The sequence below is a fragment of the Tiliqua scincoides genome, chromosome 8 (assembly GCF_035046505.1).
Source record: "Tiliqua scincoides isolate rTilSci1 chromosome 8, rTilSci1.hap2, whole genome shotgun sequence".
Classification (NCBI taxonomy): Eukaryota; Metazoa; Chordata; class Lepidosauria; order Squamata; family Scincidae; genus Tiliqua; species Tiliqua scincoides.
Window position 1 is genome coordinate 57,043,871 of NC_089828.1, and position 110,872 is coordinate 57,154,742.

Genomic DNA, 110,872 nt, shown 5'->3' on the forward strand with positions numbered 1-110,872 from the left:
TCTCAAATTTGAATAAATTTACATAAATGAAAATCTTAGAGATGGAACTTATATGAATAAATGAGGGTCTTGCAATAGTTCAAGGCCTATAAAAGGCTTTGCACAAAGCAAGGTCAGCCTTTCCTTTGCCACTGCTTCATCACAGACATGAAACAGCAAGCAACGGAGGGAGCCCTTGTCCCACAGCTCATGCGAGACGTTGAACAGTTGGCTGTCACGCTGAGAGCAGTTGCGTCACGCCAGTGCAGTCTCCAGCACGTTTCCGGAGGGCCAGAGTCTCATTGGAAACTCCCCGCGGGCCGGATTGGAAGTTCTCGAGGGCCGCAAGTGGCCCCAGGGCCTGGGTTTGGGCACCCCTGGTATAGACCATTCAACACTATAGGAGCTGTCTGGGTCTGATACAAATTATTCCCTAGTTTCTATTGCCTTGTGAGGCTGCTTGAGCTGCAGCCTGATCCTGGACGCTCTTACACGGGAGTTAAGTCTCCTTGGGTTCAATAGGGTTTACTCCCAGGTAAGTGTGCATGGATCACAGCCTCAATCGTGCCCACGCCAGGCTGCCTATTCAACGGATTAGCATCTCTGATATGTCCTGCCTCAAACAATAATTAGAATCTGGAAGTTATTTTTAACTTTCCCCCTTCACGGGATCATTAATTCCAACTTAATTTTTGCACCTCCACATGGAGAAGGTAGTTTTCCTAGCCTTCCAAGATAGCCCCACGGGAAGGAGAATATGGTTTTTTTCCATTCCAAGTATAATTAGGATGACGCCATTATGTTTTTCTGCGCTCCCCCATCCACCCTGCGCTATATGTGACAAGAAAAGCAATTTAAAAAATCACTTGCAGGTGTAAAAGGCAGGATGTAGGCTTGTGGGTGAGATGGAAGGTGGATCATGCTTGAAACCCTCAAAATCGGTTTTCTCCCCCAGGTTTTTCATTGTTGTTTTTTCTTCTGGTGAACAGGGAATGTTGGGAAGGAAAATGTTAAAAGAACAGATGGATTAAAGAGAAAGTGCATCAACTGCTGAATTAATTGGCTGTTAAGTTTTTCTTTGGTGCTTAGTGGGTGGGTGGGAGAGACAAATCTGGGTCATCCCTTTGCAAAATCGAAATGAGGGAGTATCATAACATAGCAATGCTTCTGAAGTTCTCAAGATTGCTTTTCTGGGTTCTGTCAATACCAGAACTATGTGTTCATCAGTAATATAGAGCAGTGTTCTCAACCAGTGGTACTTGAGGTGGTGTCCGTGGCACTTGCAGGACCCCGGACACCTGCCATCTGGCAGTGAGACCAGGAACATGACGCAACAAACAGTGATAGGAGACTCAGGGCCCAATCCCATCCAACTTTCCAGCACTGATGTAGGTGCAATGCAGCCCCAAGGCAAAGGAACAAATGTTCCCTTACCTTGTGGAGGCCTCCATATCTACCCTCCCACCACAAGATATAGTGCACGCCCCATTGGCACGGCTACACCAGGGCTGGAAAGTTGGATAGGATTTGGCCCTCAGCTAGGTGGGCATCCTGTCCACTTTGAGCCTCTTACTGGTCTTTGTAGCATCGCATCTGTCCTCCCAACCCAGAAGTAACTGGTGATGTTGTCAATGGCACTTCTGGTGGTACTTTGAATAGATGGTCCATGTGAAGTGGCACAGTGGAGGACAGACCTTGAGAAACACTACATCCTGTTTATCAGAGGAAAAAGGTATATACTGAAGGGACTGTAATCTTTGGTTCACTGTACGTGCTTGGATTCTGGAATGAGTTTTAGAAAGTCTTCTTGTTAAAGCAGAATTCAGGAGGGGCATGTCCAGGAAACCAAAATCACAATTAAAAGATTATATGCAATTGGGGTGACTTATGGGGTTGGGACATTTTAATTCATTTCTGGTGCATTTTTAGTGCCCGAGAAAGGGAAGCAGGAATTTTTCATCCCTGGCTCACCAAATTCTGAAAATAGTATCTCCAGAAGAAATACATTTTGAGTTCCACCCTGGCAAAAAAATATGTTACCTCAATGTGAAATCTCAATTTCCGGGTTGAAACCTCGCAGAGACGGATTCCGGAAGCATCCTTAGCGGTCAGTCATGGACAGTAATCCAAGAGCTGTTTTGTTGAGCTGTTTTGTTGAAGCTTGGCTGTGCTTTGGGATGGTGCAGTCTCTTTTGGAAAATCTGGTGTGCAGGAGCAGGCCTGCAGCTTGGTAGGAGTGCCTGCTGTTTTGCTCCCACTGACGCTCTGCTTGTATATTTGTATATAAAGCGATGATGACAAAAATGCCATAAGTCTCCCATGGGCTCCCTCCCCCTCACTCATTAAAGGAAACCAAACCTGCAACTTCTCAAGGAAGTGAGCAGCATATCTTGCAACCGTGTCTTTCAAGATCGCTTTGAGGGTCCTATCCTTTTCTTTGGGGTGTTGTGTAGATAAGCTTTATAGGTGTGGGAAGAGGGTGTAATTTCCCCCCCCCCCTTCCATGAATAATCTAGAGTGAAAACCACCTTATGCTTCAGCTGGGCTTGGTGTATACATCCAGGAAGATGCTCGCCTATGCGCCAATGACGTTGCACCTGGCTGGGCACAGTGTGCGCGGAAAGTGACAAATGACACTCATAAAGCCAAGGCAACTCCCTAATGTGCCTGATGGCTGCACTAACCAGACCGGGAAAGATGTCTCTCTTGTGGCTCGGCGAGCCCATTGTATTAGCAGCAAGGCTCCTTCATCTCAGAGCTTCCCTCCTGTCTTCTGTTTGTAGTGTGGCTGACCTGTCGTTAGCCCTGCAAATGGATCTTCTCGGAAGTGCTTCAGCGATGGAGAAGTGGATTCTCTTCCTTTCTGAGAATTGCGTGCTTTGAGGAGAGACCGAGAGGAGTGGAGTTCTTTGGATTTCTCTCTAGCCTGCCTCGTCCCTGATCTTGGAAAGGGTAGCAACGTTATCATGCAAAAATAAATATTCTGGGAAGGGGCTGTAGTTCAGGGGCAGGGTATATGCCATGCATCATGCATGCAGAAGGTCCCAGGCTCAGATAGGAAAGCCACCCAGCTAAAATTTGAAAGCAAGCAGAGGGCATTACATCCTGGATTGTAAAAGAGAACTTGGTGACGAGAAAAAATTCATGACTACTGTGCAACATTTTGACTTCAGTGGAGTGTATCTTGTACAGTATTTTTTATTCATTTGAGATTTTAGTTCTTTAAAAAATCATTGTGTTAAATTTTATTTTAAAAGGTTTTTATACCTCTTTTTTAACATATTGTGTCCCAAAACAGCAATGCAGAAGGAGGCCACACTGAGTTCAGTGGGACTGACTCCCAGGTAAATGTTAATAGGATTGCACTGCTATTATCCAGAGGAGATCTCCACAACTGCCCCTCCCTCAGCAGGGTGCAATTAATAATAATAATAATAATAATAATAATATAATAATATAGGTATTTCTATACTGCCTTTCTAGGTCCTCAGATTTCTCCCTGGACTTTATTCAAGGCGGTTTACAAGGGCAGGCAATTTAAATCCCCGTAGCGATTTTTACAATTTGAAAAATCCACAACATTCAGATGTTTCTTTCTTGATCTGGTCGCACATTCTGGCCTCCATCCTCCCACGCTCAGAGCAGATGGAATAGCTCGGCTCAGCTGGTCAGCTGCTTCAAGGTCGCACAGTGCCGGTGGCTTCGAACCGGCAACCTTTGGATGTTATCTTCAGGCAAATGGAGGCTCAACCCTCTAGACCAGACCTCCTGCAATTGTAGCTGTTTCTGTAACTCTGTGCCAGTGGGGAAGGGGGGAGAGAATAGGACTGGGGCCTGAGCTTGGGGCAGAGGTGAGATTTGCAGGGTCCCAATTCACAGCTTAGCTACTGAGCCACAATGTTGCACTGGCTTCATGTGAAGATGCCTTCTGCCATTATAGAGGGCTTTCTCTGGTCTCTCATCTAGATCCCTGGGTCTTCTGCGCTTGAGAAACATAGTAACCCCTTCTGTTCTGAGGCCAATCATTGGGTACCTCCCCCATTGCTACCATATCCCCAGTGCTGCACAGTTGAGAATAGGGGGCATACTTTTAACACCCTCCAAAGGATTGCACACCAAGCTGCTCTGAGACATCTTGCTGATAGCTCTGTGGTCTCTCCTCGGCCATGTTAACTTTGGCTGCACTGCCCTGACAGATTGGGTATGCTAGAAAAACATCATGCTCAGACTGTCTGTTATTGACAGATTGAAAGGAGCGTCACCAATGTGAGAAATGGCAGCCTGTGCGCTTCATGGTGCCCTGGCATTCACATACATGTGTTGTCAGGCCTTGTTGAGCAGTGGGATAGCTAGAGGGGGGCAAAGCACTAAGTTTTGCAGGGGGCCTCACTGCGATGTGCCATTCCGAGTGGTGGGAGCCAAATAGGGGTGTGTGCCTGGCTCTGAAGGGGAGGGGCTGCTTGTGCAGTGAGGTTCCTTTCAGGATGCTTTACACCCCCTCTAGCTATGCCACTGCACATGAGAGAGAGGGAGAGAATTCACCCACTCCCTATGTTTGAGATCTAACAGCCTTTCCAAAGCACCCAATCCTATTATAAAACAATTCCTTTTAAAAAATAAAAGCCATATCCAAAGCAAAAAGGGAGCCATCGATCTATGTGCTTGGAATAATTAGTGTACAAGCAATCCATTCCCAGCTTCAAGGTGAACACCCAGGAGGCAAAATTTGCCTTTTTTGTTTCCCCCTCCCCTTCCGCCGGCACCTTTGTCAGTCGGGTTTTGTTTGGGTTTTCTCATTCTCTGCAGGCTCTAACTCGAGGTTGCAGTTGCAAGAAATTATTCCCCGCAGTGATGATTATAATTTGGGGGCTCTGGAAAGACTCTTTGATAGCAGACATCTTGTTTTACGTGGGCGTATTCTTGGCGTGCTTCCCACTTCCTTGGAAGTGAGAAGTTTCCGCCATAGTGCGATCTGGGTCTCATTGACTTTGGGAGGGGGGGGGGGAAGCACCAGAGACTCAAGGTGTCTTTGTAATACTTGCTTTATTTACAACTATAGAGGCACATAGCAAGCACTCCTATAAGAACTGACACCCCACATTAGGTCCCCAGAGAGAGGTCCTGTACCCCATAAGGTGCTTCTGGCCTTCAGCTGACTCCCAGCTCTGCCTGCTTCTCTCTCTAGAGCTATTTGTACATGCATGCTCCATAATGCACAGTCCATGCGTAGCGTATTCCAGTTGTGGATCTGTGCATGCATATACCGCACAATGCATAGAAAATGAGTACTACCACCCCTGATGTAAAACAGGTGGTGAAGAAGACAAGTTCGGACCCTTCCCCAAGGTATCTGTGTTTCACACTAAGGATCTTTGAAAAGAACTTCTGGCTTGAATATTTTATCTATCCTGTTACCTGCACATGCCCAATCTTGTCTGATCTCAGAAGCTAAGCAGGGTCAGGCCTGGTTAGTACTTGGATGGGAGACCGCCTGGGAATACCGGGTGCTGTAGGCTTATACCATGATCTCGGAAGCTAAGCAGGGTCAGGCCTGGTTAGTACTTGGATGGGAGACCGCCTGGGAATACCGGGTGCTGTAGGCTTATACCATGAGCTCGGAAGCTAAGCAGGGTCAGGCCTGGTTAGTACTTGGATGGGAGACCGCCTGGGAATACCGGGTGCTGTAGGCTTATACCATAGTCTTTCGAGACTGAAGGTTGCCAGCCATTATTAAGAGACACTTTATTTCTTGGCGGCCCTGAATTTCCATATAAGCAACTGTCTTCTGCTGAGTCAGTGGGTTTGTGCAGTGGGCGGGGCAACGCCCCAGGCAGTGGGCGTGGTGATGTACTGCTGCCCCGCCCCGATGGTTTTTTGGCTATAACTTTTGATAGAAACGCAGTATTTCAACATGGGTTGTTTCCTTGCATTCCACATGAAATTATGCATCGAGTGATATATAACATGATGGAATTACCTGAAAATTCCAATGGTTTAAAAATTTTGGCTAGTAGTGGTGTCACCCCCCTGTGCCCATCACCCGATGCAGTGTGCGCCCCCCTGCACCCCATAGCAATGCCACTGTGCTGAATCAGACCCTTGGTTGCTCCAGGTCATGGCTGCCAGCACTGACTAGGAGCAGCTTTTCAAGGGTTTCGCTCAGGAATCTTTCTCTGCCCTTCATGGAGAAGCTATCAGGGATAGAACTGGGAGCCGACTGTGCGCAGAACATGTGCTCTGCTGCGAAATGACAGCCCTTCTCCATCCCTCATAACCTTTGCATTGCCTTTGATAATTAGTCCACAAATGCATGGATTTTTTTAAAAAGTGAAATAAGACAGAGGCTCATAGCAGTGGGAAAGATTTTAATACGTCTGGAGTCCTTCAGAATATTTAAATTCTACAGGACTGCATTGGTTTAACATAACGAATGTGCTCTGTGGTGTGGTTTTGTCCGTACGGAAAGGAGCATGACGAAGCGAGGAACATGAGTGCCCCCTGAATGCGCTTAATTGGTTCCTGAAATGTCAGCCTGTGGATTTTATTTTTTGAACACAAGAGAGCTGAGTTTTTGAAGGGAAGTTCAGATGTACCCCTGAGTACACCTAAGCCGAGGCACATTATACATGAAATAATTGCATCTTCTTCCCTTGCCATCTCCCTTGTGTCTATTTTTAGATTGTGAGTCCCGTGGGACAGCAACTTGTCTTATCATTCTTGGGAAAAGTGCTGTGCACATGGATGGTTCCGCATTAATGCTGCCCTTTCCTGAAAGGCTAGTTTGTTTGTACATATGAAGCTGCCACCCAGAGTCTGTTCTTTGGCCTCTCTGAGCAAATGTCAGCACTGGCTGGTAGCTGCTCACAAGGGGTGCATATAGGGGACTTTCCTGGCCCTACCCGGAGACGCTGCCAGGAATTGACCCAGGCAGTAGCATAGCTAGAGGCGGTGCAAAGCACTAAATTTTGCAGGCGTCTGAACATGCAGTGCAAGCGGCCTCTCTTCCTCCCCTTCAGTCATTCCAGGCATTGGGAGCAAAATGGAGGTGAATGAAGTGTGGAGGACAGTCTCTGGTATGGTAGACCACCACCTTGTGTTCTCCAATTTTTGCTCCGTCCTGCTCTTCCTTTTTCCAATCTGGGTAGTGGGAGGTGTAATTAATCTGTGGGACTCCTTGCCCCAGGATGTGGTGGTGGCATCTGGCCTAGATGTCTTAAAAAAAAAGGACAAATTTCTGAAGGAAAAGTGCATCACAAATTACAAGCCATGATGAGTATGTGCAGCCACTTGGTTCTCGAAGTAGGCTATCTCAGAATGCCAGATATAAGGGAGTGGCAACAGAATGCAGGTATCTTGAGGTTCTCCCAGAGACATCAAGTGACTCAGGTACAGGAAGCTGGACTAGATGGGCCTTTAGCCTGATTCAGCTGTTGTTGGCAACCTTCAGTCTTGGAAGACTCTGGTATCGCGCTCTGAAAGGTGGTTCTGGAACAGCGTCTAGTGTGGCTGAAAAGGCCGATTCGGGAGTGACAATCCCTTCCACACCGGGAGCAAGTGCAGTCTGTCCCTGGCCTGTCTCCCTGGCTATGGGCCTTCCTTCTTTGCCTCTTAGCCTCAGTCTGTTGGCCAAGTGTCTCTTCAAACTGGGAAAGGCCATGCTGCACAGCCTGCCTCCAAGCGGGCCGCTCAGAGGCCAGGGTTTCCCACCTGTTGAGGTCCACTCCTAAGGCCTTCAGATCCCTCTTGCAGATGTCCTTGTATCGCAGCTGTGGTCTACCTGTAGGGCGCTTTCCTTGCACGAGTTCTCCATAGAGGAGATCCTTTGGGATCCGGCCATCATCCATTCTCATGACATGACCGAGCCAACGCAGGCGTCTCTGTTTCAGCAGTGCATACATGCTAGGGATTCCAGCATGTTCCAGGACTGTGTTGTTTGGAACTTTGTCCTGGCAGGTGATGCCGAGGATGCGTCGGAAGCAGCGCATGTGGGAAGCGTTCGGTTTCCTCTCCTGTTGTGAGTGAAGAGTCCATGACTCGCTGCAGTACAGAAGTGTACTCAGGTCACAAGCTCTGTAGACCTGGATCTTGGTATGTTCCGTCAGCTTCTTGTTGGACCAGACTCTCTTTGTGAGTCTGGAAAACGTGGTAGCTGCTTTACCAATGTGTTTGTTTAGCTCGGTATTCAGCAGTGTTCAACAGTGTTCTTCTTATGTTCTCATGAGGAGCAGAGGCTGGCACAACATTGGGTAAGGGGGGGCCGCATTTGGCACACTGCCTCAGGTGTGCCAGGAGATCTTTGGCTGGATCTGCCCTGCCATTCGGCTTTTCATGATAGATTTTAGGATGGGATGATCCCACCTGACCTGTCCATATGGCATCTCTTGTGGTCTTTCCTTTCTGTGCCTTGCTGAGTCATGAATCCACCCGCCTGTGGGGACTCTGTTGCTCTGTCATTATCCATGGCTGAGGCCCTTTGCAAAGAGTGACAACCTTTTCTTGCTTCTGATTTATGAGTTCTCTGCAAGCAGATGGGGAAAGGCCTCGCTCTGATTTAATCATTGCGGGCGCTTCTCTGGCATACAGATAATTCTTTGCCTTGTGAGATTGTTTTGAGAAACTGGTTTCCAGGAAGAGGACTCATGTTTGTACATTTCACAATATGCTGCTGGTGTATGTGTATTTTTTTTCTCCAAAATATATATGCTTTAATTTCACTGTTGCTATAAAGTCTAAGAGATGACAGCATTCCACCTCACCAGATCTGGCTAAGCTACAGAACATTCTTGGCATCCCGTCAAAACTGGCACCCGTTTGGGTTTGATGATAAATGAGAGAATCTGCGTTGAAACTCCACTCCTGTCCGGCTACATCGGGAAGAGCCTTTGAAAAGACGCATAGTCCAGTTCTGCTTTAAAAGTACTGCAAATTAGGCTGTAATTTTGTTTGAGGGGGACTATTCAGGGAGGGGTTGTTAGCTCATGGTAGAGCCTTTGCTTTGCATGCAGAAGATTCCAGGTTCATAGATTCATGGAAGAGACCTACAAGGTCATCTAGTCCAACCTGCTCCCTGCATCAGGAAATCCCTCTAGAGCATATCCAGCAGGTACCTGTCGAACCTCCTGCTTGAAGCTCTCCAGTCAGGGAGAATCCACCACCTCCATTGGCAATCTGCTCCACTGCCAGATCATCCTTACCATCAAGAATTTCTTCCTGATGTCCAGTTGGAATCTCCTCTCCTGCAGTTTGAACCCATTGGATCTAGTTCCACTTTCAGAGGCAGATGAGAACAAATTTGTTCATTCTTCCATAGGGCAGCCCTTCAGGTATTTGAAGAGCACTGTCCCATACCCACTCAGCCTTCTCTTCCCCAGGCTAAACGTACCAGGTTCTCTCAAACTTTTGTCGTAGGGCTTGTTCTCCAATCCTCTGATCATCCTTGATCACCCAGGTTCAGTCCTGAGTAAGACTGAGAAAGACCCTGCCTAGAGAATCCCTGCCAGTCAGTGTAGATAGTACTGAGCTAGGACTAATAGACTGGTTGGCAACCTTCAGTCTCGAAAGACTATGGTATAAGCCTACAACACTCGGTATTCCAAGGCGGTCTCCCATCCAAGTACTAACCAGGCCTGATCCTGCTTAGCTTCTGAGATCAGACAAGATCGAGCATAAAACAGCTTCCTATGTTACATAATACTAATGCACAGTCTACTCTTGCTCCAGTGGTGAGAGGTTCCAGGGACTTCAATTATCCTCATATTGACTGGGTCAATTTGTGTTCTGGTCATGATAAGGAGACCGGATTTCTTGACGTGCTAAATGACTGTGGCTTAGAGCAGCTAGTCACGGAGCCCACCAGAGGGCAGGTGACTCTGGATTTAATATTGTGCGGTACGCAGGACCTGGTTAGAGATGTAAACGTTACTGAGCCATTGGGGAACAGTGATCATGCTGCGATCCGTTTTGAAGTGCACATTGGGGGAAGAATACCAGGCAAATCTCTAACAAAAACCCTTGACTTCCGAAGGGCGGACTTCCCTCAAATGAGGAGGCTGGTTAGAAGGAGGTTGAAAGGGAGGGTAAAAAGAGTCCAATCTCTCCAGAGTGCATGGAGGCTGCTTAAAACAACAGTATTAATAGAGGCCCAGCAGAGGTGTATACCACAAAGAAAGAAGGGTTCCACTAAATCCAGGAGGGTGCCCGCATGGCTAACCAGCCAAGTTAGAGAGGCTGTGAAGGGCAAAGAAGCTTCCTTCCATAAATGGAAGTCTTGCTCTAATGAGGAGAATAAAAAGGAACATAAACTGTGGCAAAAGAAATGTAAGAAGGTGATACGGGAAGCCAAGCGAGACTATGAGGAACGCATGGCCAGCAACATTAAGGGGAATAATAAAAGCTTCTTCAAATATGTTAGAAGCAGGAAACCCACCAGAGAAGCGGTTGGCCCTCTGGATGGTGAGGGAGGGAAAGGGGAGATAAAAGGAGACTTAGAGATGGCAGAGAAATTAAATGAGTTCTTTGCATCTGTCTTCACGGCAGAAGACCTCGGGCAGATACCGCTGCCCGAACGGCCCCTCCTAACCGAGGAGTTAAGTCAGATAGAGGTTAAAAGAGAAGATGTTTCAGACCTCATTGATAAATTAAAGATCAATAAGTCACCGGGCCCTGATGGCATCCACCCAAGGGTTATTAAGAAATTGAAGAATGAAGTTGCAGATCTCTTGACTAAGGTATGCAACTTGTCCCTCAAAACGGCCACGGTACCAGAAGATTGGAGGATAGCAAATGTCACGCCTGTTTTTAAAAAGGGAAAGAGGGGGGACCCGGGAAACTATAGGCCGGTCAGCCTAACATCCATACCGGGTAAGATGGTGGAATGCCTCATCAAAGATAGGATCTCAAAACACATAGACGAACAGGCCTTGCTGAGGGAGAGTCAGCATGGCTTCTGTAAGGGTAAGTCTTGCCTCACGAACCTTATAGAATTCTTTGAAAAGGTCAACAGGCATGTGGATGTGAGAGAACCCATGGACATTATATATCTGGTCTTTCAGAAGGTGTACAACACGGTCCCTCACCAAAGGCTATTGAAAAAACTCCACAGTCAGGGAATTAGAGGACAGGTCCTCTCATGGATTGAGAACTGGTTGGAGGCCAGGAAGCAGAGAGTGGGTGTCAATGGGCAATTTTCACAATGGAGAGAAGTGAAAAGCGGTGTGCCCCAAGGATGTGTCCTGGGACCGGTGCTTTTCAACCTCTTCATAAATGACCTGGAGACAGGGTTGAGCAGTGAGGTGGCTAAGTTTGCAGACGACACCAAACTTTTCCGAGTGGTGAAGACCAGAAGTGATCGTGAGGAGCTCCAGAAAGATCTCTCCAGACTGGCAGAATGGGCAGCAAAATGGCAGATGCGCTTCAATGTCAGTAAGTGTAAAGTCATGCACATTGGGGCAAAAAATCAAAACTTTAGATATAGGCTGATGGGTTCTGAGCTGTCTATGACAGATCAGGAGAGAGATCTTGGGGTGGTGGTGGAAAGGTTGATGAAAGTGTCGACCCAATGTGCGGCGGCAGTGAAGAAGGCCAATTCTATGCTTGGGATCATTAGGAAGGGTATTGAGAACAAAAAGGGTAGTATTATAATGCCGTTGTACAAATCTATGGTAAGGCCACACCTGGAGTATTGTGTCCAGTTCTGGTCGCCGCATCTCAAAAAAGTGGAAATGGAAAAGGTGCAAAAGAGAGCAACTAAGATGATTACGGGGCTGGGGCACTTTTCTTATGAGGAAAGGCTACAGCGTTTGAGCCTCTTCAGCCTAGAAAAGAGACACCTGAGGTGGGACATGATTGAGACATACAAAATTATGCAGGGGATGGACAGAGTGGATAGGGAGATGCTCTTTACACTCTCACATAATACCAGAACCAGGGGACATCCACTAAAATTGAGTGTTGGGCGGGTTAGGACAGACAAAAGAAAATATTTCTTTACTCAGCGTGTGGTTGGTCTGTGGAACTCCTTGCCACAGGATGTGGTGCTGGCGTCTAGCCTAGACGCCTTTAAAAGGGAATTGGACAAGTTTCTGGAGGAAAAATCCATTACGGGGTACAAGCCATGATGTGTATGTGCAACCTCCTGATTTTAGAAATGGGTTATGTCAGAATGCCAGATGCAAGGGAGGGCCGCAGGATGAGGTCTCTTGTTATCAGGTGTGCTCCCTGGGGCATTTCGTGGTCCGCTGTGAGATACAGGACTAGATGGGCCTATGGCCTGATCCAGTGGAGCTGTTTTTATGTTCTTATGTTCAGGGGCAGCTTTACTAGGCTTTGTTACCATTCTAATGAGAAAGCCCAGGAAACTTAATGTGTAATTTGTAATATTTATTTTAAAATGAATAAAGCATGAGTTGAAGGACTAGGAGGCATTTCTACAAGGCAGCTGAAGGATCCAGTACCCCAGGGGTGTCCAAAGTTTTTGACAGGAGGGCCACATCATCTCTCTGACACTGTGTCAGGGGCCGGGGGGGGGAAGAAAGAATTAATTCACATTTAAAATTTGAATAAATTTACATAAGTTTACATTAATTAATATATTAAAGTTGAACTTATATGAATGAATGAAGGTCTTGCAATAGCTCAAGGCCTATAAAAGGCCTTGCACAAAGCAAGGCTGGCCTTTCCTTTGCTGCCGCCACTGCATCATAGATGTGAAACAACAAGCAGTGGAGGGAGCCCTCATCCCACAGCTCATGCAAGAGGTCAAACAGTCGCTCTCACACTGAGAGCGGTTGCGTCCGGCCAGTGTGGGCTCCAGCAAATCTCTGGAGGGCCAGAGGCTCATTGGAGACTGGGGGCTCCCTGAGGGCCACATTGAGAGGCCTTGAGTGCCGCAGGTGGCCCCAGGGCCGGGGTTTGGGCACCCCTGCACTACCCCATATGTCATTTCTACAGGGTATTCTTAAGGTGCTTGCAACCAACTTGTAGCGCTTCGTTCCTATGGTTTGAAAATCATACAGCATAGCGGGTCTTCCCCTTGCGTTATCCACAACAACCATGTGATGAGGTTATATGGAAAGAAGGTGACAGACCCTAAGTCATCCAGCGAGCTTCATCACTGAACCAGATCTTGTCAAAGGTCAACACCGGACCTTACCACCACATTGCACTGGATAAACTCTAGTTATTAAGAACCACTTCAGTGATGTTTCCTGTTTCCTGTTTGGCCAGTTCTTGAGCATTTGCAAGAGAGCAGAAAAATTCAAAGGGGCTCTGCAGAAGCTCTGGAATGCCCCTTTCAATCTTTTGCTCTTGCTGCTGACCCAGACAGATCCTAAGTGTCCGTTTCTTGGGTTTAAACCCTGTATTTCTCCTTGATGGGTGAGTTTGGGAATTGTTCCTAGAGGGAAATGTAAAGACCTGGGTGCAAGAACAGATTGACTGGACATGGACAGAAAAAGTAAAAAAAATCCAGCACTTTGGAACAGCCTGAGATGGGAATGCAGAGTTCATTTGTTTGTTTCATAAGAAGATTTGTGGGGAGGGGGTTTAAACCCCAGGGGGAAAGATGGATCTCGAGTGTGGTTGTCAGTTCCAGGGGTTTGTGGTGGAGGACTGATGAGAGAATCGGTGGGAAAGGGTCTTCAGTGAAATCCACACACTCCTGTCCCAAATCTCCCCCCTCCCATTTTAGCCATATCACAGCCCACCCCGTAGCTAAGGGGACCAGAATGAAAGGCAGACCCACAATGAATGTAAATATTAGCAAACAGCAAATTTATTAACCAGTTTGATAGCCGAATATCTCTCATGAGTGCTTCTTAGTGAATGTACGTTGAAGGTTTTCTGTTGTCATGTCAATGTGTCTATTAATAGGTTTCTCTTATTAATAGGTCTCTGTTTGCTGCCTTATCTCTATGCAAAGTGATTCTCTGTCGCTACTTGTCCAAGAGCAGCATTGCTGCCCCCATTCTTTTACCCACCAAGCCCCCCAGGAGAGGCTGCCACTCTCCTGTCCAGCCAGTAGGCCAGGGGCACCAGACAATTGAGGAGCACAGTGATTAGCCAGTCGCTAATCCCCCAGTTGGCATTGCAGCCTGTAGACAGCCCACAGGCAGTTCTGTTCCTACTTATACTTCTCCCAAGGCAGGTTTCCTGGATGCTAGGGTGACAGGGACACGGGGGGGGGGCACGCTTTGGTCCAAAAATGGGGTGGGGCCGCACATACCCATAAAGTCAGCGCTGTATAAAGGGCTCGGTCTGTGCCAGTGTCCATGACTCGCTGCAGTACAGAAGTGTACCCAGGACGCAAGCTCTGTAGACCTGGATCTTGGTATGTTCCGTCAGCTTCTTGTTGGACCAGACTCAAGTTGTCCATCCTCAAGAGTGACAACCAGAACTGGATACAGCGAATTCTCCTGGTGGATCTGAATTCCATAAGGCATTGATACCCAACTTTGGAACAAATGAGTGTTGTAGACGAAATGTCTCGGGCAACTGCCCTAGAAACTACAGAACCCAGAAGAGTTGTTCAGCAATTTTCAGCTTCTGTGCTTCCAACTCTCATGACACACCTGCAAACTTTTCATGGCGCACCAGTTGAAAAGAGCCGATCTAGCCTGTGCAGTGCCTTGAAGGGTGATCTCCTTCAGCTGAACTACATCTGATGCTGTTTCAGCTGATATTGTGGCAGGTCTAGGCAGCGCACCTTGGTGTTGTAGTAGGTTCCTGTGCATCACTAGAGATTGCTCTCTGGCTCCTGGGAGAGCCTCCAGACTTAGCCTTCATGAACGGAGCAGAGATAAACCTTTTATGGTCTAAATGTGGTAGCGGCTAATCTCACGCGAGTCACCTGTGCCCTGCAAGGTGGAAAGAGGCTTTGCTGCTTTTGAATTTGACAATCAATGGCAACACACACATTCTCACACACACACACACTCTGGCTCTGTTTTCATTGCTAATGAAAAGCATATTTTTGCAAGACTCTTTACAGAGATCGTTAGGTAGCGCAAGTGATTGAATCTCCTTACTTTCAATATCTTATAGATAAAAATAACCTCAACGCTCTTAAGAAGGATCACAGCCCCATAACCCCCCCATACCGAAGTTCCATGGCAGAATGTCTGAGGTGTTCTGGAGCCTGCTTGAGTCTCTTCCATGAAGTGTCAATTTCACAAGTACACTTTGATTAAAATAAATTTTTTTAAAATTATATTTAAAATTAGATTTTTGAAGCATTTCTGTTAACTTAGCACAAAAGAAAGGTGCAACACAGACACTGTGTAGACCCTTTAAAATGTCTAGACCAACTGGCTCTGAATCCCACCACTAACCTCAATGATCACACTCTCCTGAAAGGTCTACTCCCACCTGCTGGGTGTTTTGTTCTGTCTCATGAAGAGACAAGCCTAGGAGCTCCTGGAATATGAAAGGCCATGTGAGAACTGGAGCAAGTCTTTGTTTTGCAACTTTTGCAAGTGCTTGAGGCGCTGAGATCTGTTTTCATTTTCTTTGCCAAAGCCCCATAGCTGACTGATTTTAAAAGCCAAGAAGGTGATTTTTGATAGCAAGATATCAGAGAAGCCTAATAGTCTTACTATATTACTAGCAGTTGAAAAGAGACATTGGCAGTTGCAGCTTGTGTGAGTGCGTGTGTGAGAGAGAAATGACAAGCTGTGCACCACCACATATTGCTGTAATGCAGTGTGTGTGTGTTTACATGGGCTTATGCTATACAATATAAGGGCTGTTTCTAGTTCTATTCTGAGATTTCAAGGCCAGGGACTTATAGAAGGGAGCAGAACCCTGAAGAACAGCAGCGTAGCTAGATGGGGTGCAAAGCATTAAGTTTTGCAGGGAGTCTCACCAAGGCAAGAAAGGGGCCTCTCCCCCTCCCCTTTGGAGCCAGGGCCTTTTGTATGCCCCTGTTTTGCTCCCACCACCTGGAATGGCTCCGAAGAGGAGAGAGAGGGGCTGGTTGCATGCCAAGGCTCCCTGCAAAATATAGTGCTTTGCATCCCCTCTAGCTATACCACTGCTGAAAAATGACCATGCTAGAGGGCCCACACAAGCAAATGATCCTTTTGTATTTTGCAATAAACCTAAAACAGGGTGAGTGATTTTCTGGGTACTCGAAAACAGAGATGGGTAGTGGGTAGAAGGCGTCTTGGGGCACATGGTGTGAACCTTCTGTATGCTATCGCAGAGCCAATTTCAACTCTGCTATTTGTCGTTGTAGCCCAATGGCTCCCTAACTTACTGGAGACATGGCGCTTTTCTTCCCCTGTTGCAGCGGCACTGGTAGCCAGCACTCCTCTGAAATTGCACGAGAATCATGAGAGATCCTGTGAGATCTCAGGCCAGCCAAGATGGCGGCACCTGGGAGAGCCGGACCACTGGGGACATGCCACAGTGCCCATGTGAGCTCACCCTAGAGCCTTCAGGCACATTGGTGCACAGTTTGGGAAGCACTGCCTCAAAAGATGCATCTTTAGGCTTTCAGGGTGTGTTTCCAGAAACTTAAAAGCAAAACTCTGTAGGATTAAGGTAACAGAATTGAGCAAATGCGGCGTGGGAGGTAAATACAGTGCTTGCATGCATTTCTTTCCAAAACAGAGATATTTCTGTCGAGCTCGCCTCCTCTTCTTCCCTCGTCTCATGAAGAAAGTGATTTATTTTGGTGAGGAATCTTTTCTTTGTGCTTGTAAAATGCCAGATCTCCATGAAGAGACCCGAGAATGTTTATAGAGGCCAAGAATCAAGGGCTCAGATTGAAGTATGTACGTAGAAACAAACTTGAGGCCGTTCAAAGAGAGGGTGACAGGGTGGTAGGAGTTCCCTTGCCGATAAGATCTCAGAAAGCTGCAGCACTCCCACAAGCTGAAAGAAAAGGTGGTCTGTATTCTGCAGAAATGGGGGAAAGAATAATTGCCATCAGGAAACTCAAGGTCTACAACCAGAATAGATTAGACAAACAAAACTGGAGGATTAGGAGAAGAACTTCAGTGTCCAGACTCCCCAAATTAGCCCCAATCTGAAAATTTGAGGTCATCGCTCTGATCCCGAATGCGCATACGGTTCTTTGGATTTTTGGGGAGGCAAACAACAGATGACAGGAGAATTCAAAGGACTTCTGACATTTACTCGTTTGCAAACGGGACCCCCCCACACACACACACACGTGGAGGACCCCGAAGGATTACAGTGATGCAGGTTTTATAGGGTATTTTAGATAGGGGAGGGGGACGAGAGCATTCTTCCATGGGAAGAATAACAGACCAACAGGCACACAAACAACATTTGGCATGTGTTATCAGCTCAGGATGTTGATCTGAGGAGGGCAATTCGATAAGCATCGACAATTTGTTTACAGACATATCCCTTACAGAGGGTCTGGTACTCCAACTCATCCCTTTACCCTAGCCCTTTCATCTTTATTGCCCTTATTTATGGCTTTCTGTTCACCCTTGTCGGCCCATACTACAGCCAGCTTGTTCTCTGAGAGGGATATTAGATGCTAGCTTTTGGTCAGAGAAGAGCCTTGTGGGTATTTCATATCGTGGGCATCTTGGGATATTTCTATATTGTGAACTGGGCATTTTGATATCAGCTCCCTCTTTGAGTCTCTGGCAGAAAAAGTAAAACTTCAGGATGTGGGGACAGGCTAGTTTCTCCCTTGTTCCAGCCTCTCCCTTGTTTTATTAGTGTCGATGTCTTGTTTTTAGCCCTTAGATGATTCAAGATAGGTAGGTAGGTAGTCCAGAGTTCAAGGAAAGAGCCCAAGCTTGTAGGCGATACCTGACTCTTCCTGAGTATTGAATCATGGACCAAAAATATCCCAGTGGACTACAGTTGGCTCAGTGGCAATTGCCTGCAGATGGTTGTAAATCCCTGGGCTTCTCCAGGTGAGAGAGTAAGGGAAGACCCTCCCACACAATTTGAAACCCTGGAGAGCAGTTGCCAACCAGTATAGAGAATAACACTGAGCTGGATGAACCAAGGAGCTGACTCAGGAGCAAGAAAGCAGCTTTATAAACATATTCAGATTTCCAATAAGGGGGGTGCTCTTATTTTGTGACTAATTGCCTTTTTCCAAAAGGCAGTGGCATAGCTAGAGGGGGTGCACAGTGCTACGTTTTGCAGGGAGCCTCAGCACAGCATGTAAAGTGCTAAGTTTTGCAGGGAGCCCTCACTGCAGTGTGCAAAGGGTGCACACCTCTGTTTTGCTCCCCTCTCTGTCTGGAATGGCTCCAAAGGGAAGGGGGAGAGGCCCCTTGCATGCTGCGGTGAGGCTCTTTGCAAAACTTAGCGCTTTGCCCCCCTCTAGCTATGTCACTTCCAAAAGGGCTCTCCTGTGCAAAAGTGGACCATGGAAAGCATTTGGTATAGCTCTGCAATGCAGCCGCCACCCAGGTCCCTTCACGTGGTGTTGCCCACCCCAGACTCTGGCCTTTGAATGTCCTCGCTCTCCCCCTTGCTTTCTTCCTTGCACTCCAAGACTTAACAAGGCTTGACAGATCAAATCTCCTCCCCACCAGGCCAGTTCTTTGCAGGGGGCAGCATCTCAGCTGCCTGGGGCAGCCGCTCCATCCTGCTCCCGCTGGCTTTTTGCATGGCGCTTTCCCAGTTCAGAGGGCCGTAAGCTTTTGAGACGCCCGTAATTCTCTTACACAATGGCAAGGGAAGGTGGAGGCCGTCTTGCATCAAAGGCACTGGGCTGATTAGGCTCAGGCCCGGAGAATAATGAGATGCAGTGCTCGAGATGTGCTGTGTCAAAGCACTCCGCAGGACAAATGGATGTGTGAGCTTCTCCCAGGGAGTTGGTTTCTGTTTGTGCCGCATCCCAGCCATAATGTCTAAGGCAGGGGCAGGCTCCGGTAGTGGCTTAAGATAGTGGTTCTCAAACTAGTGGGTTGCAGTCCACCAGGGGAACCAGAAGACGGGCATTCCTGCTTAAGGGGAGTGGCCCTGCAGGATGGCACCGTAGTGATTGTGGTGCCACTGCAACTAAGGGGCTTTTCCATTTACCTGGGGGCAGCATTGGCCTTTGGCAGGGTGCAGAGGGCTTGCAGCCGACCTCCCTGCTGCTCTAAACAGCGGTTATCTCTGATCAGAACCCACTTCTGGAAGAGGGTTCTGATCAGGGATAAGCAGTGTTTTAGAATAGCAGGGAGGCCCACAGAGAGGGCCGCAAGCCCCTGGCACCCTGGCAAAGGTCAGAGCTGCCCCCTAGGTAAGTAGGAAAAGTCACTTGGTCGTGGCGGTGGCCCGATCACAGTGATGTCGTCACTGCCCCCTCCCTGCCCCATCAAAGACTTACCTTGGAGCCTGAAGGAGTTTGGGAATCACTGGCCTATTCTAGTGCAGTGATTTTTCAATATTTTTCTTCTCATGGCACACTGACTTCTATGGTCGCCTCTTGTGATGTTGCTTCCAGCTTTTAGGAGACTCTTCCTGGGCGTGCAGCTCTGTTTCTAGGGCAGTTGGCAACAAATTGTCTTTCCTTCTTCCTCTGCTGGCTCCGGCTCTAACCATTTGTTACAGTTCTAACCATTTGCAGGCAGTTCCCCTAGAAAGCCAAAGAACCTGGAAGAGTTTTTCAGCAATTTTCAACCACTGTGCTCCAAATTCCCGCAGCCCACCTGTGGGCCTTTTGCGGCCCACCAATGTGCCGCGGCGCAAGGGTTGAAAATCACTGTTCTACTGCCTGAGGCAGAGGGCCAAATACCACTGCTGGACATCATCCTCTGCCCCCATATTATTATTATTATTATTATTAACAGTATTTATATCTGGCCGTTCCTGCTGCACCACTTCTATTCCTCCTTGCTGGACTGGTGAAGGGCACGAACACTGTTGTGTCTGGCCGTGGTAGCCGCCGTGATGGAGACAGAGAGAGAGGAAGCAGGAGGCAGGAAGAGGGATCTCCACCACTAGGGTGGGACTGGCTGGAGTGGGACTGTTGCCTGAAGTTACTGGTTTTCATGTTACCACGTGGTAGAGCAGAGCTTTACCTTCAGCAATGAAATCGTTGGCACATGTTTGAGGAGAGAAAGAAGGGAGGGAGGCTGTTGCTGGAGGGGATAAGATCTGGTGTGCTTTGTTGCTGCTGTATCCACCCCCAAAGCAGCCTGCCCACCCCATTCCTCCCACTCCCCACCCAATGTCACCCATTCCCCACCCCCATTCCACCCTCCCTGCCTTCCCTGCCATCTTACCTACCTTGGTGGGTCCTTCTGGGTTCACTGACACAGAAGGCTCTGGCCAGACAGGTAGACCTGGCCCTGTAGACCTGGGCTCCAAGGACTTTTCCAGTTATGGTTGCCCTCCCTCCACCCTGTTTTGCTCCTCCTCCCCCTATTCCATCCACCCCTGTCACTACCGTGTGCCTACCCCTGACTGGGTGACACCAATCCTAGTGACACCACTGGTGACCCCATCACAGCCTGATATCTACCACACTGTTCTACCTTTAACTTCGGTGGGATTAGAGAGAATTGCAGGTGTGGGGAGAGCTGCGTTCAATTGAGAAGGGGTCTGGGAGGAGTTGTTTGCCTTGTAAGTGTTGAGGAAGACGAGGCATTAATGTCAAATACGTAAAATTAGCCTGGTGGGGAGCAGATGTTTTGGCAGCCTTCTTGCAAGCCAGATTTCCGTTGCTTTGACGAGCCAATGGCTCACCTGAACAAAAACAGCCCTGCATTTCCCAGCGGAGGTCCAGAGCGCTCCGGATGGAACAGAGTCATTTCTGTGTATCCCTAATTTAGACATATGCAAAACACAATTAACTAGAGCTTGGAGTGTATTTTCTTCTTCTTTGTTCCCAATGCTTCGCTGAGTTCTTTGGCAGGTACTTGCAGAGTCCCTTAAAATATAAAACCACTGTGAATAATTTTAATTGGGAAGCAACCCACTAACAACCCCAAAACTTATTTTTAAAAAAATGTATATTCCTCTGTTCAATCCAGCAAACTCCCAAGAGGGCCAATAAACCTGAAATCAGCTAATTGCTAACCAAATAAAAATGGCGTTAAATAGCTAACTGATCATAAAAGCTTCCCCTTACCCAGTTTTAACAAAGTAGCTGTAAGAGCAACTGAAAAAAAACACATGAAACACATTGTTCTCCATGTGTCTAAAAGTCAAGACTGTTGGTGTCATGAGGAGGGCATTTTACAACTGGGGTGCCAACCCGGAAAAGGCCCTGTCTCTGATCTGAGTACAGCAGATCTGAGTTTCTCTGATCTGAGAAAAGGCCGTGTTCCTCTCTGTGGCCATCCAGGTAATCTCCAAAGGTGCACATGTCAAAACCTCTTTGAGTTACATTAATGATGCTAATTCCAAAAGTTGGATGATGAGTCCACTACGTGGATTCTAATGGTGGCTGGATGGAAAATCCATGTTTCGGGACAGTAGATCTCTGATGAACAATTGCTGTGGACAAATAATGGGGTGACCATAAGTTTGCCAGTTCTGTCTCAAGCTACCTGGTGGTGTGTTTTCCCCGAACAGGAGCTAATGCTATTAATTCCAGAGGCTCAGTTTAAAATCTCCAGGATTGTTTTCAGTAGTCATCTGGGAATCAATGCGGATTCCTGGACACTCCAGGCCAGTCGTGGAGTGTTGGCAACCTTAAATGACCATTAAATCGCCTTGACGTGCTGAAACCTCTGGCTGGCACTGTAGGAAACAGGAATCTGGGATTGTTGGAGATGAACCCACTTTTGTCTGACCCATCAGGGTTCTTCTTTGGTTCTTAAAACGTGTGATTCTGGGATTTGGAGATTTAAGAACTATTTTTACAGCCTCGCTCTAAGTTGGTTTGAGGTCTTGGGCTTCTGAAATAACCAGCTCATAGCCATGCTCCCCGTCATGACCCACGGGCCCAACAGGGAGGAACACAACCAGTCTTAAATTGCCACAAGTCCGAGTTGGTTGATGGACCACTCCTGCGAGGGTTGCTTTTCTGTGTGACTCCCGGATGCTTGGCACACTCCTCTCCCAACCACATCTTCCATCCTTTGCCACTCATTTTGTTCATCCTTTACAAGAATGACGATAAGCAGTTGGTTGCCATAGCAATGACAACCATACCATCGCCTAGCAGCGCATAAATACTTCAAGCGCCTGGCTTGTGTCAGCATCAGCCACTGTCAACTTCTCCGGTTATTGTCTCTCTCTTTCAAACTCTTTCCTCTGCTCAGTGAGCTTTTAAGAACTGATAACAACGTGCACTTCTGAGGACAGGCCTCCTGTTCTAGAAGCTTCTGTGGCCCACGAGCTCCTGGCTAGCTGTGGATAGTGTTTTAGGTGAGGCTGTTGTCAGAGAAATTGAAGGCCCAGGGTGGCCATTGAAGCAGTGGTGCCACTACGGTTGTTGTCATTGCATTCTCATGGTGTCACCCCCATAGAATGCCTCCTGTACCACACCATACAGGAGATCAGGTCTACCAGGGGCATAGACCTGAGCTCCACATTGGGGAAACCTGGTAGTCCTGGTCTCTGGAGCCTCCTCCACTGTGGGTAATGGCGGTGTGGGGGGGAACATAAAAGCCATGGGTTCAGCCGTTGTATCTGTGGGTAGGGGAGCCTCAGTTGGACAGGTTGACCTGGTCCTGGGGAAGAAAAAAAATCAGAAAAATTGATGGGGGCTGATTTTTTTTGAGATCTCATTTCTGGCCAGTGGTGTGCAAATTCACCCATGGTAAAGCACCCCCTGATGGTGTCACCCAGTGCAGTCCACACCCCTTGTAGCACCCCCCCGCACCCCTCTAGTGATGCCATTGCTCTGAAGTGTCTCATTCTATGCATAAATATTGTATTGGCAACCTTCAGTCTCGAAAGACTATGGTATCGCGCTCTGAAAGGTGGTTCTGGCACAGCGTCTAGTGTGGCTGAAAAGGCCAATCCGGGAGTGACAATCCCTTCCACACCGGGAGCAAGTGCAGTCTGTCCCTGGTCTGTCTCCCTGGCTATGGGCCTTCCTTCTTTGCCTCTTAGCCTCAGACTGTTGGCAAAGTGTCTCTTCAAACTGGGAAAGGCCATGCTGCACAGCCTGCCTCCAAGCGGGCCGCTCAGAGGCCAGGGTTTCCCACTTGTTGAGGTCCATCCCTAAGGCCTTCAGATCCCTCTTGCAGATGTCCTTGTATCGCAGCTGTGGTCTACCTGTAGGGCGCTTTCCTTGCACAAGTTCTCCATAGAGGAGATCCTTTGGGATCCGGCCATCATCCATTCTCACGACATGACCAAGCCAACGCAGGCGTCTCTGTTTCAGCAGTGAATACATGCTAGGGATTCCAGCACGTTCCAGGACTGTGTTGTTTGGAACTTTGTCCTGCCAGGTGATGCCGAGGATGCGTCGGAGGCAGCGCATGTGGAAAGCGCTCAGTTTCCTCTCCTGTTGTGAGCGAAGAGTCCATGACTCGCTGCAGTACAGAAGTGTACTCAGGACGCAAGCTCTGTAGACCTGGATCTTGGTATGTTCCGTCAGCTTCTTGTTGGACCAGACTCTCTTTGTGAGTCTGGAAAACGTGGTAGCTGCTTTACCGATGCTCTTGTTTAGCTCGGTATCGAGAGAAAGAGTGTCGGAGATCGTTGAGCCAAGGTACACAAAGTCATGGACAACCTCCAGTTCATGCTCAGAGATTGTAATGCAGGGAGGTGAGTCCACATCCTGAACCATGACCTGTGTTTTCTTCAGGCTGATTGTCAGTCCAAAATCTTGGCAGGCCTTGCTAAAACGATCCATGAGCTGCTGGAGATCTTTGGCAGAGTGGGTAGTGACAGCTGCATCGTCAGCAAAGAGGAAGTCACGCAGACATTTCAGCTGGACTTTGGATTTTGCTCTCAGTCTGGAGAGGTTGAAGAGCTTTCCGTCTGATCTGGTCCGGAGATAGATGCCTTCTGTTGCAGTTCCAAAGGCCTGCTTCAGCAGGACAGCGAAGAAAATCCCAAACAAGGTTGGTGCAAGAACACAGCCCTGCTTCACTCCGCTTCGGATGTCAAAAGGGTCTGATGTGGAGCCATCGAAGACAACAGTGCCCTTCATGTCCTTGTGGAAAGATCTGATGATGCTGAGGAGCCTGGGTGGACATCCAATCTTGGGGAGAATCTTGAAGAGGCCGTCTCTGCTGACCAGGTCGAAAGCCTTTGTGAGATCTATGAAGGCTATAAAGAGTGGCTGTCGTTGTTCCCTGCATTTCTCCTGCAGTTGTCTAAGGGAGAATACCATATCAGTGGTGGACCTGTTGGCTCGGAATCCACACTGCGATTCTGGATAGACGCTCTCTGCAAGTACCTGGAGCCTCTTTAGTACAACTCGGGCAAACAGCTTTCCTACAACGCTAAGGAGAGAGATGCCGCGGTAGTTGTTGCAGTCACCCCTGTCACCTTTGTTCTTGTACAGCGTGATGATGTTTGCATCCCTCATGTCTTGAGGTACTCCACCTTCTCTCCAGCAGAGACAGAGGATTTCATGCAGCTCAGTGACGATGATCTCTTTGCAGCATTTTAGGACTTCAGCAGGGATGCTGTCTTTTCCAGGTGCCTTGCCAAAGGCAAGGGAGTCCAGGGCCACGTGAAGTTCTTCTAGGGTTGGTTCACTGTCAAGCTCTTCCAGCACAGGCAGGCACTCAATGTTGTTCAGTGCTTCTTCGGTGACTACATTTTCTCTGGAATATAGCTCAGAGTAGTGCTGCACCCAGCGTTCCATCTGCTGCGCCCGATCCTGGATGACCTCGCCTGTGGCAGACTTCAGAGGGGCAATTTTCTTCTGTGTTGGACCTAGGGCCTGCTTGATACCATCATACATCCCCTTGATGTTGCCCGTGTCAGCTGCTATCTGTATCTCGGAACAGAGCTGGAGCCAGTAGTCGTTAGCACATCTCCTGGCAGTCTGTTGGACTTTGCTGCGAGCAATTCGGAGGACCTGCAGGTTGCGCTCACTGGGACAGGCCTTGTATGCTGCTTGAGCTCTCCTCTTTTCCTCAATGACTGGTGTCAACTCCTCAGAGTGGGCTTCAAACCAGTCTGCCGCCTTGTTGGTCTTTTTGCCGAATATGGACAAGGCGGTGTTGTAAACGGTATTCTTGAAATGTTCCCATCTGTTGGATGCATTTGCGTCGGCCGGGCCTGGAAGAGATTCCTCAAGCGCTTGTGCAAATTCCTCCACTTTTCTCTGATCCCGGGTCTTGCTGGTATCAATGCGAGGTCTTCCTTCCTTTTTCGTGTGATACAGTCGCTTTGTTTGCAGTTTCACTCTGCTGCACACCAGGGAGTGGTCAGTGTCGCAGGCAGCACCATGATAACTGCGTGTGATCTTGATGCTGGGAAGGCTGGAGCGTCTGGTGAGGATCAGGTCGAGCTGGTGCCAGTGCTTTGATCTTGGATGTCTCCAAGAGACTCTATGTTGGGGCTTTGTGTTGAAAAACGTGTTGCTGACACAGAGACCGTGATGACAGCAAAACTCTAGCAGGCGTTGGCCATTTTCGTTCATCCTCCCAGTGCCAAACTGACCTAAGCAAGTGGGCCATGAACTGTTATCAGCACCAACTCTAGCATTGAAATCGCCGAGGATGAACAATGGCTCTTTTACAGGGATTTTCTTGACAGTGGTGGCCAGGTCATCATAGAATTTGTCTTTGGCTTCTGCTGGAGACGACAGAGTCGGTGCATAAGCACTGATGAGAGTGATAGGTCCTGCTGATGACTGGAGCTGCAGGGACAAAATTCTTTCACTTCCCACAGTAGGTGGGATGATGGATTTCAGCAGGGTATTTCTGACCGCAAAGCCAACGCCATGTTCCCTGGTTTCGTTTGGTGGTTTTCCCTGCCAGAAAAATGAGAAATTTCTCTCCTTGACAGATCCGGAATCTGGCAGCCTAGTCTCTTGAAGGGCGACGATGTCCATCTGCAGTCTGCTCAGCTCCATGTCGATGACAGCTGTTTTGCGTGCGTCGTCTATTTCTTGCAGGTCATCAGAGAAGCCAGGTGTCATTGTCCTAACGTTCCAGGTGCCCAGCTTTAGGGCAGTAGTTTTCTGTTTTCTGTTGCATGGTGCAGAGTTGTCGATCCGCTTGTCGGTTTTCACCCTAAACCCCACGCACCCCATGAGGTTAACGGACCGTGGCGAGGCAACACCTTACTGGCTGGGGACTGCCCAGCTTAAGGCGGGCGGTAGCTGCCCAATGAGATGCAATGATCTCTCCCACCGTCGGAAGCAGCCCCTGGCGTCATGCTCTACGCCAATCGAGCAAAGACTTATAACCGGTAAACTGCTGCTTCCCGTGTTGTGCCGACGCCGTATGGCGAAGTTGGAGTGTCCTCTCCAGTGCGCGAAGCCTGGGTAAAGAAGGTATGGAGGATAGGCTGTTACCCATGCAGCAAATCCCCCCTCTCCACGTCGCTGGAATGGTCCAATGGAAAGGCAGAAGCCAATACGGTTGGTTCCAGCGGCGTCGCAGGAGTTGCCAGAACGTGACTGTGTTCAGCCATGAACTGCCTAAGGGACTCCGGCTCCTGATTTTGCCTCGAGGTTGACTCCTGAAGCCTTTTCCAGAACTGGATGTAGCCACAAGGCAGTGGAGGTTTGAGGTCAGAGTTTCCTTCTCTTAGATGAGCTGCCTTCCTAGGCTGACGAGTCCCATCTACCCGGTGGCTGTTTAGTCGCCTCTTACGACAAGTACAGCCAAACTGAGGGCCTATTCTTATCCCCATACAAAAATATATGTATATTGTATGTCACAAACTTTTCCATTGTATTGTAAAATACACATAACCCATTAATAATTTTTCTTGTTATACGCTGGGAAAAGGTACACTGGTTAGTTGAAGGTATTTTTACTTAGGGACTTGCTTTGAACTTGTTTTATTTTGGCATTATTTTGGCTTGAACGAGTGTCTCAGAAAGAAAAGTTTTAAGTAAGCTCTATCAGGATCTTATAATGAGCAGTTCCAAGGCCTATCAATAGGCAGACATGATGTCTTGCTGGATGATTAGATTATCATTACACTAACAAGTTTTTGTGACATGATTTCGGGGAAATGGAAAGCTAAAAACATGCTTATGCTCATGACAAGGTTTTGGAGGAAAACAGTTGTGCTACGCATGCTGAGTTTTATGTAATAGGCATGTTCCAACTAGGGTGATGGGATGGTCTCTGTGACTGTGGCTTTGAATACGGGTCACCAGTATTCGGGCAACCCGTATCGGTAGTTTCAGGTATCTGTGGATCAGATCTGTGGGGGTCCCCTGTGTCGCCTCCAGAGGTGAGGGGAACTGGGCTACCCTCATATCTGGAGGGTCTCCTGTGGCCGTTGTAGCCCTCAAAATGGCCAAAGGCCAAAAAAAGTGATTTCTGGTTTTCATTCGAAAGCTGAAAGTGACATTTTGATTTCTGGTTTTCAGTCGAAAACTGAAAGTGAGGGTGACATGTCCTGTATGGCATTGGGAGGCTCAGAGAAAGCCCTGGAGCAGGACGGGCACCCTCCCCAGACCACAGGGTTGGATGTTCACCCATATCCACGGTATCTGCTATTGGCGGGGAACCCCTATGGATAAAGGGGCATGCCACAGATAAGGGGCGATTTTCACAATGGTTGAAAATCACTTGTCTTCAATCTAGATGGTCTGTTGGCCAGCACTCTTTCTTGTCACAAGGAATGAAACTCTTCTTTCCAGCATGTGTCTTGTTTATAATATAATATACTTCCTGGTGAATTTCTTCCCTCCCACCTCCATATCCCCCCCCCCCCACTTTCCCTCAGTAATTCTTGGTTAATTATTGCTTATACGTGCAATTAGGGTAAGTGCCTCTGATTATGCAAATTAGCCTCATCATGTAATTAAGACATGGAATGATAAATGTATAATGCTTTGTGCATTCTTGCTCTTTCTCTCTTACGCTAATGCAGAAGGCCGCGTTTCAGGTGTGCCCCGGATTTTTCAGCCAATTTGTCTTTCAGTGCCCAGTTTGGTATTTATCCATTACCATGTGCTCCCACTGCCTCTATTTCTCTGACATCCTTTGCACTTCTACTCTGTTTCCCTCTTCTTCTTTTTTAATCTAGGGAGTGAGAGGAGGGGCAACTGGGGGAAGATAGGTGGACCAGTAGCCCTTCCAAGACTTTCCCAATTGGCATCATGGATGGGCTCGCTCTGCTTTTGATTCTCCTTATTCATATTTTGTTAGTGTTAGTTGCTGATCTTGTCCTCACGATTTAGTTCCTTCTCTGAAGGCTCTAGTCTAGATTAAAGCCAGATGCACAAAAGGAAATGCACAGGTTGATCTCTGATGCAGATGGGTAAAGTATATCATTCGTGGACATGTGCATAAATTCAAGTGCATGAATGCTACAGTGCACAGCTTGTCCCTTCATACCTGCAGTGAACTTGCGGTGAGATGCTTATTTATTTTATTAATCTATACCCTACCTTTCCAGTTAAAAACTGCACAAGTCAACTTCCAATAAAATCAAACATCATCAGTAATATAAGGCAGTTATGATTTTCTCATACATCTATATTGAAATCTCCTTCTTGACTTTTAAATTGGTAGATGACCGACATTGTATAGAAAATAGAGTCAAACAGGAATCGGCAACCTTTTTCTTTAAATGGGCCAGCTGTTTGGTGGTGATAATGTCACAGTTGAGCTTCTGGGTAACCAAGCTTCCAGAAGCAGCTGCACAGAGCTCAACTAGGGAGGCAAAGCCTCTTCCCCAGTTGGCTGCATACCAGATGGGGAATTGTGGCACCGACTAGCCATTCTGCGGGCTCGCAACGCGGCTCCACCATTTTCTGTCTGGCATGGGCAGGTCTGCCTTTCCCCATCTGGTGCGTGGTGATTTGGCCAGGAGGCTTTGCCTCCCAAGCTGAGCTCTGTGAGTGGGCCAGATCCATCCCACAGGTCGTGGGCTGCCAACCCCTAAAACAGAATCTTCGGCAATGTGTAATAGCAGCAGAAGGCAGTGGTGTAACTAGAGGAGCTGCAAAGCACTAAGTTTCACTACAGTGTGCCCCTCCCCTTTGGAGCCAGGTGTACGCCTCTGTTTTGCTCCCACTTCTTGGATTGGTTCCGAACAGGAGAAGGAGGAGGGGCCCCTTGCACACTGGGGTGAGGCTTCCTGCAAAACTTAGTGCTTTGCACCCCCTCTAGCTACACCACTGACAGAGGGAACTGGGACACTGATGTATATATGAGAAAATTGGGATGCTACCATGTTCCTCCTTATATCTGTGAAATTTTGAACAAGATGCAGTAGAGCCCCAGATCTGAGATAGAATCATGTGCATATAGGTTGCATCCCATATGCTAGTGAATCTGTTGTCAGGGTCCTGTGTTGTTCGTTGATGGGTCCAGAGTCAAATAGGTTGTCTGGGTCAGGCTAAAGACAAGGCCTATAGTAGCAAACAAAGGTCAGAGGGGCCAGAGGCATATGTGTAACTGGGTCAGGGAAATGACCAAGTTCCAAAAAAAATGCTAGTGAGGCAAATGTGGCTACTGTAGAATATAGAATGTACTCTAAATGTGGAACCGAGCTTGAAATGGCATTTATAGGATCAGTCAAATTATAGGATCAGTCAAGCCTTGCTTAGGCTCCCAAATTGCCTGTTCTGGCTAGACTGGTGAGCTGCAGTACCTTTTCTGGCCATCATCTGGGTGGTGCTATAGAGTAGCAGAGGTCAGTCCAACTGCTCCTTCTGTCTAAGAGCTGCCCTGTTAGCATAGGAAGTAGGATTCCCCAGTCTTCTTTCAGGAGCCCCTGGATCAGGTCTTCTGGACGCTTCCATCAGTTCTGGATCAATGTGAGCCTTGACATTTTCCACAGGGCTACAGCTTTCCAGTACCGCCTGCACAGTTTTTCAATAAGCAGGCACGGAAAAAAGTGAGGCAGGCTATTTTAGCACTACTCTGGGGTTTCTCCTTAACAGATGCTCTGCAGGAACAAAGATAAATTGTCAACAGTTATGGACTAGATTCTCCAAGGGGGAAGTGAATTTGATTTGGAACAACTTCATTTCCTTTTGGCAAGTCACCCAAACAACAGCACACACTCCCTCCCAATGTCTACTGGTCATGAGAAAGGAAATGTGTTGGGGGGGGGGATATATCTTGAGAGAGGCAATAAACTTCCCAAAAAAATAAACTAAGGCTAGATCTGGGAACTGGCAGCTAGCGTGCCTGTATGGGCACACTAGCAATGATTGCCAGGCTAACCCCCCTATCAGCCGGCAGCAGGGCTTTGCTGCCAGCTGATTGGCTGGCTGGCATTGGGGGCGGGACGACTGAGCCTGATCTAGCGCGCAGGCGCTAGACCCGGCTCAGTTCCGTTCCTGGAAGCGACCGGGCAGGTCGCTTTTCTGGGAGCGAAAAGTGCTGGGTGGGTAGGCAGAAGACCTTCTCGGCGTCCAATCTAAGCCAGCAAGGGCAGGGGTGAACCAGAACCGCTCTCAAGATGCTTGACCAGCTCTTGGAGGCAGGCTGGCTAGCCCCTGGTCTGAACTTTGGGGCCTTGCAGGGGTGACCTGAAGGCATAGTAGTTTGGCTAGCTTACCCTCTTCGGGCGACGGTGAAAGGCGGGCTTAATAACTATTGAGCTACCCCTGGAGTCGGGTGGACGCCCTATGAGACTGGGGGATGTAGACGGCTAGGGACGTTTCCCCCATTTAGAACCCCGCACTTAGTTTGGGTATTGTTTACCTATTTTGCCTTGTTGTGCTTGTTGTAAGTTAATAAAGTGGCCCATTTAATCCCATACCTGTTGTCGGCTGTATTTATTGGGGAATGCATGGTAAAGACTAGAAAAATAATTATCTGGAAAAAATAAGACTAGATCAGTGGTGGGGACATTTCTACCTTCATCCGCTTGAGTATCTAAAATTCACACATCTAAAAATGCAGGATGGGACACAGGTTACATTTTTTTTTTTAAATTTGAGATTATGCTGAGCCGAGCAAGGTCCCTTTCTTACACTCCAGCTGTTTTCTGTTTGCTGAATCTGGTAAATCACTGTCACTATTTGTGCCTTTGGGGAGTGCACCAGTTTGTGCACCAGTTGTGCACCAGTTTGCAAATGGGAGTCTTTATAACTGTCATTACTTTTGTCATAAAAAATCCACACACCCCTTGTGTTGATTTGGCAGTATTTGAATTTCTGGTTTGGGGGCAGGCTGCTGTTTTCCAGCCCTGCCCCATCTCCTCTCTTCTGCCGTGCTCTTGCTTTCCCTCTCTGCTCATTTTCTTCTGCTTTCATTTAAAAATAGCTCTGGCTGTTTACTCTGATGTGGAAAGCAGAAGTTTCTTTTTGGCCAGAAATACTCCTCCTGTTGTGACCTGTCTTCGCTCTCCTTCTTTGGCATCGTTTGGCATGAGGGACGTTATTTTATCTTATTATGAAATTAATATATTATACACCATTTTTCATCAATGCCTTTTTAGTGTAATTTACGTAGCAAAGGAATAAAAAGATGATTCCTGCCCCAGATTCCTACCCCTACTCACAGCCTTACACACACACACACACACACACCCTCTAGCAATGCCAATACTCTTGTTGATTTTTATCTTGGAAGAGTATCAGAATGAAGATACAATTGTACAAGTGGGGCAACAACCTGAGGCAACTTGGCTGCTGTGGGGTTTGGTCACAGGTTGACTCCATGTGAAATGTGTCCACTTTGGGTTTTGTTCTGTTCTTTAAGTACATTTTAAGCGTCTTTGTAACTATTGCTGATGCCTATTCCTTGGACTGGAGACCAGTGGATGAAATAATGGGCTAATGGAATGTCTTCTATCATCTTGTATGAAAACTCTTCTCCCTAGAGGACACTGCAGAAATTGTTGGTTGATGCAGTAGAGCAGTTTGACTCACTGATGAATTCCACAAAGTATGCAAGCTGAAATCATTTGGTTTCTATGACCCAACTGAAAACAGAAATGTACAATTGATAGGATTCAAGATGATGCTTGCTTGTTTTAAATTTTTTTGATTTAAAAAAATCAAAACTTCACATATCGGCTGATGGGTTCTGAGCTGTCTGTAACTGATCAGGAGAGAGATCTTGGGGTGGTGGTGGACAGGTCGATGAAAGTGTTGACCCAGTGTGTGGCGGCAGTAAAGAAGGCCAATTCTATGCTTGGGATCATTAGAAAAGGTATTGAGAACAAAACGGCCAATATTATAATGCTGTTGTACAAATCAATGGTAAGGCCACACCTGGAGTATTGCGTCCAGTTCTGGTCGCCACATCTCAAAAAGTACATAGTGGAAATGGAGAAGGTGCAAAAGAGAGCGACTAGGATGATTACTGGGCTGGGGCACCTTCCTTATGAGGAAAGGCTATGGCGTTTGGGCCTCTTCAGCCTAGAAAAGAGACGCCTGAGGGGGGACATGATTGAGACATACAAAATTATGCATGGGAAGGATAAAGTGGATAGAGAGATGCTCTTTACACTCTCACATAACACCAGAACCAGGGGACATCCACTAAAATTGAGTCTTGGGAGGGTTAGGACAGACAAAAGAAAATATTTCTTTACTCAGCGTGTGGTCGGTCTGTGGAACTCCTTGCCGCAGGATGCGGTGATGGCGTCTGGCCTGGATGACTTTAAAAGGGGATTGGACAAGTTTCTGGAGGAAAAATTCATTACGGGTTACAAGCCATGATATGTATGTACAGCCTCCTGATTTTAGAAATGGGTATGTCAGATGCAAGAGAGGGCACCAGGATGCAGGTCTCTTGTTATGGTGTGCTCCCTGAGTCATTTGGTGGGCTGCTAAGAGACAGGAAGCTGGACTAGATGGGCCTATGGCCTGATCCAGTGGGGCTGTTCTTATGTTCCATTCCTTGTCACTTCTGGTCGGCTCCAAGAAGTGCTAATCTGCATGTTGTCATTGGCGCATGGCCTGTAAACATCACTTTGCAAAGCTAATGAGTGTGGAAGTAGCCTCTGGATTCTGATGGACCACCCTCCAGCATTCCACAAATGCTCACAGAGATAACTTAGTGATACTGCCAGTTATCATACAAAGGGTGGCATCTTAAGCTTCTCCCACATAAGAACATAGGAACAGCCGCACTGGATCAGGCCATAGGCCCATCTAGTCCAGCTTCCTATATCTCACAACGGCCCACCAAATGCCCCAGGGAGCACACCAGATAACAAGAAGACCTGCAAGGCCTCCTGGGAATTGTAGTTTAAGAACATAAGAACAGCCCCACTGGATCAGGCCATAGGCCCATCTAGTCCAGCTTCCTGTAACTCACAGCATAAGAAAATAAGAACAGCCCCACTGGCTCAGGCCAGAGGCCCATCTAGTCCAGCTTCCTGTATCTCACGTCGGCCCACCAAATGCCCCAGGGAGCACACCAGATAACAAGAGACCTCATCCTGGTGCCCTCCCTTACATCTGGCATTCTGACATAACTTGCACCTCACTGGAGGTTATAGTCTACCTTCTGTAGCCTGCATTCATTTGCTCCGCCATTGTTTCTCCTCTGATCTTAAATTCCAGATGGTGTTTGTTCTTTTGACTAATGATATCCTTGGAAAAACAAAATTCTCCTACAATACGTTGTTACCAATACTTCAAAATATACCTTGGCAGCAGCCATTTGTGAAATGGCAAGTGCATGGCACCTAAGTATTTGTGTGCAGCCATGTACTGTACCTGCATGCGCTTTGGAGAATAAAATGGGTCCATTCTCAGATGTAACTTTTTGAGACACTGGGGAAGGGAGCTGAGCTCTGGAGAAGAGCAGTTCAGGAACTTGTACTAAAAAGTTTCACATTTGTTAAATGGGGATGTGATTTACCTAAGGCCAGTGGCGTAGCTAGAAGGGGTGCAATGCACTAAGTTTTGCAGGTGCCTGAATGAGCTGTGCAGGTGGCCCCTAGACTAGAATAAAATATTGATGTCATTAGACGTTGCTCCAATCCTGTGTGTAGGATAGATCCAAAAATATAGCAAACAGTGTTTTAATTCACCATTGAGCATACCCAAAAGAGCTATAAAGCCAAATGTGTTTGGATCCCAAGATCTTCATTAGTGGCTCATATTTTAAAAATGAGTGTGTTTGTATGTATGTATGTATGTATGTATGTATGTATGTATGTATTTATTTATTTATTTATTTATTTATTTATTTTATTAATTTATACCCCGCCTTTTTGCCCAACGGGCACACAAGGCGGCTTACAACACTTTAAAAATACAACATTAAAAACAATCATTAAAAACAATTTACAATAATTAAAAAATCTAAAAACAAACAAACCGCGTGGATTTTCATATAAGAAGCAAGAATGCCAGCCAGCCTGTCAAAAATTAAAAGCTTTTTGAAATAAAAAGGTCTTCAGTCCACGCCGAAACATTAGCAACAAGGGAGCAGTTCTCAGTTCTAAGGGGAGGGTATTCCACAGTTTGGGGGCCACCACCGAAAAGGCCCTCTTCCTGGCCGCTGCCCCCTCACATCTCTTAGTGGCGGCACAGTCAAAAGGGCCCCCCCCAGATGATCTAAGAGCACGGGCAGGATTGTAGGGAAGGAGACGGTCCCTCAAATACCCCGAACCCGAGCCGTATCAACAAGCTCAGTAAGACTTCTCCAGGTGGAACAATTTATTGCCTGGAAGAGAAATATAAAATCTTAAGATCTATCACGTCATTTCTTAAACCGGGATGCGTACATAGGTTTATTCAAGTTTGTAGGAGTGCAGGAACAAGCTGAATCCATCAACACTGCCCTAAATTTAGGCCTGGAGTCTGAATGTCTTGTCATGCCAACTGAACTGTGCAGGTTGGACATGTGGAGCCCACTGTATTGACCTTGAAATCATTGCTTTAGTTGCTTATCCCTCCCTTGTTGGTCTTTCCAGAGATCCATGTGGAAAGGGCTCCCACCCTATGTGCTTTCCATGAGCTGCTGAAGCCCAGGATCTTACATCATCATTTAAGAACTTGAAGCCCACAGCATCAAGGATGGGAGATTCTCCAGTCGACACGGTGGGCCAAGCCAGTGATACGTGTTGCAGAGATACTCAGACTGAGCTTGCCGAAAGAGTCGCTGCTATCGATGTGGCCGTGGGCCCAGACGTGGTTAACCAAAACGGTCAAGGGACCGTCGATGGGGACGACAACACATTCTCTGGTGACGTTGCCAACATCCAACGGAACGGGGTTGATGCTGGTTCAGGAACCTCTGAAGAACTCGATGGGGCTCACGAGCTGACTGCACCAAAGAGGGCATCCACAAGACCCACCCTGTCTGGCAGGAAGTACTCTCTTCAAGAAAGGCCCTCCGGAAACTACTTGACTTCAGGTGACTCTACAGGCTTTGGCCCATATGCCACAGGGCCTTCCACGCACATTTCACCACGTATTGTGAGGAGACCCACCATAGAGTCCCACAGAGTCTCTATCTCAGATGCTGCGGTAGGTCCTTTGTCCATTTTTGACGGTGGCATGATTTTATGAATATAATCTTGTCTTGCTTGCATGCCTGAAAGGAAAACCAGGGGCTGTACAAGAATTAAAACAAGACCTTCCTTGGAAGCTTGTAGCAGTGGTTCCCAAACTTACCTGGGTTACGACACCCCTTCAGGCTTTACTTCCTAGCTCAGCTGGGTGCCTCCATCCACGAAATCTTGTGAATTCCAAGGTGGCGGCTCCTGGAGAACTGGTCCGAGGGGCCACTGGGGACATCCTGTGGCAACCCTGTGAGTGATTTGCAACACCCTAAGGCAGTAGTTCCCAAATTGTGGGCCGTGGCTCGCTGGTGAGCCGTGGAAACCAACCAGGGGAGCTGTGGAATCCTTGAGAAAAACATGTCGCCCTATACAGTGTGTAGGATTGTAACCCTAACGGGGAGCTGCAGTCAATGGCCCTGTAGGTCAAGGGAGCTGCCAGTCAAAAAAGTTTGGGGAACAACTGCCCTAAGACACTGATGCCCACTTTGGGAACTCTTGACTTACAGTGTAATTATGCTTTTGTGGAGAATGAAGTGTCTTTGTGACCCTCATTGGGTTGGTGTGTACATAACAGAGGCTTCTCCTTGACTCTTGATTAACACTATAATCTTGTTCAGGTGTTTGTTGTGCCATGGAGAGCAGAGTTGTGGGGGCCTACGGGGAATCCTTGCCCTGATAATGTGTGCATGCTAGCCCTGCGTCTACCATCTCTGTGTTCAGCATTTGTCTGCAGAGATGAATGCTGGACATGGATAGTATCTGGCTGTGATTGCTGGCCTAGAATGTCCCAGTGGCAGTTGGGATGTGACATTCTTCCTGAGGGCATCCACGCAATTTATTGGAGAGGGGCTAGCATATGCATGTTTTTTTAGGGCCCTCGTGCTTTTGCTGTCCACAGGAGAACAAACCCCTGATTAGGGTTTATCATAGCATAAACATTCATAGCATAGCATTCTAGAGTCTGGAGAGAAAATACTGGGGGGGGGGGGGCAAATCCATGGATGCCATATCCCCAGATTCACTTATGGATCCTTGAAGCTCACCTCCGGAGGAGGGGCAGCCCTCTGGGATCGCGGGGACAGGCGTTCAACCAGATCTGCGGTTCAGTGTATCTGCGGGGGGTTCCAGAACAGAAGCCCCATGGATAAGGTGGCTGCTGAAAGAATTGACACCACTGCCTCTGTGAAGTCTTGTTGTGCTCAAGGGAGCTTACACCCAGGAAAGTGTGTATAGGATTGCAGCTCAAGTTGGGTTGGGGAAGATCTCCCCCTACCAGACACGGCATAGTTGCTGCAAGTCACAGCTGACAGGTCAAGTCAATGGCATCTGACTCATGTCAGTGGGCATCACTAGGGTTTACGTGACCCAGAGGCCATGTTGACCTCCTCTCATGCGGTGGGCAGGACAATGCCCTGGGAGTTGGCATGGTGATGCACCAACAACCCCCCCACTTGTTTTTTTGGCTATAACTTTTGGTAGAAATGAAGTATTTCAGCACAGTTTGTTTTGTTACATTCTGCATGAAAGCACACATTGATGAATATATATAATGTGATGGTATTCAAAAATAACAAGATCTAAAAAATTTTGGCCAGTAGTGGTGTCACCCCCGTGCTTGTCACCTGGTGTGGCTCGCACCCCCCTGCGCCTGCCTAACCATGCCACTGACTCAGGTGGACCCAAGGCAATCTGACTCAGCAGATTGCAGCTTCCTATGTTCAGTGGAGGCATCTATGTGGTGGTGGCAGTGTGTGTACTGTGCATCAGGGGTGCCCAAACCCCGGCCCGGGGGCCACTTGTGGCCCTTGGGGGCTCCCAGTCCGGCCCGTGGGGAGTCCCTAGGCTCCAATGAGCCTCTGGCCCTCCGGAGACTTACTGGAGCCCATGCTGGCCTGATGCAACTACTCTCAGCGTGAGGATGACTGTTCGACCTCTTACCTGAGCTGTGGGATGAGGGCTCCCTCCGGTCCTTGCTGTTTCATGTCTATGATGCAGCAGTGGCAGTGAAGGAAAGGCTGGCCTTGCTTTGTGCAAGGCCTTTTATAGGCCTTGAGCTATTGCAAGACCTTCATTCATTCGTATAATATATTCGATCTCTATCTCTAATATATTCATTTATGTAAATTTATTCAAATTTTAAATTTAAATTAATTATTCCCCCCCCCCGCCTGCGACACTGTGTCAGAGAGATGATGTGGCCCTCCTGCCAAAAAAGTTTGGACACCTCTGATCTAGAAGATCTCAAGTTCCATCGCTGGTATCTCCTGCGAAGAGGTAGCTGCGCTGGGAAGGATCAATGGAAAAGAACCAATCCAGGCAGCCCAGCCTCCCCTCTGCCGTGCTGACGTTGCAAGGGCAAATTCTTACCTACCATTTTAAAGTTGCCATGCAAATGGCATGGCAACATGTGCCTGCTTTTTACAGCACAGCCCTTGGGGAGTTCTATCTGCCATGGCAGCCTGGTCACGATGATTATAACGGCTGCCGTGTGAGATGTTCCCCAATGCGCTGCGGACAAGAGCAGAAAGAATGCTGTTTGATATGAAATATAGGCAAAGGGTGGGCAGGTGGGCAATCGCTTGATTGTCAGAAACTCTCTTTGGGGGGGGAAGGAAATGCTGGCCTTTTAGAGATAGAGCAAATAAGCAGCCTTTGAATGTAGGGAAATCAGTGAAGAGTGTTGAGGCACTATAAAGTGAATGGATTTATTGTGGCAGGGGCATGAAGTGTTATCCACAGATGCATGGAGTGTTATCTGCAGCTAGCAGAGTGCGTGTGCGAGAAAGGAAAGGGCATGAAAGGGACAAGTAAGTTGGGGGTAAAAGTTCCCCCAGTATCACCCCCAAATCACCTTGTCTCTCCATAAGGCTTCTCCCGTAATTGCTTTTTTTTCTGACGTAGGTGGAATTTGGCTGTAATGTGTCATGGTTATGTCAGAATGCCAGATGCAAGGGAGGGCACCAGGATGAGGTCTCTTGTTATCTGGTGTGCTCCCCGGGGCATTTGGTGGGCTGCTGTGAGATACAGGAAGCTGGACTGGATGGGCCTATGGCCTGATCCAGTGGGGAAGTTCTTATGTTCTTAAACTACAATTCCCAGGAGACCTTGCAGGTCTCTTGTTATCTGGTGTGCTCCCTGGGGCATTTGGTGGGCCGCTGTGAGATACAGGAAGCTGGACTAGATGGGCCTATGGCCTGATCCAGTGGGGCTGTTCTTATGTTCTTAACTACAATTCCCAGGAAGCCTTGCAGGTCTCTTGTTATCTGGTGTGCTCCCTGGGGCATTTGGTGGGCCGCTGTGAGATACAGGAAGCTGGACTAGATGGGCCTATGGCCTGATCCAGTGGGGCTGTTCTTATGTTCTTATGGTATTTTAAAAATTGTGCCTACTTGCAGGAAGGACCATAGTCTGATGCTCAAATAAAAGAGGTGGGGAGATGGGGATGGTGCTTTGGATTCTATTAAGGGTCTTTCTAGCCCCCCCCCCCCATTTTACCCAATGGAGGCTCCTAAATCGAAACTAGGGAGGCTGGTGCAGAAACTGCAATGAACAGGCCTGTTCTGCCCCTTTGTAATTCAGGCTTCTGGAGCTGCTACTGCTTGTCCGTTCCTTTGACTTTTCCCCACACCTCCAGAATGACCCCACGTCACCACCGGCAAATGAGGGGGCAAAATTGGGGGACTCTTTCACCCAGCATTCCTTTGCTGTATCTTGGTTGCATGGACGGGTGCCTTCCATCAGATCAGATCCTTGGCCCGTCCGTCGCCACTTTGTCTATATGGGGTCTGCAGGCCCAGTCCTACTTGGGGACCCCCCAGACTGCATCTGGGGCCTTCTGCATGCAAGGCAGGGGCTCTTCCACTGAGCGATGGCCCCTCCCCTCAGAATTCACTCATTCCAGAGGAGGAATCAGACCTAGGCTCAGATTGCTCCAATCAGGAGCGTCATATTCACAGGCACACATATGAGGCTTTCAAACATGTTCTTGAAATGCGCAAAGGCACATCTGTGTACTGCTTTCCCCCCTGTGCATCATATTGTGTGAGAGCCAATATGACACATGTGCCTTTCCTCAATTACATGTTCGCCTTGGAGGTGCAGGCCTGGCCCAAATCATCCAATTTTGCTGCCACTTAAACCTAGGTGGAGTTCGGTGGCTTAGCTAGAGGGGCTGCAAAGCACTAAGTTTTGCAGGAAGCCTCACTGCAGTATGCAAGTGCCCCCCCTTTGGAGCCATTCAGGGCAGGGGTGGGGAAGCAAAACAGAGGTGTTTGCTTCTATTTTGCTCCTCCGCCTGGAATGGCTCCGAAGGGGAGGACTTGCATGCTGCTGTGAAGCTCTAGCTACCCCATCTAGCTATGCCACTGATGCAGTCAGTGCAACCACCTCTTCAGCTGCATCTTAATTAAACATTCCCCCCCTCAATCACTTGCCAGCAAAGCACACAGAAGTATTGAGCACCGTTTTATGCGGGTGTAAATACAGCCTGCTTATGATTGCCTCCCGTTCATCTTGCTTCTTGACTGATGGAGGCTGTCCAGGATTAAACCAGCAGAAGCGGCAGCCGTTGATCAATTTAATCCTCATTTTCTCAAGAACTGAAATTTAACTCATGCAGTGATTTGCAATCCAGAGGTTGTAATGCTACTTCTAGGTCTGGTTCTCAGGGATGAGGCCAGAAAGGCATTACCCTTCTGAAATGACTGAAAGTCACGGGGGTGGGGGGGAGTTGCTGAGTGACTAAGATGATTTCGGGGCTGGGGCACCTTCCTTATGAGGAAAGGCTACGGCGTTTGGGCCTCTTCAACCTAGAAAAGAGACGCCTAAGGGGGGACATGATTGAGACATACAAAATTATGCAGGGGATGGACAGAGTGGATAGGGAGATGTTCTTTACACTCTCACATAATACCAGAACCAGGGGACATCCACTAAAATTGAGTGTTGGGCGGGTTAGGACAGACAAAAGAAAATATTTCTTTACTCAGCGTGTGGTCGGTCTGTGGAACTCCTTGCCGCAGGATGTGGTGCTGGCGTCTAGCCTAGACGCCTTTAAAAGGGGATTTGACAAGTTTCTGGAGGAAACTCATTACGGGGTACAAGTCATGATGTGTATGTGCAACCTCCTGATTTTAGAAATGGGTTATGTCAGAAGGCCAGATGCAAGGGAGGGCAGCAGGATGAGGTCTCTTGTTATCTGGTGTGCTCCCTGGGGCATTTGGTGGGCCGCTGTGAGATACAGGAAGCTGGACTAGATGGGCCTATGGCCTGATCCAGTGGGGCTGTTCTTATGTTCTTATGAAACATATTACCCTTCCAAATTTTTCAAGTCAGAAATTCTTTTGTAGCCAATTTTGGCTCAGGTCTGGGCAAAAGACAGAACACCTTGTTTAAAGACAAAGCCATGATTGTATCCTTTAAACAGGCTCAGTGTTCAAGACTTGGTGCATTTATTTTTCTAACTCCAATTCAAGGATTTGGGGACTGTGACCATCAATATCGATGGATTCACATTCTTCCGGCAAAGACATTGGTCATGTTGTGGGAGGGAGAATTGATAGCGATTTCAAGTGTTATCTTCTCCAAGCACTTGGTGCCAAGGTTCATGTTGATAAGAGGACAGAAAGAAGGAAGATCCTTGGAAAAGAGCAAAATGGGAGGAGGGAGGGAGAGAAAAGTCCTTGAAACACTCCCACACAGTAACTGTGAGAGGCGGCTATAGGCCACACTGGATGTGATGTGGGAGTACTGTGATGGGAACTCCTGATGTTTGTTCAATAGTTGAACAATATGCAATAAAGGAGAAATGTAAAACCTGTCTGTCTCTACTAGATACCTAACAGTGCAATCCTAACTTTGTCTACTCAGAAGTCCCATAGTGTTTAATGGGAATGTCAGAGAAGCGGGGGAGTCATTCAGAAAGAAGGAAGGCTGCCCAAGGGGAGTAGTTCCCAGTGGTTAGTGCACCCAAACCCCTTCCCACTTTCCTTTACAGGACCATGAACTGAATGGAGAAAAAGAAACCTTGCTAGCTTGTATCTATTGCCACTGTTCCAGGCTACAGAAACCAGGCAGAGGGGGCTGTCTGGGGGAAAAAAAAAAACCCCTCTTAGGAAAGCACTGAATCCTAGGGGTTCTTATTTAAAAATCAAACCCACAGAAGTGTCTGCAGGGCAAAATGACAATCCACTGAATTACCTGTGAACATGGACTAGGCTGTCCAAGGGTCAAAATGTAACTCATAATAAAGCCTAGCTAAAAGGGAATTGAACAATATAGGGAAAGAAAGGTGGGTAATAAAAGTGCAAACAGGCTGATGGAAAATGTCTCAACTTGGCTGGGAAGCACAAAGAAAAGGTTTCATCAAATGGCTGTAGTAACCAGTAATGCCCAGCAGATGGAGTTGGGATGCCACTCAAGACTCTCAGCCCTCAGACCTCTCCCCCCCTCCCCCAGTGACTCCATCTCACCCCTTGGCCTGGATGGATAGGTTTGGCTGTTCAATCACTAAGCGTATGTCGATCTCAATACTTCTGTCTTGGAGGAATTCCCTCAATCTCCATGTGCATGTGAGCTTTTTGGGTTTCAAACAAAAGACAAAGTCTGCTTGCAAAGGGTGCCCCGGCAGCTTTTGGCTGCTGGGCTTGCACAAAAGCTCCTGGGGAAGAGTTAAAAGTATCCAAAAATACAGAAAAATAGGCCAGAAATAAGGAATCGATTGCTAAGGTGTCCCAATTAACTTCTAAATTTAGAAGTTTAATTTAATTTTATCTTTAAATTTAAATTTAAAACTTGGATGTGTTCAATTTTTAACATGATTTTTATCATGCAAGTGCCTCTAAAAGCAACAGTGGACAAGCAGTGCCAGAAGAGGCGTTCTTTGTGTGGGCAAAGAGAGAATGCCTCTTCTTAGCTGCTTCCTGAATGGTGCGGAAGGTGCCATCTTAGAAGAGGCATTTGCTGTGGTGTGAGAAAAAAAGGGGGGTGTCTCCAAGAAGTTGACCGTGCATCATCTAAAAACAAAAGAAGTCTGTTTTTATACAAAGTATGGCTTTTGCTTGTATGTAAATGTAAGTAGATTTAATTGATCCGTGAACTTGATTGAGCTGCTAAACTGCACACGATTCATCAGCTAAGATACCTTTAGTTATGTGACAGTCCTCAGAAAGCCAGTGCTGGATCACATGATGTGCTGTGTTTATACCACTCTGCATAGGGTAAGACAACAACATGCTAGTTTGCCGAAGGCAGTGAAAAACCTTGGGAAGGAGCTCCCCTTGGAAGGCTGCAGCGTCACATGTGACTCCCCCTTAAAATGGAAGGATTTGCCTTACTGCAGTCAGTTTTGTTCTGCAGGAGACGACCACACCACCTGTCTTGCAAAGGAGATGGAGTGGAAGTGACAGGTGTGGAAACAAGAGGCAGCCTGTTTTGTCTCCTGGGCCTAACCTTACCCTTTCAAGTAGCAAAACATGTACAAGCTTCACGATGAAGGAGGCTGGCATTTATCAGCGGCCACAGGTTGGGGGTGGAGACAGAGAGCCTGCATGCCCAAACTGCACAAAGGAACTGTAGCTTGAAAATATTTGGGGTTTTGGATTTGTACCACATTTCCACTCTGTGTTGCAGAAACAGAACCTGCTCACTTCCAGATCTCTGGCTGGGCAGAACTTGCTCTCCTTCCTGCCCGTGAGTGAGACCCTGTCAAGAACCGTCACCCTTGCCACCCGTCTCTCCCCCAAAAATAAAAGCTCAGAGGAAAATGAAGTGACCTTCTTGGGTGCCTTTTAGATTTGTAGCCATTGCTTCCAAACGAAGTTTCCTTAGAACAGGCAGCCTGACTTTTGTTTCTGTCTTTCGACCCACAGGATTGCGTGCAGTTGAACCAGTACAAGCTTAAAAGTGAAATAGGAAAGGTATGTTAACTCATCCTCAGCCTTCCTGCTTCTCTATCTGGATATTTTCCTCCCACGAGGGGACTGGGACCAGTGGCATAGCTGGAGGGGGTTGAAAGGACTAAGTTTTGCTCGGAGCCTCACCACAGCATGCAAGCGGCCCTTCCCCCTCCCCTTAGGAGCCATTCCTGGCAGTGGGAACAAAACGGAGGCATACAGCTGCTTCCAAAGGGAAGGGGGACATGCCCCTTGCACACTGCAGTGAGGCTTCCTGCAAAACTTAGTGCTTTGCACCCCTTCTAGCTACACCACTGGGACTTCTCATCTTTTGCTTTCTGGCTTTGTCAGTTGCTGATCTTCAAGGTTGTTACCTGTTAATATGATCACCACAGATCATCAGCTGCATTGGTCTACCTTGTAGGGCTGTTGTAAAGATTACGGAGACAATGGGATATGAAGGCACATGATGCAGCCACTTTGCTGACGCTAGGTAGGCCTGAGTTTGATGAGATGGAGCGCTGCTGGGAAACCATGGTACATGCTCTAACATGGATGATGTTCACATGGCATAGCCAGATTGAGTGAACATATATTAAGGGAAGAACCTGTGAATGTGGAATGAATTTCATGTATGAGATGCTCAGCTTGACAGGGTATTGAAATGCAGGGAGGGCAAGTCCACCAATAACCACTGATCACCATGGCTATACAGAATCCTTGGGTTCATAGGCAGTCAGAAGGTTCATAGACAGTCAACTTTGAAATAGCAGGTAACGGGGAACTTGCAGTAGGGATCAGCTCCTGAAGTGCCCCACCCCCCCCCCCCAATTTTGCTGCTGCATTCTCAGGTGGTGAAATTGAAGGGACCATTTGGTGGCTTTTGCTTGGGGACAAAATGGAGGCTTTACCTACACTGGTAGGAGCACGTCCCTTGGCAGCTGCCATTTTTTGTCCCACAGTTCCCTCAGAATTCCATGACACAGTGATGTCATTGTGACACATGATGTCATTGACACAATGATGTCATTGTCCTGAGGGGAATTGTGAGGGCCAACGATGGCATCTGCCCAGCCAGTTAGGGGAGCATTCACCACCAGTGGAAGAAAATGGTCTTCAGGAAAACAGACAGTGGCAGCTGAATAGGGTGTTCGTTCTTGTCTAGATTTATTCTTGGGGAATGTTTGCCTCAGCTTTGCTTTTAATACAGCCAACGGGTGTGTGTGTGTGGCAGGGCTCTTCACTGTCAGGTCACGATGTGCTCTTATTTCCATACAAATGTTGCAATGTGATTTCATTGCGCTCTACATTAAAAGCTGCCAGTGCATCACTGTGTGGTTTTCTCTGACAGTGGGCGAAGCTCCAGCACCTGTGGGTCTGGAGTGATGCCACGGCCTCAGATGGCAATCTGGAAGGGCACGTGAGTGCGCCAAGCAGAGGTCACTTCCATGCATTCCAGCCAAGAGCAGAGATAAAACATTCGCACCACTTCTGCTAAAAAAGACGACACCCTTTTTTTCTTTTGATTATATATAATTCTTTTTTTTTTTTTAAAAGAAAATTAAACTGCCCAAATGAAATTAATTAATTAATTAAACAACATTCCCAAAATGTTACCCTTTACAACAGAGAGAAAAATGTGTATGGATAAAGATTGTCGTGACACTTCTTGTTCTAAAACATCATGAAGTTCATCTCTTAATAATATTCATTTCTATATTATTTTGTAATCTTCTCTAATACGTTAATTTCGTTAGTACAGCAACATCTGAAATTCTCATACACCATTCCATACATTTCCAGGTCTTGGGCCAGGAAAGTTGGGCTTCTTGGTCTAGGATTGGGCCATTAGGAAGTTAATGACAACTTCTAAACCCGTTTCATCACACAAGATCACTGTGAGGATGTTATGGTACCTAATAATAATAATAATAATTAATAATAAAACTTTATTTCTATCCCGCCCTTCTCCCCAAAGGGACCCAGGGCGGCTAACAACATATAAAACAGATTAAAACATAATTTCACAACAGATAAAAACATATTAAAAAACACATTAGCAGAACCCATAAAAAACAGTAGTCAGATAAAAGTTAGAATAAAAGACCATAAAACAGCAGTTCTTAGAGGAATCAGGCCTGTAAAAAAACAACTAAAAGATGTATAAAAGATGTTAAAAAGGACAGGAACTCAGAAGGCTTGGTTAAACAGCAAGGTCTTCAGGCCTCGCCAAAAAGTCTCAAGAGAGGGAGCCATTCTCAAGTCAAGGGGAAGGGAGTTCCATAACGTTGGTGCCACTACTGAGAAGGCCCTATTTCTTGCCGCCGCCCCACGTACCTCCTTAGGCGGCGGCACTTTTAAAAAGGCCTTCTCTGATGACCTGAGAGGACGAGCCGGATTGTATGGGAGTAGGCGATCTCTAAGATATCCTGACCCAGAGATGCCAGAAATCAAACGAAATTTAATACCACATTCAAACAAAACAAAGTCACATCCATAGTCGCATCCAAAAAACATGCTTGTACACAACCGGATGATGAAGTGGATCAGGAGTTTGGCTTAGACCTGGGAGATCCAGGTTCAAATCCCTGCTCAGACATGAAACTTCTTGGGTGACCTTGGGCCAGTCATTCTCTCAGCCTCACCTACCTCACAGGGTTGTTGTGAAGACAAAGGGAGAGGAGGAACCATGTATACCACCCTGAACTCCTTGGATAAAGGGTGGGATAAAAATTTGAAAAATATATAAACCATATATATATATTCTGTTTAATTGGTGGGGTCAAATACTATTGAAATTGATTATTGCAATAATTACCCTCTAAATCTGCTGATGGTTAGTCAGAGATCCTGACGCCACGTTCTTTCATTTCTCACCAAGGGAAAGCATCTTGTGAGCATTCTAGAAATTTGCAGAGATATTGCACCTCTCTTAAAAGAGGTGATGCCATTTTTCAGCAGGATTAAGTATGTTGGTGCCTGACACAGGACAAGCTGGGGCTCTTTTAGGCCACTCTGACCCCTGGCAAAACAAACAGCTCAGGGCTGAAAAACATTGAGTATGCCTTGATACTATCTAAAGTTGACTCATAAAATTAAGAGAGGACTTCTTGCAGAAGAATTGTTTTAAATTATTTCTTCCATTTATAGCTGGTTGTGGAGAGAGTTACTCGTTTATTTTGATTTTATTTATTTAAGAAAACTTTTATACCCTGCTTTTTAGGCAGTCCAAAGCTGAATATAAACACAATAAAAATGACAGCTAATTTAAGAGTGCTACAAAAATGGCAAAACCATCTGAGATGCCACAACCAAGAGATACGAGAACCAAAAAAGTACAGTTAATTTGAAGTCTGTGGGAAAAGCCAGCTCTTCAGTGAAAGGTGGGCAGCTTAGGTGCTGATAATTCTGATAATGGGTGTCAGCATCCATTTTGAAGATCGAGCTCGGTGGCCCAGCCACAGGTCCCGCTCCAGGTGACACAGCAGGATAGCCATGGGCTGGAGTTGGAAGTCAGGATAGCAGGGCCCAGATATGAAAGTAGGAATGGCCTGATCCAATGGGGCTGTTCTTATGTTCTTATGTGGCAGCCATCAGAAAATGGAACCATGTTTCGAAAAAGTCTGAGATGACACAGGGCCCAATCCTATCCAACTTTTCAGCTCTGGTGCAACTGCAATGCAGCCCTAAAGGACCAAATGTTCCCATACCCTGAGGAGGCCTCTGTGACTGCCTCCTCACCACAGGGTTCAGTGCACGCCCCATTGGCACAGCTGCACCAGCAGTGGAAAACTGAATAGGATTGGACCCACGGTTGTCTCTGACAGAGGTTCCCAAACTTATCATAGTCACAGCACCCTGTTGTGGCGGCGGTTGTGCAAGAACTTGTGCAAGATGGCAGCGCCTGCGAGGAGCTGGTAAGGCCGCCAGGGACATCCTACATCACCCCTCTGAGTTTGCCGTGGGGCGCTGTGGCACACAGTTTGGGAACCACTGGTCTTTGGAATACTCAAGAACCCTATTGGGCAAGTACAGATGGTTTGACGTCTCAGTGGGGCTGAGTTTTCCATGAGGGAATCCAGAGGGTAGTAGGAAATCCACCTCTGGTTTGCAGAGACTGTGCAATAGGATTACCATCCTCTAGAGATCAATAAATATAACTGCTAGTCACACTGCAAGCATGATAAACTCCTGTGATGTTGCCAATTGTCCTCAGGGTCATACCCACCCATCTTTCAAGATTTCATTTCAGATCACAGCCCCGCTTCCTTTATAGTCTTTGTTGATACTTTCAATAGGACGCAAATTCATATTTGAAACCCTTGTTAGGAAGGGTTAGGAAGGGAATCTCATGTTTCCTGTTAGGAATCTCATGGTGCTCTGTGCATGCAAATTATTTCCGTCACAAAATTATAAAATTAATTTGAAATATATTTCCTCCCCCCCCCCTACTTCCAAATAAAAAAGGAAGATTGGTCCAATGGGTTTTTAGAACAAGAATGTTTAGCATAGTGTGCGTGGGAAATAACGTAGCATTGAAAAACTAGAAATAAATAGTTCTCAGCTGTTAGATGAAGCGTTACAACAACAACAACAACAACAGTATTTATATATCGCTTTTCAACAAAAAGTTCACAAAGCGGTTTACAGAGAAAATCAAATATCTAATGGCTCCCTGTCCCAAAAGGGCTCACAATCTAAAAAGATGCAACACCAGCAGACAGCCACTAGAAAAGACACTGCTGGGGTGAGGTGGGCCAGTTACTCTCCCCCTGCTAAATAAAAGAGGAGCACCCACTTGAAAAAGTGCCTCTTAACCCCAGTTAGCAGGGGTCTTAACCCCAGTTACCTGGGGTTTTTATTTTTTGCCATGTTCCTAGAAGGCATGTTTTCCTTAAAAGTGGCCCCATGTTCAAAGTGTTGCACCAGGTTCCTGATTCTTTCTGATTCTAACCCTGTGCTGTCTGGCAATGGGAGTTTTTAATAGCAAACTGGTTATAGGGGCAGGTAAGCGGGAAGCTGACGAACAGCTGCTGCCCTGAGAGGTTCCACAGCCAAGCACTTGCAAGGGAGATAATTACTGTGTATATCAAAATATTCACATGGCAGAGTTCCCAGACCTGGAGCCACCTGGGTTCTGTGTGACGAGATTCAAGCCTTCTTGTCTCAGTTGCCCTGCACAGGCATGCAGGCTGAAGGCTGCAACGCTTACTGGGGAGGAAACCAAATTGCAGAAAGACATGCTTTCAGGTAAACATACAGTGGGCCATATTGTATGCACAGGAAAATGAGTATTCCTAGACCGTTCTGCCAGTGTAAGGAATTACAGTTGATCAGCCATCTGCATTTGAGTCCATTTCAGTGATGAAATTGAAATGCACAGTACGCTTACATGTTTCTAAATCCTTCTTGAGATCTTGGAGCATGAAAGTAGTTACACTTTTGGGGAGTTACACTCATTGTGAAGAGGGCAATTTTTGAGTCATACGTCTTCCAGAGGAGTCAGACACTTTGTCCCTCCAGCCCAGTGTTAACAGTGACTGTCAGCCGGTCTCCAGGCTTTCCGGGCCGCTTTCCTAGCCCTGTCTGGAGATACGAGGAATTGAATCTGCATGCAGTACAGGAGTGCTTGCCCCTCTCCACCAGCTACAGCCTCACCCAAGTCTTTTTAAAAATTTCATCGTAGCAGTGGTTCCCAAACTTTTTAACACAGAGACCCACTTTTTAAAATGACACTCTGTCAGGACCCACCTAGATTTACCAGACTTTTAAAAAAGATCTAGAAAGAAATAATTGTCTGTCTGTCTGTCTGCCTGTAATAATAACCAGGAAAACGACCCTCAAACATTTATCTCCCTATATTTACACATGCTTGCAAACTGCGGGAGCTGAGCTCCTTGCAGTGTAAAGAGCAACTGCAGGGCTTGAGGCAATTAGTTATCTGATCTTTCCATCACCCTTTGGGGACCCACCAAAGATCAGGCCACAATCCACCAGTGGGTCCCAACCCATAGCTTGGGAACCACTAGGCTATAGTAACTTGACCAAACAAAAAATGCACTCAGCATCAGGAAGTCAAACATGGATTCCACTCAGGTTCATCTGCACTTGGAAACCTTTCAGTTCAAACACAAGCTTTAAAAAGTGGTGGTAACCAGCGGAGAGTCATTTCATTCAGAGTCATCCCTAACTTTTATGTAGGTTTTATGTAGACCTTAAAATGAATGTAATACTTTTTTTTTCTCAAGTTAAATACTTCTCAAGTTAAATGTTTGTTACTTCTTTTAGCAAACAAAATGCACCCCTACATTAATAGCATTGCAATTGAGCCTCCACTGGTGGTTCCAGTAGTGTAGCCAGAGGGGGGGGATGCAGCAAGTGCTACCGGTGTCACAACGCACCGTGTAAGTGGCCTCTCCCATGGGCCTTTGGAGCCTTTCAGGGCAGTGACTGCAATTCTGTCTGCATTCTGTCTGTTCCCAGAATGGCTCTGATGGTGAGTGGAGTACTTACCACCCCTGCTGGCTATGCCACTGGGTGTGTCTCTTGTATTTAGCACAGCAACTGCCTAACCCAGCACAGCCTCCCACACAGGTTTGCTGGCGACTGCCTTGTCCTTCTTTGATTGGGTACCCTTTTGCAGCAGAGAACTGTCTTCTCATTCCTTTTGCTAGGTAAACTGCCTTGAGAACTCTTTGTATCACAAAGTGGAAGATAAACCCTCTTAATAATAATAATTCTGTGTTGTTGCTTTTTTCCCCCAGGGCTCCTACGGTGTTGTGAAACTTGCCTACAATGAATGTGATGACCAGTATTATGTAAGATGTTCTTCACATACCTTGGCTGTGCTGCTGGGGGATTTCCCCACCCCCTTTCTCGGTCCTCTCCAGCCTCCACTCCATATCCACGGGTGTCCTTGTTTAGCTTGCATGCTGTAGGAACAGAATAACTGCACGCACACACACACATCCCTCCCCGACTGCAAGGACTTGCATCTTGTGTATCTTCTTTGGTGTACTCGGCTAAATTGTGTGCTTGACATTTCCTAGAGGTGAAGTCACCTGAAATTGCAGGAATGTAAGAGGAACCATTCAGCTCTGGCTGCAGGCTTAAGCAAGCAAAAACCTTTTGCAACTCAAAATTGAGTTGCTTGTTACGCTGTTATGATGGAAATCTAGCCATTTCCAAAGAACTCAGAGCTGTGTACTGCAGAATTTGAGAAGGGCTCTGATGATGAGACCACTTTGTCCCCAGCTCCCTGACCTACTGCCCTACTGCATTGGATGTTCCTAGCATACTCAGAGGAATACTGCCTCTGAGCATGGCAGTTCCCTTCCTTAGCCATCATAACTAATCAACCCTGCTGGATCAGAACAAAAATTTGTCTAATCCTGTTTCCCACAGCAAGGCAGTCCGTAGGCAGGTCAGGAGGGCAACATCTCTTCTCTGCTAGTGTTCCACAGCAGCAAAAAAATTCCAACCCTGCTCTGAATTGCTATTAACCCCATAGTGGAAAAACAGATCAGATACAGGGACCTTCATAGTTTCTCTAGTGCAGCAATTTTCAACCATGTGCTGTGGCACATTGGTGTGCTGCAAAAGTTCCACAGGTGTGCCACAGACGTTTGGAGCACATTGATTGAAAATTGCTGAAAAATTTGGGTTCTGTGGCTCTGTTTTTTGGACAACAATCTGTAGTAACAAATTGTCCCCCTTCCTCTGTTGGCTCTGCAGAGGAAGACGGACAAACAATTTGTCACTACCGACAGTTGCCCTAGAAGTAGAGCTGCAGAAATTGGGAGAGTCTCCTAGAAGTCGGAAGTGGCATCACAAGACCGCAGAGAAGGCCATAGAGGTCAGTGTACTGACCTCTACATGATTGAGACATACAAAACTATGCATGGGAAGGATAAAGTGGATAGACAGATGCTCTTTACACTCTCACATAACACCAGAACCAGGGGACATCCACTAAAATTGAGTGTTGGGAGGGTTAGGACAGGCAAAAGAAAATATTTCTTTACTCAGGGTGTGGTCGGTCTGTGGAACTCCTTGCCACAGGATGTGATGACGGCATCTGGCCTGGATGCCTTTAAAAGGGAATTGGGCAAGTTTCTGGAGGAAAAATCCATTGTGGGTTACAAGCCATGATGTGTATGCACAACCTCCTGATTTTAGAAATGGGCTATGTCAGAAGGCCAGATGCAAGGGAGGGCACCAGGATGCAGGTCTCTTGTTATCTGGTGTACTCCCTGGGGCATTTGGTGGGCTGCTGTGAGATATAGGAAGCTGGACTAGATGGGCATGGCCTGATCCAGTGGGGCTGTTCTTATGTTCTTACTGTGAGAAGGAAAACATTGAAGATCGCGGCTCTGGTGTGACTAGTGGCAGTTTGGAGCTATGATTTCAATTAGGAAAAATGGCTCCGGGGAGAGTGTTTATGTCCCCTCCTGTCCCTTTCTGGTTTTCCAGGCAAGGCAGAGGAGAGTTTCAGATGAGCCAGCCAAGGTTGTGACAGCCTCATCTAATTCCAGCTCCTGGAGCTGGTAGGACCTGATACTTCCTCCATGGCCACTGCTCCAGTCCACTCCCCCAGGGGCAGGGTGTGTGTGTGTGTGTGTGTGTGTGTGTGTGTGTGTGTGTGTGTGTGTGTGCCTGCCTTACAGCAGCTTTTTAAGTTGAAAAGAAACCTCAAGAGTTCCAATTACGGGTCTCCGATGTCAGGTGTGTTTGGGCCTCAGGCCATGCTGTTCAAACATCTTGAAAAGATTTCTCTTGCTGTTGTGTCTGTACTGGTGTACCAATATAATCTCCAACATTGCAAAGTTTTCCTGGTTTCTTGAGCTGTGTGGAATTCAGCAATCTCCAAAACAGGAAATGGAAACATAATAATAAGAGACCCTTAAGAGATACTGCTCCAAATTGCATAATTAGCTAATGGTTGGTTAGCTTCCCCCACGCACTGTTGATTGACAAGCACCTTTTCAAGTGGAGATGAATTCCCTGTTCTTGTCACCCCTTTGCGGCATCATATAGCAATGCACCTTGACAAGAGCTGTCAAGTGGGCGACCGGGACATTTTGTACAAATGTGACACACCTCCAATTACCCAACACCGCTCTAATCCTGACTGCAGGGGACCATTTAGATTTCTTTTCCCCTCCAAGGCAATATGATGGTTTGCTCTGCAGGTATTTTTGTCATCTTGCTGAAAAACCAGCAGAAATAACAATGAAGGACTGTTGTGTCTGTGGATGGCCCGTCTTTGAATGGGCCATTTGACTCCTAAAATGGAAATAGGTTTGCAAGATACTAGGCTAGACCTTAGCAAGTGTAACTGGCCTGTCTTTCCACACCAGGGCCAGCCCATCCATGAAGCTCTCTGAGAAGCTCATCTCTGTTGGCAGATTGGCAGAGAAAAAGAGCTCTCTGCCTGCCTCCCACTTCCTGAATTTGAAAAGGAAAAGGGGAATGAGTGGAAGAGGAAGTCTGGAACTTGAATGACTTTGACACCCACCTCTGTCCACCTGCAAGTTCTCTACCCGCTCCCTGGATTCCCCTCCTCCACACTCCCTCACTGTTGCCTGGTTATTTTTCAAATTCCCTGTTACCAAAGTGGTAAGTGGTTCACTACCAAAGGGAGTGAATTTGGCTAGTGTAGCTAGTGTGTTGTCAAGTAAGGGAGCAGCATTTAGTGTGTCTGGATGTCATGAAGGAGGGCCATTATTTGGTGCACAGCTTCAGGTGCCAGGAGTTGTAGGACAGGCCAGTGGCTCCCCCCCCCCCCCCCAGATATATTATTTGTGGAATACTAACGTGAAAGAAGAGGGAGGGGAGAAAGGAAATGAAGGTTTTACAGATTATCTTTCCTGGCCTTAATGACACTACTCTTTCTCTGCTCTTCTTTCTCCAGGCCATGAAAGTTCTTTCCAAGAAGAAACTATTGAAGCAATATGGCTTTCCACGTAGGTATCTGCACCGTCCAACAGCAAGAGGTGCTTTATCTAAGATGCAAGGGGGTTGGAACCAAGGAATTGGTCAACAGGGGAAAAGGGGAAAAAGAAAGATGATCAGGACTGCTGTAAAAAGCAGCTCCCTTTCATACAGGTGGAAGAGCTCACAATCAGAAATATTCCAGAAATGTAGGCTCTCAACACACGGGCAAGACTGCTATCAAAACTTGGCACTTAAAACCTAGAAGTCTCCTAATCAGTGTATTGCCATGGTCTCAGTGAAGGTTACTTTGAGTGCAAAGTTCAGTGTAGGAGTGTGTAGGAATGAACAACTGAGCACTTGTCATGGAAGTTACCAGTTTATCATAAAAAGACAAACTGTATGCCAGTGGTCTTTCATGTCATCTAAGTGTGTGTACTTTTGGACCACTGGGGCGGTTGCTGTGCCTGAGATCTCTGAGCTGTCAGCGTGACAAATGCCACCTGGAGATCTCCTATAAGTGGGAGAAAAACTCTAAAGTCACATGTGAATTGGCTCTTCTTGTTTCCTTGCAAAAGGTCGGCCTCCACCTCGGGGATCAAAAGCCGCTGCTGGCGGACAACCAAAGCCAATGGCCCCCCTCGATCGAATTTATCAAGAAATAGCCATCTTAAAGAAACTGGACCATCTCAACATTGTCAACCTGGTTGAGGTTTGTTTTTTTTTGTGTGTGTGGTGTATGTTCAGTGGATGAACTGGGGTGAGAGCTGGTGTAGCAGAGCTCTGAATCAGGACTTCCCTGGTTCAAAGCTCTCTTTTGCCATGAGGTCATTGGGTGGCCTTAGAGAAGCTGCTCGCTCTCTCTCAGCCTCACGGTCCAGTCCTATCATGGTCTGAGCTGGTGTGCAGAGGGCTTTTCGACAGTGAAACACAGTTCCACTGTCATAAAATAGTTTTTGGCAGTGTGCACAGCGTATTGCCTGCAGCAATTTTAGGTGCACTGCAGCACCTGGTGATAGTTTTGGAAGCCTGCCACCAGGCCTAAAAAGGTAGATGTGACAGCCGGGGGTGTGTGTGTGTGCAAGGCAGGTCGGGGGTAGAACAGGGGAGTGGAGGAGGTGGAATGGGGGCGCAGAGGGAGGTGGACTGGGTGAGGTGTTGGTGGCATTTATGAGCTCCAATATTCTAACTTTGTCTGTTTCCCTTAGCCCAAGGAGGCCTTTCTGATCAACCCCTCTCTTATGGATACAGCCCATGTTCTGTTGGTACAGCTACGTTGGCAGGGAGGGATTTGGGCACACTCAAAGCACGATAGAAAAACTAAACATTAGTAATATTCCAGGATTCTTATCAGTTATTCTCCTTATCTGAATTTTGTAGCTCCAAATTATCTAGTCTTGTTTCTAGCGTGCAACCAATGCATTGGGAGTCCTCTGTTCTTTCTATTTTGAGTTTCCAAACATTGTACAGCAAGAACCCATGAGTTGGAATAAATCACTCTTTTTTTTCCAGGTCCTGGATGACCCTGCAGAAGACAATCTGTATATGGGTAAGCCATTCGTTGTACTTTATTTGAAAGTTTTTTTAAGCCGTGCCAGTGGCATGTATTAAATCCAGATTCTGCAAACAGAATTCCCGGATTCTGTCACTGTGAAATGGCTTCAATTTTATTTCTTTCAGGACTGAGCTGAAGTGGTCTCCCCTCCCCACCCCCCATATCATCACCCTGTTCAGGAGGTAGCAAAATTGAGGGGGAGCCATTTAAGTGATGTCCAGGGACGCCAAAGGGGATCAAAACAGGCATCTTAGCAGTGACAACCCAGCTCCTCATGTGACGTGTGCCATCTTGTTTGAGCCACAACCTTCTTCGGGATTATGCTGTACCAGCCATTTTCAACCTTTTTCATCTTGCGGCACACTGACGAGCCACTAGAATTGTCAAGCATGCCACTGGTTTTTGGACCATTGACAAGGCACACCATACTGCTGGTGGGGGGCTCACATCCCCTTTGGCTCTACTAATATACGACCATCACCCTAACTTCTGCGGCACACCTGCAGGCTAGTCACGGCACACCAGTGTGCCACGGCACAGTGGTTGAAAATGGCTGTGCTATACGGTCGCTTGAACCGTTTCAAGAGGGTTTGTGGTTTAAAAGGATGGTGGCTCTCAGCCGTTTTCCCCACACAAACTCCTTTGGAAAGATGCTGCCATTATGTTGCATTGTTCGAGAGGAACTGTGGTAAGGGGGAAAAGGGGGTAGTCCTGGGAGGAGAACCACAACTATGAAAAAGACAGTAGCAAAATCAGGTGAACCGTGGGAAGGAGGGATGACTCGGATTCAGTCCCTTCTGTACCTGGGACAGATCCCAGGAAGCCCTTTCTTTGTTCTGTCAAATGTCTGGGTCAATGGAACCATTACATACTCCCTGGGCCCCTCTTGACATCTGCCTCCTTGCTGGAAAAGGTGACTGTAGTCCTCTGCAGGCTGTCATCTCCCTGCGGCATCTCCATTATCTCTTGCCATGCACCATGTTGTGGTGAGCAGGCTCTGTGGAACGCAAGCCCTTAAAGTTTAGGATGCCAGCCTCACTGTGGGGTTTAGCTCATGGCATTGATGTAGCTAGAGGGAGTGCAAAGCACTAAGTTTTGCAGGTGCCTGAACATGCTATGGAAGCGGCACCTCCCCCTCTCCTTCCCCATCATTCTGGGCAGGGAGAGCAAGATGGAGGCGGAACACCTGGCTCCGAAAGGGAGGGGCAGGGGCTGTTTGCATGCTACAGTGTGGCTCCCTGCAAAACTTAGTGCTTTACACCCCCTCTAGCTATGCCACTGGCTTGTGGGGTGCAGCTTCAGTGGGTACAGGGTTTAAGGGGTCTCTGGCTTGTGGGGGGGCTCCTGATTCAGAGTTGGGTTTGGCCCTTCCAGCTCCTCTGTGGTTTGTGCTGGTCACCTCCTGACTCAGCCGCTCCCTTTCACTTGGGGGGTCAGTATCTAGGGGACTGCTGGTGGGTCATGGCAGGTGGTAAATGCTGTACCTTATCTTATGCTTTCTTCAACATCTCAGAAAGGCGCCAGTGTAGGTTATTGGTCATGTACAAATATATATTTAAATTTAGTCAATTAAAAGACCAATCAACTAAACAAATGTACAGGCCATTTATCCCCCCAGGTATGCATTATATCAGGAGGGGGGGGGAGCAGAGCAGAAGGCTTCAGAAGGGAAAGCTGTAAGCTTTCTGCCCCATAAGGTCTCCTTGAACCTTTGCCAGCAGTTTTGCTGGCACAAGTCTGAGGAGAGAAAGAGGGCAGATGGGATAGGATCTGGTACATGCCATCTGCTGGTTCCACCCTCTCCCACAGCCTCTCCACTCCATTCCTCCACCCTCCCCACCTAGTGTCACCTCTCTCTGCCCCATCCCACCTGCCCCTGCTGCCTTGCTTTCCTTGGTGAGCAGCTACCACTCTGTTGACGTGCATGGGAAGTCTCCAACCTTCCCACCAGCACTCCAGCAGTGCGCTACTCAGTGCTATGCCAGAGTGCGCTTTACAGCCATTTTGCAGCAATTGCCACCTGCGGAATGTGTGTTCCACTGGCAGGAAAGGTCCACTGGGCTGTTAATTGGTCACAATCCCTAATTGTGTTCTCTTCTCTGTCCTTTCAGTGTTCGACCTCCTGCAAAAGGGGTAAGTGGCTTGCCTTCTGGTCTGTGTGCATCCCCTGTTTCTGGAGAACTGCAGATAAAATAGGAGAATGCGGTTGTCTGCGTCAGCTGCTCGGGAATCTCAGTTTTTATTTAAATGGATTAAGCCGCTAGTCCTCATGGTTACAAAGAAATGATATAAAGTGTGTGGATAGGTCCTGTTGGAATCTGAAGAGCCCCGTGCAGCTCCTTGCCTTTCCCCATAGCTATGTGATGCCAGGCAGGAACATGGACCATCGCAAATAAATCATGGAAAAAATAATTTTGACAATGATGGTGGGAGCCAGGCTTGGTTGTGGCTCCTTGTTGAGAATGTCCCTGTTCTGTTTCTAGGCCTGTCATGGAAGTTCCGTGTGAGACGCCCTTCACAGAAGAACAGGCTCGGCTCTACTTCAGAGACATCGTCTTGGGCATTGAATACTGTGAGTTTAAAGTGACGTCTTTTCCAGAATGTCCACCCTGAGCCGCAACTAGGGTCAAGTAAAGAAAGGGCAGAGCTTTGCTCCAGTCAGCTTGGGATCTTCTGGAACATTCTGTACCCAATTCCAGAAACGTGTGAGAGCCTCAGATTGGATCCAGATTGTGATCTGGAGGCCTCTGAGGGAAACGGCAATACTGTGGAGGTGCCCCCTTAGTGCACCAGAGGCCTCAGGGCAGATGATTGAGACCTACTCTTGCCAAGAAGCGCTGGGCCTCTTTTCTTAACCACTGCAAGGCTTTCAGTGTACCAGGCTGGATATTTTCACTGCCCCCTTTGGTGCCATGGAGACCTCAGAACCTCAGCGCAAAGACTTGGACATCCTTATGCAGGCCTGGAGTGGGTTGTGACACCCTTCCTCCCCCTTTTAATCCAGAGATCCCATCAATGTAATGCTATGTGTTGATGGACCGATGTGATGAGGGGGCTAGTGGGTAAAAAAAGATGTGGCCATCCTCAAGTGCTGGTAAGTTTGCCCCACCCTTGAAAATTCCTGGAATGACTTCCCAGACTACACTTCCTGTAAATGAGGTGGCAAAAATTTTTTTAGGGGGGGGATCCCATTGACTCAGACTTTAAGATAACTAGCAGTGGGCTTGAATTTTTGAATGCATGTTATAACCCACTCTTCCTCCAAGGAACTTGAAGCAGTGAAGTTGGGCTACCTGCTTTTATCCTCACAGCAACCTTGTGAAGTAGGTTAGATTGAGAGTGATTGGTGTAATATCAACCAGGGCGTTTTTGTTTTTTTTACTACCTGAGGATTTACTACCTGGGCAGGAGGTCTGGTCTAGAGGGTAGAGCCTCCATTTGCCTGAATGGAATGAATTTGTGGATGAAGATAACATCCACAAGGTCGCCAGTTCGAGGCCACCGGCACCTTGCGACCTTGAAGCAGCTGACAAGCTGAAGCCGAGCTATTCCATCTGCTCTGAGCGTGGGAGGATGGAGGCCAGAATATGAAGCCAGATCGGAATGAAACATCTGAATGTTGTGGTTCTTGGAAGACAGAACCTTCTTTCAATTGTAAAAATCCCTACGGGGATTTAATATAGCCTGCCTATGTAAACTGCCTTGAATAAAGTCTTTAATAAAGACCAAGAAAGGTGGTATATAAATACCTGTATTATTTATTTATTTATTTATTTATTTATTTATTTGAACATAGTCCCCCATGGTCATTATCCAGCTCTTTGGCCACTCTACCACACTGAACCATTGCCTTGCCACAAAACCAATCAAAGCAGTCAAAATTAATCTGTGCCTAAATTAGCTCTGCTAGACCCTGTTCTTCCTCCTTCTTTTTTTCCCTTCCTTCTTTTTACCGCAAGACCGAAAATGGTTCCTGTTGGTGTGACAAGGGCAGTGGTGGGATTCAAATAAATTAACAACAGGTTCTATATCCTAATGACCATTTACCAGTATACCAAAAGATATACCGAAAGGTAGTTTAACTCTTGGGTGGATGCCATCAGGTCCCTTTTAAAGGCGTCCAGGCCAGACGCCATCACCACATCCTGTGGCAAGGAGTTCCACAGACCAACCACACGCTGAGTAAAGAAATATTTTCTTTTGTCTGTCCTAACCCTCCCAACACTCAATTTTAGTGGATGTCCCCTGGTTCTGGTGTTTTGTGCGAGTGTAAAGAGCATCTCTCTATCCACTCTGTCCATCCCCTGCATAATTTTGTATGTCTCAATCATGTCCCCCCTCAGGCGCCTCTTTTCTAGGCTGAAGAGGCCCAAATGCCTGGGCTTTCCTCATAAGGAAGGGGCCCCAGCCCAGTAATTAGCTTAGTCCAGGGGTCGGCAACCCATCTGCTGCGGTTCCAGGTGAAAGTGGCAAAGGGGGTGACAGAGTGGCAGCAGAGGCAGGAGAGGCAGCAGCAGGAGGCGTGCAGCTGCGGAGCTGCATCTGCACTTCACAGGGGAAGGCAAGTCTTCCCTTGGCTCCTCTCACTGGGCACCTCTAGCCCTCCGAGCCCATCCAAGCTGGAGAAGTGTGTGGGGAGACGTAAGTGATCTTCAGTCCCTTCCTGTGTGAGAGATGGAGGGGGCTGATGTCCCTTAGGGGCAAAAACTCTTCTGGGGAGAGCCACTGGTGGGGTGAGACACTGGGAGACTGACCCTCTTGTCTGGATCAAAGGTGGAGGGGGAGCTCCAAAAACTTCTGCAGTCTGGAGCTGGAAGGAGGAGGTGCCCCTTGGAGGTCCCGGGGCTGCGTTTCATTCTACTCCGGACTGACAAGGCAATGCTAGGCATGTCTACTCAGAAGTAAGCCCCATTGTGTTCAATGGATCACAGCCTGAGATGCTTCCTTCTTCGACTTCTGACTGACAGTGTCTACTCAGAGGTAAGTCCCACTGTATTCAATGGGGCTTACTCCCAGGAAAGTGTGGCAAACTTTCCCCATTGAACACAATGGAACTTACTTCTGGGTAGGCACTTAGCACAATCCTAACCAGGTCTACTCAGAAGTAACTCCTATTTTGTTCAATGGGGCTTACTCCCAGGAAAGTGTGGTTAGGATTGCAGCCACTGTCAAGCAGAAGGCAAAGAAGGAAGCATCTCATCTACATCACTGAGGCTTCAATCCTATCCACACTTTCCTGGGAGTAAGCCCCATTGAACAAAATAGGAGTTACTTCTGAGTAGACCTGGTTAGGATTGTGCTCAGTGCCTACCCAGAGGTAAGTTCCATTGTGTTCAATGGGGCTTACTCTCAGGAGAGTGTGGATAAGATCGAAGCCTCAGAGAAGAGTATGAGAAGCTAAGGGCTGCTTGTGGGAAGAGGGTCAGGGCTGCTTGTGGGTCAGGGCTGCACATGGGAAGGGGGTCAGGGGTGCTTGGGGGGTCAGGGCTCCACAAGGGTCAGGCAGGCAGGCTCGGGCAGGAGGGGTCGCGGGGCGGGGGGGCTCGCCCTCAGAGGTGGCGGGGGCTCTTTGGGTGGGAGCAGCTCCAGCGCCCTCCTCTTCGTCCCACCCATGCCCCGACCCACCGGGAGAGCTGAGCCAGCTAGCTCCGCTGGGGAGGAGAGGCGCGGGGCGGGCAGCTGGACTGCTCCTCTTGCCCTCTTTAGCGAGGCTGCATGGGCGGGAGGGGACGCACGGCGGGGGGGGCTCGCCCTCGGGCGGGGGGGCTCTTTGGGCGGAAGTAGCTCCAGCGCCCTCCTCTTCGTCCCACCCGCGCCCCTGACCCACTGGGAGAGCTGAGCTGGCTAGCTCCACTGGGGAGGAGAGGCGCGGGGCAGGCAGCTGAACTGCTCCTCTTGCCCTCGTCAGGGATCGCGCCCTCTCCTACATTCTCAGAGCAGTCGCAGGAGGCGTCAGAGCTCCCTGCCAGCAAACGGTTCTCAGAACCAAGACCTTGATTAAGTAGGGGTTCCATAGAACCGGGGCGAACCGGTTGAATCCCACCACTGGACAAGGGTAAAGAAAATCCATCTTGGTTCCTTCCCCCTCTTGCTGCTTTCTTTTTTGGCAACAAATTGTTAACGCCTTTATTGATTGCATCTGGGAAAACCCCTGCAGCGGTTAATGTGGAGATGAGCTTTGCGGCTTCCTCCGGGGAGCCTTTTTCATTTGTCGATGGATCCAGAGGGTTTGGAAAGAGGAAGGGAATGTGGCTCAAACTGCAGGGAGGTGACAAATTCTGTGGATAACAGGTATTGATATCGATTCGCAGTCCAACCTTACTGTGATACTCCGGCACCCTTTTTTCCATATGCTGAACTCAAGGTTAAAGAAGAGCAGCAAGCTGAAATAAGCAAAAATTGGGGGGTCTCAGCCCCACAGCCTGCCTATTTAACTTGAAGAGTTTAGCTTCACAACCTGTAAGTACGTAGGAAGTTGCCTTAATGTTTGAAAATGGTGTTATTTATTTTATTCAGCCCATTGTGCCATTGGGCTGTAATCCTATCTTACTAGAAACAAACTCAGGCCCTTGGTCACTCCAGCTCAGGACTGGCTACACTGACTGGTAGCAACTCTCCAGGGTTTTCTGGCAGGGCTTGAACCTGCTAGGGACCTTCTGCATGCAAAGCTGGGGCTCTACCATTGAGCTGCGGATTCTCCCCAAGCACGTAAAGCTAAGATTAGGTTGATTAAGGGGGAACTTCCATGTCCCATCTTGTTTCTCCCTGCAATCTTGCTTTGCTTTGTGTGCAGAGTTTTGCACGCCACAATGAGCATTCCCACATGCTGTCCTCACCCAGGTTTTGACCAGCTGCTGGCACTCAGAAATGGAGGACAAATTCAGTACCAGCATCTTCCTTCCTTTCTTTTCAAATGCACACTGCAATGACTTTTTTGGCTCCTCTTGCAATTTGCTTTTGAGAGGGTGTTAAATCCGTTCTGTGCTCTGAGTGCTGTGATGCAAAGCTGAAAGTTAAGTGTGTCTCTGGGCTGGTACTTTATGGAGTGCTCTTTGTCCTTGAAGGATGGCAGGCACCTCTGCTAATCAAATATAATTTGGCAAAGCCACAGCATCAGCAGACAGCATGATGCGCTAGATGTGTTTTCAAGTTGGGATATTTTTCTGCCTTCCCCTGCATGGTTCTCTCTCTCTCTCTCTCCCTCTCAGTCTGTGTGTGTTTGTGTGTTTCTCAGGCAGCTAATTTCAAGGCAGAGACAGAAAACTCAGGGGCACTTTCCTCTCTCCAGCATGGGAGCTCCTCCCTGGAGTACAGGGAATGAGAAATGGCAACAGAGAAAAGAGAAACCTTGTTCCAATAATCACTCAGGGTTTCCTTTTCATCGCAATACAATATTGTGCTGATTTTTTCCCCCTTGACAGCAGCGGTGTCTAGGAAGCATTTTTGGTACACAGAACGTGTCTGAGCATGGAACTGATCTCTGCTTCATGGAGCATAATGATTTCCTGCCAAGACCAACCCGACAACCCATTTGTTAAGGAAGCCCTTTTGCAGCAGTGTTTAAATCAGCTCCTGCCAGACTCCATGACTCATCCTGGGCTTGGTCCCTGTGGACTGGGAAACTGGCCAGCGTGAATCCTGACTGCGATGCTTGAATAGGCCTGAGTAGAGGGTAGACCCCTGCCCAGTGGTCCAGGTCATCAGCCCTTGGGGGGTGTTAGCTGCTAGAAGCAAGGCCTCAGTGCAGTGGCCCCTAAGCTCTGGAGGTTCCTGCCTAAGAAGGCTTGCAATTCCACGTCTCTCTTGGGATTTGGGAGAGGCTGTGGGAGTTTTTATTGCCAGCAGTAATTTGTCTGATTATGGCTTGTTTATTTCTTAGAACCTGAATCCTGCCTTTCTTTAGTGCCCACAGCCAGGGGTGGCCTCCCCACCGCCTGTGCCTCCCCACTGCCTGATCCCCCTTCAAAGTTTGGCCACCCCTATCTTTGTGCTCAGGCCCCATGAATGAGCAGGAGCTCAGGAGAGCAGATGAGTGAGTGGAGAGAGCTCATTCGCTGGCCTGTCTACCTGCCCAACCACTGGTTTTCCTTATCTGTGGGGAGGAAAAGCAAGCAAGCATGTGCCCCTGTGGAAAGAGAGGGGGAGAGAGGCATCCCCATCTCCTTCCCTTCACATCACAGGAGTGTGATGTGAAGTTTCCTTCTTCCATACCACTTTTGGTTTGGTGCTTGCAGGAAACCCTCCATTTGAACCTGGTGCGATGCGCAGGAATGAGTCTGCACGCCATGCTCCTGTTAAGGGAAGGGAAGGCAATACATGCAGCCACCAGTTCACCTCTCTCTACTCACAATATTTTGCAAGCACCATGTGGGTAGGGAGAGGTGATCAGGAGTTTTTTTTTCCTTCCCCCTCCTTCCCCCAGCAGTCCCAGAGCCCCACAGGAGTGGTAGATTTGGAGACAGTGCAGACCAACAGGCCTGGGTTGGCCACATTGCCCTTCTCCAACGTGTGACTCAATGTGGCCATTTCAGGTTGCTCCATGGTTGCTCCATTGGCCCTGCTCAAGGCAGCTGAGGGTCGATTCTCATAGTCATGATGGCCAAATGGAACCTCCTTGTCCAGGAGCAGTCTACTTCTTATTAACAGTTGCTGGTGAGCAATGGTGGGAGCAGGTTTTTGCCTTCATGCCTTGCTTGAGGGCTTCCCAGAGTCACCTAGTATGTCACTGTGGGAAGCCCAGTGATGGACTAGATGGACCCTTTGGTCTGTTCTCTTGGACTTTTGTTATGTCCATATTAGCGAAGATAGTTAGGAATGGAACCTTCCTATACAGAGGCAGTGTGTTTTGGAATTGTCTATATATCGTGTCTATATACTGTCAATATATATACTGACAGTGTATATTGTCTGCAAGTGCTGGAGGCAAATGGCAGGGAGGTCTCTTGCCTTCCTGCCCTGCTTTTGAGCTTCCCAGGGCATCTGTGGGCAATTGGATGCTGCATAAGACTGAAAAACAGACGTGGGTTTTCTCTGTCACCTTTGCTTTCCTTCTGTTTTACAACTCTGTTGCCTGACCCTGATGATTCAGGATCTGAATCAAAGAGAAAAAACTCTTCAGCTAATATTTGCGCTGATGGAAACCTTACCTAATGTGGGTGAAATTTCAATTGTTCCTTTTTCTAAAGTTAATTTTATTGCTAAATGCTGGTTTGGGAATTGGCACAACAATTCGTTCTGATTACATAAAGTCTTCCCATGCCTGACATTGTTTGAAAATATTTGAGAGCTCGGTTGCCTAAATCCTTTTAAATAATTGCAAATGAAATAATTCTAGCCGACCTAAAGGTGGTCCAGCAGAGTTAGTCATTTACTGCTGCGGATGCCTCTCCTAATGCAGTCCTATTACCCAGCCTTCCTGCAGCTGGCATGCATGGAGCCTCCCTCTCTCCTCCCCCCACCCCCGTCGTTGTCCATGCACCAGATTGCAGACCCGCTACTGCAGCAGCAGCTGGGTGGATTGGAGATGCAGGTCACATCCCTGTGCTGAAGTTTCTGCTGCAAGAAAACAGATGTGCAGAAAAACTTGGCTTCGGGCCTCTTTGTGTCTGTCGACGTCACGGCCTGCAGCTAAAACACTTTTGCGTCAGATGGAAGACAAGGATGGGTTTAGATGGCCTAAACCGGATGGATTCGGGAGTCCAGTGTTTTGTAGCTGGAATGCTATCTAGGGGGACTGATGCTGCGTGACTTATGGCCCAGCCCTCCCAGATCACCTCTGCAACGCCTCCTCTCTGACTTCCTTCAAATCCCTCCTCAAAACCCACCTTTTCCATGTGACCTTGTCCTTGTCCTCTTAACCTGCATTCCCAACTGTAATTTAGCTTTAACTGTGTGTCATGCCACTTGCCTATTAGAGCAGGGGTGTCCAAAGTTTTTGGCAGGAGGGCCACATCATTTCTCTGACACTGTGTCGGGGGCCAGGGGGGAAGAATTAATTTACATTTAAAATTTGAATAAATTTACATACGTTTACATAAATGAATATATTAAAGATGAACTTCTAGGAATGAATGAAGGTCTTGCAATAGCGCAAGGCCTATAAAAGGCCTTGCACAAAGCAAGGCTGGCCTTTCCTTTGCTGCCACTACTGCATCACAGACATGAAACAACAAGCAGTGGAGGGAGCCCTCATCCCACAGCTAACGTGAGAGGTCAAACAGTCACCCTCATGCTGAGATCAGTTGCGCTGGGGCAGTGTGGGCTTGAACAAATCTCCGGAGGGCCAGAGGCTCATTGAAGATTGCGGGCTCCCTGAGGGCCGCATTGAGAGGCCTCAAGGGCCGCAAGTGACCCCAGGGCCGGAGTTTGGGCAACCCTGTATTAGAGGAAGGACCAGAGCTCAGTGGCAGAGTGGCCGCTTCACATGCAGAAGATCCTTGGCTTTTCCAAGTAGAACTGGGAAGGAGCCCCCCCTTTGAAACCCTCAAGAGCTGCTGCCACTCAGAGCAGAAAAAATTGAGCTACATGGACCAAGACTCACTAAAAAGCAGGTTCTCTTGTCAATGTTTTTCCCACCCTTCCCTTGACTGATTTCCCACTGTCTGTTGTAGATTGTAAATCTGGGAACAGAGTTCTGAACATGTTGCCTTTGTAACTCTGTACAGCACTGGGTGTTACACTGATGCAGAAGGAATACATTAATCATTACAATAGTAAGCCTCAGTCTTCCCTATCTGCAAAATGGGAATGATAATACTCACTGATCCTATAGGGTTGTTGTAAGATAATGTGTAGTTATGTGCTTGAAGGGTATGAAGAAGGAAAAATTGGTGTAGGGTGAGAAGGAGGTTGAGGGTATAGTTGCTAATTAGGTATACTCAACAATGTCTTGAGGTTGGGGTGTAACTTTATATAATTGGAGACAGACTGACATATCTCAGAATTAGTAGTCCTGGGATCAATCTGCAAGAGGTGCATTGATTCATGAATACAGCATTCCTCTGGCAATCTTTGAAGAGTGTGTTCTCTTTGTTTGGTTTTGCAGTGCATTACCAGAAGATCATCCACCGTGACATCAAGCCTTCCAACTTGCTCTTGGGGGACGACGGACATGTCAAAATTGCAGATTTCGGAGTGAGCAACCAGTTCGAGGGGAATGACGCCCAGCTGTCCAGCAGCGCTGGGACGCCAGCCTTCATGGCCCCCGAAGCGATTTCTGATTCTGGGAAGAGCTTCAGCGGGAAGGTAAGAGACTCTTCTGTGTGTTGTGGTTCCTGCTTTTGAAATCAGAGAGGTAAAGACGGGGATAGGGGAAGACTCTCCCTCTGATTACAGGGCCTCATTTCCATTGTTCACATGAATGGACAGGGTGCTGGGGTGGGTTCAGGCAGAAGGGAACAGCATTCATGCCTGGTGCAATGAACACCAATATATGCACACCTCCCCCATATTTAAAATACATCTGATAAATGCAACATGTTTATTTCCTTTCAGGCTCTTGATGTCTGGGCCATGGGCATCACACTGTATTGCTTTTTATATGGAAAGGTAAGTTTTCTGGAAAATGGAAAAGGATGTATGTGAGAAGAAGGGGTTTGGCAAAAGTCACAATCCAGGCTATTGGGTTCTGGGATGTGGTGTTGGGTGTTGGTCCCATACACCAGAGGCAGATGTGTGACCCGAAGCAGGCAGGGGTCAATTTCCAGAGGTGCAAACAAGGACCAGAGGCAGCCACTCAGCTAATGGCAACCAGAGATACAGAGTCAAGGTGATAAGCAGGGAAAAGGCACCAAGGGCTTAGGCAGCATGCTCACACCAGAGGAGACTTGACTGAACTGCAGAGCAAGCCCCGAGGATCAAACTTTATAGGGCCTGGTGGGCAGGAATTGGCCTTTGGAAGTCACCTGACTGTGGAGTTCAGGCAAGCTGGTACTGCAACCCAGAGGGCACCCTTGACAGAGCTCAGTGTGCTAGGCTTGCTGCCGAAACAGAGAACCAGAATTGGTACCAGGATCTGCCCCTTAGGAGCTGTGCTTTTGCAGCACACAGAGATCAGTGTGTCACAGCGTTAGAAGTAACCACAACCAGGGAAGAATGATAAAAGTTCATGTGTGCCTCATATGTACACACTCTATTCTCTTTTTTAAAAAATGTAGACATAATCAAAGGGACTAACAGCTTCATTTACAAACACACCACAAAATGTAACATCTAAGGCCATAAGTTATCTGAGTTAAAATGTACACAGTTGCTATTGTGGCAACATGCTTATACACAAAAACACAACGGCCACCGATAATCAAAAGCCGGCTGAAACAGATTGGTCTTCAATGTTGAGAGCTGGTGGAGCACAGCGGTTAAGTGGCCAAGCTGTGAGTAGAATTTTCTTGGTTTGAATCCTGCTTCTGCTATGAAGCAGAATTCTTGTAGGGAAGGCACTCTTACTTTCTCCTTCTGCAAAAATGGTTGGCAACCTTCAGTCTCGAAAGACTGTGGTATAAGCCTACAGCACCCGGTATTCCCAGGCGGTTTCCCATCCAAGTACTAACCAGGCCTGACCCTGCTTAGCTTCCGAGATCAGACGAGATCGGGCATGTGCAGGGTAACAGTTGCTGCAAAATGGAGACAATAATACTTACCTTGCAGGGCTTTTCTAAGGATAACATCCCAACAATTCATATGAAGTGCTTTGAAAATGCTAAGTATTCTTCTTAAGAGCCCATCTAAAGGGGTCTGATGAATTAGGTGCCACCGTGGAAAAGGCCCTGTCTCTTATCCTTGCCTGCCATGCTTCTAACAGCAGTAGGTCACTCAGCAGGGCTTCTGCATAAGGCTCAGGCAGACTCATTTGCAAATGGGTGGTTCTTAAAATCTTAGGTAAACAGCTGAAAAGCACTGGGTATGAAGAGACTTTTGGAATTTCTCTGCAGGGATGACCTAGCCTGGAGGAAGACCATGGTAGTTGCACCACTTTTTACTCTTAGTGTAAACAGGCCCTTCTGACATTAGTTGACTTTGCCAATAAAGGGCCCAGGAAGATTAAGTCCTGGTTTGTTTTGCAGTGTCCTTTCATTGATGAGTTTATCCTGGCTCTTCACAACAAGATCAAGAACAAGCCGGTGGATTTCCCAGAAGAGTAAGTAACCTTTATAAAGCTGTTGAACAAAGCAATGCATTTGTGACTCCAAAGCAGAAACAGGTGCACTTATTCCTTCAAACAGGTAGCCTGCCCCGTGTCGCAAACTTAGGGGGGTTTGGGTACTCAGAGTTCTTGGTTCTCGAACCCTAAAGCCCTCAAGGCCCCCTGTCCAGTAGTACTGCCACCACCCTGTATGTGCCAGTGCCTCAGTCCAGGGACACTGAGACCCTCTAGGATTAACTCTATCCCTTGCAGGCACTGAGCGCTTTCTCCAATTAAAGCTTCAGTCCTCAAGTTACTAGACCTCAATGAGCACTTGGTAGCTTGCTGAATGGCTAGGCAGGATTCTGAACCTTTGTCCCCAACAGACAATGAAACAGCTTAGTAAAAGATGTTTTAGTTTATTAAGTACATAAGGTTACATAAGGCAGCAAATGCTAGAGGCATAAACATCTAGGAAACATATCAGCAATAAAATAATAAAGCTAGCTGGCTATCTCTCTTAGTCCCCATCTCTCACCTGGGTCGGTTACGCTTGTAGATCTTTTAGCTCTAGGCTACCTGTGAGGCCAGGTGCCCATGGTGGACAATGGAGCTCATCGCGTGCAGGATGTTGCACCCAAAAACGCTGTTCAAGAAGAACCGGCCACACCCCTTGGGGCACCCATTATTATACTTCTTATGCTAATAGTGCTGAGGTGACTTCATACTTATTTAGACTGTCCAATCAGAAACTTTTGAGGACAGAACCTTCTCGTGGTGGGTCTGGTTGCCAGCCCTCCTAGTTCTTACCCCTCCCAACTCTTACCCCACAGCTGCATTCCATTCTGGTGCCCCTCAGTCTACTGAGGTGTTAAACATTCCAATGGGTTGTAATTCTTGTTGTCTGTCCTTTCTGGCCAGCAGAGGGGAGACAACAATCTTTTTGTTTGTTTACTCACGTTCTTGCAGCTAGGAACTGCTAGCGACTTCTCCGTTACTGACTTAGTTTGGTCCAGGCTTCGCATACTAACCTAGGCCTTAACTGTACAAATTCATGACACCCCATTGTGAAGGTTCAGGGCAGGCAACAATTTTCTATTGCCCAAGTTCTTTTTAGCATGCTGTTAAGACTGCCTGTTGTGACATCAGAGCAGCTAAGCCAATGACAGCCAAAGGGGCCTGGTGTTTTGCTTTTCAAGGCTACTTTTACAGTTACAGCAGACTAGTTGGACAACAGATGTCACCTGTGGACTATGGTCATGCTACAAGTGGCTGGGAGACTTTCCAGTCAATGCCCATTCAATGGGCATTCACCTCTGATTTGCTCCCACTTCCCGGAATGGCTCTGAAGGGGAGGTGGAGGGACCGTTTGCCCCCACGATGAGGGTTCCTGCAAAACGTAGTGCTTTGCACCCCCTCTAATTATGCCACTGCTGCAAAGGTCCTTGAAGAAGCTTGCTCCCCTGTGCTTTGGGAAGCATGTGTCAGCTGATCCTCATGGTGCCCAGGAATCAGAGAGCGGACAAGTGACAGTCCTGCTTCACTGCCACTGCTCTATGATTGGTCACTGCGCAGGGATTGAACCTGGTGCCTTCCACCTCCAAAGCCTGTGCTACATCCCCTTCCCTTCCCTGTGCCATTTTGAGAAGGTTAATATCCCCCACCATTTGGTGACCGCTTTATTCACCAGCACTACCAAACCGTGGACTGGAGTAGATGCCAAAGCCATTATTCCTCCCACTTGGCTCTGCACCAAGGCACAGAATTTCAGACCTACTTGCATTAATTAATCGTTCATTTCTAATTGAATGGTAAAGATGGTATCCTATCTACTGCTTGGAAGGGAGTGGGGGGGGGGACTTAATGAAGAAGAAGTGCTCCCAGGCAAAGAGACGTGGAAGTTCTGGAAGTTCTCCATTCTTTCTTATCTGTGTTACAATCTAATAACTAATTCTATACACTGAGGGTTTTGCGGCTATTTTTTTCTTCTTCACTTTCTGCCTATAAGTGGGATCTTTACAATGTTGAAGATACAGAAAGGAAAATGAAAGAACACAACAACTGATCAGCAGGGCAAGGTTTCACTTTGCACAAAGTGTGTCCCCCCCCCCCAAGGACAACACAAGGAACGCAGTTACTAGAAGGGTTCGCCCCCCAACGCTTCCCTGAATGCTGAGAAGTTCCAGGGTTTGCTCCTTGTAGGTTTGATTTCCTTGTAGTAAGAGAGGCGCTTGGTTTTTTCTTCATCTTCTTTTAATAATAACAATAAAATCATGATACACTCTCCATGTACATGGCACTTCATAGCAGAGGACAAGTCCCTGCCCTGAGAAGCTTCCAATCTAAAAACAAACACAAGGGAGACAACAAAGGGAGAAGGGTGGAGGGAGAACAGACTCTTTTCTCTTTATAGTATTTGATGCCTTACAAATACGCAAGCAGAGCACATTGGAAGCCAGCAAACTCCTCAAACAGGCAGCCCCTCTGCTGGTCCTGCAGACCCCTAGAGAGCAACAGCACCCACTTGGAAACCCCCTGCTCTGCAAGGCTGCTTCCAGTTCAGCTACCCCCAACTCTATTTCCAAAGTCAAACTGCAGCAGTCTCTCTACGAAGAGCAGCTTGATGCCGCTTTCAGGTCACTTGTTTCTTCCTCCACCACATTAACTCTTGTACAGTCTGTGCCCGTGTGCATTGATAAAACACACAAAAATGCGATCTCAGTGCTACAACTGCAAATGCTACAGTTGAGCCAGGGTTCTTTTTCAGTGGGGTTTCATTGATTGCCCGTGTGCCTTAGCAAAAGGCTGAACAAAGAGGAAATGGGTGCACTCAGGCTTCCATCAGGATTGAGTTGGGGGCATGTGCTTTTTATCCACGCGCGTGTTTGCATCAGTAGCAGAGCTAGGAAAAGATTCAAATAAACGGTAAGAACTGTAAGCTGAGGAAACTATACATGGTCCAATTCCAGAATTGAATTTTGACATCCTCTTTGCTAAGCCAGAATTCCAGAGCAGTGAACACGGGGAGGGGGGGAGTGGAACCCACAGAATGACAATGGATTGGAATAAAAGCCAGGCTTTACCCCAAACCATCCACCACTTGAAGCAATGTGCTAAACTCTTTGCCCTCCCCTTGTACGGCACCTTGATGTTCCAAATGCCTCTCCCCCCCCCATTATGGTGGGACATCAGCCACCATTGCAACTCCCCCTCCCATCTCTTGAAAAGGCATTGGGGAACAGAGTCGAGGAAGAGATGTGGAGAGGAGAGTGGTAGGCTAGAGCGTCTCCGTTGCTCTAGCCCCTCTGCCTTCTTCTCCTCTCCACTTCCTCTTCTGCTTCGTTTTCCTCTTCCTTTACATTTGGCAGGCTCCTGGTGCCATTCTTGTGGGTGGACATGGCCTGAGAAGTTCTTTTCGTCCTTCAGAAAGAAAAACTGAAGTTTCTTTGGCAGCCCAGATCCCTGGGCATTTTGCCCACCTTCTCCAATCCTCCGTTTACTTGGGTTTATTAGTCAGCCTATGAGTGACTGTTCCCATCTGCCTCCTCAGTGAGAGATTAACATTTAATGGGCAAACTGGGTTGCGCAGACGAACCTTTTCCTTCCTCCCCATCTTTCCTCCGGCAATAACTCTCTTTCCTTGACTCATTTTGACACCCCAGCGACCTGCTCTCTCCATCTAAAAAGGCCTCTCTGCTCATTAGTGTGTGTGGAGAGGCAGAGTGGATGGCGGTGTGTTGATGTTTAAACTAAGCCCATTAATTCGGTAGAGCAAGTCAGAGAGCCGGTGGAGTGGCGGAGAAAAGCTGGCTTAAATTGGAACGGATTGAACAGATTCTGCCATGACTATGAGAGGCGTATGAGCTTCTGCTTACCGCAAGGTCACCAAATCTTGTGCTTTTATTTCTCCGAGCGTGAAAGGAAAATAAGTCAGCCACAAAACATCAGTCTGCACGATTGCTTCTCTTTTTCCCCTCTTTGAGTGCAAAGGTCAGAAACGGTTTGGTTTTATGCTCCAAAAGCCTCAACGCGACGCATACCATTTGGTTTTATTTTAATGGATCATTTCTTGGGTTTTCAAGTCTTGGTGCCTGTTTCCTGTACTGTTTATTTCTTCTTTTAGGGCAGTGTTTCTCAAACTGTGGGTCAGGACCCACTTGGTGAGTCGGGACCTGATTTCTGGTGGGTCCTGCAGAGCCACCAGTGAAAACATGGGTGATGGAAAGGTTAATTAATTGCCTCAAGCCCTTGGGCTATTCAAAAATCAGCTGCTAACTGCCCTGCAAAGAGCCAAGCTCCTGCCGTTTGCAAGACAGCTGCTAATTGCCCTGCAAAGAGCTGAACTCTTCCAATTTCAAGGTGCTGAGCTCCTGCTGTTTGCGAGCTTGTGCAAATACAGGGGGATAAATGCTTGTGCGTCTTTTTTTCTGGTATTTTTTTTGCCATCAGTGACAGTTAGTGGGGGTAGGTGAAACTTGGGTCACATCACTAAGAGCCCAATCCTATGCCTGTCTACTCAGTAGTGAGTCCCATTATAGTCAGTGGGGCTTATTCCTAGGTAAGTGTGAATAGGTTTGCAGCCTAAGCCCCTCAAGCCTTGAGGCTATTCATTAGGGCTGCCTTGTGATGAGAAATGGATCAAGTTTTTTTTAAAATAAGCAAATAAATAAATAAAAAGTTACCTGTAAATAAATAAAAATACTATTTCTTTCAAGATCACCTTTTTTTAAAAGTCTTGTAAAGCTAGGTGGGTCCTGATAGAGTGTCATTTTAAAACATGCTAAAAAGTTTGAGGACACTTATAGAATTTCTGTCTTGCCTGTTTTGCTCAGAGGCAGCTCAAGCGATTCACAAAATTTTCAGCATCAACCTGGTGACTTAAAGGAGTGTAAGAAATGAAAACAGCAATGCAAAATGCAGCCATAAAAATTGAACCCCAATATGAAGAGAAGGGGGGACGGGATATAATCAATGTAATGTAAGGATGTACCAAGTCCTGAACAACTTTTGGAAGGCAGAGGGACTGGTTGCCATGTCATGAAGCAGAGGGTTCCATATTTCAGAAGCCCCTTCAGGGAAGACCCTCTCGCTTAAAGGATGTTTCTAAGTGACAGGATATTCTAATAGCAGGCCTTAAAAGGACTCAGTGATAAGAGAAAGGTGGTGGTAATGATTGTCATTGAATGGCTCCAGCAACCAGACCCTCCCTGCAAATGTCGAGGATTAACAACCAGACTGATTTTTTGTGAATGTTTCAATTTATGAGCTGCTTTTCAGCTACAAGGATCCTCAAAGGAGCTTAGAGTACAATCATAATAAGACATAAAAATGTCACAGAACAGTTTACAAAAGCAGAAGTGACGTTGACAGCATTTCAGCTCCTGTGAAAACAAGAAACCATTCTTATTTTTGGGAAGCCTGGCAGGGTTAAAAAATGGATCCCTTCAAAATCACATGGATCTGATGAATTTCTCTGGGCTGATGACAGAAGCAGGCAGATTTGGGTGACTGCTGAGGCGAGGGGGGCCATGGTCTTGCCACTGGCCTTCCAAACTGCACACGAAGCTGCCTTACATAAGAACATAAGAACAGCCCCACTGGATCAGGCCATAGGCCCATCTAGTCCAGCTTCCTGGATCTCACAGCGGCCCACCAAATGCACCAGGGAGCACACCAGATAACAAGAGACCTGCAAGGCTTCCTGGGAATTGTAGTTAAGAACATAAGAACAGCCCCGCTGGATCAGGCCATAGGCCCATCTAGTCCAGCTTCCTGGATCTCACAGCGGCCCACCAAATGCACCAGGGAGCACACCAGATAACAAGAGACCTGCAAGGCTTCCTGGGAATTGTAGTTTAAGAACATAAGAACAGCCCCACTGGATCAGGCCATAGGCCCATCTAGTCCAGCTTCCTGGATCTCACAGCGGCCCACCATATGCCCCAGGGAACACACCAGATAACAAGAGACCTGCAAGGCCTCCTGGGAATTGTAGTTTAAGAACATAAGAACAGCCCCACTAGATCAGGCCACAGGCCCATCTAGTCCAGCTTCCTGTATCTCACAGCAGCCCACCAAATGCCCCAGGGAGCACGCCAGATAACAAGAGACCTGCAAGGCTTCCTGGGAATTGTAGTTAAGAACATAAGAACAGCCCCACTGGATCAGGCCATAGGCCCATCTAGTCCAGCTTCCTGGATCTCACAGCGGCCCACCATATGCCCCAGGGAGCACACCAGATAACAAGAGACCTGCAAGGCCTCCTGGGAATTGTAGTTTAAGAACATAAGAACAGCCCCACTAGATCAGGCCACAGGCCCATCTAGTCCAGCTTCCTGTATCTCGCAGCAGCCCACCAAATGCCCCAGGGAGCACACCAGATAACAAGAGACCTACAGCCTTGGTCTCTCTAGTTCAGTGATGTTTCTGCTGGCCGGGGGAAACTCTCTAGGGTCTCTGGCAGAGAGAGGCCTTCCTGGTGCAGCCTGGTGATGCTGCCAGGGACTGAGCATGACACCTCCTGCATGGCTGACTAGGCTGCAGCTTTCAGCCTCTCCCTCCTGTTGTGGCTCTAAGGGATTCCCTGAGAGAGGTGCCACCACCAAAAAGGATCTGTTTTTGTCATGATATCAAACAATTTGTGTTTCTTTCCACCAGGCCCTGCGTCAGCGAGGAAGTCAGGGATCTGATTCTGAGGATGCTGGATAAAAACCCTGAGACCAGGATAACGGTCCCTGAAATCAAGGTAAAGTGGCTCTCAAAGGGAAGACTGTTGGTTGGTGGAACAGCTCTGAACACAGAAGGTCCCAGGTGCGATTTTTGGCATCTCAGGTTAGGTCTGGGAAAGTTCCCTGAGTCTGCAACCCTGGAGAGCTGCTGCCAGTCCGTGCGGGCGGTGCTGAGTTAGGTGGCCCAACTTGGATCTGACTGTAGAAAGTACCTGAATATGGATGAGGTCCTCAAGGGTTGGCTCATGCTTAGAATTTTGCCCTCTGTGTTTCCCACATAGGTGCACCCTTGGGTGACCAAGTTTGGAGAGGACCCCCTGCCTTTAGAGGATGATCATTGCACAGTAGTGGAGGTCACCGAAGAGGAGGTGAAGAACTCGGTCAAGATGATCCCCAGTTTGCCTGCAGTGGTACGTATTGCAAATGGGTCAGGGTGGTCTGCTGCAGGGGTTTCCTTTCTAGAGCTCAGAAAGGGCTCAGTTGTGCACCAAACAGATGCTGGGCTAACGGGCCATTCAGCTGCTTTTTGTCCAGAGTCACTTTGGAATATACCACCTCAAAGTGGTAAATACAGAGCTCCTCCCTACACACATATTTTTAGGTGATTTACAACACAATCCTTTGCATGTCAGATGTAAGCTCCATTGTGTTGAATGGGGCTTACTCCCAGGAATGTGTGTATAGGATTGCAGCCTTAATCCTGTTCTGATATTTGATTTTTTAAAAAGTATGCCGGTATTCCTTCAAAGAATACGTATTAATTTTCTTACCTTCCTCTAAATTTTTATAACATTGACTATTATTTGTCTATATTGTCTGGGTTCAGAAGCACCGTAAGTATGGTCAGTGGCGAAACTAGAGGTGCAAAGCACTAAGTTTTGCAAGGAGCCTCACCACAGCATGCAAGGGGTCCCTCCCCTCTGGAGCCTTTCCAGATGGTGGTGTGACAAAAAAGGGAAATCAAGGACCAGGTAATATCTGAATAAGGAAAGATCTGCTTGTAGCCATGTTGGTAGGCCCCAGTGTCAGACCCCAGCTGTATTCAACATTAATTAGTGCATACCAAACCTGGGAGAACTGTGGAGGAGGTTGCTTCACAGGGCCTCTGATATTGTACCAAGCTACCAAGTGGGCTCCAAGGCCAGTTTGATTACAACAGGGTTCAGCTGTGAGTGTCTCGGGATGGGAGGGGGGATTCCACCATGAGTAAGGAGGCTGGTGGCACGTTCACCCCTAGAATGTTCGGCCGGCACCGAGTCTTGATTGGTGGATGGGTCAGGAGACCTATAAAGGTGAGGGAGGGACGCTTATGCTGGCTGATTTTGTCTCTGGCTGAGGGGGCCTGAGATCCGGGACCGCTCTGGCAGGAGTGAACCCAACTTGACTGCAGCAAGATGGGCTAGATCAGAATTTTGGAATGCTAAGACTTTGGTGAGTGATAGTTAGAGTTAGGAGGTAGTTGTTATTGTTTTTAGACTGAGTGTTGTGTTGTAATGCTATACTCTTTGCCTAAATTCTTAAATTTTAGACTATGTAGTGCTGTCTGTATAACCCTGCTTTAAGCCTTTATGCAATAAATCCTACTTATTACAACTGACTGGATTATTGGGATTGGAAGGGAGCACAGGGACTGGTTGTGGGAGGCAATCCAGTGTGGCCGGGGTGGACCCTGGAGACCCTGTATGGGAGTCTACTCCTTTTTATGAAGCTGAGTCCAAGAGGGTGTCAGCTGGAGTACGACTCAAGGGGAGGGTTCCCCAAATTTATCCTGGCTATCAGGAGTGGAAGCTCTGTGGTTTAGGAGCTATTTGGCAATCGGTCTTGGAGAGATCTGCGGGTGCCCAGTGACCATAAGGGTTTATGGCCACTTGCTCACCCTGAGGGTAATAAAAAGATTACCCGGCCATAAAGGGGTGGGAGCGGATTTCCGTCACAGGTGGGAGCAAAACAGAGGCTTATGCCTGGCTCTGAAGGGAAGGGGGAGAGGCTCTTGCATGCTGCGGTGAGGCTCCCTGCAAAACTTAGGGCTTTGCACCCCCTCTAGCTATGCCACTGGGTATGATTCTCTTATATTTATCAGGGCAGGGGGACAACGACTGTCCCTATCTGCCTGTCCCTATCAGGATAGTGACTTTCCCACTGGTTCTTTGCTGGTGTCTCTCTCTTTTAAAAAAAAAAAGTTATTTCCCCTTGAGACAGAGAAACTTATTTTCATTTATTTTGCTATGCAACCTGTTTTGTGAACTTTTTTTGTGGCATAGACATATTTTAACAATACGTACCCTTATTCATTTCTCTGCCCTTCTCGTTCTTTTTCCAAAGATTCTGGTGAAAGCCATGTTGAGGAAGCGTTCTTTCGGCAACCCGTTTGAGGCCCAGGCCAGGCGAGAGGAACGGTCTATGTCGGCTCCAGGGGACTTATTAATGTAGGTACCTCCGATAGCTCTTCTGTAAGGGCAGCTCATGCAATTCACACCTGGCTGTTCTGCGTAACGGAAGGAGAGAGAAAGATGTTCTGTGCACAGGTGGTGCAGAACGAGTAGAGAACTGAATAGCCAGGAGTTCCACTGGTCAAAGTCCAGTTGTGCTGGCACCCACACTGTGTGCCACAACAAAGGGCCAGAGATGGTGCACCAGACAATGAGTTCTCCACCCCCCGGGGCCCTACCAAACTTCAGTTGAGATGCTGGAAAAGGCATTTCAGTGGATCCTAGGTGTCCACAGGGGATTTGTTCCAGGACCCCCACAGATACCAAATTTCATGGATAATTGAATCCACAGAGGGGCCAGGCATAGTACCGAAATAACTTACCTGGGGGCCACACCCGGCCCGCTAGAAGTTGTGTGCGGCCTCCCACTCTCCTCAGAAGGCCTCCTCTATGCACATCCTGTTTGCTTATGGAGCTGTACTGAGGTGCAGGTAGTCTGCGTGAGGCCTCCCTGCACCTCAGTACAGCTCCAGAATTGCCCAGTGAGAACAAGAAGTGCCTTCTCATTGCATCCGGGAAGCCTTCTGAGGCCCTCCAGCCATGGGCTTGATATCTATTCATGGATACTCAAATCCATAGCCCATGGATAAGGAGGGCCCACTACACTCATAGTTTCAGTAACTAAAATAACAATAAACCTACATGTGTATTTCACTGCCAGTCTACCATCTGAGGGCTAGGACTTTCAGAAAGCAGAACTCAGGAGAAAGAGAGACAGAGGTGACATTGCAGAGATGTTTGCGGAGGACGCTCCAGGCGTCTGAGGAAACCAGGAATTCTGTTTGAGAGCAGAGGTTCTGTGGGGCTCTGGGAGGATTTTCCAGGCATCACAGGCAGCAAAGAAGAACAGATGGAGTCCGATAAAAGCAGGACTTCAGATGACTGAGGGTTGAGGGGTTGGTGGATCAAACGTCAAGGAAATCATGTTCTTGGGCAGTGCCATTTTGCGAGTTGCTGGAATACTCAAAACCAGTGGGAAAAGCTTGAAGTCTTAATAAGTAGAAAGGCATGTCCCCTGCGACTCTAGCAACACCAATGTTAAAAAAACACTAAAAGTTATTTAATAGATTTCCGCAGCTCTGATATCCCCCTTCCCCCCACCTCCCTGTGGCTTTGCTTTGAAGCACGGCAAATTAGCAATTGTAATGTTACCTTCCTTTCCAATCGCAGGGAGGATAATGACTTTCATGTTCCATGAGAAGAAAATTAAGGAAAGCAATTTTGCAATCAATTTGTTTAATTAGGCAGCTTGAAAAAATAATTGGATTTTTTTTTTTTCAAAAATTTTTTATGTTTTTGCCTCTCTTTCTGGAATTGCACAGCAGTCCTGAGCCTGACAGTATTCATGGTTTCCCTTCCTGTATTAAGCTTTTGGGGTAGCTGGGTTTGCTTTGCAACCCCTCAATGCCAAATATTATTTCTGGAAAACGATTTTGGTCATTTTTAAGATGATGGAAATAGTCGAGCAAGTCATACTTTCTGAAGGGCACCTGACTAGGAAGAGGTTCCTCTCTGAATTTTCATTTTCTCGCAGTTTAGTTTATTAGATTCTCAGCCATGCCCAGCTGAGATGATTGGCAGTAGAGTGGATAGTCCAGCTTTGCAGGATGGTCTTTCACAAGAATGCAAGAGCCCTGCTGAATCCAATCAAAGGCCTTTCTAGTAGAGCATGCTGTTTCCATCACTAATCAGGTGTTTCAGGGAAGCCCACAAGGGGGGACATGAAGGCAGTAGCACTCTCCTGTTATATTTCCCCAGTATCTTGTTTTCAGAGGTAGACTGTTCCTGAACATGAAGGTGTTACTCCAAGTGATAATGGGTAACAACATAAGAAGAGCCTTGCTGGATCAAACCAAAGGGGCCCACCTAGTCCAGCATCCCACGAAGTCCATGGGCAAAGCTAGAAGGGTCATCGCGTGAGAGTCAGTGACACATTGCCACTCCAAAACATGGAGGTTCCATGTAATATACCCCTGCTAATTGGGTAAGAGGCACTTTTTCAAGTGGGTGCTTCTCTTTTTTTAGCAAGGGGAGAGTAACTGGCCCACCTCACCCCAGCAGTGTCTGTTCTGGTGGCTGTCTGCTGGTATTCTTTTGCATCGTTTTAGATTGTGAGCCCTTTTGGGACAGGGAGCCATTTAGTTATTTGATTTTTCTCTGTAAACCGCTTTGTGAACTTTTAGTTGAAAAGCGGTAAATATATAAATAATAATAATAATAATAATTAATAATATCCATGACTAAATAGCCATTGATAAACTGCTTCTCCTCCATACGTTGGTCTGCTCCCTTTTGAAAGCCATCTAAACTGGTGGCCATCTCCACATCCTGTGGCACTGAGTTCCATAAGTTATGTGTTGCATGGAGAAGGATTGCTTCTTGCATGTCACATATCAGTTTTATTACTTCCAAATTCTTGGTAAGAATGGGCCTCCACAGCCACTCCTTCTCCTCACTCATTACTTCATTTTTTATTCTGTTTGCTTGTCTTTGCAAAATTCCAAGCATTGCATCTCATTATCAGGTTTTCCCCCTTCCCCTTTTTCTTTGTTTTCATCCTTTGCCTCTAGGCACGGTTTTCGCTTAAGCCCATCAGTTTATTTGCACCCATCTTTAAGGTAACTTGGTGTATTGTATTTCTGCCAAGTGCAATAGAATGGTACCTTTTCCTATCCGTGTTGTGTTGCTCTGTGTGTGTGTGTGTGTGTATTAGCAATCCATGTCCTTCTGATCCTATAGGTCCATTCATTTCTTTCTCATCTACCTACAAACGAGTTATTCCGGTCAGTGGCATAGCTAGAGGGGGTGCAAAGCACTAGGTTTTGCAGGGAGACTCACTGTAGCCTGCAAGCAGCCCCTCCCCCTCCCTTTGGAGCCATTCTGGGCAGTGAGAAGACCTCTGTTTTGCTTCCACTACCCAGAATGGCTCCAAAGGGCATGGAGAGGGGCCACTTGCACGTTGGGTTGAGGCTCCTTACAAAACCTAGTGCTTTGCACCCCCTCTAGCTATGCCACTGATTCCAGCATAATCTTCTGCATGATATATGCAGCTTAATCTATGCTTGTTTGCTTGGAAGTAAATCCTACTGTGTTCAGTGGTGCTTGCTCCCTGGAAAGAATGTATAAGATTGCCTTACTATTCTATACTTACTATAACCTTACTATTACTATACTTACTCTTACTTTCACCTTACTATTCAGTCCCAATGCTCCTCCATGGTTGTGTTCATGTTTTCTTTTTCTCCTTCCTCTCCTCCGTTCTTTCTTTTTCACATTTTGTTGGTACGGCTTCTGAACTGGGAGGTTTCTCAAAGCATGGTGCTGAGGCTCAAGGCTACAAGCCAGAGCTACTCCTAGGCGCAGACAAATTCTCAAGGCAAATCCTCACTCCGCAGGAGTTATTCAAACACATCAGAAGGTGTGTCCTCCCCACTATAGTGAAAAGGATAAAAACAGAGACTTGAGCAGCTGGTAAAGTGAAACTTTTTTTTAAAGTCTCCTAAAGCTAGGTGGGTCCCAAGACAGTGTTTTAAAAAGTGAGTCCCAGTGTGGAAAAGTTTGGAAACCGCTGCGCTAATCCATCTTCTGTTAAGTTTTGCTATTGATATAGTCTCCTAATCTGTTTTGTTTTCCCTTGGCTGGTTTATGTAGAAAACAAGGAAGCCGAGAAGCTATCAAAGACCCTGACCTTCCAGACGTGAACGAGGATGAGGTCACTTCTTGAAGCCCACCCCCAGCTCCTCATAGACTGCTCTTTCAGATCGCTGCTGCTGTTACCATTGTGATGTTGTCTTGCACGCCGTGCCACACTCATCAACCAAAGTTTGTGACTTGCAAAAAAAAGTGGGAGAGATGTGACGCTCACGCACGTACCATGCCAAGAAAAGAGGGCAATTACAATACAGCCAGTGTGGATAGCAAGATACGGTACTTAGAACAGTTGGCTGCTGCCTTAGCTGGCCGGCTGGCTGCATTTGTTCACATCACAAGACATTTTGGGTGTTGTATCCCTGACCCGTGCCTCATTTTTCTGTTTGTTTGTGCTTCGTGTTTGTGGTGTATGGTCCGAATAGTCCAATAACTTGACCGACAACCATGTGTCTGTTTCGTAAACGGAACCCAACGTTCTCTGCTAGCGGCTGCTTGGTTATTGCCCACCAATGTACCTTCTGGTTGCCTGTATTCCAGTTTTGTTTTTTTTTTTAAATGAAGGCAAGGTATGCAGTCATTGGACAAGTTTCTGGAGGAAAAATCCATTACAGGGTACAAGCCATGATGTGTATGTGCAACCTCCTGATTTTAGAAATGGGCTATGTCAGAATGCCAGATGCAAGGGAGGGCACCAGGATGAAGTCTCTTGTTATCTGGTGTGCTCCCTGGGGCATTTGGTGGGCCGTTGTGAGATACAGGAAGCTGGACTAGATGGGCCTGAGGCCTGATCCAGTGGGGCTGTTCTTATGTTCTTCTATAGGCTATCCCAAGCAAGCCATTTTGAGCATTCTCCCCCCCCCCCAGGCAGCAGACAGGTTTCCTTCTGTTTTGCCAGATCCCCAGTCCCAGCTTTGCTTAGAGAACCTGTGCCCACTTTAAGCTAATTAGTTCCCCCAGCAATTACCTCAGTTCTGCAATGCAGCACTGCTAGCCCCACCACCATGGTAGCTCGCCTGTTCAACCTACAGAGGTCCTCCTTCCTCCACTCTCCTGCCAGCAGCTTCTCCAGCCACCACAGCAACAACTTGGTCCTCAGAAGGTCTTGGGAGTGGAAGCCACACACCAATTTTTGGTGTCTCCAAAGTCTATTCTCCTCCTTTAGTCAGTTAGTCCATCAGCCCCTCGGTTCGGGTCCTTCCTCAAACTTTCCTCCTTCTACTTGATGGCAAGGTATGCAGTCATTGGACAAGTTTCTGGAGGAAAAATCCATTACGGGTTACAAGCCATGATGTGTATGTGCAACCTCCTGATTTTAGAAATGGGCTATGTCAGAAGGCCAGATGCAAGGGAGGGCACCAGAATGCAGGTCTCTTGTTGTCTTGTGTGCTCCCTGGGGCATTTGGTGGGCCGCTGTGAGATACAGGAAGCTGGACTAGGTGGGCCTAAGGCCTGATCCAGTGGGGCTGTTCTTATGTTCTTAAACTACAATTCCCAGGAGGCCTTGCAGGTCTCTTGTTATCCGGTGTGCTCCCTGGGGCATTTGGTGGGCCGCTGTGAGATACAGGAAGCTGGACTAGATGGGCCTAAGGCCTGATCCAGTGGGGCTGTTCTTATGTTATGTAAGTTTTGATAGCACCAGAAGAACCTGAATCTGAGAAACCCTATACAGGCTGAGTCTGCCTTCTCCAAAATGCTTAGGACCAGAAGTATTTCAGATTTTGGATTTATTTTTTTTTAAATTTCTTAGTATTCGCATATACATAATGAGATATTTGGGGGACGGGACCCAATTTTAAACACAAAATTCATTTGCGTTTCATGCGCACCTTATACACATAGCCTGAAGGTAGTTTTATACAATATTTTTAATAATTTTGTGCATGAAACAAAGTGTGTGTACACTGAACCATCAGACAGCAAAGGTGTCACTATCTCAGCCACCTGTTTTGGATCTTGAAGCAGGGATGCTCAACCTGTACCTGGTCCTACTGACTTTCTGTGCAATGGAGGAAGAGTTTCTGTGCCCGGAGGTAAGACTGCATCTGTTTAGCTTTAACATGTTCCCCAAGTTGTGCATGTGTCATGGAGTCTGTATTTGTTGGTTCACCTGAGGTGAGGCTCTTAAAGAATATATCTGAAATTCTCCTCCTCCTAATCTCTCTCTGAATTTTGGAATTCCAGCAGTGGCATAGCTAGAGGGGGTGCAAAGCACTAAATTTTGCAAGTGTTCTGTGGTAGTTTGGAGCACAGCAGTTGAAAATTGCTGAGAAACTCTTCTGGGTTCTGCAGCTCCAGGGCAACTGTCTGTAGTAATGAATTGCTTAGTCCTCTTCCTCTGCTGGCAAAGTGGGACAGACAAATCATTACTACAGACAGTTGCTCTAAAATCAGAGCTGTAGAACCTGGATGAGACTCCCGGAAATGACATCATAGGAGACAAAGACCATAGAGGTCAGTGTGCCATGAGAGGGAAGATGTTGAAAATCTCTGCAACAGGAGAAGCCTGCATGTCCTACACTTAGCACACATGGGCTCACGGGAGCCTCACAGAACTTCAGGCTGATGTGATAAAACTATTCATGAGGCGCAGGAAACGTAGGTTACTGAAATGAGCAGACCTTTATGAGTAATATTAAAGTTGCATCCCTCGTTCTGAATAAGCAATTGATACTGTACTTTGCTCATTGACCCTTTGCCGTTTGTGTATTCTTGGTGTTGTAATGGTGCCTTAATTTTAAAAGTTAAAAAATCACCCGCACAATGCTGAGACCAGAGGAGTTGCCGTTGGGATCCTCTCCACGCTGTAAATTTTCCGTGTTTTGCGGCTTTGTACCCAACTTCCATGCTTCTTCTGTGTCAGTATTTTTTGTCGCGTTGTGATGTTCACTGTGATGAATCGATGCTCTGTTATGTACATTGGACGGAAACCCAAAGCATGAAGCTCTGCACAGTTGCTCGCAGTGATGGCCGTAAGGTCCATTGCACTGTAAATATGTATCATGAATAGAGAGGCTATTTTTGGGAGGGTTTTGCATGCTTTTGTACTCCAGAGGATGGAAGGGTGGTGGGTGGGGTGGAAATGCCAATAAAGTACTTGGAATAAACTCACTGGCTCTGTAGTGACTGGAAGGCAATGCGCACCCACATTCCTGAAATGAGCAAAACACCCTTTTTCTTGTGTCAAAAACTCTGGTATCCTTTCATCACAGTTACAGTTTAATGTGCTGTGCTGGGGTGGGCATTATAAATCAGTGGCAGAGTACATGGTTTGCATGCAGACTTCCTTAGATAGGATTTATTGGATCCCTGGCGGCAGGGTAGACCACCTCAGGGACCAACTTTTCCTTAATGAAACTACTGCCCCCAAACACCAGTTGATCCCAGCTAAGCCACTGAAGACCTTATTTTACCTGTACCTTCAGCCAGGTAGCTTGGGCACTGACAAAGAACACAGGTTGTCCAGGACCCCTTTAACTTTTATGCCCACCATTTAAGGTAGATGAGAAGCAAAGCTGGTTTCCCGCCACTCAAGGACTGTGTATGCACATTTTCTTAGGCCCTATTCACACATTGCCTTCAACATTCATAGTTACTGATCTCTGCATGCATACAGTTCACACATTATGTTCAATATGCAACAAAAGCATGCTGGAGCCCACATTTTATGACTGAACACACGTCTACAGGCTCATCAAATTAATAGAAATCAGCTAAAAATAACTTAAAGAGCCCAGTCTCCATGCTGATTTTTTAAATAAACCTGGGTGATAATTCACATGAAAACATCTGTGAACACAGGTCCCTGTGTGATGTCAGGTCTGAATTATTGGCTCTGTGACCAACAGTCCCATTTATTAAGCAGACCAGAGGCCCAGCAAGGCCAGTGGATGTGTTGCGAGACTTTTCTTACTGTGCTTTCCAAGTTGAGCTGATCTCTATTAATTCAATGAGTCTTGAAGACTGCACACATGTTCAGCCACAGATGTGGGCTCCAAAAAGTTTTGAAGATTGTGTATCTAACGGTAGCAGACCTGCAGTGTGAACTCTGATCCTCAACACAGAGGAGAGCCTATCTTCTACTAGGAAACCTTCATCACTGGTGGTCGTCTGGTGCCCCCTACCGGGCAAAACTTCAAAACAATTCTACTTTCCAAAAAGTCACAGTAAGAGTGAACACTTTCTTAGGACCAACTACAAAGGGCACAGAATTGTTAGCAAGATTTTACATTCAAAACAACTCTTCTTCTTTAGCCGATAGAGGTTGAGCAAAATGGTTTGGGGAAGATAAAGCTGGGTTATGTAGGATAAGCTACCAAGAGTGCAGCCCTGTTAATAAAAATTGCAGAAGCAGGAAATGGAAAAGGTGCAAAAGAGAGCAACTAAGATGGTTACTGGGCTGGGACACCTTCCTTATGAGGAAAGGCTACGGCGTTTGGGCCTCTTCAGCCTAGAAAAGAGGCGCCTGAGGGGGAACATGATTGAGACATACAAAATTATGCAGGGGATGGACAGAGTGGATAGGGAGATGCTCTTTACACTCACATAACACCGGAACCAGGGGACATCCACTAAAATTGAGTGTTGGGAGAGTTAGAACAGACAAAAGAAAACATTTCTTTACTCAGCGTGTGGTTGGTCTGTGGAACTCCTTTCTGCAGGATGTGGTGACGGCATCTGGCCTGGATGCCTTTAAAAGGGGATTGGACACATTTCTGGAGGAAAAATCCATTATGGGTTACAAGCCTCCTGATTTTAGAAATGGGCTATGTCAGAATGCCAATGCAAGGGAGGGCACCAGGATGCAGGTCTCTTGTTATCTGGTGTGCTCCCTGGGGCATTTGGTGGGCCGCTGTGAGATACAGGAAACTGGACTAGATGGGCCTATGGCCTGATCCAGTGGGGCTGTTCTTAAGTTCTAAGCCATCAAGATAAATGAGATTAGACTGCACTGGGTACAAAACCACCAGAAGTCATTGAGACAAAGAAACAACCGCTACCCCCCTTTAATAAACCTAAAATCTAGCAGGATGATTATTAATAAAAGCTTCCTTCAGGAGCACAGGATGGCTGGTCCTGCCCCTTCCCCAGAAAAATAGCTCCTTAATAAGACATCGTTAAACTGAGTGCAAATTAGCTTTGTGCACATTTTTACACCCCTTCAATAAAAGCTTCTTCAAAAGATTATTGTCCAAAAGATAAGGTATTGTACAGGGGAGAAATACTGTCCTTTGACCCAGTCTCTATGCTTGGAAGGGGGAAGATGGGAAGGATTGAGAGAGGAAGCAACACATGCAATGAGAGTTGCTGTTTAGAAGACAACCTGTCAACATTGGTCAAGGCATGGCCAGAGAAATAACTGGATTAGATCTTGTATTCCTGGAATCATGATTGCTTTGGTCAATAGCTAGGGATATGTTCTCTTCTGTGAATGATGTCCCTTATCCACTTTCCCTGACCTCCAAAACTGGTCCACATGTACATAACCTGCACTGATGAAGCTGGGCAAGAAGACAGGATGGTAGCACAAAACACAGACACCCTACAGGAATAGCATTATAGCAGCAATTGGCAGCAACAACCCTTTGCACAGAACTGGCATTGTGAGCAGACATCATGGTAGCAAAAGGAAGGTAAGATGGAGTTTTCAGCCCTTGACCTGAATTCTGGAAAAAGAGAAGCCATGCTCTTCCCATTACTATTCATTGCTGGATACAGGCCCGTAGCCAGGATTCTAGAGGTGGGGACGACTATTTTTCAAAGGGGGGGGGGCAATGCTGTCAAGTATCTATACTGGTGGGCAAAATGAAAGGATAACTATGGAGACACATCAAATACCTGTAACTCCCCCAAATTTCATAGGGGTATGGAAAATAATATGGGGTTTATTTTTTGAAAGATGCGTTCATTAGCTGTAAAACAATGAAACAATAATTGGCAAAGAATAAATACACCTCTGCATGCCATGGAAAATGTATTGCTGACATAGAAATAACACGCAACATATCCTTTCATTTACACACCAGTGCAATACACAGGCTGGCAACCCTGCAAAAGTAAAACATATCACTGTGATGCAGGTAGTCTTTACTTGTATTGAAAGTGCCTATTTAACACTCATTTACCTATCTAACACCTATCTAACACCTATATAGCATCTAACACCTATATAATGCCTATGCAACACCTATCTAGAACCTATACAGCACCTATCTAGCGCCTACCTAGCACCTATCTAACACCTATCTAGTGCCTATGTAGTGCCTATTTAACACCTATTTAGCACCTATCTAATGTCTATCTAGTGCCTATACCTATCTAGCACCTATATAGCGCCTATCTAGTGCCTATTTAACACCTATTTAGCACCTATCTAGTGCCTATAATAAAACCTATCTAGCACCTATTTAGTGCCTATCAAGCACCTCAGACCTATAGTGCCTATATAATGCCTATTTAGCACCTATCTAGCACCTATCTGACACCTATATAGTGCCTGTATAACACCTAACACCTATATAGCACCTACCTAGCATCTAACACTCATATAGCATCTAACATCTATATAATGCCTATCTAACACCTATTTAGCACCTATTTAGCGCCTATATAACATCTATTTAGTGCCTATATAACAGTTATATAGCGCCTAGCACCTACATAACACCTATTTAATGCCTATATAGCAACTATTTAACACCTATACTGTGCTTATCTAGTACCTACCTATACAACGTCTATATGTCTATTTAGCGCCTGTCTAGCACCTAACACCTATCTAGCACCAAACATCTATATAGCATCTAACACCTATATGCCTGTGTAACACCTATCTAGCACCTATATAGCATCTATCTAGTGCTTATTTAACACCTATTTAGCACCTATCTAATGTCTATCTAGTGCCTATATAACACCTATCTAGCGCCTAACACCTACATAACACCTATTTAGCGCCTAGCACCTGACCTATACAGCGCCTATATAACGCCTACCTATATAGCGCCTATTTATCTCCTATCTAGCATCTAACACCTATATAGCATCTAACAGCGATATGTCTTATCTAGTGCCTATTTATTTCACGCCTATCTAGCACCTATCTAACGTCTATCGTGCCTATATAACACCTATGGAGTGCCTAACACCTACATAATGCCTATATAGTGACTATTTAACACCTATTTAGCGCCTATCTAGCACCTACCTATACAGCGCCTATATAATGCCTATTTAACACCTATCTAATGCCTATATAACACCTATAAGGCACCTATATACCTGTCCAGTACAAGGTGCTAGATAGGCGCTAAATAGGTGTTATGTAGGTGTTAGGCGCTATATAGGTTCTAGATAGGTGTTATATAGGCACTAGATAGACGTTAGATAGGTGCTAGATAGGCGCTAAATAGGCACTAGATAGGCATTATATAGATGTTAGCTATATAGGTGCTAGGTAGTACCTTTCCTTTCACCAGTGGCAAAGGAATGTGCTTTCCTATTAACAGGAACCATGTTATGTTCAGCTAATAGCCATCTGGATCAAGAAGAGTGAGAAACTACCTCTAATGAAAGGAAGGGCGGCAGAGGGGGAGACAATTGCTCTGATTGGGTCTCCTTATGCATGAAAAAAAAAAACCCTGCTCAATCTACAGGTTTGTTCTTCATTGCAGATTATTCATGTGCAAAACACTGTATTTTGTCTCCGAGTGGCTGATGTTTGCTGGCAGAAATTCCAGAGAAACTCATGAAGGCATGGATGCTCAAAGGAACTCTCCCTCCTGCATTTTTTACCTTCTATAGGAGCAATTTTTCAATGCGTATGCTGCTGTAGCATACTGGTGTGCCACAAAAAGTCCACAGGTGTGCAGCAGGAGGTTGGAGCACAGCGGCTGAAGATCACTGAAAACTCTTCCAGGTTCCACAGCTGTTTCTAGGGCAACTGTCTGAAGTAACAAATTCTCTCTCTCTTTCCCTCCACTGGCTCTACCACAGAACCTAGAAGAGTCTCCCACAAGTGACATCACAAGAGGAAGGCCACAGAGCTCAGTGTGCCATGAGAAGGAAAAACATAGAAAGTCACTGTCCTAAAGTATTTGCAACTCACAGGCAAGTGGCAGCCCAACAGTCTAGTCTACCAGCCCACGGAATCTCCATTTGCCATACGCAACTGTGAAATTTATCAGTGCCTAGAAAGTAGGGTTAGGAAAGAACCCTGCTTGAAAGCCATAGTCAGTCATTGTTGCCAACAGCAAGCAATGACATAATGATCTCAGTAAGGGCAAGGGATTTCCGGCATAGGTGGGTTAATTTCAGCTAAAAGTTAGGTAGAGTTTGGGTGTAGAGCTTGTGGATGTCACTATCAATCCCCCCCCCCCAAATCTGACTACTGAACAATGCATTTTGCCCCATTCTTGTCTTAAAAGCTAGCACAATCCAGAGGAGCAGTCAGCATCCAGGAGCTGTCACTAGTGTTCATAATACAACGGGTTCTCTTTATCTGTGGGTTCCAAACCTGTGGCTGGAAGACCCATGGAGGACCTCCTGGCTGTGAGTGGAAGCATCTTTTGGTTGCATCCAGGAGGCTTTCTGAGGCCCAGAGAGGCCATATGGCCTCTCCTGGCCACAGGACGTGACTGAAAGGCACTTCTGGTCACATCTGGATGTTCTCATGACACAAACCCACGGATTCAATTATCCATGGGTTTTGGTATCTGCAGGGGTTCTGGGAATAAATCGCCCACAGATACCTGTACTGTATCCTGTACCCCCCACAGATGGGACCTGTACTGTACTAAATGAACCAATGGACTGAGTAAAAGGCAACTTCTAATACATACTTGTCCAGCTCATATACTGTATTACATAGGTGGGATACCTTCCACGTATATTTCTGGTTCTGCCAATAAAACTAAAGATTTGCTTGACTCTGCCTTTTAACAGTTAGGAAAACGTCTCAGTACTATGAAACACACAATAAGGTGGGTGTGAAAATTAACACAGTATGCACATGCACAGAAGTGTTCAACTGGTTTTATTCTCACATCATTTATTTTCCTTCTTCATTTGTACAAAACCCCTCCCAAGAGGAGATGGTGGCTGCAACTTGACTTAAACTTAGGAACCAGACTGCGTGACAAACCTGAACTGTAGCCACCCACAAGTTATGGAATTGTTCCATTCCCCTGCACCCCTGATGATGTACATCCAGTCCTTACTTTGCAACTTTAACTCTCTTGCTCCCTGGGGTTTTTAAACACAAGAGTCCAACCTTTGATACCAGAAGCAAAGGAAAACAGAGGCTGCACGAAGAGGCAGGTTGAATGCTGCTCTCCTGACTTTCCTACTGACACTTGACAAACTGCTTAAGGTCTTCAAGGAACTGGATGTATTCTTTGTGCTCCAGTGCTGTGCTGAGGGCAATCAGCTCGTCTGCAAAGGTGTTGTCCACCCCTCTGTCAGCCAAGAAGTCCATCATGTGGTCGTACAGAGCCTGGAAAGACAATTGATTCGAATCATTTGAGAAATGTCGCAAGCATTCCACAAGGCAAGCTCAAAATATTGAACTCTGTGGCTCAAATGCTTGCAACCACAACCAAAACAAGCACAAACCTGCCTGGAAACGTTTGAACCTTTGCAACTGCTTGCAAAGTTCCTTTTTCTGTCAAAACACTGCAAACAGTGCAGGGGCCATGCTAATCTTCTCTGTATCGTTCCAACTTTTGTACATGTGCCTCCGAAGTGAGGAATCTGGCAATTTCACGTCTTGGACATCTCTAGCAACAGCAGTAGAAATTGCCACAAAAGAACAACGTTTCACACATTACAGAGGAACCTGGGTTTGCCACCAACTGTACGCTTGTCAGGAAGTAACAGTCAGGTGTGCCACCAGAGCGAGTATTTGCGGGACAAGTGTGAATTTGACAAAAATGCAAGAGTGACTAGAACTGCAACATTGCATCAACTTTTTTTTAAATTAGAGGAAATGGTTTAAAAGGTCTCCTCAATTAATTGGGCAGCACATTTTAAAATACAGGCTGTCCCCTATTCAGAATATGTGTCATACCATAGTCTTTCGAGACTGAAAGTTGCCAACCCCTGTTCAGGGGCTTGCCTGTACTACTAAAAGAGTCAAGTGGCAGTTTTCTTCATTCATTACCGTTTTATCAAACCCATCCCCCATCCCTCAAGCAGCTTTTAAAAAATAAAACTGGTATAAACAAAACCCACAATTTACAAGTTACTAAAAACATTACAGTAATCAAAAGCAACAGCTCCCAAAGAGGCACTCCTCCTCACCCAGGGGATGGAAATAACTCTTTTAGATGGTGCCTGCTGCAGCGCTGGGGTGAAGGGCCAGTCCTCACCAGCAGGAATCTCACGTGTGCTGGCACATTGTGTGCATCAAATGCATTATGCCTCCCTTCCCATGGAGGGCTTCTGATGGGCATGCATGTGAACTCTAGATTCACACAAAAATTAGGTAACGTGCAAAGAACTAAAATAACCTGATATTGCCCTAAACCAGGGGTCTCCAAACTTTTTGGCTAGAGGGCCGCATCAAATACCTGGCGTGGTGTGGAGGGCCGGGAAAAAAATTTAAATATAAAATTTAAATAAATAAGAGATGGAACTTAGATGAGTGAATAAATGGACGAATAGGCTCATTCATTCAACCTCTCTGGCCCTCAGAACACCCTCCAGACACAATCAGAGCACAGTTCTGGTCACGTTCAGTTGAGTGAGCTAGAGGCTTTCAGGGGACAAGAGGTTGGCTGCAGGCCGGAAAGAGGCTTGCTGCGGGCCGCGGTTTGGAGACCCCTGCCCTAAACCTTGCAAAAACTAGCATGTATACACAAAAGTAGCGCAGAACACCTCTGTTCTTACCCAATCAAGAGAGTCTGTGTTGAGGGTGTAGTTGTTCTCTCGCCATTCAGAGTCTCCAGGGGGCTGGAAGCTGACCTCCTGGATGGAGAAAATGTCACTGTCCTCTTCATCACCATGACCAACCTGATCAAGAAGGCAATCAAAGATTAGCCAAAAGGGGACACACACAAGGGAAGAAAAGTGCTTCTCACAGTAAAATAAAATAAAATAAAATAATAATAATAATACAGATATTTCTATACTGCCTTTCTCGGTCCTCAGATTTCTCCTTAGACTTTATTCAAGGCGGTTTCCATAGGCAGGCAAATTAAATCCCCGGAAGGAATTTTTACCATTTGAAAGGTTTCTATCTTTCAAGAAACCACAACATTCAGATGTTTCTTTCTTGATCTGGTCGCACATTCTGGCCTCCATCCTCCCACGCTCAGAGCAGATGGAATAGCTCGGCTCAGCTTGTCAGCTGCTTCAAGGTCGCACGGTGCCGGCAGCCTCGAACTGGTGACCTTCGGATGTTATCTTCAGGCAAATGGAGGCTCTACCCTCTAGACCAGACCTCTTGCCCATAGAGGATCTGTTTGCAATTAATGGCACAGGGCAAAGATTGCACAACTGCATCTATCAAACTCATACTCTGTGCTGGTGAAGAAGCAAATGTGTAGAAGATATCCTTTCGCTCAACATTCAAGTTATTAAATTTTATTATCTATCACAGACAATTTTCATTTGTAAGTTTTATGACAGCTACTTTCCACTTCAAATTTCATTTGACTGAAGATGGAATGGTGGGGGGGGGGGCAGGCACAGCCCAGCAGCTGAGTGCCTTCTTTGCATGCAAGTAGTACTAGGGCTGGGAAAGACCCTTAAGCCTGGAAGCCTGTTGACCCACTGCCAGTCAGTGTGGATAATACTAACCTAGACAGGCCCAAGACCTGACTAAGCATAAAACCGCTGTATAGGTTGCATTAAAAGATTTTTAAAAATCCTGCACATAGAAAACTAGTCTGATAGAATGAAAGCTAGGCTAGAACGCTAACATGCTAGCTGTCAACAAGCAGGGAACTGTATTACTTATTTTCCTATATTTATATCTGCATCTTTCTTCCGTGCAACTCGAGATGGTGCACATGAAGGGTCTTCAGGCAGACCCAGACTTCCTAGCTCCAGCACAGGGGTGGCCTCACAGGTTGTGCCTGCATTGTCCTCTCTTGTACACAGAAGCTGCCAAAACGTAAATGAATCAGTCGCTGACAGGCTTTGGCTCCCAGTAGATTCCAGGCAGATTCAACACAAATGGCACCCACCTCGTCATCAGGGTAGTGGCAGTCCAGCACAAGGGTCTGCTTTGTGTCATCTTTCATGACTTCCACAACAAAGTTTGGGGTGGACGTGAGCTCAGGCTGCAGAAAGAGATCAGCAAGGCTATGTCAGGCCACTCCACGTGGGCAAGTTACATTGATACAGTTTTAAAACTACACAACTTGATACAGAACAAGGCTCTACAGTACAACATTTATCCTCTGCGTCAACTGAGAACCCCCATTTATACGCAGAAAGAAACCTTTTCATTCTTTAAGCACTGTGCAAAGAACATACAGAGCTGCAGGAAAGGAGCCAGACCATTTTTACCTCTTGCTCCTCGGGTTTCTGGCCTTCTTGGGGCTCATCAAAACTTGGCGGGATGCTGTTGTTAATGTTAAAGGAAACTGTGATCCTAGAGAACAATAAAGGCAATCAGCAGAGATAAAACACACCAACCATCCCCACAACATACATACCTACTGCTCTTAATTCTGAGAAAGGATTTCAGAAGCAGTTCACAAGCAATACAAGCATACAACAATAAACCCTAAACCAGTGTTTTTCAGCTTTGGGGTTGTGACTCCAATGGGTTTGTGAAGCCTCAGTTGTGGAGACACAGGAACATTCAGGAACAAAAAAAGGTTGAACACCACTGGAATATAGCACCACTGGGTAAAGGGGGAGGTATCTGGTGTACCCCTTTAGGTACCAGGAGACTGTGTCCCAATCCTGCTCAGGTTCTTAGTAACTGTGCTAAAATAGCTTTCACTAGTGCCAGGCTTCATGGTAATTTTTTTTATTCTACCAAAAAAAAACGTTTGTTACGGTGAACAATGTTGGGAGGGTGTATGGGGGGGGGCAATGAGGGGAATGGGTGGGTAGGGTCCCAGAAGGGGGGGTGGGATTGATGGTAGATCCCCAGTCTCATACTTTAGTTACTGGGGTCGTGGCACGAAAATGGTTGAACAGCACTGCCCTAAACAGTACACACACTCAAATTTAAAACGATCAAGCACTAACAAAACAAGTTTAAGGGACAATCAAAATGCAGTTTTTGGGCCAGTCACTTTCTCTCAGCCTCACTTATCTCACAGGGTTGATGTGAGGACAAAAGGAGGGGAGCAGCTGTGTACACTGCCCTGAGCTCTTTGGAGGAATGGCAGTATAAAAATATGAATGAATGAATGAATGAATGAATGAATGAATAGTCCTTGGGAAGGGAGCGCTGTCTGGCAGGCCTTCAGAGGAAAGGAGTTCAAGCCTACTGGGCAACATTGAGACGGGCCAGCCCTGGGTGAGCACAATCGCATGGGAGAACTGGCATCTGAGATAGCCCAAGCCATAGAGCACTTGGTTTAAAGCACTTTGAATCTGGGCTCAAAGCAGGAGCCAAGAACCACAAGGCAATACTACATGAGGCTGCCCTTGAAGACAATCCGGAAGCTTCCCCAAAGACAACAGGGAACCTAGAAGACTAAGACCTCAAAATAAAAAGTTGGGTAGCAACTCAAGAGGAAATTCAAGTCTTCAAAGCACCCTGCTTGCAACTTCTGGGGTGCCCAGACACCACCTTAAACCCTCCGGACGTTTTGCACACACTTACGTTTCCCCAGCTACTTTCCGCAGCAGCTTGGCTTCGGTGCCGTGGACACTCAGCTCCCACCCTCCAGACATCTTGGGCAAGGACTGGTGCTTCTGGATCTTTTTCTCCTCTTTGATTTCATCCATCAGAAACTCCGCAAACGCTTTGTCACCTGCCGGCCCAAGAAAACAAGCAGTTAAGAACATAAGAACATAAGAACAGCCCCGCTGGATCAGGCCATAGGCCCATTTGGTCCAGCTTCCTGTATCTCACAGCGGCCCACCAAATGCCCCAGGGAGCACACCTGATAACAAGAGACCTCATCCTGGTGCCCTCCCCTACATCTGGCATTCTGACTTAACCCATTTCTAAAATCAGGAGGTTGCGCATACACATCATGGCTTGTACCCCAAAATGGATTTTTCCTCCAGAAACTTGTCCAATCCCCTTTTAAAGGCGTCTAGGCTAGACGCCAGCACCACATCCTATGGCAAGGAGTTCCACAGACCGACCACGCGCTGAGTAAAGAAATATTTTCTTTTGTCTGTTCTAACCCGCCCAACACTCAATTTGAGTGGATGTCCCCTGGTTCTGGTATAATGTGAGAGTGTAAAGAGCATCTCCCTATCCACTCTGTCCATCCCCTGCATAATTTTGTATGTCTCAATCATGTCCCCCCTGTTATTCTGTGTCACAACCAAACAAAGCGCAGTCGCTCCAGCTGCATTTGGAACAAGCTGCTTTGAGAAGGCCCATTATTGGGTTGTCACCAGTGGCACCCCTCAAGAGGAGGCATTCCACAGGTTGACCTCTAGGGATGGTTGACCTTGTAGGGCCAGATGCCCTTTCAGATCCATTAATCTAGGAAGAGCACTGCTGTCCCTCCAGAGGGCATACAGTCAGAATCAGATCCCACAGACTTCCTCCAGAGCCAGCATGCCTAGCAGTTGGAGCCTATGCCCCAACTCTTAAAGCAACAACCTCCAAATTCAATAGCTCCTGCTCTTGGGTAAGTACAAGTGAGATCATAGCAGTGGTGTAGCTGGGGGGGGGGAAGTACTAATTTTTACAGGGATCCTCCCCATATTGTTCAAGCAGACCTTCCCCTTGAGCCATGGGGGGGGGGGGAATGGAGGCACCCGCCTTCCTGCCTCCGTTTTGCTCCCATTGCCTGGAATGGCTCTGAAGGGGATAGGCAGCTTGTGTGCAGCAGTAAGGCTTCCTACCACACTTGGCACTTTGCCCCCCCCGGCTACGCCACTGCTTGCTGGTGGAGCGACTGCCTTGCAGACAGAAGGCTGCAATAAGATGGGGGGGGGCAGCCACTGTTGGTTGGAACAGGACGGTTCTGGGGTTCCTGTTCCCAGGAAGGAAGGCTCCCTGCCAAGCTGAGCGCTTTGCCCCCCCCGGCTACGCCACTGCTTGGTGGTGGAGCACCTGCTTTGCAGACAGCTCTGGCTGCAATACGATCTGGGGGGGGGAGCCACTGTTGGTTGGAACAGGGCAGTGCTGGGGTTCAGCAGGAGCTGTGCGGGTGGTGGGGAGGCTCCCTGCCAAGCTGCGCGCCTTGCCCCCCCCGGCTACGCCACTGCTTGCTGGTGGAGCGCCTGCTCCGCAGCTCAGGCTGCGATGGGGGCCGGTGCGGGGCTCAGCGGGGGCTGGGAGCCTCGCACGTGGCGGGGGCTCCCTGCCTGCCCAGCGCTCCGCCCCCGGAGCCCGACCTCCCCAGCAGGCGCGCCTCGACCGCGGCGGCGGCGGGTGCCCTGCAGGGCGCGCTCACCCTCGGTGTGGAGGCGGCCGCAGCGGCAGGAGAGCGGGGCCGGGGCCGGGGCCGGGGCGCGGCGCAGGAGGCCTGCGGGCCCGGGCGCCTGCCCTCCGCCGAGGAGCCAGAGCGAGCGGGCGGAGGCGGGGGGCGCCGCCAGCGGCCGGGGCTGCAGCGCGCGCGCCTGGAGAGGGCGCCGCAGGGCGGCCGTGGCGCAGCGGAGGGCGCGGGCGAGCAGCATCCTGCGAGCGGCCGGGAGGAAGGACGGGCGGGCACGTGGGGAGGAGGCTACGCAGCCCGGAAGGCGAGAGGAGGGGCGCCCGCGCCGGAAGGAGGGGGAGCAGCCCCCGCGCCCCTCCCCTCCGAGGCGCGTGCGCCCCGGGACGCCCTGCGGCTCCAGGCTGGCTGCTAGGAGGCAGCCCTGAGCATGCGCAGCCCGGCCCCCCCCGGGAGCGGAGTGCCCCGCGCTGCTCTGCCACGTGGCTTCAAAGGAGATGCCGGCATCCGAGTGCCTCCATCACCCCCCACGCGTGGGCAGGGGGACCACGTGGCAGCGCCACTAAGGGGCACCGGCACCCCCCAAAACAATGCGGGGCACGAGCGGGATCGTAGAAAGCCTCCTGCCCCCGTGGCGGGTGCTGAGCCCAGCCATTTTCAACCACTGTGCCGCGAGCGGCCCACAGGTGCGCCACTGGGATGTGGGGAGACGTGAGCCCCGGTGGCAGCAGGCTGCGCCTTGCTGGTTGTCAGCAACCAGGTGGGGGCCTTGTCAGCGTGCCACGAGGTGAAGAAGGTTGAAAAGCACTGGCTTAGACACCAGATTCCTTATGAGATTGGAGAATCACGCTGAACATTTGCGGCGCCTCAACCAGTTGGGCGCGCCTTACAAAGATCATTGCCTGCCTTTTGAAGCCCATGACCAGGCCATTTATTTACAGTTACAACAGAGACATCTGAAATAGCATCATTTGCAAACATTCCTCCAGCATCGGGCACAATTTTGAAATGGGCTGCTAAGGGGATGCCAGTGACAAAAGGCAACCGGGAACCGCTGCCTTCAAGGCGTGATGGGGACAGTGGGGCGCAAGCCCAGAATGGTGACTAACCCGCACTATCAAGTTCCCAGAGTCTTAGCATTGGACAGGGCAGACAGGAACATCCACGGATCGCTGCTGCTTGCACAAGGCAAGATCCATGTACTTGCCTTTCATAAGATTTCATCCTTAATGCAAGAGAGAGGGAGGGCCCATTTGTTCCTTTGTTGTGCAACTGCCTCTTCTATCTAGTCAAACAGTATAGATATACAGCACCACAGCTGACCTTCCTTCTCACACACCCCCCATTTTTCCCCTCCACATGTCACAAGGACTCCACCTGCATGCCTTAAAAAGGCTTGAGTGAGAAATCACGGACACAGAGGAGGAAAGAGAGTTGAGGAGAAGAGGCATGGACCTGCAGCAGGCTGCACACAGCTCCAAGCCAAGGGGTAGGCTGAAGAAGGCCTCCCAAAAAACATGAACCCACCCATGCACTTGAAATATAGGAACACACCAGCTCCATCCAAAACAGCAAGGGACAGGTCTAGGAAGTTTTCCACCACAAAAGAGGCGCCTGAGGGGGACATAATTGAGATACAAAATTATGCAGGGGATGGACAGAGTGGATAGAGAGATGCTCTTTACCCTCTCACACAACACCAGAACCAGGAGACATCCACTAAAATTGAGTGTTGGCAGGGTTAGGACAAAAGAAAATATTTCTTTATTGGTCTGTTGGTCTGTGGAACTCCTTGCCAACAGCATGTGGTGATGGCATCTGGCCTAGATGCCTTTAAAAAGGGATTGGACCAGTTTTTGGAGAAAAAATCAATTACGGGTTACAAGCCATGATGTGTATGTGCCACCTCCTGATTCTAGAAATGGGCTTATGTCACAATGCCAGATGCAAGGGAGGGCACCAGGATGCAGGGCTCTTGCTGTCTTGTGTGCTCCCCAAGGCATTTGGTGGGCCACTGAGATACAGGAAGCTGGACTAGATGGCCAGATGGCCTGATCCAGTAGGGCTGTTCTTATGTTCTTAGCCTCACTACCATCAGCACAGAGTGCTTCTACTTAGACTGATTCTCCCTCAGAACAATTCAGTAGTAGAAACCAAATCCGCTGAGGCTGAAACTACGGAAAGGTTCATATTACATACAAAAAGCGTGCTTCGGAAATATATGCAGTAGAAAGGAAATGAAAGGATAAAATAAAAATGGACACATTACTCTCTTGCTTACTCATTGCTGAGAGGAGGGCACACCTCATGGCTACATAAGGCAGCTGTGCTTTCTTTCACTAGTTAATTGGCCATACTTCTTGATTTTTTGACCACGGGTCTAGCACAACCTAAAGCTCAAGAATGGGGGGGGGGGGGGATTTAAAAAATTGTAAAAACTTCTATCTGTGATTGACAACAGAGATCTAAATGATACAACTGTGATTACTCCCCCACCCACCCCACCTGCTTCTTTTCAGCACCAGACAATATGGTAGGTTCTGCTTCTTTCCAGGGTAAAACGTGAGGGTTTCTTTTTCACACAGTGCTGAGGCGGTGGTGGACATTCAATGTTTTTGTTCAAATTGTTTTGTTCTGTTAAACCTAATCCATTTATTAAGTACCTTCTCCCCCTTCTCTAGGCCCAATCAGAAGTTGGGTGGGCAGATGCTGACTGGGGCACCCCTTCTTCTCTGAAGCTACCATATCCATCTCCCTGGCCCAAACTGAGCAAAGTACAGTGGTGCCTCGCCTAACGAAATTAATCCGTTCCACGAGTCCTTTCGTTATGCGAGTTTTCCGTTTTGCGAAGCGCCTTTTCCCATAGGAATGCATTGAAATTTAATTAATGCGTTCCTATGGGCAAGAAAAGTCAGAACAAAGTCAAATTTGGTTTACAAAGTGTTTATTAAGTGCTCTTTAAAGGCATACATACTGTACAGAGGATTTCAAAAACGGGGGGGGGGGTTTGCTAAGTGGGGAGCTTGAAGGCTGTAATCCTGTGCACACTTTCCTGGGAGTAAGCACAATGGGACTTACTTCTGAGGAGACACGCACAGGATTGTGCTCTAAGCTGGGGAGGACACAGCAGCTGCACTCAATTGCTTGCTTTTGCCGTGATCATGGGGGGAAACATGAAGGAAATGGGGCAGTGAGAGGGTGAATGAGCGATGGGGGGATGCTGAGTGGGGAGTTTGAAGGCTGTAATCCTGTGCACACTTTCCTGGGAGCAAGGTGACATGAAGATCCTCCCCTTACTAGGTTGGATGGGATCATAAAGGGACATGAAGATCCCCCCCTTAAGACAAAACAGGACAATAAAAAAAAATTCGTTATGCGAAGCATAAGTCATAAAAATTCGTTTTGCGAGTTACCAAACTTCGCACACCGCTTTCGTTCTGCGGGTTTTTCGCTGCGCGGGGCATTCGTTATGCGAGGTACCACTGTACTTGAAATGTTTCTCTGTTTGCAACCCTGTCCAAGGATATTCTCCTCCACACTGAGGTGATGCATCCTGCAAAGGACAAGGCAAGCAATGGGACCAAAACGACTTCCCAAACACCAGCTGCATTAACTCGTTCTGTGCTGAGCACTTTGAGTGATACACAGGCTTGGAAGCACAATCGGAAACACTGTTTTTGGAGAGGGTTCCATGGCTCTCTGCAATGCCCCCAACTGGTTCCCATGGCTCCCCGGGGAGCCATGATGTACAAATTGGAAAGCACTGCTGTACAGGAAGCATTTTGGAAGGGAGCATGTGCCACACTTGGCAATGCAGAACTTGCTGAGTTCCAGCTGCTGGAGCAGCTCATCTGTTGTTCATGTAAAGCCAACTGGCACATCCAAAGTCCCTTGTTCCATTCACAAGATCCTAGTTTCCAATCCTCTTAAGCAGTCCATTTCCATGCCCACACCCCAAAGGTCAGTTCTTGGCTGCTCTGAGCTTCCGGCGGAAGTACTCGGGGGCTGCATCGTACAACCAGTCGGCATCCACCACGCATAGGTCCCTCATGTAGCACTTGTTGGTGTGGAGCAATTCATTGTATGTGACACAGGCTGGCTTGCAGTGGAAGAGAACTGAGGAGGGATGGATGGCCACTGGCTGGTGCGTGTCAGTTGTGGCGTAGCTGCCGTCTGGCTGCAGCTCAGCAGTGTTCATGAAAAGGCTGTAGGCAAGACAGCGACGGATATTTCCAGTGTCTGATCGGGAGGACTCTAGTGGTATTGAAAACTGCAAAAGGAAAAAAAAGGCATATAGGAACAGGGGCTTATGGGCCACTGCTCGGCTCATTCAGACACTCCACCGCAGTGGGCACATTTCATTCTCTGTGAAATAAGTGTACCTTTAATCAGTCGCTATACGACTACAGAGACAAACAACCCATAATTACCTATTTTTACCAGCACAAGTTTATAGCCTGCAAATCTAGACAGCATCTGTGTCTAGCACTCTGCACTTATACAGTCAGACCTTTGGTCCACCTAGCTCAGTACTGAGTGGCAGCAGCGCTCCAAGGTCCTAGGCAGAGAAGAGTCTTTCCCAGCCCTACCTGGAGATGCTGCTCAGGCCTGAACCTGGGACCTTCTACAAACAAAGCAGGTGCTCTGCCACTGAACTATGACCTTTCCTCAATGTCAGGTGCAGTTCTACCAAGAGCCAAGATGAAAAAAGTCAGTTACCTTGATGCAAATGTCCCTGAGTTGAGCTCTGATATCAGAGACCAGCATCATATTCCTACTGTTCACAAAGTTTTCTTTACACCATTCCTGAAACAAGGAGAGAGAATGTCACTGCAAAAACGAGGAGTTAGAAATCCTTGCCTATCTATTTCAGGTCATCCAAGAATCTACCAGTACATACCAGTATTTCTCTTGCTCACACACAATCATACTGCAGCAAAAGCCATACAGAAAATATTTGTAATTACTGTGTTTCCTACAACAGCAAACTCAGCTCTTGCATGCCGACAAGACTGTAGCCAAAGTGTAGCCAAATCTACAAGGAAGATTAAGGTTTCTGGGTGCTCACTGAGCTCCAGGGGTTTGAAATGTGTTCTCTCTCTCTCTCTCTCTCTCTCACACACACACACACACACACACACTGGCTGTTTGGTTTTTTAAATACTATATGCATGTATGTATAATGTTATGTTTGTTTGTATTTGTGTTTACAGTTATATTTATCTGTGTATTGCTTAGGTTTCTATTCACGGTATGGTATCTGTTCAGAGACCTTATTTACCAAATATTTATGCCAAATAAAGGTTGAATGAACGAGCAAAATGAGCCCCAAAATGCTTTGCTTCCTGGGAAGCCTAAAAGTTTGTGATGATCCAGGGCACACTTCCTCTGAAGCAAGCCCCTTTGAGTCGTGAGACCCAGCATTTGGTGGGCTGCTGCGAGATACAGGAAACTGGACTAGATGGGCCTATTGCCTGATTTAGTGGGCTGTTCTTATGTTAACAAAAACATATGCATACTGCAATATTGTATTGCAGAAGTTCTCCTGTTGCTACAAAAATGGCATCTTGGGAGACCCAGGTTGAGACGTGCCTGAAGCACTTACCCGATTGCCACTGATGTTTTTGAACGCTCGGTAGACATTGAGCAATGTGATGTGATCCCCTTCGCTGGAGATGAATTTCTTCCGCACAGCCTGCACTTCGTCCCGCCGGGAAGGGGGGTTGTGAAGGACGCTGTCCACAGAGAGCAGCGAGACGATGGTCAGGATCTCCTCCGTGCAGTGGAACTTGGGGGCCATCAGGATGGTCTGCAGAAGGCATGCAGGAAGAAGACTGTGGCTGCTTTGATACCAAGTTTGAAACTGTGCATTTTAACACCAAGTTCTTATGCCAATATGATCCAAAGTCTAATTCAATACATTGGTGTGTATTGAATCCAGGGAATGAGAGTGGCAAAAGAAGAATAGGCAGGTAACGGGGGGTTTGATTTAGGGTTCTGTGTCAGGGGCTGAGAAATCTTGGGCTAGCCCTTGAGGTTTCCTTTCCTCCTGTCGTTAGGAGGACAATATACCTGAGTGTGGACTGTACCATTTCACACTGCAGGTGAGGACGGTGTGTGTCACTTTTCTGTTACACTGTTTCCCTACAAGGTCACAGAACACTCAGCTGCATCCTGCTTAAGCAGCACCTCTCACTCCTGGGGATTCTGTGGCTACAATGAATGAGTGTGCCAGGGGCACAAATTTCCTTCTGTTGTTGTTGTGCTAGCAAAGTTGTTCCTGGAACTGCAGATCAACAACCTTCCCTTTAGGGGATTGAGGTAAAAGGAAACTGACAAGTAGACCATCATGAGTGTGAAACAGAGGAATGGGAATGCACAGCTGCCAAAAGCCATTTTGAAATCAGCAAATCCAAGTGCCCCCTGCCCTCCCCTAATTAACACAGGCCACATTCCAGCATGAAGTTCTCTGGAGGCAGAGGACAGAGGCAGATTTTGTGTTTCTTTCAGTTACCCATAATTGGGTGGAAGTTACAGCTGGATATGGGAACAAGGGATGGGGTTTCAGGGAAAGGCAGGGTTTGAAGGATTGGAAGGAAGAAAGAAGGGTGGATGGAATCTGGGGTGCAGTTCCAGGCATGTGGGGCAGTAGGGAAAAAGGACAAAGTCATTTGAAGGACCTTTTGGATGCAGGGCAGTGGAGCTGAATGAATTAAGGGCAAGAACATATAACATATCTATTTTCCTCTTGTGTGTGTTGCATTCACCTAATCAGGACTAGCCCAGGAGAATGATCTTTCCGCACCCACCCCCACCTAGGGCCAAAAATTAACTTCCTGGGAGCCCAATCCTATGCATGTCTACTCAGAAGAAAGTCCCATTAGAATCAATGAGGCTTATTCCTAGGAAAATGTGGATAGGATTGGGCTGTGAGTTAGCTGATGAACCCCACCTCATGGGTGGCTGGGGGGGAACACCCAGGTAGACAAAGGTGGCCTGTCCTGAGCAAGTAAGCCACTATGTGGGATCTGGGGCCAAATGATGGGGTAGAAATGGTTGACAGTGTTGCAGAATGACACCCCCTTTCGTTCATCAGAAGATGAATGCACTAACACCTCTGCTTTCCTTCCATGTTGTTCTGGGAGAGAAAAAAAAGAGGAGAAGAAGAAGAAAAAAGGACCTGCCTGTTGCATTTATGAAGCAAAAAAGATCTATCCCATAATATCTTACTTTAGAAAATTTGGGCTCCAGGGGAAACGCTGCCATCTTCCTTCCCAGTGGGGTAAGAAGGAGCTGGTCATCTTTCCTGTCAACAGCACCCAGGAGAGCCAGTTGCTCTATGGCTGCATGCAGGGCCTCTATCAAGACAAACACACACATTCTGAAGCTCCTGCTGCTCCTGTTTCCCAAAAGGACATGCACCAAGTGCTCAGTTAGCACATCGCAGATAAGACTGTGCAACCGCCAGTCACTGCTGCTGGGAACGGTCATAGTTTAAACCACATTTGCAGCTTTCTGTGCTTGGGTTTCCCCAACTAACATCCCTCACTGTGGCCAGAATTTATTGCCAATGCAAATATTTCCAACCTGACCCCAAGCAGTCACTCACTCACTCACCTAGAGATGGTTTGGACATAAAGTCAAAGGTGAGCACATTGGGGATCCTCAGAGCCAGGAGATGGAGCATCACACTGGCCAGGTTAGACCTGTAGAGGAAGGAAAATTCAAAGAATCAATGGAAAAAGAGGAGAGCATGCCGGGCTGCCAGCCCACTCCTGTCTTGCGAAGTCTGAGATATAGTATCAGAGGGCACTTCTTTCATGATCTCTGCTGCCTTTTAAAGTTCAAATGATGATGGCCCTCAAACTGTGAGGTGAAATTGGGGTGGTGTAACAGCTGACAACCATCTTCCTAGCCTGGCAACCTGCCTCAGAAGCTCCTCTGGAGATGCGCTTCCAGAGGCGGGTGGGTGGCCCCTCAGACCACAGGGACAGACATTTGCTTGTATCCATGGTTTCAGCTATCCGCAGGGGGTTCCAGAACGGAACCCCCGCAGGTAAGGGGGCATGCCTGTACCAAGGTCTTTACAGTGGTGGCCCCAACCATGCAAAACTTCCTCATCATCCATCTGCAAATTGTTAGAAAGCAACGTCAGGCTTTCCTGCAAAGTGAGAATCTAGTTTTCAGTCTGCTCTCTTAACTTCCTCTGCTTTTTATTATTTTTAAAAAGTTAAAGAAAATTACTACTGCATGGATTTATTTGGTGCCATCACTGCACATGGCTCTTAGAAGTATGCAGAAAGACAGTCCTGCTGCAGAAGATTTATGTCATTTGACAGCAGGGAGAATAAAGAGCGACCAAAGCTCTCTAATTCCTTCAAGGACTGATGCTGTGCCTGCAAAGAACTGCAGGTATGAAGGCAAGACACGGACATTTCTCAAAGAGGGCAGGCAGCCTCACCTTTGTATCTCTGGCACCATCATCTTCTCAAACTTCTCAAACTCATCTTCTGTGTAGAGGCGGTAGCACAGCCCGCTGTCCTCTCGCCCGGCCCGGCCTGCCCGCTGCCACGCCTGGGCCTTCGACACCCGCTGGATGGCCAGCACTTCCAGACCGCTTTCTAAAAAGCACAGACGGCAGACATCAGTTATCAAACTGTGATTCTGGTTTGAAAAGGCATTCACGGGAGACCAGCAGCTGCCGCAGAGATGATACAGCCTCCTGGTATCTAACTAGTCGTGGCTCCTTAAGGAAACTCTATAGTTTTCCAACACTGTGAAGCTCAATTCATTTGTACTCTGGGCAATCTACCCACACAGCAAAATCAAGCGGTAGAGTTGTGAGGTGGTAGACTAACCTGTACCGCTTCCTAATGCAGGTGGGGGAACCTATTTTCAATGCTTTCCTTCTTAAAAACAAAACAAAAAACCTCCTTCCAAGCAGAAATATCTGTACAAAAGGGATTCAGCTAGAATATGTTTTCCCAAATGTGCTAACTTTTTTTTTTTTTACTTGTAGAGATTAAACACAAACAAGCCCTGAGGGAGTATTCAAAATAGGCACTTCTGCCTGAAGTGGTACAGTGCATGCTGCCACTTCATTCACCACCACATCAGGTACCTTCCCCAATAGGACCATGGGTAAGGAAAAGAGGGGTCTACTCAGTCTCCTGAAGATCAAAAGCCTGAGAATTGAGTGAGGATCTTACTGGAAGCAGTCACAGCTGCATGAATAATCCTTGGCGTCTCCAAATGAAAAGAACCTAGGAGAGCAGATTCGAGAAAGACCCTGTAGAGGCGCTGCTACCAGTGGGAAGAGACCATACTGTGACCAGGCAGACAAATGATCTGGCCCAGAAGAAGGAAGTCTCCTCTAAGAATACATACCAGGGTTGTATTTCTTTGCTTTCACCATGCCGGTGTCCACGACGTATTTTATGCCTGCAATGGTGATTGAGGTCTCAGCAATGTTGGTTGAGAGAATCACTTTGCGATAGCCCTGGGAGAAGAGGAGTGATGTGTTGACGGTGAATGAGGCCCTTGGCTGTCTGTTGGTATCATAAGGCCAACTGTTCACCTCGGGCACTTGAGCAGGTGAAAAAGCCTGAACTGTGGGAAGCAAGAGACACTCCTGCTGCATCGTACCTTGGGCGCAGCCTGGAAGACGCGGAGCTGCTGTGAGTAGGGCAAGGAAGCGTAGAGAGGCATCACCACCATCTGAGGGCAGCCATCGGGAAGATGCTTTGCAATGTCTCGACACGTTTTGGTCATGGCTTCGATCTCTTCCTGACCCGTCAGAAACACCAGGATGTCCTGAGAATAAGGCGCTTCCTTTAAAGAAATACATAAAAGAAGCATGAATTTTATACCTGGAGGATTCCGCCAGTTTAGCAGCAACTGCTCCACATTGCTCGTTGTTACCTTCTGGGCCTCCTGACTGGTTACCACCTGTTGAGAGAGTGGAAAAATCAAAGAAACAGTGGGGAACAGCATTGATATTGCACACCTAGGAAGCAGGAAAAGGGTGAGAGAAGCAGGGAGACATTCTAGGAAAGAGAACTTTGTGTGGTGGAATGGCAGTTGGGGGAAAAAACCAGATGGAGTGTTGGAAGAGAAAGTGGGAGGGAGAGTGGGAGGGAGGGAGGGGCTCTAAGGAACACTGGTGATATTTGGGTATGAGCTAAGGTACACAAGAAGACTGTTTGGAAAGCCCCATCAAGGAGCAAACCTCCTAGAGAAGAAACTTATATATTTAATTTTAACCCTTTGCAAGCTTGGTTCATTGTTGTAAAGTTCTTTAGAAGCAATCCTAATGTGTCAGTGTGAATTGATGGGGACCAAGCACTAACCTGACAAGTCCAGTTGCTAAAGAAATTGGCCACAGAAATGTTACCAAGCAAAAAACGGCATTCAGAATCTATTTTGCATCACACTACCTGCCGCACTTCAGACAGACAGACTCAGAGGAAGAACATTTGATGATGAACAGGTGTTCTGGGCCAGTCCATGCACTGGCAGCATGTGGGCCAAAATTCAGCTTTCTAGATGTTGGGGAACCAGCACGTTACCCATGCTGACACCCTTGTCAATGACTGAGATCCAAGCATGTTCACAGATTATCTCCGCATCTGTTTCAAAAACAAGCTGTGATACCTGATGGATCTGGAAGACTGTCACCAGCGCTGTTTGGAGGTAATCACTCTGAGGTTGTTTGGTGTAGAAGATCTGGATGGGATGTTGCCGACCTTCTAGGTAGAGGACAGGAGCTCCATTGAAGTACTGGGAAAACTGATCTACATCCATGGTAGCCGACATAATGATCACCTGTAAAAATCCTGGTTATGAGAACTTGATTGGAACTGTGTACAAGATAGGCCAGTGTTTGGCAGTCGCATAACACGATGCTCAAGTAACTTAGATGAAGTATGTTCAAGGAAGGTTAAAAAAAAGTCTAGACAAAAGATATCACAGCAGATACCAGTTCCCAGTCAGGGTGGCTTCTAATACATCTAGCTGGGAAGCATATGGCTGTGTGACTTGCAGTAAAGCAAAAGCGTGGCATAGACTAATCAGCCTTCATGAGGTCTGTGGGCAGTGTCTGAGACTTGAGATAAGAAGGTCAGAAAAGACTGGCAAAACAAAAAAGCATGAGCATGTATGTTATTCTGTCCCTCGCCTAGAAACAGAAAAAGTAGGAGATGCTGGAGATGTGAGAGGAAGAAAACACAAATTTCTCTGCTAGATTTTTCCTATTCTCCCCCCCCCCCAGGTCTTCACCCTTCGATTCAGAGGGCACACATCCAACAATTCTTGAGTTACAGAATGCACAGCTCTGGCTGTCTTGAGCCACTTCCCTTGTAAAATGTACAGTTTCTAAGCTGCCCCCCGTGTGCTACCCCTATTTTACAGCACCTACCTTAAGCGGCGATTTCCCCAAGTCCTTCCGCTTCTTTTGCGCTGCTTTCACCACCCCAAAGAGCACATCTGTGTGGATTGTCCGTTCGTGTGCTTCGTCCAAGATGATGACGCTGTACTTGTGCATGAGGGGGTCCCCGATGGCTTCTCGGAGCAGCATCCCATCTGTCAGGAATTTGATTTTTGTCTCGTCCGAAGTGAGGTCCTCAAAGCGCACTGTGTAGCCAACCTGAGGAATAGCCAAATAAATTCTCTCTCTTTTTTTTAAGGACACAGTCCTAGAAAGATTTCAGGGACCCAGGTTATGACTGCATTGGGCATGTTTAGCCCAGCCAAACGGAGACATACCAGTTTTCCGAGTTCCGTTTTCTTCTCATCTGCAACTCGAGTAGCCAAAGATATTGCAGCTACACGGCGAGGCTGGGTCACAGCGACAATGCCCTGGCGCCCGATCCCTCCTTCATAGAGGTACTGGGGGATCTGAGTGGTCTTGCCAGAGCCTGTTTCCCCTGCAGAACATTAAGCAAACAGCATTAAGGGTCAGTGTTTCTAGCATGTACAAAAGTCAGATTAAATGTGGGTGAACGCAGGTCTTGCACTTCAGGTGGAAGGAAAAAGAGGGGAGAGGGCGTACTGTAGGTGTCTCTCCTATGCGGACAAAAGAAGTTCTCCCAGCCCAGTTTTAGCAGCGGGACCCACTTTTTAGAATGACAAACTGTTGGGGGGAACCGCCTGGAAGTGATGTCATGGCCGGAAGTGACACTTACCTGGGAGTAAGCCCCACTGACTAGCATTGTTAATATGCTATACATATATATATTAATATGCTATATATATTATAAAATATTGGCTTGTGACCCACCTATTGGGTCCAGACCCACAGTTAGAGAAACACTGCTATACACAGCAGCTTGTTAAGAGCACACTCCAAATGCAGCCACATACCATGGGAGCATCAAGTCTAATAGATTAAAGTTAAAACACACATTGAAACGAGTGAGGACCCAACTGAAAAGGGGTCATGACCCACCTGGTGGGTCACCACCCACACAGTGAGAAACACAGTTCCAGCCCATTCTATTGGGAGGAGCTATTATGAGCCACGCCCAGAGTCAAGTTTGGAGGAGGGACATCTATGAGAGGCTCCACCCCTCTCCTGGCAGAAGGGGTGGGGCCTCGCAGCCAACTGACAGGGAGGGCGGGGCCAAGACATCCCGCGCGCCCCGCCCCTTCGCCGCAGTGAAAGGGGAGGAGCTGTCATGGCCAACTCCGCCTCGAGACCAAAGGGAAGCCCCGCCCCCTCCCGTTGCCCGGGAACCCGCGAGGGGGGGCAGCTTCTCCCCACCGATGAGGACGGCGCAGTCGAGGCCGCGCAGCTGCCCGAGCAGCGCCCCCCGCGCCTGGAAGATGGGCAGGCTCCGGCGCTGGCTCTCGACCCCGCCGGCCGAGGAGGAGGACGGGGGCGGGCGCCTAGCCGGGGCCGCGGGCAGCATGGCCCTGCGCGGGCCCGTCGCCAGCTTCGGCTTCTTCGGCGGGGGCAGCGGCACCTCGCCGCCCCCTTGAGGCATCCTCCGTCCCACCGCGCCCGCAGAGACCGGCCCTCAGCAACGTCGCCGCCGGCAGCGTCAGGCAACATGCTTCGCTGGGCTCCGCCCCTCAGAGCTCGCGGACTACATCTCCCGTCATGTCCCGCGGACTGCTGCTAATTGTAGTTTTTTGACCGCTTTCACCACTCGTGCGCATGCGCAATGGAGAGTGAGTAGAACGCCTCCCGTCGCGCCCCGCGCCTCTCGCGTCCTACTGGGAATTGTAGTTATTTAGGCTGCTTTCCTCATTCCTTGTGCGCATGCGCGTTGGAGAACCCTGGTCCTTGAAAGGAGGGTACCCATCCATCCTTGGCAGGTTGCTGGAAGAATCCCCAATGCCCTTGATGGGCAACTCATTAAATCATGTCCCTAATGAGAATGATTGGCAGCCCGATCCTATGCATGTCTACTCAGAAGTAAGCCCCATTGACTATAATCAGGTCTGACCTGGACTTCGCATCGGTAAAGCAGCTACCACGTTTTCCAGACTCACAAAGAGAGTCTGGTCCAACAAGAAGCTGACAGAATATACCAAGATTCAGGTCTACAGAGCTTGCGTCCTGAGTACACTTCTGTACTGCAGCGAGTCATGGACTCTTCGCTCACAACAGGAGAGGAAGCTGAATGCTTTCCACATGCGCTGCCTCCGACGCATTCTTGGCATCACCTGGCAGAACAAAGTTCCAAACAACACAGTCCTGGAATGAGCTGGAATCCCTAGCATGTGTTCACTGCTGAAACAGAGACGCCTGCGTTGGCTCGGTCATGTCGTGAGAATGGATGATGGCCGGATCCCAAAGGATCTCCTCTATGGAGAACTCGTGCAAGGAAAGTGCCCTACAGGTAGACCACAGCTGCGATACAAGGACATCTGCAAGAGGGACCTGAAGGTCTTAGGGATGGACCTTCTCGTCTAGACAGATGGACTAGTCTAGGGATGGACTTCTCGTCTAGACAGGCTAGTAGACAGTGCTGGGGGAGAGGTAGCGGCTGTGGTGCATGTCGGCACCAACGACGTGGGCAAGTGTAGCTGGGAGGTCCTGGAGGCCAAATTTAGGCTTTTAGGCAGGAAGCTGAAAGCCAGGACCTCAAAGGTAGCGTTCTCTGAAGTGCTACCTGTTCCACGCGCAGGGCCAGCTAGGCAGGCGGAGATCAGGGGTCTCAATGCGTGGATGAGACGGTGGTGTAGGGAGGAGGGGTTTAGATTCGTTAGGCACTGGGGAACGTTTTGGGACAAGCGGGGCCTGTACAAGAGGGACGGGCTCCATTTGAACCAGAATGGAACCAGACTGCTGGCGCATAACATTAAAAAGGTGGCAGAGCAGCTTTTAAACTGATCCCTGGGGGAAGGCCGACAGGAGCCGAGGGGCATCCAGTTCGGGACTCCTCATCCCTATGGGATGAGGATGGGGAGGTTAGAGAACAACAAGACAAAGGCAGGGTAGGAGAAGAAATTGGGAAAGGTAGGGTGATGGGATGTGATAGACGGTTTGGCACAATGAGAGGATGCGGGGACAAAGGAGCGAATAAGCAGCCCATC

The 110,872-nt window shown here is 47.6% G+C and overlaps 3 protein-coding genes, 1 non-coding gene and 1 pseudogene across 4 annotated transcripts; 1 reads left to right on the forward strand and 4 right to left on the reverse strand.

The window, feature by feature from the left end:
- The first annotated feature begins 34,851 nt into the window (after positions 1-34,851).
- Positions 34,852-83,867, forward strand: CAMKK1 (calcium/calmodulin dependent protein kinase kinase 1). Its single transcript, XM_066635921.1, has 15 exons — positions 34,852-35,404; positions 43,308-43,355; positions 50,096-50,149; positions 53,245-53,296; positions 53,843-53,976; positions 54,777-54,813; positions 56,931-56,952; positions 57,303-57,391; positions 65,864-66,063; positions 66,313-66,366; positions 67,881-67,954; positions 74,597-74,684; positions 74,949-75,077; positions 76,990-77,093; positions 80,808-83,867. Exons 1-15 carry the CDS (start codon positions 34,952-34,954, stop codon positions 80,878-80,880), a joined length of 1,611 nt encoding a protein of 536 aa, XP_066492018.1. The 5' UTR covers positions 34,852-34,951; the 3' UTR covers positions 80,881-83,867.
- On the reverse strand, positions 67,319-67,438 carry LOC136659612 (5S ribosomal RNA; annotated as a pseudogene).
- Positions 83,868-89,821: 5,954 nt separating the features above from the next.
- C1QBP (complement C1q binding protein) lies at positions 89,822-96,728 on the reverse strand. Its single transcript, XM_066635919.1, has 6 exons — positions 96,353-96,728; positions 94,594-94,744; positions 93,318-93,402; positions 92,993-93,088; positions 91,692-91,814; positions 89,822-90,297 (listed from the first exon to the last, which is right to left on the reverse strand). The coding sequence occupies exons 1-6, from the start codon at positions 96,573-96,575 to the stop codon at positions 90,148-90,150; spliced, it is 828 nt and encodes a 275-aa protein (XP_066492016.1). The 5' UTR covers positions 96,576-96,728; the 3' UTR covers positions 89,822-90,147.
- LOC136659590 (U6 spliceosomal RNA) lies at positions 90,451-90,553 on the reverse strand. The gene has a single exon (XR_010794858.1). It is a non-coding gene; the product is annotated as a U6 spliceosomal RNA (small nuclear RNA).
- Positions 96,729-98,072: 1,344 nt separating the features above from the next.
- DHX33 (DEAH-box helicase 33) lies at positions 98,073-109,389 on the reverse strand. Its single transcript, XM_066635038.1, has 12 exons — positions 109,092-109,389; positions 108,095-108,255; positions 107,748-107,975; positions 106,985-107,155; positions 105,977-106,162; positions 105,719-105,830; positions 104,793-104,952; positions 103,949-104,037; positions 103,562-103,689; positions 101,937-102,140; positions 101,051-101,137; positions 98,073-100,601 (listed from the first exon to the last, which is right to left on the reverse strand). Exons 1-12 carry the CDS (start codon positions 109,312-109,314, stop codon positions 100,293-100,295), a joined length of 2,058 nt encoding a protein of 685 aa, XP_066491135.1. The 5' UTR covers positions 109,315-109,389; the 3' UTR covers positions 98,073-100,292.
- Between the last annotated feature and the right edge of the window lie 1,483 nt (positions 109,390-110,872).

Coding starts and splice junctions, on each gene's coding strand:
- C1QBP (XM_066635919.1), bottom strand. CDS start 96,575: ATGCTGCTCGCCCGCGCCCTCCGCTGCGCCACGGCCGCCCTGCGGCGC. Junction 93,403..94,593: donor CGGAAAGTAGCTGGGGAAAC/GTAAGTGTGTGC, acceptor ATTGTTCTCTAG/GATCACAGTTTCCTTTAACA. Junction 91,815..92,992: donor GCCACTACCCTGATGACGAG/GTGGGTGCCATT, acceptor CTTCTTGATCAG/GTTGGTCATGGTGATGAAGA.
- DHX33 (XM_066635038.1), bottom strand. CDS start 109,314: ATGCCTCAAGGGGGCGGCGAGGTGCCGCTGCCCCCGCCGAAGAAGCCG. Junction 106,163..106,984: donor CAGTCTTCCAGATCCATCAG/GTATCACAGCTT, acceptor ATTTCTTTAAAG/GAAGCGCCTTATTCTCAGGA. Junction 102,141..103,561: donor TGGAGCCCAAATTTTCTAAA/GTAAGATATTAT, acceptor TGCCTTCTGCAG/ACCATCCTGATGGCCCCCAA.
- CAMKK1 (XM_066635921.1), top strand. CDS start 34,952: ATGGGAGATTCTCCAGTCGACACGGTGGGCCAAGCCAGTGATACGTGT. Junction 56,953..57,302: donor TTCGACCTCCTGCAAAAGGG/GTAAGTGGCTTG, acceptor TTCTGTTTCTAG/GCCTGTCATGGAAGTTCCGT. Junction 67,955..74,596: donor CCGGTGGATTTCCCAGAAGA/GTAAGTAACCTT, acceptor TCTTTCCACCAG/GCCCTGCGTCAGCGAGGAAG.